Source organism: Hetaerina americana, unplaced genomic scaffold (genome assembly GCF_022747635.1).
Source record: "Hetaerina americana unplaced genomic scaffold, ioHetAmer1.1.p SCAF_2, whole genome shotgun sequence".
In the NCBI taxonomy this organism is placed as follows: Eukaryota; Metazoa; Arthropoda; class Insecta; order Odonata; family Calopterygidae; genus Hetaerina; species Hetaerina americana.
In genome coordinates this window covers 13304042-13428573 of record NW_027286763.1, presented here as the reverse complement: position 1 = coordinate 13428573, position 124532 = coordinate 13304042, and the positions used below count along the sequence as shown (strand labels likewise).

At 37.6% G+C, this 124532-nt stretch overlaps 3 protein-coding genes and 2 long non-coding RNA genes across 9 annotated transcripts; 3 read left to right on the top strand and 2 right to left on the bottom strand.

Moving 5' to 3' along the window:
• The first annotated feature begins 19205 nt into the window (after positions 1-19205).
• Positions 19206-50594, top strand: LOC139687536 (uncharacterized). Of its 4 annotated transcripts, none has more exons than XM_071584742.1 (18): positions 19206-19323; positions 21483-21757; positions 23320-23608; positions 25130-25251; positions 28166-28274; positions 30526-30636; positions 34840-34974; positions 38684-38832; positions 38972-39260; positions 41258-41475; positions 41595-41736; positions 44312-44586; positions 44741-44878; positions 45150-45395; positions 46167-46335; positions 48683-48897; positions 48973-49120; positions 50258-50594. In XM_071584742.1, exons 1-18 carry the CDS (start codon positions 19269-19271, stop codon positions 50449-50451), a joined length of 3279 nt encoding a protein of 1092 aa, XP_071440843.1. In that variant the 5' UTR covers positions 19206-19268; the 3' UTR covers positions 50452-50594. The 4 variants fall into 4 exon arrangements, with proteins under 4 accessions (XP_071440843.1, XP_071440844.1, XP_071440842.1 ...); XM_071584743.1 differs by lacking the exon at positions 19206-19323 and adding an exon at positions 20828-21389; XM_071584741.1 differs by lacking the exon at positions 19206-19323 and adding an exon at positions 20828-21389 and having other exon boundaries at positions 21456-21757.
• A 5363-nt stretch (positions 50595-55957) lies between these two features.
• On the top strand, positions 55958-66349 carry LOC139687559 (NEDD8-activating enzyme E1 catalytic subunit-like). Its single transcript, XM_071584771.1, has 6 exons — positions 55958-56536; positions 59367-59637; positions 61074-61257; positions 61733-61938; positions 62016-62229; positions 66166-66349. The coding sequence occupies exons 1-6, from the start codon at positions 56247-56249 to the stop codon at positions 66249-66251; spliced, it is 1251 nt and encodes a 416-aa protein (XP_071440872.1). The 5' UTR covers positions 55958-56246; the 3' UTR covers positions 66252-66349.
• An 11173-nt stretch (positions 66350-77522) lies between these two features.
• Positions 77523-77883, top strand: LOC139688013 (uncharacterized). The gene is made up of 3 exons (XR_011700714.1): positions 77523-77545; positions 77622-77726; positions 77804-77883. It is a non-coding gene; the product is annotated as an uncharacterized lncRNA (long non-coding RNA).
• A 57-nt stretch (positions 77884-77940) lies between these two features.
• On the bottom strand, positions 77941-79129 carry Grx5 (Glutaredoxin 5). 2 transcript variants are annotated; one of them, XR_011700713.1, is made up of 3 exons: positions 78785-79129; positions 78367-78648; positions 77941-78199 (listed from the first exon to the last, which is right to left on the bottom strand). XR_011700713.1 is itself a non-coding variant. In XM_071585412.1 (2 exons), exons 1-2 carry the CDS (start codon positions 79038-79040, stop codon positions 78461-78463), a joined length of 444 nt encoding a protein of 147 aa, XP_071441513.1. In that variant the 5' UTR covers positions 79041-79129; the 3' UTR covers positions 78294-78460. The 2 variants fall into 2 exon arrangements, 1 of the variants encoding a protein (XP_071441513.1); XM_071585412.1 differs by lacking the exon at positions 77941-78199 and having other exon boundaries at positions 78294-78648.
• A 12743-nt stretch (positions 79130-91872) lies between these two features.
• On the bottom strand, positions 91873-94994 carry LOC139688429 (uncharacterized). Its single transcript, XR_011700747.1, has 3 exons — positions 94943-94994; positions 93322-93435; positions 91873-92194 (listed from the first exon to the last, which is right to left on the bottom strand). It is a non-coding gene; the product is annotated as an uncharacterized lncRNA (long non-coding RNA).
• Positions 94995-124532: the final 29538 nt, after the last annotated feature.

Here is a 124532-nt window from a genome sequence, read left to right as displayed (position 1 = left end):
TTTGGACTCTACTATTTAGGAGCAAGAAATATGTCATTAGTTCCCAACATGTCAACATTGGTTCATTAATCTGATTTTCAGTTGCCGTTTGCACCCCGTTCCTTACTCTCCACTGCCCTTGGCATTGGTCCCCCCTGCACCTCCACCATTCATTTCAAAGCTTGAAGGTCAGCATTTCATTTCCCACCATTGTGCAATGCTTTCATGCTTTTTGAGACCACCCACCATCATAGCAGTCCACGTAGAAGTTCAAATCTTCCTACTCCAGCGGTGCTGTGATTTCTAGTTAATTGATAGTCGCAGTTATAATGGATAACTTAGATAGAATTGTTTTCACTGTGTGAATGATAGCAATCCAAATCTTTGGATAGAATGACTCCTTCACCAAGCATTATGATATTTACATCTAGATGATATTTTGCAAGCCACCACAAGGCCACAACATGTGACATTCCCTACCTGAGACTTTAAGGGTGGAGACTATGAGATGCATGCCCATGTAATGGTAGAATTTCCCCCTTTTACTTATCAATTCTTCATGACCTGTCTTGTTATGGTGGAGGCCTGATGCATAAATGGTCATGGTGAATTTGTTTCCCTTTTTTTGTGACAAAGAATGATTTATTAGGTAAATTAACCCTTGTTTTGAATTGAATCTTCCTTCAGCATGCATACAAATTTACATGTCATTTGATAGATTTTTACTAAATATTTTTCCCTTTCCCCTTCCTTTCTCATGTCCTCCCTTATCACTTACCCTTCCCACCTGGTGTTTGCACCCCCTGCCACACACCTTTGTCGTGGATCGTAGGGTATTTATGTCGATGTCAACAGGGTGTTATGGCACCATGGCACTACCCATTAGAGAAGATGAGATGAAATTGGTTAAGGGAAATGAGCCAAGCCAATGTTTCACTTGCTCTGTGGTTTTGTGAGCAGTGCAAGGGCAAGTCAAATCTTGGGTGTACTTTCCTCATTTCTTAAAGTCATCTCATTTTCTGATTTGATGTGTAGTGCTTGGAATATTGGTTTGGTGAAAATCCAAGATATTTGCCAAGTTTCATTCCAGAAATTCATAACATAACCTGCTAAGCTGGGTTACCATTAATTTTTAGTATGGCATGTATTTAGAATAGGGTAATGTACAAAACTTGCAAAATAAATTAATTCATTGAAGCTGCTACCCTATCTATACCAAAAAGTGAAATGTAGTTCACAAGTTAGAGTTTTCCTCAGGTGCTTGTCTAAAAGAATAATAATTAAATTAACTTAATTGTTGATATTTTCCTTTGCTAAAAAATTTGAGTGATGAAGGGGTTAACATGTGTACTCTTGCTTATTTTCCAGCCGTTTCTGGATTTCCAACTGCAGCAGTAATGTTTCAAACCTGGAATGACACGTCTAAAACAACAGATGTCATTGCAGTAGTAGCATTTGAATTTCACAATGCTCAACCAATGCTTGTGTGGTACAGGGTGTTGCAGAATAATGGGAAATTTTTTTTAGTAAGTGCCATAATAAACATAAATTATTTTTAAAAATTCAGGCATTTATACATATGCATCTCCCACAGAAATCATTAGTATGCATGAGCAATTATATAATTTATTATTCTTATTCTTTGGAACACCCCTACCTTTCCTAGCCACACCAGACACGATACAATCTGACATGCCACATTAGTGAACTCAAACTCCTACACCAATGAATGCTCTCCATCTGATGAAGGTGACATGAGTGCAAACTACCATTTGTATACATTGTGTTGTCTAGGTTTAAACAGTTTTCTTTTTTTATATATTGTCATTGTATGACATGCCATGAGAGCAACTTCATGCCTGAAGTTTTTCATATGGAAAAGAGTCTTGGCTCAATGCCCTTGAGCAATTAGAGAGCTTTGTTAAAATACTTAATGATGCGTTATTTACCTTCAATTTGCCCCTTCCAAACCTCCCATGCCTCAGATCCAAGAGATGACAATGCAATGTTATCTGTTAAATAACCACTAAGTGCTTGTAGGAATGCACAAGGCCACTCTCATTTGGGTAAATAATTTCAGGTTTCCATGTAATAATGCAAATGTTTTTCTTTTGAAGTTTCTTTCCAAAATTGTGTGTTTGAGAAATTTTGCTAAGTCAGGAAAGTGCCTATTTCAAATGAAGTTGGGGAAAAATGTTGATAAAATCAATGGACCCCTTTCAAAATATATTTTTCCATATTACCACTGGTGAAATAGCTCTTTATTTGCTAATTTAGAATGAATATTTACAAAATTTGATTTAGTTTCAGCTACCAACAATTTGGCCCCTCCAAAGAAGTGTGTGGCATATGCTGTCATTAAAAATAAAAAGTGAAAGAATTATAGTGGTTCTAAATCATCCAAGGGCAGATAGAACTGACACAACTGTTGATTTGCATGGATTTACTTGGGCAGAAGAAGGCAAAACAGATTTCTGGTAAAAAAAATCTTAACTCCTTTACATGATTTGTTTGATATTGTTATAACACAGTCATCTTGCACTTTTTTGCTATTTCCTTGCTGCCTAGTGGATGTTGATTTGTTTCTATTTTTAAGTAAAAGTTGGAAAGTGCATAATTAACAGTGATGCTCTAATTTTGCAATGTGTGACAAATTCTCCACTGTTGAGTTATTAGTGAAGTAGCTGTATTAACAAATGGTTCTTAAATGTCTAATATGCACGTTTTCATAATAGTGAAATTATATTTGCCATCTGTGCATCAGCACTTGAAGTAATCAAGCACATTCACATTGTTTTGATCTTTTTCAGGCTAATTCAAAAGCTGACTGTGGAGGAGGCTTCAAGCATTGCTGTAGTAAATGTTGAGGAAACTGCCTTCTTAGGGATTTCACAGCCAGAAAAGGGGGTGATAATACTGTACCAGTTTGATTTGACCCAACATAAATTTGTCAGCTTCCAAGAAATTGAGGTCGCTGGTTCGTCCAACATTGTGTCATTCCATGTGGGGTTCAGTGCATTTATGGCTGTGGCAGGTGACAAGCCGATGCTGCTGAGGTATGATAAGGAGGAGTTCATCATGGAGAAAATAGAGGGCATTGAAGAATTGGGGCAGGTTATATGTTGGCTTCCAGTTCCAATTCGTACATATCGGGATGAAGTGGTCCTTTTAGCTGAGACAGAGATTGAGGATAAGAGATTAGTGTCAATTGTCACTTGGACTGGAGGCCATCCAGGATTCTCGCTTCATTCTCCAACCATGTGTCATGTAAATGGTGAATCAGTTGAAGGTAGGAAATCATTGCATTAAATGAAGTGTAATATAATTGAATGAAGTGCAGTAAAACCTGATTTGCCCTCTGGAATACAAAAATTTAATCTATTCACATGTTTTCCATACATCTGAGCTTGTTCTACTCTTTGCCAGATCCATTGATTTATCATTTGAATGTCTCTTGCGCTAATTTCTTGCCAAATATAATGTTAACCGAATCTAAAAACGAATGGAGATTATTATTAAGAGCAGTTTAAAAGAGAGAATTAGCTACAGTGGACCAATATCAATGTTCTTTATGGATTTCTCACTATTGAGGCCCAAATTTCCACCTGTTCGTTCAAAGTACCCAGGAAAAAGGATACTTCCTTTTTTCTAGGACCACTTTTTGTATAATTTTTATTGCCATGTTTATTGCCAACCAGCAAATGGAGCTTGTCTAAATAAAATAATTTGCGTAAAAATATTTAAAATAGGTTTGATATGACCATATCGGCTTGTATTTAGACTGCATGAAAGATGTCTGTGGGTTTTTGAGCACTGGAGTTTTGCTGGGAGTTTGATTCACAGGATTTGTAAGAGAAGTGTGTGAAAATTTTGCTATCAAGAATTCAATGTCTTTTATAAGAACATTGATACATTAATTATATATGCTTTTCTGCAAAGCTATCATAATGTCAACTATGTTAAGTTTTGAGCATTCTCCCCTCCCTAGAACTTAAGAGAGTATTGAGAGGTGGTGAACCAGGGAAAGGAACTGCCACCTTCCCCCTTCTGCATGCTGAATGAGTAGATGCTAAATTTTGTGGCTTAGTTTTGGATAGGTGCTATTCTTGCCTACCAAAGCACACCTTTCAGTTGATTAACTTTGATGGATGGGTGGATCAGATGTTTGTTTCATAAACTAAACAAGTTAGAAGAGAGATTTCATTTTTCTATTTATGTTTTTATACTTCATGATACTTTATGGGCTACCTATCAATGTGAACAAAACAAGGGTTATGGGGTTTTATAGGAAGAGGAAATCTAAGTTAAACATAAAAATAGGATTAAAATGCAATAATCAACAGGGTAAAAATCATTGGCCTTTACTGGGATATGAACCCAGATCCCTCTTATGTCCAGCCGAGTGATTTAGCCAGTTAAGCTGTCAAGTTTCTATCAAGCGTCCTCTTACACTCCGAAATGTTTGGGGGCTTTTAAGGAAAAAGATGTTGTGACTAAATACCATACGTACAATGTCACAGGCATTTGTAGTTCTGCATGATGTGCCACAGTCCACAAGGTTAAAGCTAACTTTAAACGCTGTGTTTTACCGTTGATGAATTCTGGCTGTTGTGGTATATTTTGCAGTTTCTTGAAATTAATTAAAATTGGAGTAGTTAAACTGGCATGGTGGGGGAGGAGAGAGGATTATTGGGAGAATTCAAAGGAGGCAGGAAAAATGGATGCAAAGCGTTTTGATGGGCAATAGGATGCTGAATAATGTGCTTGAGGGGAAAATGTTGGGCAAGCATGGAAGGCGTTGGAGAAACTTGGACATGTTTGACAAATAAGGCAGGAAGGAAGTATTTGTAATGTAAGAACAGTTTGATGTAGTGTGCAGGGCCAGGTTGTCTTTTTGGACGGAACTGCATTTCAATGATGTCCACTCAAAACTTAAACAGTAAATTAGGCGATGATGATAATAATAATGATACACCACTCATTTGATGCCTTGTGTAATGTTTCAGGTTTATGGTGTTTACTGAATTATGATGGTGATGATGATGATTCAAGCCGCTTTGGCCTGCAGTCAGCTGCTGCTTTGGGGGTGGGGCGTTGGACACCTGGTTTAATTATTCCTCATTCATCTGGTCCTTCTGCATTGTTTAGACTTGACTCCTACATTGAACCAGTCCTAAGTCCTGTACTGAAGGAGATATATCAGTTATCCAAGAAGAAGGAGGAAATGGAAGTAAGTAATCATATGGGTTCTTCATCATTGTCAATTTGAATATATTTCCAAAGTATACATACCGTAACTTTCTGAAGGGAAGCAATCGTCTCCCAAAATCCTGGAAAAAAGAAATTTCTGAAGTTTTTGAGCTGAAGCATTCTGTGCATGGACAGGAACCTAAAATATTTTATACATTGAATTTTTATATTGAGAATTCGAGAATTAGTGGCACTTACAGGGACTTCTGGCTGATGTAGATTTAACCCTCCTTGCACTCATTTTAATAGCCCAAACCTGTGGGAGTTGACGAATGATATCTGCAATTTCATTTTCAATAGTTTTTGCATGGACATGGTGGAGAACCCCTCAAATAACGTCAGGGGCTGCTGGCTCTGTAGAGAGTTATTTTGGCCTGCTGAGTGGATGCTGTATTTTTTGGTTGGGGAACATAGCTCACTCATAATGCAATAGACTGAAGAAATCCAACATGACAAACACTTAATGGAGACTCCTCTCTCTGCATCTCATTCAGACATACGCATGTATTTTGGAAAGTCCCCCAGCCATCTCCATGGCCCTTAAAAATGCACTTACATCTGCAAATACAACAGTAGCTTAAACTCAGACCTGGACCTCGTTATTTTAATAGTTCTTTCATCCCCTCCCCTACCTCTCATTTTTTTTCTCCTTCCACTGTATTTCCCCACTGTCTATTGTAACGTCATTCCATATCCACACTTTGCCTAATGATGATGGCCTTGCAGTAAAAATGGCAGCAAATCTCCCTCTCATTTTCTTTCCCTTCCATTTTCCTTTGATCCTCACTTAAATATGTGCCTTCTTTCCATCACAACTTACCTTTCATGATGCCACATCCCTACCTATCTGTTTACTGTCCAATATCTAATTCTGTTTGGATACAGTGAAAGTATGTATGACCAATGTCCAGCTGGTTCTGCAGGCACCGATTGTGGAAGGATTCTCCAGTAAGTGGTCAAGTGAACACCATAAGTCTGTTTCCCCTCTTGTCAATCTTCACCCTTCCCCTCTTTTTAATCCTCACCCTTCCCCTCTCATCGCACTCCTTGCCTCTCCTCACTTCACTATCTTTGGCCATCGAGAATCTATTGACAAACTTTTTTTTCAATATTGCCAAACACAGAGGTCCATTTAAATTGGCCCAATTTTAATAGAGCCTGGGAATTAGATAGAAAAATGAACTGTAGTTATCAAAATTAAATTAATAGAAATTTCTTTCATTGTTTAAAAATAAAAAAAAATAAACACAGTAATCAACCCGAAAGTCTGTTTGGTAGTTAGATTGAAGAGTTCACCCAGTACTAAGGCCAACGGCGTGTGAAATTCACACATCAGGGTAGGGGGGCCAGTTCCTTTCCCTGTGCCAGTTATGGTTTCCCAGGAAGATCTGGTACCCAAAAAAGTGCATAGCTTGGGTGGAGCTGCAGGTGCTTAGATAGGCTTGCCCGGGAATCGAACCCGGGACCCTCTGGTCAGTAGTCCAACGCTCTACCCCTGGAGTACCGTGACCCACTGTTTGAAAATGTTAAGTAATAAATATTTTTGTCATAATTTTGTGTAGACAATCTGGAATATGCTAATTCAAAAAATATTTAGTTTTAAAGAACTAAGAAAGTTTATTCTAAAAGTACCAAAGGAATAGCCGTCGAGAGTTTCATATTAACTAAAATCCCCATTTGTGCAGCTTTTCCAATTACAATATGAGTGGCTTCTATTTCAGGCCATAATTGATAATCGAATGATGACTATACAGAAGGCAAAGGATGCATTATCTGATGCTCTCAGTGTGCAAGGAAGTAATGTGATCAGTGGTCACTGGGATATTTCTGAGCTGCAAGGTAATACTGTGGAGATTCCAGACATCTCACAGGTGTTGGGGGAAAAAATACTAGATGATGATTATCATGATGGATTGAGTGGGTGGCGATTTGGTGGCCTACCGTGGTCCCTAGATGATGCTAAGTTCATAGGGAGGGATACTTTGGATTCACTTGCAAAACATCTGGAGGACCTGGAATCGAACCTGGAGGGATTGAAAAATGGATTGAGTGATGCAGTATCTCTGAAAAGGAACACAGGAGAACCTGTAGTGGTCACTGGTCCCAAATCATTCAAGGGAACTGTTATTCTGGATGGTAAGATGGCAGCCAATGACTTGAGTGTGGATGAACTTAATGGTATTCCAGTTGAAGAAATCTTCACAGACTTGGTTCGGTAAGTTGCTGTTATACTCAAGTTAAAGTTAGACATTTTGAAGGTCAGGTAAAAGTGCCTGTCAAGAGGCGATACAGCTTGTGCCGGCCCTTTGAATTGAGTGTGTGGTCGCTTTAGCCCACCCATCCAGCTGGAATGGCACTTCCCACCCCCTCTTGACTCCATAATCATTCATTTATTTCACTAGAATTAATTATGCAAAATATGCCATTTTTGGAAATCTGTGGTATACCATTCTTTTTTGTGGTCTTTTTGTCTCTCATGTTAGTAGGTTGGGAAATTTTCCTTGGGAAGGTTGAGCCTCTCTGATCCTCAAAAAATGAAATTTATAGTTTCAGAGATAATATTTTCTAATGACACCTGCACACATGCAGGTGATTGAAAGATTCCATCGCTGAAACATTTTCATCATTTACAGTCAAATATTTTTACAACGGGAAAAAATACTTGGAGGAGATAATCTTTCATCAGCTCACAGTATGTCATTTAATTCAGCATTAACATGAGGATAGAGAAAACAACTTTGCACTTCCACATAAAGATTAATTACTTCACACGACCATGGTTTTGATGCTGCGTTTCATCATCAGGTGATGCTTATGCACGGCATCGAAAACAATGGCTGTGTGAAGTAATAAATCTTTATGTGTAAGTGTAAAGTTTCTTTCTCTGCCTGTTATGTTCAGCATTAACATCTTTCAAAATCATAATTTCAGTTGTGTTCATCAAATGAATAACTTCTAATTTACAAGGTGTCTTTACTTGGCCTCAGAAACTTGGCCTAGAATTTTGAAATACTACTTATACTGCTGAGAATTCATTTTTCATCATATGCAATCTCTCAGTACCTGCGGTTTTTTGCTAAAATTGGTCTTCTGAATATGATTGTATTCCTTGGGAATATTTTTATTATGGCTGCAGGGACAGTTAGAATTGTTTCGCAATTGCTTTCATAATGTGTACTTTTTAAAAATAAATTTTAATGAACTAATATCAAACTAATGCCAAAGATCATCGCACAATGTAGCAGATGACAGCAAAAAGAAAGAGAAAAGGAGGACCATGAAAATGGAGACTTGAGTTCTCAGGACACTGCTGAGGAGAGGAAAGATAAAAAATGCAAAGAAGGAGAGATGGAGGCATGAAATATGGACATGTTAGCTCTATGTGAGGCGAGATGTAAAGGTAGTGGAGAAAGTTGGGGTAAGTAAGTATAGAAGAGAGTCAATATGGGGTAGCCATAATAATAATTAGAAAAACTGAGACAAGGGTAATGAGCATAGAAGAGGTGAATGACATTATTATCAGTGAAAAAAAAGCAGACTTAGTCAACCTAATGGTAATCCAGGTGTGCATACCAACTCCTACTGAGAAACTATAAAGTTTTGAAGGAGAAATTGATTATAGCTAACACCTTGTTTAAGCACCACAGAGGACATGGCACACAAGAAAATATCAGGAGATTCAGGGAGATAAATATTTGGTGGTCTACCATTTGAAGATAGGCTTGTGTGTGAACACTGACGAAACACTGCTACATTTCTTAGTCTTGCCTAACAAGACAGGACCTGACACCCCTCCCTACAATAAACTGTTCTTCAATTTGTCATACATTCTTCCTTCATTCAATACAACATCCCTATTCATTCCAAAGAAACTGCTGGAGATGCCGCAACAGTAACTTTTAATGGAGTCATCAGCTAATATGCATTTCAATGCAACAATTTCAGAGTGTAAAAATCATTCGCTTAATCTTGGTCAAGGGGAATGATTTTTAAACTCTGAAATTGCTGCATCCCTATTCATGTCTGACCCCCTACCTTACTTGTCTGACACCATTCTCGCTTTCACAGTCTTCAGCATTCCATCACTAGACAAAATGCATTGCATCCATCTTTCCTGCCTATAACAATGCTCTCTCCTCCATATCATGCCTAGCACTATCTCTGTTGATATTCTAATTATCCATTTGTCCTTTTCTATCAGTCTCCACATCTCTGAAACTTCCATATCATCATAATAAAATCACTAAGTTTCTGAGTTGTACAAAACCACGCGTTATATCAGTTTTCAGTAGTCTTTTCTTAACCTCCCAACTCAGTCGCTCTCCTTAATTCCCTCTTAATGAAAGCTTCTTTGATTGTTGCATTTCTTTTTTATCACAACAACTTTGACCATCTTTGTTCAAGGCTCTGCCAAATTATTTTAACTGTTCCACCTGCTCTAGTTTTTGCCCTCCTTTTTTAACCGCTAACTTAGTCTTCCTTCTTGATTAAAGCTGTATAACCTTAGTTTTGATTACATTGATTCTGAAATCATACCTATCCAACTGATTTTCCTGTGTGTTCAGCAATGACTAGAACCTTGACGCTAACTGAAAAGCTAAAGGTCGTTCATTCTCACACCTAACTGATTTTAATGAATTCTGTGTCAACTTTCATTTCCTCCTCCATCTCTTTCGAAGCCTCATTTATTATTTCCTACATGTATAAGGTGAAAAGCCCAGGAGATAATGAACATCCCCCTCGTACCCTTCCTAACTCGACCCATTCTGAATTTCCATTTGCCATGCACATTTGAGTTGTTAGCTAGTGTAATGTCTTAATGTATTTCTCCTAATTCTCCAATCTACTCCAATATTCGGTAATATATTGTTAATTCCACCCAATTTATTCTATCTTAATTTTTCTTACAGGCTTGATAGGCAGAGGACGATAGATGGTCATAAAATTCTGGAATCTTTGCATGTAGAGGGACTGCAAGTGACTGATCATTTGGGTGATATCAGTGTTCCATCATTAATATTTTCTGATGATGATGTTATTACTATTAATGGAAATATTTCATATATGAATGAGCTTCAGGTATTGGGTGACTTCATTATTCCAAACGGAGGATTGATCAATGACATTGACATCTCAGAAGTAGCCATTGCAGTCAACAGATCATACGGTAAGCCTGACATTTAAAGAAGTTTTCAAAAAGAAATATTGTGGGAAATTTCTATGGTAATCAGCATCTAGGCAAAATACTTTGTATTTATGAGGTCTGTACAGAAAGTTAGTGAGCTATTTGAATAGAAATTCTTTCAGATTTCCCAGAAGCTTCTCAAATTTTGTTGCTTCTTAAGTAGCCCCATCTGGAGTGCCCTTGCATTGAATTTAGCATTGCTGATGTGAAAGGAAACATTGCTGGAATGCTTGTGTATATGAAAGTTAAGACACCAGCAGCATTGTGATATTGGCCAAAAATACATCTTCATGCAGATGTTTCAACACTTCCAGATATACCTGTATCATTTTCAATGCCTTCCCTTGTGGAAGAAATTCGTGTTGAGTGGTAATTAAAAAATTAAAGGAAAAAGTGGACAATTGTTACTCTTAATGTAATTTATGGTGCCTTTTTGGGTCACTGTAAAGATCTTTCCAGTCATTATCAGCTTCCTCAGTTCACACAGAATTTGACAAAATTCTGCTGATTCTCAAAATGCTCATCACAGGCTGGGAAAATATTGCTGGATGCAATGGCATGTTTAAATGGATAATCAAAACACAATAGCTATTAAAATGGAAAAAGTAACTTTGTAATTCCACACGCTCATTATTTAGAACACAACCTAGATTTTGATATCGGACGTCATCATCAGGTGGTCCGCATAGAAGCCAACTTTGTGTGTATACCTTTAGAGTGGGGGAGGTGGGGGGGTGGAGGGGTAAAAATATTAAATTGGAGATGGGAGGGAAACGGGAGTACATCTTTCGGTGTCAAACAATAGCAATGGCTGATTCAACTAATGTCTAATGGCTGATAGTACAGAAGAATTGCCACTAGAGACCAGTGAAAAATGTTTGCAGATTCATTCATAACTTGCCACAGTTATTTAAAATGTTCACAAATTTTCCCGACAGACATTGTAATCTCTCTTTATTTTCATTCATGGAGTTGCATGATATATTTTCCCTTTCAACCTTCTATTCATAGACCTTGAATTAAATTTTGAATCAATCCTTGCTGAAACTGTTCTGGCTGAGGAAGTCAATGGCCTGGGCATAAATGAAGAGTATCTGGACTCTCTCTTCCAAGAAAATGCACTAGGAGAGCAACTCGTGCAATCTAATTTGGCGATTCACTCTTTAGAGGTTCTTGGAAAGAACATCAAAATAAAAAAAATAAATGGCCAAGACTTTGATAGTATGTTGTCAAGTTTAGTTTACATAGATAATGCTGAATACATACCTGGAGAAACTTACGTGAAGGCAAGTATGACTCCTCAATTTCACTTGAGGATATATGTTAAGTTCATGAGTAAATTTACTCAATTGCTGTCAACATGAATGTGTGAGGGATGCTTAAAAACTATGAAAAGTTAACTGTTGATTTTACAGAGTTGCACTGCATGGAGTGATGTTGAAGCAAAGTCTCTGAATGGCCTGGCATTCCCAAATGAGTATGTGCGCACCTCTGGAGACCATATCATAACAGGTTTGAAGGGAGCTTTTTTCTTTTTGCTTTGTATTGAATAAATTGTATTTTAGGTAAATTTAAATTTATCTAAATTGCTTTTTGCTTTGTTTTATAAATGCTATTATATTGCTATTTTTTGTACTAGTCATAACAGTTTAGGGTAGAATTTGTCTCCGGCGTAACTTTATGGAATATGCATAACATGTTGAAATGAAATGTAATTGACTTTGTGATTCTGCACACTTTATTTAAAAAACACATCCCAGGTTTCGATGTTGAACATTGTCATCAGAGTAGTGTTTTCAAATAAAGTGTGTGGAATTACTGAGTCAATAATTTCATTCCATTTCAATAATTTAGGATAGGTTGCCCATGGATCCTGGAATTTTACATACTCCTAAGCTATAACTAACATGGCACAAAATATCCTTAAAGCCCATATTCTTTTAACTCATTTGTTAGCTCTGCATGCTCTCTACCTCTAATTCCATCCAAAATGCATTTTCTTTTCCTCACTTTCCAATCATTCTTTCCTCTGTCACAGACTTGGGTATCCCATTTCCTCTAGGTGTCTCCTGCATCCAATTGTCCTGCCTTCATGAAATTTCTCCAAAGAGTGGCCTGCATTTGGCTCCTGGGAGGTTGCTCGGATCCCAGTCTGAACCATGCCCACTCAGGTGTACACCCTTCTACTTCCCATCGGCCCCCAACCCTGCCAATCGCCCCCAAAAACTTCCCTCTCCTCCTACCCTCTCCTGAACCCATCCTCCCTAAGCCCTGCTGGTCATCTACATCCTTTCTTTCTTCCTTCCATTGAGAAAGATGGTTGCAACATGGTAATATTAAAAAACCAAAATTTTGATCAACCATATATTAACTTTTTTAATGTTATTCATATTTTCAAAATTATGTGCGTTGGAATTTTTTATTTGGAAGATACTCATGGTAACCATAGTGGAAGAGAGCGTTATGCAAGTTGGTGAGAAATTTGAGACTGTGGGTAGAGTGAGACTATTGAAATGTTAAGTGGGCGATGGGTGAAAGTTGGTGTATTGCAGGTATTGTTGTTCATTGGTGGATTTTGTGGATAGAAGAGGGGAATTTTTGGTGGGTGAGAGAAATACTAGCATCAAGGAAAGTGTTTTCCGAGGTAGGGTAGATTTAGGTGAAGGAGAGAGAAGAGGAAGCATTGAGGGGGGGAAATGAATGTTTAAAGGGTATCTACACAATGTGTCCATAGAAGGAATATCTCATCTATAAACCTAGCCCATAGAAGAGATTTCAGAGGGTAACTGGAAAGAAGGGCAAGGTGGAGGTTTGCATATGAAAGACTGAATATACTTCCCATTACACAGCTTTTGACCTAGAGGTATTGCTTACTATGGAAGGAGGAGGAGTTGTGAGTTAGGATGAGGTGAGAGAGAGTCAGGAGAAACTGCAGGCTGAGAATGTGATATGTGTAATTAGGAAAAATGTTGGCAGAGAGATGAGTGAGGGATTATGGTGTAAAGAGATGTGATGTCAACTATAGCATGATGATTTGTGTCCTCAAAGAGATTGATGGACAAGATTGAGGAAATGTCTTTAACATGGGATGGTAGAGTGTTGACCAGTGGTTGGAGCTGGTGGCCAATAAAGGTGGAGATTCCATCTGTTTAGAGCTATGGGAAGAAAGAATTGGTTGGCCTGGGATGTCAGGTTTATGTATTTTGGGCGGGATGTGAAAGTGAGGTATATAAGGGTGTCAGGCAGGGTGCAAGATGGAAACATCAGTGGAAATGAGGCCCTCGGAGGCATTGTTTGAGAACGGATATAATATTTGTCTAGAGAAACAGTGGCCTGGACAACCCTGCATTCGAGTTGTTAGGCATGGGCTTATAAGTAGTAGTGTTGGGTAGTAGTTAATTTGTTGTGTTGATGTAATCCACTGTTACGATTGATTACTATGGATTCCTAATCAGCATGTGCACACATGTTCATATACTTATGTTTGTACGTGTATACCTGTAATTATGGGTATACCTATGAATATATATGAATGGGTATATATTAGTGGTACATGGTTTGAAAAGGAAGGAGTACAAATAGGCGGTAGAGGAAATCATGGAGGATGGTAAAGAGCTAAGTACTATCGAAGATAAATGGGAAAGTATTAAGAAAGGGTTATCGAAAGCCGCAAAAGACACCATTGGAACCGTTAATGCTATAAGGATTAGGAAACCATGGATCACGGATGAGATGATTACAAAGATGGATGTGCGGAGGGATGGATGGATCATCGGAGAACTGTTCTCGGGGGAAGAGCAGAGAGGATATGTGTGGGGGGGGGGGGGGTGAGGGGAGGATAGGTAAGGGACGAATAGGAAATGGACAAGGGGGTGGGAGGGGATATGTAGGCAGCTATTGGATGGATTTAGTGGGCTTGATTCAGCCCGGGAGGTTTAAATAACTGGAACACCCAGAAATGCACCAACCTAATTTGGGATTTGGGGATTAAATATACTCGTATAAAATGTAATTTTTTTCAAATAATCATTTGCCAATTTATAAGTTGATGTTATTTATTGCAGGGGTTAAACAGTTCAATAATGATGCTGCTGTTTATTCAATGCAAGCAGATGTTATGCTGTTAACAGGTCTTCTGAATGGAGTTAATACATCTCATTTGATAACCTTAACAACTGACCAACTTCTGGAAGAAACATCCTTGAATTTTGACAGACTCAGTGTTACTAATCTAAAAGTAAGTAAACCTCATTCGTCATTACCAATCAGCAGTAATCTTGTGCAATTTTGAACTACACATGCAGGTCGTTGAATAACTTGTTGTTTGCACAATATGCTGGAATATTATATTGTAGGTACTTGGAGATTATTTGACAAAAATTCTTCTTTTCAGTTGTTTGAAGGATGTTCCAATTTAGATTTTTAGGGTAGACGATCTGAAACATGAGTTTGAACTGGAAACATGAAAAAGTCAGAATTTCGGAGTTAAAAATAAGTGGTTACTTAGATAACAGTTGCATTATCATGATTGCTATTATTATGGCCAAATGTTTGAAGGATGCAATGATGATCTGTGAAATTGTGTTGTAATTTCTGAGTACCAGTATTTAGTGGGAAAACTTCATTTGACACTGCAGAGAAGTGACTGTCCTAACCTAAATACAGTAAACCCTCAGTAAATTGGACTATATGGGGCCCAGAAGTTGACCGATTAAGCGAAATCCAGATTAACCAGGGATTTGACGCTAGTAACCCACCATATATTTTCATTATTGTCATTGTGTGTGCTCAACCACCAAAGGTTGAAAATGATTTCTTGTGATAAATAGAAAACCTTGGGCGTAAAAGCATCTTATGTAAATGCAATATAAATTCCTATATGAATAAAATACATCACAATTTCCTCAGAAATAAGTTAGTTCGATCAATACTGATGTACTATTTGTTCCATTATGTGTGGTTATTCTACTTATTCATTTATTTGATATATTCACATACATTAAGTAAATTGATGAGATGTTTATTGATGAATGAGATTTTAACTTTTAAAAATGGTGCTAGTGTCCATAAGTATATTTTAGTGGTATTGATGTATTTTTCTGTCAACTCTGTTCTTGGGCATGCTTAAATTATGCCTCTCACAAAAGAAACATACTTAGGAATATAACATAATGACCTTGCTGAACTATAGAAGTATGTTACAGCTGACCGTTTTCTATGAGACAATATGACATGATAAATGGCACTTGAATACTGCTACAGGGTCGCACCCAAAAGTGGTAGGACTGATTTTCTCTGGCACGAACGGAGCGGTTGGAGGGGGGGTCTACCTGGCAGGGTAAGGTGGAGGGGGCTCTTAGCAACAGACCAACATCAACTTCAGTCGCCTGTGGGCTGTCCTTGAGTGAGGACACCGTTTTTAGTGAAGCAAGTTTTTTGTCCGCGTCGAAAAACAAAATGAATCTGAATTTAGAGCAACGTTATTCCGTGAAGTTTTGTGCGAAACTCTGGAAGACGGCAACTGAGACCCTCCATATGATCAAGCAGGCTTATGGGGACACTGCCTTAAGCCGTTCCACAGTATTTGAGTGGCACAAGTTGTTTGAAGAGGGTAGGGAGCTCGTTGAAGACGACCATCGCTCCAGACGGCCGTCGACGGCAAGAACCGACACGAATGTGGATGGAGTGAGGCCACTGCTGAGCACAGACCGACGCTTAACCTGTGAAGAAATTGCAGACCAGTTGGGTCTGTCTGCATCCAACGTCCAACGCATTATTTCACAGGATTTGGCCATGCGTAAAGTGTGCGCCAAGATGGTGCCGAAAATTCTGCTATGGTGCGCTCGTCGTCAGACAGCTCCTGGCCAAATACGGCGTTGCCACGTTGCCGCACTCGCCCTATTCTCCCGATCTGGCACCACCGGACTTCTTCTTCTTCCCCCTGATGAAAAGACAGCTCAAGGGACGACGATTTGACTCGATAAAGGCCGTTCAAGAGGCTTCGAAGAGGGTCATCAACGGCATCCCCAAAGAAAATTTCCAGCGGGCGAACGGGGAATGGGAGCAACGTTATACTAAGTGTGTAGCAGCTCAAGGAGCATACTTTGAAGATTATTAAGTCGATGTCAGTATATCGTCAATAAAATTCTTGTAAAAAAATCAGTCCTACCACTTTTGGGTGTGACCCTGTATATTTCATTGAAGGTAGCAGGATTCTGCTTAAGAATGAATTTGTCCAAATTAACAGCTGTTCCTAATTGAATAATGCTGTGAGAGGGTATGTATTCAGTTTCTTGATCATTACTTCAGAAATTATTAGTTTGCAATTCCTGATGCAGTGAGTTAAAATAATACCCTTAATAATGCTGAGATCACTTTTAGATTATTTCTCGATGAATTTCAAAAACTAAGACTATTTTATCAAAACTTTAAAGCCAGGTACTGATTCCACTTTCTGTAAATGAATTCTGTCTAACCTAGAGTGTGTTAAATTTAAACAAGATGAATTTGATGATTTAAAATGAATGAAGAATTAATGTAAAGGACAATTAATAATCAAACTTTGAAAAAAATATTTTTCAATCACATTAGGAAAGGATATAATTATTTTGATGTAAATTCTAGCATATGGACTTTCTACATCCCATCATCAACATATGATGTACTAGGCTGCAGAGATGTGCCATAAGAAGGAATTAAAAAAAAATACATATTTCACTTGTTGAAATGTAATGAAATAATTGACTTTGTAAAAGTAAAAAAAAATATTTCACTTGGCTTGATTCTTTGGAGTTGCTTAAGAATTTCTATTTCCTTGAGATTTCTCAAATGCCCATAATATTATTGCATGCCTGAGTACAGCATTATCATTAATAAAATGCATGATAGTATCCAGGCTCTCTTGGACCTTTGAGATATTTCCTGATTTTTCAGCATGTTCCTCTTCAGATTCCAGAGATGAATTATTTAACAATGGTTTTCATCCATGCCCAGGGAAATTTAAAAAGAAAATGTATTATTTGGCAAATAACTACAGGATAGCCATCCTGTGGTCCCACAAGAAACCACCTGCTAGATTCCATCTAGATTATATAGGTACCTGGATTAAGCAGGCCCAGATTACAGAGGGTTTGCCGTATAAGTTTCTTGTGCCAAAATTTTTGCATGAGTTAAGCTCAACCAGCAACAATTGCATTGATTGGTGTGGTGGACTTTAAACATGGCACTTGGGACTGGTGTGGAAGGGAGCACATTTGCAGTATGCCTTTAGGCTCCTGGGGATGTACACCAATATGTCACATATTTTCCCTGGGCCCCGCCATTATTAAATTCTGGGTCTGGCTAAAACATTTTTCCTTGGTTAATCTGAAAAAAATAGACCTTTTAAAGATTGATTACTTTATTAGTTTGTAAAAAAGTTGATATTATGCTATTTGTGATTGTCGCAGGTTCTTGAAAATGTGGAGGGAAGGCCTGCCACTTTCTACACAAATCCCTCTAAGCTTGGAGAATCGTCTGAAGTGTTTTCCAACATATATGCTACAAATATCGAGGTGGATGGCGACTTTAGAATTAAAAGCATGGTTGGCGGAACCTCGTGGGAAGAAATGCTTGGAGGAGTGATTTATAATGCAAGTATATTGGAACAAATTTGCTTACCAATAGGGGTGGCTGTTTGTAGATAAAATACCTGTATATCAGCATGAATTTTTTAAACCATCCTTTACCTAATGGATATATTTTGGGGTAAAATGCATCTACCACATGGATTCTCTTGACAATATCTCCTTTATAGTGTAATATATTCAATAGGTAGTAATAATAATTGTAATTGCTTCCAGACATGTGGTTTTCATATATAGATATAACAGGCCATATAAGTGCCGTACACACAAACTACATAAGGAGTCAGATGAGCTCAAATGCAGGTATTAATCAGTGGAGAAAAATGTACTGCTCACCCAATACTGGTATAGTTAATGTTAGAATTGTGGGAAGTTAAGAGGATAGTTCCCTTGGGATGAAATGAAAAAGTTTCACGCTACCTAGATTGGGTTCTTGCTAAAAAGGCTTAAATTTTGTGCCAATCCAAGGACTTCGGAAGCTCCATTGTTGAGTTCAGGGACATCACCATTTATTTCAGTGTCAAACAAGCTTCTGTGCGGACATAAATGCATTATGCCATATTTCACCTATGTATGTGTGCATGATCAACAGAAAGTGCAGTGATGGCATCGGTGAGTATTTCAATCCTTTACAAGCATTAGCATCTAGAAGCCACTTCAGAACATTGTTTGTCAATGTGGTTGCCCTAGAACCAAGGCTTGTGAGCATTAAAGCCAAAGAATTGGGTTTCATTGGAATAATTTAGTACTGAACTATTCAGCTGTAGGTAACCAGTCCACAATTTATCCATTAAGTTAGTATTTTCTTGAACATTTTTGAAAATATATGTGGAAATTATATGCCCAGGCATAAGTATTGAGGAAAGAGCCAAATGACTCAATAAATCTTGACTAGCAATACTGCAAAAATAAATAATGTGTGATTGTGCTAAGTACGCCTGGTAAGATATAAATAATAGCAATGCAGAAAATTGCAAAGTTTTTTGCAATATTTTAACTTTTGCTATTCAGCTTAATCTCCCAGAGCAGGTTCATTGGATGACTTCAGATGCTTATTGGAGGGGACTTAGTACCCAAATGCTTCATAATACAAATAAAACTTTTTGAAGATAATTACAGCATATTGCTAATATCATTATTCAAACCAGGATGAAGATGATGTCAGTATACATTCAGCCAGATTCGTTGTTACGAATTTAGTTGCGGGTTCAATTACACTGGAAGGGTCAATGAATGGATTGGATTTATCTGACTTTCTGACTACAAACACTGTGCAGACTTTTGGTAAGTGGCTTCTTTTGCAGTCCCCAAAAATTCTTAATATGAAAGCCTATATTGTATGTAATACATAAACTTGCTTATTACATTACTAATTTTGTCTGATGTTATAACAATATTTTACTTATCATCATTCTGATATGTATACCTGATTCTACCATTTAGTATTTCAAATGGATTTTGCATTAGTAAATTGCATGAATTCACATGTTAATTTCTATTTTTATCTAATATATGAAATATATATATATATGTATATATGTATGTGCACTGCAACTTTCTTATTGAATTATGGTGTATTTTGGTTGAATATGAGTTCGTATACTTCTGAGAACTTAACTCTTTCACTACATTTGCTGTAAATTAAAGGGGTAATCAAAGGATGGAATGAGGGAGAACTACTCCCCTTGCATTCTTAAAAATTTCAGGCATAAAACCTAAGAATAACTGGGTCATATCCAACACTTGATTTAGTCCAAATCTGAAATCAGCCATGGGTTTGCCTTTTATATCTAATTGTAAGCATGGAAATAACAAAATGGCATTCGTAAAAACAAGTCCTAGGTGGATGAGAGCCCCCATAGATGGGTATTAAATCTGCAATCTCTGGGTTAGCAGGTGAGAGCAATACCCTTCCACTTAATGGAGTCAACATATTCATCTTAATCCTTGGACAAACGCCAGTTAATACTAATTCCTTGTCCATTGAATTTCAAATTGAGAATCATTCTTTTATGATTCAGGGTTTTGGTAATTTTTGACAGTTAAATAGAATCGTAAAATGACTTCCAACCAGCTTAAATGGGATTTTATTAATGGTGACATTGATGCTGTAGATATGTATGCACACTGCAAGGGATTGCCTACCCTTAACATAATCCCCAGGGGGATCGAGATGGTGCGGGGGCTAACGTACTGGCTTCCCACCCTGAGGGCGTGGGTTCAAATCCCGGCGGTGTTGAATATTTTTCAGAGGTATCTCGATCCCTACTTGAGGTGCTTTGTGGAGGGCACTTTGAGTGAGTACGCCGTCCGTCGGATGGGACGTTAAGCCGCGGACCCCTTGGCGCCTTTCGTAAAGAGTAGGCTAATGCCGACGCCGGGTTTCTCTCCACCCTTCATCCTTTCCTGTCCTTCCCCTATGGCGCAAATGACCTTATCTGTCGGTCGCCTCCCATCAAAACTACTACTACCCATAATCCCCAGTAATGTAAAAAGAAGCATGTGATGCTGAACCAAGAAATTAGAATAGCATTTGGAAGTTTAATCCTGAAGAGGATCTTGCAAGCTTGGTAATGTAATGACTTGAATATTATGGAATAAGGGCAAACCAATGAGCATATTCAATTGTTTCTGGCTCAGTGATTTCTTTGAGATACCTAGCAGGTAACTTTTGGCTGCTTCTCTTTTTAAGCCCCAAGTCTCTTAGGGGTGTGTTGACGATTCCATGAAAATTATGGGTGTTGAGATTAGTTATGTTTAAAACCAGGCATGATAACACTTATATTATTTAATTTGGAATTACATTGATGTACAGGCATATTGATGTATTTATTTCATTGTTTCATAAATATTTGAAGTTGGTATGTTCCTGGTTTATATTAATGTCATTGTCAAAGGAATGAAGTATTGGTTTGCCTTATTACTCTTATAAATTGTGAGATGTATCACAGAGAGGGATTATATTTATAGCTATGTAATAAGATGGCTTATTTAAGGCACCCTTATTGGGCACATTTGAATGTTTTGTCATATATGCCATTTTGATGTGGATCATTTTGGATAATCAATATGGCTTATTAACAATTTCCTTGTGCAATATTGTTGACATGAGTGATATGACAGTTAGTTATTATGATATATGGGATTGATATGGTTAATTTTACTTGAAATACTTCAAAATTATCATGTTGTTGTGCTGTCAAAATTTATTTATATCAGTGACTACTATTGAAAAATAAATTTCAAATTAGTGTAGTGTTTATTCTCCAAGACACCACCCAAGAAATGGGGGAATGCATTGGAATAAAAAAGTATGTTGTATTTTAGTTGGATGTTAGACAGACCAACAGGTATATGTAATATCATTGAAGTATTTAAACCATTTCTTTAAGTTACTAGTATTGTTGTTCATTTAGTGAAGTCCTTTCTGCAATTGATTTTAGATGAGAAGCAGCTCTTTGGAAATGATTTAATGGTTAAAAATATGGAGATAAAAAATGGAATGATCAACAGAGTGAACATCAAGGAATTCTTTGATCATTCTGTCAAACTTTCTGGGGGCATTTTAAGTTTAGAAGAACCTGAAGCAGACAAGATTGGCCAGAAAATATACGGCTCTATCAGATTTGAAGAAGAGGTGGATGTTGTTCCATCACTGTTGGCTGTAACTGTCAATGGACACTCTGCTGCTGATGTTGCTTTTATCAATCAGAATCAGGTATTATATACTCACTCATGTGTGGTATGATTGCATACACTTCACTTGAGTATCTCCAGTATCTATGGCTAGTTCTCCCCTAAATGCTGGTTGGTTGAGTTTTAGGCTACAAACTACAGGGTTATGGCCTCAATTTGAGGTGATTTCTCTGATCCAGTTATTTTGTGTCATTAAGGCTTATGTTAAGACTTTAATACTTAAGTTAGACTTCACAGACTCCTCTATCACGTAGACTAATTCTTTAGTTCAGCCAGCATATGTTCTTCTACCTCCCATAATTCCATCAAAAGTGCCTATTCCTTTCCTCCCTCGACCTCGATTTCCTATCATTCTACTCTCTACATGTATCCTCTTGCCTCTATAACCAAGCTTCAGAGCCATACACAGAGGTGCATTCCTTATTAAATATTTCACTAGTCTTCTCTTTATATTACTTAAGTGGCTATCACTCCAGCCTCTTTTTAAATGCTTCTGTGCCTAATGTGGTTCTTTTACTGCCCCTACTACTCTGCCCACTCTCATCCAAAAAACTTCCCAGATTGTGACCTGTTTTATCTCTTCTTGTCTATGCCCCCTAACCTTATATTAGCCTTACCACTTCTTGAGAATCTCATTACCTTGGCTTTATTACAATTAATTCTCTTCCCATACATATCACATTGATTCAGCATGCCACTGGGTAAAATTGTAACCTTTTGACTGGCTGACTAATTAACACTTGATTATCCTCATCTGATTTGAATAGTTCCCCATTTACTTTCACTCCAACCATTTCAATGTCTTGGTTACCATTTCCTAGCGCTGCCCAACCCAGATCCATTTGCTAATCGCACCTGTGTGGAATGAGACATGTACTGGTTATACTGGTACAGGAGAAGTTCTCTATCGTGCCACTTTACTCCTCTATCTTCTACAGAATACTCATTAATTGTTCCCAGTTTACTCTGTTGCAAACCTTCACACAATCCAAGAAATGAATCCTACTTACAAGCTGCATCCTGTTGTATATTCTAAGTTCCTTTCTATTACATGTAGTGACCTCATTATTGCCTAGTCATCACACATATCCATCCCATTTAGAAACCTTTGAAATTTTGAAAACACTAGAAATTTTGTGTGAGACTAACTGGAGCTCCTGACTTTAAAGGAGTAAGTTTCATTTTTCCTGAGATTTTATACGAGAAGTCTCCCCTGGGAAATTTTCCACACATATATGGTTTATTCTGAAGAAAAAATGTCAGTCTCTACTCTATACACTGTTAATATCTGTGAAATATTCATACATTGTCTGATACAGGCATTTCTTTGATGAGTTTAGGAGTTCAGTAATGAATGATGAGGTAAAATTATTGGGTAATTAGTTCATTTACTTGGATGTTGTTTTATATTTTGCATACTCAAATGTAGAAGGTATGGGAAAGAGCAAATCTTATGTGAACTAAAACTGTGCTTAAGTCACTGTTTTTGTTTTTTCCTGCTATATGCATGCCTTGGTGTATGTTTCTATAAATTATACATACCACCTTGAGCAAGTTAAATTTGTTATCATTCACTATTCTCAGGAGTTCACTGGAGACGTCACATTTGAATTCCTTCATGCTGCGACTATGGAATTAGGAGGCCCATTGCAAACAGAAGGTCTTGTATCGGGAATAAACTTGACAGTTTTTGATAGAAAAAGGTTCAGTCTGTCAAAGCCTCAAGAAATTGAAAATGGTGCTGTGCATATCCATGATTGTTTCATCGATGGAGACCTTTGGGTCAACTCCATAAATGGTATAATCTTGGAAACACTGGATAGATCATCTTTAGCACCAGAGTATGATGCCAACAAGTCATACAATATAGAGAGTAAGTATAGGAATAATTATTTGGAATGGCAGTTTTGGGATTGTTTAAGTACTAGGCATCTGCATCTGTGGTTATGAACGCTGACAAAGTGCACTTTCACAGACTCATTCAAGGTTTATGGGGATTTTTATTTTTTGAGATCACCAGTTTACCCTCCCAAAGAGTATGGCATCATGGTTATTCCTTCCTCTTACTGGTGAAAGGTTTCACTTCTATTTGAAATGAACTTTCATGTCTCTCAATAATTATATTTTTTGGGAGACATTTCTAGTGAAAAAAATGAACTTCTGGATTCGCACTATTATCCAGAACAGACCACCATTGGTCAATTTCCACTTCCTCGTCTATAGAAAATTCAAAAGTCTTCTAGAGACCAGCAGCTTCATTTAGCCAACTTCTGTAAGTCAAGGATACTCTCACACAAGCCCTTCCACTGCGTTCAAGGTTGTTGTCCATGGGAAGGGTTAATGGGCCCTCCTATGACTTTAAAATATCATTAATGTTCATATTTTTGTAAATAAGGATAACCTGTATCATTGGAAAAATCCATTGATTTTTTATGTACCTCTAGCATGATTGTTTAAAGATCCAGGCTTTTTGATTTGGTTGAACATTAAGCACTTGGGTAAATGAACTTTTATCACTTAAGCCACCTCAAATGAACACACACAAAATGAAATGGAAGAGTCCCTTGTAACCTCCTGGCCAACATGGTGAGGTTTGGAAAAATCCTCTTTATGTTGTACCATACCATAGCTCTTCCCATACTCGGCTCTCTAGACCTAATTGTTATTACTTGTTCACTTGACATGCAAGGATGCAGGAGTGTAGTTAAGTGTCATGCCCCTACCAAATACATTAGTGGAAAACTGTCAAGTTCTTTCATTTTGGTGGTTTGAGGACCCTTACTTAAGTGGAAATAATAGTTAAGTGGTACATTCTTTAAACTAAGTTAAAGGAATAAATTACTTCAGGCATTACATTAAAATTAAATTATCCAACTACAAATTTTATTATGATAAGTTTTCTGTGATTATTTTATAAACTAGGGATGACCCAAAATCACATTGTTGTCAAATATTACAGTTTTTTGATGCTGAAGTTCTGCTTTAATGCATGAATTAATCATTGTAACATTGAGCTTTCTCCTAAGCATAAATATTTAAAAGAACTGCTTGCTGCAGAGTTGGACATCTTTGTAAGATGATGAATTCCAACTACCTCTAATATTTTTGGTTAATCATTGTAATTAATAATTTGATAGTAAACTTTTGATAGTTATAGGGGAAAAATGATCAAATGTTTGTCATTCAGGGGATATTAAATTTATGCTATGGACAATGATGAGATACTGATTGTCAATGCAATATTTTTTAAACCTGCTTCTCAATTAATTAACTAATTCCTGGCGTGCTAGTGAATATTACGACCAGTCATAAATTAACCTGAAACTGTTGGCTTTCTTTTGGCTTATTCACATTAGTTATAACTTTTTCCTGATGAATAAATACTTTTTTCCAGATATGATTGTCAATGGTAACATTATAGTAGATAAAATTGGTGTATTTGACATGAAAGAAACAATGGAGAATGCCATTTGGCTCAACAGGGAAAACTATATTGAGGGTACAATCACATTTGAGGTAAGCTCTTTAAAAAATTACTTAAATTTACAACAAACTATATATTGCAGTATTTTGAATATGCACCTTGAATGATTATGGCATGGTCTATATCTTGTACCTTTTACTCCTCTATTGTCCACCACCACATCATGGATTTTAGCTATGATTTCTAGAGTAGTGACCTTAACAGGGCATCCAGAATGCTGAGCATCAGTTGTGCTCATATCTCTGGCCTTGTGGAAAGGTTTTGAGCAATCGACCATTTTAATTGAAGGGACTGATTCTGCATAATGTATATAAGTATTCTCTTACTTCCACTGAAGTGAATCTTCCTCCATAAATTATTTTATCAATGCAAAATTTTCTGTTGTCCACTTTGTGAAAATCATTTGACTTGCTTGATTCAAACTAATACTAAATACCAGGAAAAATCTGCCTGAAACTTGATGTTTGCTTCTTCAGAAATGCTGCTACCTGAAAATAACTAATTGGGGGACGGGGCATCATTGTGGCATAACTAGTTTGGTGGAAGGGGGGGGGGGTGCAATGCAGCTTTTGTGAGGCTGAAGAATAAAAAAGCGTGGGTAATTTTAATGACAAAAGAACATTTAAAAAAATACCGCATCATCAGTCAAGTGGTTGAATGAAAATGTTAATCATTTATACAAATTTGCATTAGCACAGCACAGTATAATCTCTATTGTCATTATAGCTTCTTTGATAATACCGCTTGCCCAATACCATTTAAGTAAAATTTGCATTGATTTTAACCCACAGATAAGTGTGCATTAAAAATATAAAAACACATAATAGTAAAAAGATATAAATCTAAGAAAAGTGGATTGAATCAATTTGAGAGTGGAATTTTTTTATTACAGATGATCTTAGGGTTTGAGGAGGATCATCAAACCTAAAGGAAACAGCAATAATAGCTAGATGCTGGTGAAAATTCTTTCATACTTGTTTCCTAATGTTATTGCTAAAAACATACTCATATCTAATTGCATGCTCATTCACAATAAAACATATGAATTTTTATGTTAACAATATCATTGAAAAAAATTAACTAAAATTTTACCAATATCATCTTTTGGCCACAGCATTCTCATTTAGGGGTTGAAGAAAAGATGGATTCTTGTATTAATTATTAACAAGTATTAAATTATTATAGTAAATATTATTGAAGACGTGTACATGTTAAACCATTCATATAACTAACAACTTTCATTATCCAGGAGTTGTTCAATTTTTTGTACCCAAAGTAGTCCATTTTTATTTAAAAATTCTCCAAATACTACACGTATTTTTTCTGTGTATCCTATCAGACTAAAATAATTTTGAGGTATACCAATAGTCAATGCATTGATATTTCTTCTCATTGCCCATTCCTAGTATTTGCATTTGTTTTATTATATTCTATTGTAATCTTTCGTATACCCGTGTCTTTGTTGGTAGTAGCTTATTACTTGTGCCTTCTTAAAAGTTTCAATTCATTTGCAAGCCTTGCCACATTTAAAAACATACCAACAAATGAAGAAATAACAGAACATTTTAGTAAATAGGTGAATTTATAATTATGCTGGCAAAATGCGTGTGTTGGTGTTAGTACCTAGGTACTAATAAATATTTAGAATACTGGTACCTGAGACTATTACCCTAGGAACTGGTACGAAAGAACTACATGCCAGAAAAGCTATGGTTTTCTGTCCTAGGCACTTGTCCTTAGGTTCTTCAGGGGTTGGGGTGGAGGCAGTGGCTGTTTTGTGGTGTATGTACAATACTAGCTCCAGCTAATGAATAATCTTTTAGATACTAGATTGGATGGTGTTGCTTATTTTCAGCAGCCCCAGAAATTGTTTATTATATAATGCAACAACTAATGCTGCATGTTAAAAAAATACTCTCACCGATTATTTGAAAATAGTGCTCTTTATACTAATATAATTAGGAAATGTACGGGATATCTTAATTACAAGGTCATGTGCCCCATATTGAGCATGCATTTTTTGTCAACATGCATCTCAGACAATAGAGGTTAAGTATAGTCCTCCATTGGTTAAATGTTTACATTTCTTAAAAAATACCACACTCAAATTATTTAACAACCTATTACAACCTCTGAATTTAAGCAATCCTCATAGCATTTGGATTATCTACTTACCTGACATTTTAACTTAGGTTTTTGTATTGGCATACCAAGTTTATATCAAGCCACTTAATTTGCCATATTTGATTTTAGACTATTTTACTACATTCATGCTTGTGAGCAATTTGAAGAAAACTCTTCTTCCTCAGTTCCAAATACTTTCATCTAATTGGCAAGAGAGGGCAAATGCAACTGCAGTATTATGTGGGTTAAAAGCATAATTGTCGATAAAGATAATATCCAATGTATGAATTGCACATAGTGCATACTGGGATCCTGATATAGCTGCATATTGCTTGCCATTGTTTCTCCAATACTAGAGGTGTAAGGTAGGGCTGGACGGGAGATGGGTGAGCAGGAGAGCATAAAAACCATCAGGGGAACTGTTTGGAATATATTATGCCCTTAATGATAGAGAAATAAATGAAAATAAATTCTTAAATTAAGACTGATCCAACACATTGATAAGAAATGTAAGGACTGAATGTTTTTCAATCCTTTTCTTTTTATCATTTTGTTTCTGAAAAGGAAGAATTCTAACAAATCCCACAATCGCTCTACAAAAGCAAGATATTTTGTTTTTAACATTATCATATATGTCTGATAAAGACTTCCAGATGTTGAGAATTGTTGGAGCAAGTTGAGCAAATACTATTTTCCTTTCTTGAAATAGGTGCCAGTTTCTCAAAAGTTACCATTCAATTTATTAGTCCTTGTAATTTGCTTTGCACGTTATGCTATTTGCATGCAAGAGTCTTGTAATGTAATTTTATTTCCACTGATCAGGAGGAAGTTGTCTTTGAAAACCTGCAAGTTGAGGGAAGTTTCAATGGAGACGACTTGAAGTTACTGTTGGAAGATATTGTCCAGCAAGGAGAGGATGTGGAAATTACAGGTGAAGTATTTTGATTTTTATTTGCTATAGTTTCTTTTATCTTTAAACCTTAAAGGCATATGAATGAACTGTGGATACTTATATTATACATATTAGTATCCACTAAGTACCACATATAAGTATCCAACAAGTAAACCTTGCTGTTTATGTTAGAACCTAGAACCTAGCAATTAATAAATTTCATCAATTCCAATTATGAGGGGATTGGGATGATGGGATGGCTAGCATACTGGCTTCCCACATAGAGGGGAGGCCTGGGTCTGAATTCCGGAGGCAGCAATGGTTTTCAGTAGTGTCCCAATCCCTACTTGCTTAATGGAGAGCACTTTGAGTACACTATCTATTGGATGGGATGTTAAGCTGTGGACCCCATGGCACCTTTTGTTAAGAATAGGCTAATGTCGACGCCAGGTTTCTCCCCCACATTCCCATTCATGCCTAATGTTGTAAATGATCTCAGCTGTCGGTCGTCTTTCATAATGCTGCTACTTTTCCAATTATGAACCAAAATCTTTGCCCCTAATCACAATTATTTTTTGATTCATTAATAATCAGTGTTTCAAATCCTGACTTCATAACCTCCTTAAGACCAGCACCTAGCCTTCTTATAGATTAGATTTTATCCTTCAATCACAGAAAAAGGTATTATATCATCATCAGAAAAGCAAACAAGGACTCAAATTTGTTAGTCAAAGCATATTATCGGGCATAAAACCTAAATCATATGCCAATTAAATGATACCACATACCAACTACTTCCTAGTGGCACTAATTTTGAATTCCTGAAAGAAATCCCTTATTTCCCTTAAAAAACCAGCCCTGATGAAGAAATTTTTGCAGAATATATTTCAGCACTCCCCCTCACCCATCCAAAAACTATGCACCTCCTCCTAAAGTACAAATTTGGGATCCATGGCCTCTAAATTATCTCCAATAAGAATGTCCAGACCAAGCGCATCTGTCTTCATTGATCACCATGTACAGCCTCTGGTCTCGCATCTCCCTTCTTACCTAGGTGAATCCATACCACATCCTGGTAGTCAATAACACCCCTTAAATTTACCCGGGAAAGAATATCGTGATGGAAATGGTGAACATCACTTCCTTCTGCACATTGATACCCTAGCAACCACGGTTGCATGCATCATCCCTTTTTCTTTTGATGCGTACTCCCCGATGCATAATATCCAATGGCGGAATTCTATTTAAAAAACAATGCCTTCTCCTTCAACAACAGGGATTTCTTGCCGCCCTATGTCATCCACTTGAAATCTGACTCATCTTTATTGATGACATATTTTTGTTTGGATCCATGGCAGGGAATGCCCCCATCGCTATCTCCTCATTATGCTTCATGTCTGCTACTCTCAATCTCACATTAATTTTCTTGATACAGGCATCCATTTGCAAGGCGGTAAGATTTTTGAAACCTCCATACACATAAAACCATTCAATAGGCAACTTAATTTGCACAACAGCTGTCATCTCATACCTCCACACTCCACCATTCCCTACTCACTTTCCATCTATGGCAATCAAATTTGTGGTGCAGAAGGCAAACTGAATGAATGTCTACGTAGCACCTCCCTAGTAAACAGAGAGTATGTCAGATAAAATAATTTAGACACATTTTCCAGGAGTATAGAAAATAAATGTCCTTCTGAAAGAATTGCTCCCCATTTATGAAAAATCCAACGTGATGCACCTCTGTCTGGCACCCAATAGTGCTGCCAGAACTACATCCTTCCTTCACCCCCCTCCCCTCACCACATCCAATGTTGAACATTGGCAATTCCAGAAATAACCAACCTTTCCCCTTCCTGCCCCTTGCCCCTACCTCATGAGTGCATGCATTCAGTAACTCCTCAGATATTTTGAATTAAGGTTACCAGCCTGAATTTTGGCAAGTAGGTGTGTTTAGTGTTGTTTTGCTGTGACTCCTTGCTACAAATCCTGTTCTAAAGTCATTTATATTGCCGAAAGGGCTGCTTTCATCAATTGCTCGCATATAGTTGATTCTTTTGAAACCCCGATCTCTCTTGGTTGAGCGGACTGAAATTAAAAGGCTTACTGAATGCATTTATTCACAAGCAAGCCTGCATCAGTGCTGAAATACAGATGCCTTTGAATTAATTCAACTCTCATTCCCATTTAGCGATTTCCTGAAAGATGAGAATGTTTTTCCTTTAATTTAACTTTGATATTTTACATCCTGATGCCTTTATTAAGCTAAAAGATTGGTCCATTTTAGGTCATAAAACCTTTGTGAATGGCTTTAGAGTTGGAGATGTCAAAGCAACAAACCTGAATGGATACCCCTTGGATGACATTCTTACTACTAATACTGAACAGGAAATATTGGGTAAGTGTATATTTTAACCTTGTTTTCCATTCAAAGTTCCTTAAATATTTCTTTTAAACTTGAATTAGACTCAGGATGTCATGAAGTTGCGATAGATGGTGCATACAAAAATTTGGTCAGTTAAAGATGTGTGTTTAATTTTAATGCTACAGTGATCTGTTGTAGTGGTAGATTGCTCGTGTTTTTTCCATTACCTGGTTAAGCAGTAATGATGCATAAAGTCTTCATTTTTCACATAATGTTTTTAAATGTATTAGCTTACTAACCTTTATTCATTCAGCCTGTTTCATGTAAGTCTTTGCAATATGCATTATGCTTGGGGTACATAATTTGTTACACAATTTATATCATACATAAGGAAGATGAAAAAAATGTAAGTACAACCAGAGAGTGAAGATCCATGTGTTTTATGGTTTGATTTTTTGCCCATAATTTTCTAATAGCTCTCTTCTCAGATTTCAAATTTATACATGCTATCTACAAAACATGTACTCTAAAAACAATGTCAGACTCTTTTAAATAGACTTTAATGATAGTTATGGGGTATTAGAATGTGGTCTCTGGTGGAAAATATCAAAGGGAATTGTTGTCTCTATTGGACTTCTATTGCATTAAATCCCTCATAAATACTCTGTCAGGAGCTACTGGTAGATCAAAAATACTGTCGTTTTTTACCCAGGTCTTTCTGACCATTTTGTAGTCTAGTCAAGTTACAGTGTGATTGAGACACTAAACCTCCCAATACTCCCACTTAATTTGAGAGATTATATATATAGTAATTTAAATGTCAGCCATTTACAATTTCTGTTGAATCAGGAGAACTGAAAGTCATTGAAAGAGAATTACCTCCAGAAGTGTAATTTAGACCTGTTCAATGGTTTGTTCTTGTCCTCTTTTAATCCAGCCTTCCCCTAGAATCATGCTAACACCCTAAACCCATGATAAAAACTGGATTACTCCAAAAATTTGGCCTACGTCTACAGTAATAAGATCAAATTCTGTCCCAAAAAAAGGAGAATGCATACATCCCAGGAAAAACATTATTGCAGATCACGGTACAGATTTTTAAAATTCTTCAAACAGCACCATTGTGCTGTTTGAAGAATTTTAAATGCCGATGCCAGCACCACTGCATGTAGTTGCTGATGTTGAAATTCTTCCTGGAAGGCATCAATGGGAACTTCATTCAGGCACCTCATCATGGTCTCTTAGAAGTTATCCAGCCCATTGTCATTGTGGTGCAGACCAGTTGGCAAAGCCCTCCTTCTGTGTCTCACATAAGTGTCTCCATCTCCCCCAATCAAGATGTTGCATATGAACCCATAAAGGCAGTCACATAATCTCAGTCAGGCATAGTGAGACCAGAGAGCTTGTGACTAGGCTCATCGATACAGTACTTGAACAGAGGGTTTTATTCCAGTGTTCAGAATTTGTCCCCAAATCTGGATTGGCATTATTTAACTTTGTTGTCATTAATGAGCAATGTATCTGCAATAAGATAAGTATATTGGAGCACTTTGTCAGTTCCATAAAATCTAACAGGTATGCATAAGTGAACGCTGGTTGTGCTACCCTAAATCAGGTGGATGGATCTTGCCTCTATCAATTGTTGTAACTCACATACACTTGGTGGAGTGCACATATTATTATCAAGGGACCTTCAGTTTGAATGCACCAACCCTGAAAAGTGTTGTTTTTGAACTGCATTTTGAAGCTACACCTGTTTTAATGCACAAACCTAATTTGATTGTACTCTCTATTTAGTGGTCACCTGATGGTTTTCACCCCAAAAAGTTTATTGAACAGTTTGAAAATACTCCAACTTACTTACTGCAGTAAAATGCTAATATTATAATTGGTGTTGATCTTAATATTGATATTCATTCAAGAGTAGTTGGGAGATATCTATTCTACTAAGATCCTTCAGCCTTTTTTCACAATTAGAAAATCTGTCAGACATAGTTTATGCATTGCGAATGTAATTTGAATTGTGTGAATTGTAAATGAACATAACCACAATGTCACTATCACTTGCCTACTAGTTGCTGATCATGTGACCATACTTTTTCAGTTTCAGACCAAAAACAGCAGTTGAAATGGACAACCCAACCCAAAGTACATCAGAGAAATTAACTTTCATGGCCTCGAAGTTTAAATGTTTACTTGATGGTGTGGAACTCACTAATCTGATTTCGCATTTGGACAGTCAATCTAATTTTTCATTATTTTTAATACGCATTTCCCTCTTCTAGCAGTTGTTTCTTATTAAAACAGTTTAAGGGGATCGAGATGGTGCAGGAGCTAACGTACTGGCTTCCCACCCTGAGGGTGCGGGTTAAAATCCCGGCGGTGTTGAATATTTTTCAGAGGTATCTCGATCCCTACTTGAGGTGCTTTGTGGAGGGCACAATGAGTGAGTACGCTGTCCGTCGGATGGGACGTTAAGCTGCAGACCCCTTGGCGCCTTTCGTAAAGAGCAGGCTAATGCCGACACCGGGTTTCTCTCCTCCCTTCACCCTTTCCTATCCATCCCCTATGGCGCAAATGACCTTAGCTGTCGGTTGCCTCCCCTAAAAACTACTACTACTACTTAAAACAGTTCAACTTCACTTCCGTAATAAAACTGGTTGCCACTCAATCATTTCTGTGATACAACACCTCTAGGAAATTCTATTAAAAGTTCATCATGAATACCATTAATTATTCACGGATGATATAAAAAACATGCACAAAACACAAAAGAAGAAATGAAGTTCATCAGCACTAAAAGCAAAATGCAATGCTGGCACTTACTTATTCATCATTACCTCTTATAAAAGTAGGCCTGGCTGGACTGTAATTAAGACCAAAGCAGGGACAACTAGAAATTAAACACCTTTCCCTATTGATCCAGAAACTTTTAACAGCTACTTTGCTAATTCCATGAACATCACATTGACAAGTATAGAGTCCAAGATGCAACTATGACTATGAGCTCCTATGACATTACTCAGAAAATGTCCTCTCTCTCCTCCTTGACTTCAGTGGTGCTGAGGCACTTCAAGGAACATAATAAATGCAGTAAAAAAGTTTTAAATTCTACCATTCATGACACAAATGGCCTCTCAAATGATATGATAGTCTGTTAACCACTACTCTCCATTATAATTATGCATGATTTTGTTCTGGATTTAGAATTTGACTTTGTTAATCACACAACGCTCGAGCTCAAACTACAATACAATCTTTTTTTTAATTTTGTGAATAATCTCAATTGCAGTATCAAGATTTTTGATTGAAGTATTTAGTTTGTGTAAAACATTTTACAAAAGAAATGTTCATGGCCACCTTTTTGAAAGTGCATGAATTCACTAATTCAAAATTTGGGTCAAGGATAAGGTGATTTAAAAGAAGTTTTTTATTGCAGTTGTTATTTCAAATTATTAAATATTATAGTGTAAGGAAATGATGGTGTATTTGCTAATGATGCCCATTATTTTGAAATACGTACTATACTCGTAGAACATGGACAAAAGTGTATTAATGGCAGTGTGATACAAAAGTGTTTTCTGGCTATTGGTTACACTGTCAATTAGAAATTTACTGAGACACAGATTTTGAATGATCTTTGATCAAAGATTTGGTAGGATATTTATTTCAAGTATCTAATTGATGTTTCCAAATTATAAGAAACTGCGGGAGATACTGTAACAGTAACTTTTGATGGAATCATCCGCTATGTTTACACTCTGAAATTTTTGCATTGTGATGTTTCCACTTCAAAATTTTCATCCTGCATCATCTGATGTATCAAATACTTTCATGCACTATGTGTTCTACGTAATATCCTATCTGAGAATGTTGTCAGGATCTCACTGAAATGCCAGCTTTGTAGTACTTTTCTTAGGTTTCACTAACTTAGTGGCTTTTGGGTCCTATTTGTAAGCAATGGGTCATTACGAGTCTTATGTCTAATTATTGTCTTGTATCCATTTTTATGTTTCTTATCCATTATTATTATTATTTGTGGTAGTAATGTGACTTTCCACACACACAGTCAAAATGACAAAACCTTTTAAATGTACAGGGAGTTTGATAGTCTTGATTTGTGTTGGCTTGCCTTGAGTGTTGATTATTTATCATCTTTTGTTTTATAAAATTAATTTGATAATATTTGGATTTTATAATCAATCCTCGATAAATTTAATTGCATTTTCTTTGTAGGTCCTCTAATAATAAAAGGGAATGCAGTGGTTGAAGGAAATATGAAACTCTCCTCTGAATCAAAAGTTAATGCGATGAATGCAGCCACTTTTGCAGGAAGATACGAGTGGAGGGATGACATGCATATCCTCAAGGGTGAGATAGCATGAATAAAAATGTTCTTTCATGCATTTGCATCTTTAACTAGAGCTCTGAGACATGTTCTGAATGTAAAATGTAATTATGAGCCATGTATATGGCTCCTGAAGCCTACCTCCAACTTCTCTCATTTGCTGGCCAACCGGGGTCTGATGGACTAATTCTAAGTTTATTGCTTTCAACATCAATTTCCAGCTCTACACAGTTTCCCAAATATCTTATGAAAGCTTTAGGTGACCACATATGGAATACTAATGTTTTGGCAACTGTCATAATAAAAAAATGATGGGCCAAAAATTATCAATATACTAAATTTTCAGAGCTAAACAAATATTTGAAATGAAAAACAAAATGAATAAAAGATGAAGGAAAATAGTAAGTAATTTAATTAGAGAGTTATATTATCTTAAAACAAAACATTAATATCTTCTTTCAATAAATAAAGAACGGATAGTAACAATTTTCCACTAAATAAGTTTAATTGTATGACTGGGTTTCGATGTATCACATCATCTTCAGGTAGATGATAGTCTTCAGGTGAAGATGATGTAATACATTGAAACCCAGTCATACAATTAAACATTTTTAGTGGAAAATTGTTACTATCCGTTCTTTAGTATGTTTGAATTCCACCCCATCACACCTGAAACTACTCGATTTGTCCTTTCACTTACATGCAACTTTTTGCAATCTTCAGAACATTATTACTCTTTGACGTGTCTTCTTTCTTCAAGTATCATACTGAAAATGTATGAACCCATGCAAACAAATGACCACCTAAATGCAGTAAGTTTGGGTTAAATTAGTTTTAAACTTCATAATCATATCAGAAATAGTCAACATATTAACACTTCCAATGAAAATGTTTCAGCGCATTAAACATGCATAGGTATCATAATGGGAATAAACTTAGATGAATAATGGATATGAATATTCATACCTGTTTTAAAAGTTGCACATCTAATTATCCAGTTTGTCAATCAAGGCTTTATAATAATAATAATAATAATACTTTATTCATTTTAAAAATGGTACAACCATATTAAATGTCGTCAATATAAGTATTATTTAACATATAAACATACTTTCTTAAATGTGATGAAAATTGTCACAAAAGAATTCATCCAATGAGTATAGTGGGTGAGCAAGTAACCAGGTATATACCCTATTCTTGAAACTCTGGATACCATCGTGATTTCAACTGAGTAGGCAGATAGTTATACAGTCGTATGTTCATATTGTGAAATGTGTTGTAAGTTAATGACAATCTACAATAAGTAGTATTTAGATTCGATTTACCTCTTGTGGAATAGTTATGGAGGTTGGATCTTAATTGGTAAGTTTCTAGATTAACTTTCACATGAATCAGAGCCTTAAAGATATACAAACAAAATACAGTCATGATTCTATACCTAATAAAAAAAGGTTTGCAGGAATCATGTGGTGGTATATTAGCAAGAGAGCGAATAGCTCTCTTTTGCAGTAGCAAAATTTGTTTAACATGAGGGGAATGACCCCATAACTCAACACCATAATTCAAATGACATTGAAAGAAGGCATGGTAAAGTGATAAACGATACTCATTTGAAATGATAAAGTTGAGCTTTCTTAACATATAAACAGCTTTACTAAGTTTATTACAGGTCTGACTGATGTGAGTCTCCCAATTAAGTTTTGTATCAATATAAATTCCTAGTATTTTAGCAGTTTCAATATCAGTTGTTTTTGATTTAAGACTGCACACAATATGCTGAGTTTTGTTAGTATTTAATTGTAAATGATTAACATCAAACCATTCCTTAGCCTGTTTTTGGGTAGCGCTAGATCGTAACTTTGCATCTTCTAGATGTTGACACTTTTGCACAAAAGTAGTGTCATCAGCATATAAAACAATCTAGGTTTCATATTACAGGGCAAATCATTAATCATGATAATGAAAAGTACTGGGCCAAGCACAGAGCCCTGTGGTACACCACATTTTACTTTAAGAGCTGCAGACCGACAGCCATCAAGTTCAACCAATTGGTGGCGATCATCCAAATATGACTTCATTAGTTTCAGTGCAACTCCCTTAATACCATAATATTCTAGCTTTGTTAGTAATATTGAATGATTAACACAGTCGAAGGCCTTACTAAGATCACATAGTGTCACTGAGACTGATTCCTTTTCTTCAAATGCATTAATGACATAATTAACTATGGACTCTACTGCCAAAATTGTAGATTTCCCAGATCGAAAGCCATACTGGGATTTGGAAAAGAGATTATTTAACTCAAAAAAATTACATATTTGATCTTTCATAATAGCTTCAAAAATGTTACCAAAAACGGGGACTATGGAAATGGGGCGGTAGTTAGCTAAATCATCTTTATCACCTTTCTTATAGACAGGTACTGTTTTGGAATATTTTAGAGCTGTTGGAAAATCTCCTGTCTCAAAACATAAATTGACTAACATTGCTAATGGTTCCGCAATGAGCACAATAATGTCCTTTATTAGGGAGTTAGAAAGACCATAAATATCCTTACTGTTGGATTTTTTAAATTTTTTAACAGTCGATATAATATCAAGTGGAGTAACAAAATTCCATTTAAAATTTAAATTATTCGGAGGAAGATTTTGCAGCATATTACCAATATTGGCAGCATCAACTTTTCGAGAGAACAAATTGTCTTCAACAGCTTTTAAGAAAAAATTATTTACAGCATCTGGGGTGAAAGGAAGATTTTCTTTTCCATTACCATGACCAACTTCTTGATTGATTTCACTCAATGCTGCCTTTTGTTTATTTTTTGCATTCAATATAAAATCCTTGTAAGCATTATTTTTTGCACACCTAACTAAATTATAATAATCTCTTTTGTATTTCAAGTAAGCCTCTTTGTCATGCTGGCTTCCACTGGTTTTGTAAGAGTGGTAGTAACTAAGTAAATCATTTCTAAGAGCTAATAGCTCCCCAGTATACCAGAGATTTTTTTAATTTTTAGTGGGGATAGAGTTTAGAATTTTTTTAGGAAAGCATTGCTCAAAAATGCCTAGGAAATTACCTAAAAAACTTAAATCCAAGAAGGAAGTCTGTAACAACTTTCATTTTTATGAATGAAGCAGTTTTTATAAAAATTATTAAACAACAGGAGTAATAATAACTAAATATCACTGAGTGGTCAAATATTACTCCCAATTATTTTACATTACTAACTCTCACAATTAAATCATTGTAGTAGTTGTAAAATTTGTGGGATGATAGGTCAGTTTGCCAGCAGGTGACCAAGGATTATCAAGATTTTAGAACAAATATTTTTTTTCCATCAAACTCCAAGCCATTGTTCATGAACCACCTGCTTAAAAAGTGCTCAGAGTCTTTAATATTTTCACATTATATTCCACTTCTATCATAATGCAATGATATATCATCATCGAAGGTGTTAAAAGTCCTTCAAATTTATGGTTACACCAATTGCTAATGTTTGCATAAAATAGAAATAAGATAAGCCCCAAAATTGAACTTCGGGTACTTCAACATTGATGTGTGTATTCATTCAAAAATGATGTATTTCCCTCCTCAACTTCTTTGGCCATGCCTATTCATGAAATTAGTATGTTTTCTCTTCTTTAGCATTGGCATAACTGCATATTTATTAAATCATGTGATTTTCTTCAGTGAATATGTACCATATACTTAATTCAAACATCTGTATTGCAGGTGATATAAAGCTAAGAAATTGTACTTCCATTGACAGTCTGTATGTGCTTGGGTCAGTGGGTAATGTTGACTGGGAGAGAGTCATAGATGACATTGTGTACATCATGGATGATGTTGAAATACAAGGAAATGTGAGCTTTAACAACAAGGTATTTATACAAGTGAAGTTTGTTAACTGCTCTAATTTTTAAAAGTCACAATTAAAATATTTTCTGAATTACAGTGATTTCATACTCTGTTAAATTGGACTTAAATGTTAATAATGATGAGCGGTACAAATTCTTGCAGGTTGTGTTTGAAAAAGATATATATGTGATTGACACAGTTGATGGTGTCAATTTGGAACATTTGTTTGGTCCTATTGGTTCAGCATTGCTCCGAGATAACCAAGGGAGATTCCAAGGGAGCATAGAATATGGGGAAGCTGATGACCCTATATTGCTGTTCAAAGATGATGTCGTCATAAAAGGTGGACTTTTTGTTTCTGGGGATATAATTGCTGATGAAGTGTATGGTTGCAACCTGAAAGAATGGACAGAAGAAGCAATCTACTTGGATCAGTCAGATGAAATTCAAGGTCTCTATGATTTTTTAAAATTAAATGTTATTTGAAGATAAGACATTACTTTTTATCAATGCTATCATCAAACAAAACAATAAAATGGGGTTACCACAGCTATTTAAAAATTTTTATCTACTTCTTGGAGTAAATTGGTTCTGCAGGCCCAGAAAAATTAAATGTATATTGCTATGATTATTTTTGTTTGCTTTCATTGCCACTTAATGCCTCAGGGACATGTTGTATGTATCATTCTTTCGAATATGCATATGCAATTTTTGTTGACACCGTGTTACTGTTGTTATGACGTGATTTAATGGTAGCATAAAAGTATCACTTGACATGGATAGCAGCAAATGGTATGTGATAAGACATACATTGTAAAATGAAGTAGATAAACAATGAAGATGCATAATATACATGAAGTTGATAGTCTATACAGGATATAACAAATAATTTTTGCCCAACCAATGACTGTGACCTCCCTGTCTGTGAAAATATTCATTCAAAGAATATGTTTTGCAGAAGTGCTTCTCTTGTGGATGTTTTATTATGAAATTATCCTAAGGAATTCACTTTTACTGCACTTGACTAAGATTTTTCTTCATGGGCACCACAAAATAATACACTATATCTGGGTTGGAGTCATATCTAGAGGCATAACCTGGTGCAAAATATATCTCTCCCCAACCACCTCTCCAAATAATTTGCTTGTCAATATTCATACATAATAGTTATATTTGGCCAGTTTAGTGAAAACAAAAAACTGTTTCCCTCTGCTTCAAAGTTTTTGCAAAAACATGGTATACCTCAGTCAATCTTACGATGAATCTCACCCATGGGTTGAAACAGGGCAAAGGTATGAGAAGCACTCAACTCAAGACACTTTAATTAATTTCATATTGAGCGCTGGCCTTGGGTCCAATACATAGTGATGTTGCAGGGAGTTGGCTAAAGCTAATCCTGGAGATATATAAAACACCAACTTGTGGTAGTTTTAAAATTTATATTTTACATGTACTTAAGAGTTCTTTTACAATGAATTTTCCTATCATAGTCCATAGCATTTTTGAATAAATTTTACAAATGAATTACTGGTGAATGAAGCACACAGTGCAAGGTATTCCTTGTAAAGCATTCCCCATCAGAAATATATGGCTACAGATTTCTATAAATTTTTTCATATAAACAGCCATAAACACGGTAATCAACCCGAAGATTTGTTTGGTAGGTGATGGTTGGGTCCACCCAGTACTAAGCCCGATGTCATGTGAAACATCAGGTTAGGGGGGGCAGTTCCTTTCATATGTATTATATATTTTCAAACTATGTATTGTACTTGAAAATAGAGAACTATTTTCAAGTACAATACACTATTCCACTTGCTATTTTTTAAATGCATAATGTAGTTGTGAAAAACTATTGTGAAAGGCTTTTCTTTAGTGAACTGGTGGATGAAAGGGTAAATTGATGGAGTATTGCTATGACTGAGCTTTCCTCTTTTAAACATGTGTAAGTGACATTTAAGTCCTTATTTATGTAAAAACTTCAATGTATAAATGTGCATAAATGAAATTAGTTACCAGTAATAATTATAAATCTAAATAAATAATTAATAACTCTCATGAATGAGTAAAACCCTTTAAAATGATACTGCAGTTGGATGAAACACTTGTAATCAATTTTTAAGAGTTACTGAATTTAATAAATCAAGTAAGATCTACATGAAAGGTGTTGATCAGATAAACATTTGAATGTTTGATTATGAAAGAATTAGTCTCCTCTAAGATGTTGATTAGTAGACTGTAAATGCATGGATTTGCTCATGGATTGCACTTTTGGAAGACAGTCTGCCCATGCTAATGATATAGGCACCAATTACGAATCCACCTCTGCTATGCTAATTCATCCATATCACATGCCTGCAATACTGATAGAAAAAGTTCTATTGTAGTAACAAAGTAGTTTTTATCTTAAATGTAAATTTAAGAGCTATCTAATGTTTTTACTTGCAGGTACAAAAGTCTTCCAAAGAATTAGTTCATCCTCGGATGTTCTTGTCAAATCCATAAATACAATTAATCTTGAAAGGGTTGTTCTATTAAATGAGGATCAGAACATTGATCAAGAGTTGAAGTTCAAGAGTTTGTACATTCCAGCTGGAAGTAATGTGCATGTGGAAAATGAAGTTAATGGATGTAAACTTGAAAAAGAGTTTAATAACACTGTGCTTGTGAGTACAAATGATTATGTTCAATGAGGGACAATTTTTGACTTCAACAAAGTGCTATCCAATTCAGTTGGAAACTGTCCAAGGTTGTGCTTGCATTAACTAAGATTTTTCATTTACAGGTGGAGGGTGATCAAATTATCTCAGGTAAAAAAACTTTCACAAACAAAGTCAAAGTAAGAGATGATGTGATAACAAACGGTACAATTAATGGCATCTTGACTGAAAATATTGCTACATTGGACACCGACCAAGAATTTAGAGGTGAGTTAGCTCTAATGTGCCTAAAAAATTAAGTGGGTTCAATTTGTGGTAGAAATTTAAGTGAATAATGAATTTCATATGTATTTTTTTGTGTCAATTTTAGTGTGTGTAAATACACATTTGTAAACACACTCTCATATATTTACTGAACTTTTCTGCCTATTTTATTAAGTCCATCTGGAGAAACAATTTATTTTTAACTAGCTCCTGGTTTAAAACTACTGCTGATATAGTTTCACACAGAAAATGCTAGGATATACATGGAGATGTCAGTTAGACTACTCGTGGTTTGGCAGGAATAACATGATCATCTCACAGATTCCTGGGAGTAGATTTTGATTTAGATCACATCATCATCCTCATGAAGTGTGATGTTATATTTAAAAAATTGAGAAGGAGTATAAGAAATGTATGTAGAATGCTTATCTGGGGAAAAAGTACTATTAGGAGGCCATTGATAAAAAACTGGGAGGATAGAGGGATGGGTGCAGTGGAAGGGAAATGAGAATATCTCAGACAAGGGGTAGAGAGAGTGGAAAGTGAAACATTACAAGCAAAGGGCTGGGAAGCCATGGATTTCAGGAGATATGAATGAGAGAAGACGGTAGTACATGAACACAAAATTAAGGATTAGAAAGTACAAAGAGCCAAGCAATAAACTAAGGTGAATTGGACAAAGGAAGCATGGTGAACAGGACATTGAGTTTGTTGGGTTTATAGAAATGGCAAAATAGGCATGATAGACAAGAAGGTAAATGAACTGTGTGGATGTGGAGAAAAAAATCCATATTCACTGTTAGAGACAGTAGCAGGTAAAACATTTAACAAAGCAGAAGAGTTTCTGACAATATGGGAGCTATATGTTCAAAATTATAGGCCAGAGAGTTTGCATATAGAAAGGGAATATGATGTCAATAAGAATAGTCTGACTAGAAGTACCTGATTGCATGATAGAAAAATTTTTCAAGCAAATGACATCGAAGAAGGCTCTACGATAGATATGCAGAACTACTCAAGAATTAAGGAAAATGAGGGCAAATGAGTTTGTTGGTTCTTTTCGTGGCATTTATGAGGGAGAAATTTGGTAGGAAGACTTTGTTAAATCAGTATTGATATGCATCCCAAAAAAGGGAAAAAGAGTAACATGTGAGCTCCATTGGACTATAGGTTTGATATTGTACGTGGCTAAGGCATTTCTTATGATCATCAGCAAAAGTATGGAGAAGAGAGCAAATGAATATTTAGGTGCAAATGAGTTTAGATAGGAGAGGGGTAAGGGTGATGCCATATCAATAATGACCCTGTATGCAGAGAAAATGGTAAAGAGAGGCATGGGAAGGGCTGGAGGTTGCGATGAAAGTGGGTGGGAATTTAAATAAGCTCAATTTGTGGACGATCAAGTGTCAGCTAGGCAGTCAGCCAAAGTGTTATAATCATTACCTAGTGCCATGCTGAATCATTTTGAACAGTATTGGATGAGAATTAATCATAGAAAATGGAGATACTTAGATGCCTGATTCATTAGAAACCTACTTTGAGTGGTAGAGTTCTGTTGATCTTCTTGCACCCTTTCCATTTAGTCTTTTTGAGGCATGAAATATCAATGTTGCGCCCTTCCAAGTTGTAGGGCTAACTCAGCTCTATTCCCTGAATGACTTCCCATGCTTGCTGAAGCAACATCTATTTTTTTGTTAGGCTTGCCTCATATGTCACACCCATATGGCAAAGTGCGGCAACCCTTCCCCATTTCTCACTGGAGCCGGGTGCTGCCCCAATGCACCGATTCAGTGTGTACACCCTTGCCACATGACTCTGCACATTGTTTGGATTATCCATAGATTTGGAAAAAGGGGTTTAATCTTCAGTTGCCTTCAGGCACCAACCCAAATCTTGGTGGGGCGGTAGTCAAATCCAACTGTTACCATGGACACCACCGTTTACTCGCACAGGGGTTTTTCCACTCGCAAACTTTAATCTGCTCCAAGAGAGCCTTGCATAAAAAATTTCACTCATCCTTAGCTGCTGACTGACCTCTCTCTCAATTATTTAGAACTAAGAACATAACAGTATGACATGAATTTTTTTAGGACTTGTAACTTATGGGTAAAGTGAATCAAATATTCATGTAGGCAACATTTTTCTTTAAAGATAAAAAGTCATAATTTTATTCAAACTTAGGAGAGCAGCTTCTAAGGTAACTTGTTTCTTTTCCCTCAATTCATGTGCTGCATAAAATTTTCAACCTTGATTAAATACGATGATATTAGATTCAAATGCAAGCAGCATGTTCGCATTTTGTTGAAGCATATAATATGGCAGCAGGATATGTTAAAAACATTAAAAAATACTTTGTATTTGGGATAATCAGTGAGTGCAGGAAATGATTATCAAATATGAACTCTCCCTGCCAGCCTAATTTCATTTGACTTCATGGATCTATAATGAGGGAAAGCCACTGATAAACATGAGGTAGTGGCAGTATAGTAGTTGTAAAGAAATTCTAATTTTGTCTTGTGCCCATTATTAATGTTGTTGCCGACTGATATCAGTATTGCATTAAATTTCACTTTCCCAGGCTTGTATAAATGGAATCACATGGTAGCCTTGGGCAGTGTAAATGTGCTGGGATATGTCAATGGAGAGGACCTGAGTCGGTGGGTGGATCTTGCAGTTTGCTCAGACCGAGGGAGGAGCACTATCACAGGAAGGTGGAACGTCTCGGGGAGGGTGACTTTTCTTGGTGAAGACATTCCAGGAGATGGCACTCTGGGTGGAGTGGATGTCTCGCAGTTGCAGGAGATAACATCACCCCAGAGTGTTACCATTGCAGGATTGGTGAATAGAATGACGGTAAGTTGCATTCCAGTGATTTTATCGAATTCTCATTATAAGTTGTTGATGTTTTAAGAACATTAGAGTTTATGGATGTTAACAACTTGCATTGATATTTCATTTTGTAACTTTCAATATACCTCCTCAAATAGTAATTTATTCTGCATTTCAGGAAAATCTAAGTGGTGTGTGCAACGACATCAAAAACTTGAGAAAAAGAATTATCAGCCAGTCTTTCTTATTCCGCGAGCTGGAAGCAGTACAAATCTTGAAAACAAATGATGATATACAGAGCATGTACCACTTCAGCGTGAGTAAATTAAGTATAAGTTTCTGGAGGAAATAAATGTGATGAGGTGCAAGAAAAATGGTGAATGAGCAAAGAAGAATAATGCTACTCCATATTGTATTTAACTTTAATTCAATTATTTTATTTTCATTAACGGGAATATTGTAATTTGTTATAGACATTAACTATTTACATGAGAGAATGAGTTTTTCTGAAAGACCTGCAATGCATTCTCTCCTTTACCATTTCATCTTTTATTGATTTTAATAGGTTTTTCTATTTCTGGGCTTAGGTGCTTGAAGAAGAATACTTGACAGTTAGTTATGTTGATAAGTGTGGCAGTGACCTCTATGTGTGGGATCACTTAACTACTAACTTCATCCTCATGAGGAAGTTGGCATTGGGTCCAATCTTGGAATGGCACACCTTAGGTTTTGTGCAGGATGATGTGGTGATAGTTGCAAAAACAGGAGGGATTGGAGGAGAGTGCATCAAACCGGGATACAACTTGTGGTATTTTGATCCTCAAGAACAACAGGTCAGTTCCAAGAATAGATAACCTAAGAGCATGCTGCTCAAATCTATTGAGGTACACACAATGAAAACCTTGGCAAGAGCTATCAAATGATAGTTGTCATAAAAGGCCATGAATAATCATGAAACAGTTATGACATCAGCAAGCTTCATAAATGATTGCATGTGAAGTTATGATGCCCTTGTTGTTACATTGTCGTAACACCCATACAAAATAATAAATTTCCAGATTCATTAATAAGGCTTTCATTTCATAAAAAATTAATTAAAAATATCTCTTCTCTAAATATTCGTGTAACCACTGATTTGTAACACCTTTTGTAACCACCCATGCAATGCAAAATTTAAAATATATTGACTCACTTCTACCAACACAGTTTTCCAGATCATATGTTTTACATGCTCTAGGCATTTTTCCAGCCTCTTTTTTTTTAAATTTTAATAAAGCCACTCAGTATTGCTGTCATTAAGAATAGTTTTTCCAAATATTTAACCGCATTTAAAGCTCTCAAATGTAGTTTAAGTATTAAGCATGTTTCCTCAATTTTCCCGAGTATATTATTATAAAAATGGGTACTGTTATGTATATGGAAAAAACATATGTTCCGTGGATACATATTTTTTGTCTAAAAAGTTCACTCTGAAGTAATTATTTAAGGTTAGATTGTTCAATCTTCATAGCAAGAAAATTAACATTTTTAGAAATGGTGTTATCTTAAATGTTGATAGTTTCTGTTATTCCTTTGTATCCTGTGGGTATTAATTTTATTTACAGGCCAAACATTTTCAAGCATTAGGTGACTTTAAATCAGTCAAAGTGCTTCCCAGAGAAAAGGTTCAGAATAATTTACTATACACGCTTGGGCATGAGAGTGTTGTGACCGAATGGAGCCTGGATAATGATGGTTTACTAAAGAAAAGCAAAGCTTGGAATGTCACTGGTGGTATGTAATTGTTTTGCTTTAATGGGCGTTGAAATTCTTCTATCTCTGATCACATCTAATGACTTTCATCACTAATACTCCTAGCCATAATAACTTAATAAAGAATAGCAATCAACATCTACATTAAAATACATTGCATTATATCCTGTGTGTCACAGTGATGGTGTGTTAGCACACCAGCTATTGCAAGTTAAGGTGATGTATTTGTAAAAGAAAGGCCAGATAACAGCAGTAAGATTTGATTTTTTGAATTGTTGATGTGGTACTTAAGGTTGGTATTGCTGTAATTGAGGGTTGTGTGAGGAAAGAAAAAGTGCTAATATTGGAGGATTTTTAATTTATTTCATCTAGATCTGTGATTGTATGGTAGGGTTGAGGTAATTTCCTCTTCAACATCACAAGTAAGTCAGTGCATGCTAAACCAAGTGCGAGTAAGAATGTAAAGTGTTCTTGCTTATTTTCTTTATTTGTGAAGGGACATCATACTCTTATTCTGGGGGACCGTCACACTTGATAACCTGTTTGCACATCCAGCAGTTCACCAATGAACTTCCATATAAATAATTTCTCATGAAGTGCTTTCAGTTGATCCCTAATGTGCTTTCAAAATCTGTCCCAACTATGGTAAAACTGTTTCCTGCCTCATCATCCCTATGCCATCCTCCCTTACACATTTCACTACCATCTGGACTCAAATGAGGAAGTTGACTGTTAACTCTGCTAAGTTGAACATTAAAACCTGATGATATTAATTTCAGTTAGTCAGAATTAAGTTTTAAGCCAATCCTCTAGTTAATTTAAGTAAAAGCTCTCGCCTTGTTTACATTGCAGTCCTCGCATCCTCTTCCTTTGCTTCATTTTGGTACAGCATAAAACTATTCTTATCCGCATCACTTTTTACTGCATGAGAATAATCTTTTCAATGAAAAATGTTGGTTACTATTTGTAATCTAACAGTTAAATTTGATTTTGGATAGACACGTGCAACCAAATGATATAGCAACCATTTGTTGTCTCTCCTAAACACAACCCAACATCTTATTTTACAATAAGCTCCTCTTCAACTCTGCATACTTCCTTCCTCCCTTCATTTCATCCAATATTCCTATCCAATTCCTGCCCCTTCCTCACTTGCCTAAAAAATCCTAATTCTATCACAGTATTGTAATTGTAAAATTGTATGTGCATACAAATTCTAATTTATAATTGTCACCATTAACTCTGCTCATTACTATATCTCCTGACAAATTTAAATGCTATTTAAGCTAGTGTTTTGGTGCTGCAACATAGTGGTTCTCATTTCCTTTGCTTTAATTTTTTTTATTTTGCATAGATTTAACTTTGTCTTCAGCGACACTTGCAATACATTTTCCTAGTAATGTTTGGTAAACAAATATTCTAAATGTTGCCGCTTGCCTGGGATTTTATGTTTCTCTCATATTGATTGATTTTGGGTCCTTTGGCTATTTCTTTAGGTACACTAGCTGTAAAATCTGTTCCTTTTAGCCCATTCAATTAATTGTCTTGTTTGGCTCATGGACAAGAATTTTGTAATCCAGTCACTTTTCCCTTGCACAGGAAAGTTTGTTCATGCATCCCTTTGTTGTGAGTGGCTGAAGAATTTTTGGAACTCTAAAAACACAGCATCTGCTTACGTATTCCACTCCCCTGCTTTTGGAATTTCAAAATTAAACGGGCTCAATTTTACGTGCTTTACTTTTTTATTTTTAATCCATGTTGGCTTTGGCTTAGTATGTTCCTACTTGTGGGAAGAAAGACAAAAATTACTGGACAAATAATGTTCCTCAGTTTTGTAGGGCATGAATAAAGTTTAAGGGTATTGCTTTGTTGTTCCTCAGATCCTTTTTACTGCCACTTTTGTAGATTGAGGAAATGCGAGCCATCTTCCATTTCTGTTGTAATGAATGATGCAGGCTTGAGAAAAATGCTTTCTGTGTAAGGTTCAGTGTCTTCAGCAATCTCCTTCAGTATTTCTTCTAGACCCGAGTTGTTATTTTTGTCGTTAGGAGCTCCTAGCTATATTTTAGCACTTTTGTTGTAAAACACAACATTCTCATGTCACACATAATATTCTTAATATGTATTTGCAATGTGAGATCAATACTACTCAAAAAAATTATTAATATTACCATATTAGACCATGAGATTTGTTTTTTTCTGGATGTATTTCCCCCTCCATATATTTTATCTATTGAGCCAAATCAGAATGAAAGTGAGTACAAGCCAAGCCACCAACAACTGAGTGAAGTTTAAACACACATTTTGCTCTTACATTTTATTTGGTGTACGGAAGCTTAACTATTGGTGTTTTTATATTAATATTTAGAATATCTCACACTGGTGCAAGAAAAAGATTGGGAAGTAAGAGTTGTCAGTGATGATAAAAAAGTTGTTGAATTGACCGGAGACATCTCCTCTGAACTACCGGACATTTACACCATCGGAGATTATGAAATACTTAGTATTTCTGAAGAGCTTGTTTTGGGGGCATATGCAGTCAATGAGGAAGCAGTCGTTGAGGGCACTGGAGATAGCATTAAGGTTGGTTCTCATGGCCTGAAACTTAGCTATTTTTATCATTGACTCATATTACTAAAAGTCATGTCTAATTCTCAGGTATTCAACCTAAGGGATAACAGTCTCTTCACGGTAATCCCAGCCATCAAGCCATCATCTGTTGTTGCAGTCAATTTTGGTTATAAAAGGCAGAAAATGTTTGCCTTCTTGGAAGATTTGGTTATTCTGAAAATGTATGAGTATAAAGGTAATCCATTTAAGATTATAATACCCTAGAAAGTAGTATGTGGATGGATGAGTTTCTATAATGTAATTGTTCCATAATGCTTTTATAAGCATAATATTGGCAAGTGAACATGAATTTATTATCATTAAAATAAAATTCTTGTTGTACCTAGATAAGTTTTCCAGTGCCAGAAATATTTCACACATGTTTTCCCCGTTGTATGTTCCTGGAGCATTGGTCCCACAGTAATGCTTTCACCAATATCTTCAGTGCGCCTCGAACATCCTCTCTCTTCTCCAACACGTTGCATTCTGGGAACTCAAATCCTATTTCAGTTATAAAAGGACTGTGGCCTTGTGAAGCATATTAAGTTATGGCAACATGATTAATTAACATATATCATAATCATAAACTATGAATTTGGGGTAGATGTTCTCAACATTACTGGGTGTTAACGTCATTTAGTAAAGAAATTATGTTATAGCCTATTGATATATCTTTGGCAAGATCTATAACGAGAAAATCTGTTTGCTAGTCAAATTAAAAAAATATTGCGTGATGTTTTAAATTGTAAATGTTAAATTGACCTGGCGAAAGTACCCAGTGTCTGTCAATTGTTTACATGGGCTGTGCAAGCAGATACACACAATTGTTTGCTTTAAGAGCTGTTTCGGCACTTTCCTCTTCGGCTGATATTAACAAATTTTTGTCCTAAATTTAGAAACTCCGAGCATAATATTCCAAATTTTGGTAACTCACCAACTCATTTGGGTTTCTAGTATGAGCAGTAATGCTGACATATAGTATTACTCATAATTAATGGTTTGTTGCGTAAATATTGTGCCTTTTTTCAGCATGGTGTATTCAAATAAATCATCTTCTTAACTCACACATTGAAGAATAAAGATAAAACTTTAGTTCTTTGGCAGTTACTTCTAGTTTATTGTTAGTCAAAATTTTTTTTCTTTAAATATTTACATTATGCTGTAAACGGCATTATTGGTGAGATGCCTAGGTGTTAATGTCAAATCATGACTACAATCAGTTAGCCCATGCATGGTTGACAGCTGTTGATACAACTCCATGCCTTAAAAAATTCAATAAATTGTACTGTATATACATGTACAAAAAGTTAATTACATATCTTCCATTCCTTAGGAGCCCTCGGTTTTGTTCAATGCTTATCCATTCCTGTGAGAAGTTTCCAGCTATTAGCATTGCCTCTAAAAACAAGGAACCTTTTCAGTCCACACAACTTTATTTTGGCGCAGTCTTCGAGGGCCATAACAGTATTTGAAGCAAAGATGTATGGTGATCCAGTTTATGGTGTGAAAGATTTTACATGCCCATAGAAGTTACCGGAAAATTTTAAACTATGTATATAATTGTTAAAAAGGAGAAGAATAATTGTTCTGAAGTTGTTTTTATTGTTACTTATACAGTTGTTAACTTCTTAATAATTTATTTGGGATTTATACAATATTTATTCTTGTTGTCTCTGCTTCAATTGTTTAAAATATTAAAATGCTTTATGAAATATTTTGTAAAATAAACGTTATTGTTGAATGTCAAATTTGGATTGTTTTTTGGTGTAATAAGTACTAGAGGAATGACTAAAGGCAGTGGGGACTGATAATTGTGGAGTACTATATAACAGAGGGGGGGGGGGTAAGAGAGCCAGTGAGGGGTGGCATTAGTGGTGAACAATCCTAGGAACGAGGTAGGAAGAAGCATAGGTAACATAGAACAAGTGGGTAAGGGGTATGGGAACTATGCAGTTGCTAACATACTGGCTTCCCACTGAGGAGGCCTGGGTTCGAATCCTGGAGATGGCAGATATTTTTCAGTGGTATCTCAATCCCCAATTGAGGTATTTTGTGGACAGTACTTTGAATGAGTGTGCCGTCCGTTGGCTGGGACATAAAACTAAGGACACCCTGGCACCTTTAGTTAAGAGTAGGCTAAATGCCACTTCTGGGTTTCCCCCTACCTTTCCACTTTTCCCATCCATCCCTAATGGTGCAAATTACCTCGGCTGTTGATCGCCTCCCCTAAAATTACTACTATGAGTGAATAATAGAATATTTTTTGGAAATAAAAGCTGAACCATCAAACTTTGGTCATCATTCAGATCTACATGCCAATAGGTAACCATTGGGGAAGAAGAATGGGACTAGGTATACAATTAATTAGTGGAAATTATTTAGTGCTTCCCTGGGGGGAAACATTATGTAGTGTTGTGGATTTGGAGAGTGGTTGGTGGTAGAATGGAGAGATTAAAGTGAGGTAGACACTACAGTTTTGAACAAGGAGTAAATCAATTATAATTTGGTTCTAATGAGGTTTAACGTCCAGATTAAATAGGATAAAACAGGAGATGGGTGAGGAAAGTGAATGTAGAAGTATTGACCAGAATGAAAAAAAGGGGAGCCTCTAAGCAACAAGAAAAATTATGGCAAGATCAGGGAGACTGATGGTTGAAGAAAAATTGGAACATATCCAGAAACTGATATTGAAAGCTAAAACTGAAGCTATAGGAACAGTAAATAATGAAAAGGCTAGGAAACCAATGTTTGCTATGAAGATGGGTGAGAGAGGGTAATGGAAAAATCCAAACATTGAATTTGGTAGAAGGAAGTTCAAAGATGTAAATGATAAAATAAGGTGGGATACCTATAGGGAGAAAGAAGCATGGTGGAAGTGTGCGAGAATATAGAAAGTTAACTAAGCAAGGGTTTACTGGGTCTGCTGTCAAGTAAGTTTAAGTATATACAGGGAAGAAGGGAATAATCATGTACACTATTGAAAATGCAATGGGAGTATTATTAACTGAACCAGGAATGATTTCAGGAGAGATGGGAAGAATACATAAAGTATCTAAATGGTAAAGATATGGGCTATCAAGTTTGGACATAAAGATATCATGACATAGCTTAGGACAATTCATCCCCAATCGTGTGATAAAGAGGAAATAAGGGGATTGAAATAAGGCTGTGGGGATACATAACATACCGCTGGAACTGCTTAAGAGTTAGGGAAAACTTGAATAGAAGAATTTTTATGGGCTCATTTGTGGTATTTATAAGGGAGAGGTTTGGCTGGAAGATTCCCTCAGATGTGTGTTAGTTCTCATTCCAAAAAGGAGTATGGCAGGACTTCAGAACAATAAGTCTGATTTCATATACAGCAAAATCTTAGGGTCATTAATAAGAAGATGGAGAGGTTTGGGTGTCCATCCAAAGGCCTAACTTAAAATGTTAGTGCATCAAATGACGATATATATTTTTTAAATTTCCTAATCTAATCATATTCAGAGCGCTAGGTGGCACATTTGTGCTTCTACATTATTTCACTAATTGTTGCAACAACTATTAAATACCTTAAACATTTGAAATACTAGCTCACAAAAATTTCATCATCTGATATTTCACAGAGTTATTTTTTAATTATAAAACAAGAATTGAATAAAACATGCAACACTAAGAATGACCACTATGCTTGTGCTAATATATTTGCTCCTGCCAGCAATGCTCTAGGGGTCATCAGAATGCCCAAACCCTTCCGCCACATCAAAGTTGTGTTCCATGGGGAGGGATTTTAGTAGTACCCATAAAAAATGATCTAATTATGAATCTGAACTAATTGATAGGTGTTATTTTTCTTCCCATTTTCGACATGATTTTTCAATGATTGTTTTCCTACTTCTATTCTTAAGCAGCATAAATCTTTCAACACTTCATCATGATGGTTACTCCTAGGTGGTAAATCGTGCATCCCCAAAATTGACCCATCTAAAATTTGAAGCTATTACCTCGTCATTTTCTTAGAAAGGGATTAATTCATATGTCTACTGGCATATATCCTAAGGAATAATCTTCCAGCCAGTTTCACATCCATACTTCGAAGTTTTTCAGCCTTTGGATGTTTTTCCTTTTCAAACATTATCAACAACTTTAACTTTCAAAAAGGTCATATTATCAAACAGTCCCGGACTGAGTTTTGATTTGATGGAATTAAGATGCAATGCTTTGAATGTGAAATGCTTCCTTTAGGCTCCTGGGGTATCCCAACTAAGCAGCATGTCTCCAGCCATTGATGAATATATATGCTCTTCAAGAGGGTAGCATAAAAAATTAGAGGTCTTAAGTTAAATACAACACTCTTCTGGTAAATGTTTCTTTATGTAAGTCGAAATCATAAATGACGGTCTAAAGTATCTGCCAATGTCATTTTCATAACTGCCATCCAATGAAATGCCAGCTTTGATGTCTGGTTCCATATCTTGAATTGTTGAAGAACTGGGTCTCAGCCCATTACCCTCATCGGTAGGAAGGATTGTCTCTTTTATATTGTAAGTTGACCAATTTGCATTGTGTTCGTCTTTATCACAACCACTCAACCTATCTTGATTTTTCCAGTTCATATAAACTGCAAACAACATATTGAAAAAATAAAAACAAACATTGCATCGATCAGTACAGTCCAATCACCGTAAACAAAATTTATATTTTCCTAATAAGCAGTTGTCCAAGATTTTCCCACTGGTTAAGCAAAATTGACACAAGTACGAGGGCGGTTCAATAAGTACCCAAGTTTGACGACAAAGGGCGTTCCTGAGGAAAGTTTATGTTATCATCGTGTGCTACCATCTTTCAAACGACGGTGAAACAAATTTCAGACTGATTCAAAGGTTAGTTTGGATATAGCAGCCATTCGAGTAAGACGTGTTTCGTTATTTTCGCTAACATGGAAAAAGAGCAGTATCGTTCGGTAATTCGCTTTTTGTTTTTGGATGGGAAGAATTGCGAGGAGATAAAAGCAAAGTTGGATGCTGTTCATGGGGTCACTTCGCCATCTATGACCACAGTTAGATATTGGTTCAACGAATTTAAACGTGGGCAAACATCTGTTTTTGATGAGCGACCAGGACGCCCGGCAGACGTGGTTACCGAGGAATCATTCAAAAAGTCCACGCCATGATTCTCGCTGATCGATGAACGAAAGTGCGCGAAGTAGCAGAGGCTATGGGTGTGTCGACCGGAACGGCAATTAATATTTTACATGATTAGTTGGCGATTAAAAACTTGTCCGCCCATTGGGTGCCGCGAATTGCTCACGGTGGACAACAAGCTGATCCGGCTGTCAACCGGAGTTGTCGCCGCCAAACTGCATGAACTACTTATGAATTGCTGCCGCACCCCCCGTATTCATCCAAACTGGCTCCCTGCGACTTTTTATTATTCCCTAAAATGAAGAAATGGTTCGCGGGAAAAAAATTTAGCTCAAACGAGGAAGTTATCGCCGAGACAGAGACGCATTTTGGAGGGTTCGAGAAATCCTACTTTATGGAGGGGTTAAAAAAATGGCCGGAACGTTGGGAGAAGTGTATCTTTCTAAAAGGGGACTATGTTGAAAAATTAAAAAAAAATGTTTTTGAAAAAATGGTTTCTTCATTTCTAACACGGGTAGTTATTGACCCGCCCTCGTATGGCCAAAAAATGACGAGTGTTGTCACCGTGCTATTGGTTCCAATTAATGTGCCTGTCTCTGTTTTGGGTTAATTATGGAATGAAGCCTCATTTTTGGAGACCTTCAAACAACCAAGAGAGTTTAAGAGAACGGAAGGACAAGAGGTGTCAACGCATTGAACCGCCCTCGTAGGTATTGGTTTCCCTACCGTAAGTGATTCCTATCGCGCATTGCTCAACTCAGGCTGGGTTTACGTTTCTTCCTCCTGAACCGGCGCGACGGGAAACCAGCCGTGGCGGAATTACCGCTCTGAATATTAGGTTGCTTCGGAAAAACCAATAGTCTGAATCAGTCCACAGCGTCCTTTCTTCGTCATTTTAAAATAAAATTAATATTGCTATTATAATATGCACATCTGATAGTGTGAATTCTAAACATCACTTGTAATTTATTAAAAAAATTAATAAGTAATTTGATCCCAAAAATTAAGTGGCACACAGCCCAAACCTCTTGATGGAAAATTATTTCTTGGAAATGCCTACAGCTAAATGAATAATTATTGCGCAAATATTTTATAATTAATGTTCAAAATTGTATGTAGTTTGCATTTAAGGGTTGATGTATTACCTCATATTTTATGATAGCAGTTTTATGTCATAGCTCGAGTTAAGTAAAACAGTCTGATAAGAAATTATGAAAAAATGTCTTCAGTACAACTCGTATTTTGTTAAGTATTGTCATTGTCCGTTTATACCAATTTGCCTCTGCAAACACCACTTATATTACAAGGCATTACAGAAACTAGACTTTGATACAGAATTGAATCAAATAGTAAAAGCAACTTATGATAAAGTTAAAGTAAATTAATTTTCATTACACTTTTAAAAACTGATGCCAAACTTATTGGTACGTACATTGATTTATCACCAAGGCGAGCGTTTAAACTTGATGTCAACAGCCGAATCATAGCATTCCGATTGTTTTCAAGCAAAATAAAAACGCATTTTTGCCCTCAGTGTTAGTGCATGCCGTAAATGGCGGAGTATTTCGATGAATTCGAGCAATTCAGGTGTGAACAGAGAAAGTAATATTTCAAAGGGCCTAAACGAATTAAATGTCCGAAAAAGAAAATTGGAAAGACTGGATGAATTTGAAGAGGAAACAACTTCAGACAAGCCCCGAAAGCTAAATAAACAATCCATCCAGTGCACGTCTCCAACCACAGATATAAGTAATTATGCAACATCTGGCAGCTATTGTGCTAAGCAAAATGTGAAGGGTCATTATAGTCATAATATCAGTCATCAGGATGGTGGAAAGGTCCATGATGTGCCAAATGATGGCGTAAAAATCATAGGCAAGGCATTCAATAAATTTTCATTCTTAAAGCGTAGTTAAATCGACACGGATCAATGCTGCTTTTAGCGGATATTATTTAGGTCGGAAAATTCGCATTGCCCACCGATTTGGTAATCTAAAGTATATATATGATGAATAATATAATAATTCGGCTTTATTCGGGCGAGATTGAGACTGCGGCAGTCCCTTCTTCGAACTAACCTTTGTATTCATCAACCAGGGGAACTGCATAAGCCTAGTACAGATTTAAGTTTTATTAATATTATTCTCTTCATTGGTAGATGGAACCCGTAAATGGTTGAATTTAAAGAAGATATGCATGAGGAGTGGACCTTTTAAGAACCCAAATTTTAAACCTTCATTCCAAATATTTGAAAAAGTTAAGCATACTAGAATTTTAATTGTTGGAGCTGGTGGGTTAGGCTGTGAAATTATAAAGAATTTGGCTATGATGGGCTTCGAAAATTTAAGTATCATTGATATGGACAGAGTGGACTTATCTAATTTAAATAGGCAAATTTTGTTTAGGAGAAAAGACATTGGACGACCAAAAGTTGAGGTGGCGGCAGAATATGTCAGAAAAAGAATTTCTGGGTGTGATATAAAATCGTATCCTTTGATTTAGTCATATAACATAGATTTGTAAAAAATATAATCTGATATTATTTCTACTAGCTAATTTAAAATGGTATCTCTGATTGTCATGGTGCTAAGGCACCATGCCATGTAGGAGATTGCAGGTAATCTCTATGCCTTTGACCCATATTATTCCCTGCGACTCATCCCCCTTCCCCCTGTTAGGCAGACATTTTGATTAGGGACACTAATTATTAGGGGCATATACTTCTAATTTACCATACGATTATGTTAAGCAGAACAAACTCAAATATTATGATATTAAAAAGCTGTTGGATTTATTTGGTTCATTTGGATAGACAATTTGTTCTCCAAATAAGGATTTCCAATATTTTTCAAAATTGCTGTAACTTTCTGGTAAGACTGAATTTTTAATGGAGTAATTCGGGGAATTTACTTTTTAACCATTCCTATAATTGTTCTTTACATCCATTTTATCTTCAGCATTGAAAGGTGAGAGATCAATTAAGTATTTCAATTGTCTCAATGCATAATGGCATTTATTGTCTATGGTATTTCCATTAACTCTAATGAATAACAGAGCCGCTGAATTAAGTTAAGTAAGATGTTGTTGAGTTCAAAGTCAGTTGTCCGTGGCTAGCAGATGGCTGTTAGTACATGTCTTCTCAGTTTGAATGGATATTTGGACCCAGTCATATAAAAAATGCCTGTTAAAATATTAAGTCATAGGAAATGCATTTTCTGCCAGTCATGTAAAATTTACCCCTCTTCAGTATAATTTGGATTGCATATTGTGTTTTATTCTAAGATGTATTGTGGCAGCTGGATTTTTATGAATCACTATGTTTATTAAGGTATCTCACATTAGAGTCAGTCACTTATTTAAATTAAGCGAGCATAACCAAATTGGTCAGGAAGTGAAATAAGTCAGTCAATCTCAGATCGGTTTGTGTTCCACCAAGAAGTATTCTACCAGTTAACATTGGTTTTGAATGTACACAGCCTAAAAAATTTTACGACAGTACACTTCCTTGCCTCTTCTAAAATCACAACCAAACACCCAGTACTGAATAAAACCCTTCTTAAATCCTGCATACTTCCTACCTTCCTTCATTCTGTCCAAAATCCCAATCCTATATGTACCCCTTCCTCATTTGCTTAATGTTCTCCTGTCTATCAAAATCTTCAACATAATATTGCCATCAAAATGCTGTGCATCCATCTTTATTGCCTCCTTTATATTTCTCTAAAAAATGGCCTCCTCCCCACCATGCTAAGCACTTCTTCATTTGTTTAGATGTCTGTTAATTTCAAATTTTCCATCCCTTTGCACAGTCATGCTTCAAAAGTCTCCTAACTACACCTATCATCTTGCTTCAATGACATTGTTCTCATACTGTATAAAACTAAGCTCCATTTCAAAGTTTTAAAAAGCCTTTTCTTAACATCCTTACACAACGTACCTTTCATAATTCCTTCCCCCTTATGAAAGCTCCTTTGCCAAATGTAATTCTTCTTCTTATGACCCAACTACTTTTGGTCATTTTAGTCCAGAACACTTTTTGAGATGGGTAAACTGTTCCACCTGCTCGAGTTTACGGACCCCCTTTATGCCCTTTTAATCTTACCATAAAGTATGCCTGGACCAAAGCTACCCCGCTTAATGTTTTTACCATAAATGTAGTTCCCCTTTAAATTCCTTCAATCTCTCCTGGATGTTCTTTGGTTCAATTAATAATTTTCCTGACTTATTTTTGATGGTTTGCACAGATTTTCCATTATTTCCTGAATATTCTTTCACCTTTCTGTACAGTGCACCTGTTTCACCCTTCCTTTTAAACATTATATATCATTTCACTGCATCTCCCACTATTGTTTGACTGTATTACTTTCCCTCTGGAATATTATTCAATTATTTGTGTTTCCTTCTTCCTAATGCAGTGTTTATGTACTTTTATTACCTTCTCTTGTTTATCTTTCTAATAATCTCATCTGTAATTCATGGTTTTTTGTCCTTTTCCTTTAGTTACAAAGGTAGCTCATGCTATCCCTTTTTTATATGCTTGAATATTTAATAATGAAGTAATATCCAATGAATGGTGAAAGCTATGACTAATGGTGTGTGACTAAAGCAGGAAAAATAACACAGTATAATAGTGTGCCACCACATAATTCTATGAATCCCTCCTACTTTTACAGCAGAAACTGCTGTAAATAAAGAGAAGTAGGGCTGATATGAGTGGGCAATCAAGAAATGTCCTTCAATGTGCACTTATTCCATTTGATACTCTAGTAATAGAAACATAGGGAAGAATTGTACTATGGGGGTTTGCTTGTGCTGACAGAACAGGTAATGGTTGAATCACCAAACTGAAATATATGAGAGAAAAAGTGTATGGCTTGAGAGAGGAAGAGAAAGACCGAGAAAGTGATGAGAAAGCAAGTGTGATTGTGGCCAAAGAGACATAAGAAGGAATATTTTCGAGGGAATATGTGTCACACAATGTGACAGAGGCATAAGAAGGGTCAGGGCAAGGCAGTAAGGAAGATGTTGGTGAAAGGGAGTTAGTTAGCCTAGCATTAATCTTTTTCACTTTGCTTACCCTAAAAGGGAATGGCATGAAGAGTATTAATGTATGCATCCAGGTCCTAAGCAAAAATCTGGTGCTCTACCAATATATCATCTGAGTAAATTCCTTTTATATTTTCTACCAGATAAAATTCTTCATCTTTCACTTTGGTATCAAAGAGTGTAAACTCTGAATTAGGATATTTGTTGCATGCACATATCCTGAAAGAAAACAACATGATGGATATGCATTTTCCCTTGACATTCCCATAGGTATTTCAATAAAATTGAAGATTTTGATCAACATTTTTATCAACAATTCCACATTGTAATTTGTGGTCTTGATACAATCAGTGCACGGAAATGGATCAATGGAATGCTTCTTTCCTTACTTACTTTTGATGGAGTAAATGATGAGTTAAACTGTGCAACAGTGATCCCTTTCATAGATGGTGGCACAGAGGGCTTCAAGGGTAATTCAAGGATTATTCTTCCTGGAATTTCTCCTTGCATAGATTGCTTAATTGATTTATATCCACCTCAGGTAAATATATCTCTAAGTTATTTTAAGCAGCTCTGCTGAAAACATTAATGAACATACCTCATCTTGATATTTATAGTTACTATTTAGAACTGCCATTGCACATCAGAATTTACCAGTGCCATCAACACTGCTAAGAAACACTTGTATTACAATTTTGAAACACTAGTAACATGGCCACCAAGCAGTACTACTAGAAATTCTTGTTTGGAGGGAAAAAGGCTATTTATCAAAACCCTGCATACATTCATGAGGCAGGGAAATAAAATAGAAAGTATTAACAAAATTGCTACAATTGAATAATTGCTTCACTATTTTGTTAACAACCTTTGTAGTGAAACATCCAGTCATTAAAAATGGCAACTTCAAATAAAGCTGTTCTAAATTGCTCAAAATAATGCCGCAAAGAGTGAAACAAAAATAATTGAAATGTTATTTCACTGACTCCCTATTTTCGAGGCCTGTGCTGGGTTTTAGCATGGTCTATTCGTCACAGGCATTGCATTAAAGCTCTGCTTACACACTAGAAGTATTTCAAGGCTTTTGTGACCATGAAAGGAGATCCACTTGGCAATGTTGCTCATACTGAGAAAAATTGGGAAATTAAATAGGAATGCTAATTCTGTGTCAGTCTGCTGGTTTTATAGACTTGGGGCTATTACACACTCTATTTGATTATTTTCAATAGGATTGTGAAAATGAATTCTGCTTTCCATGAGGCTAAAAATTATTACCTTCCACCCAAGATTCAGCAATATATGCAATAAATAATAAACTTCCTCAACAAATTTTTATGCAACCACAAAATAAAAGGTGTTCTGTACTTCCTATGCAAGGTAACAGAATCGTTTCAAAATTTTTAATGCAAGTAATAATTTGCATCTTATAAAAGCTCTTGAGGAGTACTTGCATATGCATCACAATGGCTGGTGGCACTTGTCTTTAATTAGCGTGACATCAAGGAGAGCAGAGAAAGGCAGTGAAGCAGAGATAGTGGATGGCAGAACATGTAGTAGTTAAAGCTGTCAAAATACTAATATTTTATTTTCTTAGGCCTTCAGCTGAGGGTCATGAGATAAAGTATGTATCTAAAAAGGCTTAAGTCTTGAGCATTACAGATAAATGATCCTCTATTGTATTTTTAATTTAGGTAATTAATTCCTAATCTGATTGAATTTTTCTCAATATTTCCTGAGATTATTCAGGCCCATGTGTGAGATTTTTTGGGTAGCATTTATATTTTTAACTGCAGTGAAACAAAAAAGGTGGCCGAGGGATCTTCCTTCCTTTAAGTAACACAAATGTGGGCCACACTTAACTTTGCTGCCCTTCAAAGGGTATATCATTGATGAACTATACATATATTACTCCCTTAAAAACCTTACCTTACTAACTTATAAAACTTGCCATTCTCACTAAAACAAATCCTGCTGTTTTAGACTAAGTTTCATCTTTGCACATTGGCTAACACACCAAGGTTACCAGAACATTGTGTCGAATATGTGAAACTTATCTTATGGCCAAGAGGAAATCCCTGGGGTAAAGATGCCGAGCTGAATGAAGATGACCATCTACATGTACAGTGGATCTATGAAAAGTCACATGAACGTGCAATTAATTATGGTAAAATCAATTTTTCCATATCTATTAGATTTTAATTTCTTCAGCTTTATGCAGACTATTTCCACCATAGCCGGATAGAATGAAATAAATTAAGGGCGAAATATCTCTTCCTTAAATGGGCTTGGCTTCTTTGAGATATGATAAAAATTGCCTTGGACACTGCTGATTCTTTAAAATATCTGGGAAATATTATTCTGGTCTTTTGACTAGTAGTACAGGCACAAAATATGTTGACTGTCTTCTAGGCTGGAGCTGTTAGGGGGAGGGAGGGAGCAGGGGAAGGTCAGGGAGAGGAAGACTCTGGCATCAATTATTTTACTCTGCCCTTGGTGGGGGTAACTAGTATATTTACTCACAGCCAATTGGAGTACAAGTTTAAATGTATAGAGCAACTTTTGTAATAGATTAATGGACTGGATAAAAGTATGCATACTCATAAAGAGGAAATCACTATTTACCACTTTATTTCTGGCAGGGATATCAGGAGTCAACTATGGATTAATATTGGATGTGCTAAAAAATATTGTACCTGCTGTAGCTTCTACTAATGCTGTTATTGGTGCAGTCTGTGCAACTGAAGCCTTTAAAATAGCCACAAATTGCTTTTCATCAATGAAAAACCATCTTTATTTTAATGATCAGGATGGGGTTTATACACATTCTTATGAAATAGAGAGAAAGGTATGTTAATTGACTTAATGATTAGAAAATTATTAATTTAATCTATATAATTCATTCCAATAACTACAATTATGTAGGTACAATGTCCTGCATGCAGCAATATTCCATCTACCATTGAAGAAAATTTGAATGGTACATTAGAAAGTTTAATAGATTCATTGAAGCACAATTTCAACGTAAAAAACCCAAGCATAAGGGCCAATATAAAGGGAAAACTTAAAATGCTGTACATGCCAACAATTCCAGCCATGGAGGAAATGACAAGAGCAAATTTAAAAAAATCACTTAGAGGTTGGATACTATCTTTTTTAAATTCATAGATTTTTGTCCATTTGAAAACAAACAAGAAACAGGTGATACAGCACTTTGCATGACAAAGGTGAATCCACCATTTTCACAGAAACAAAGATAATGAGAGTAGAGTGTTAAGTTTAGAATTGACCTACCATGTGCCCACTATTGAACAACATTAATTAATTTGATAATTGATGAGTTAAAGATAGAGAGAGAGATGAGCATTTTAGAAAGTTGTTTGACGAATTGGATAGCACCAGGAATATATACAAATGCACCTGTAGGTGCCCTAGATTTAATACTATAAAATTTCCAGATTCATTTTTAGGCCATAAAATTACATAGGCGACAACTTAAAATACATGTAATTCATATGAAAAAAGCTACTTCATACGTGGGCTCAAAATAATCAAGGATAGAATGTGGTAAGGAGAAGTATCAACAATACGAGGGCCCTTGATGTAGGGGACCTAGGTTCAACTGTACAACTCCAGGAGTTTCCCAATTGGACTGAATATAAAAATGTTTCCATACTGGAGTGAATACATCAATCAGAATGTGCAGCTATTGAATTCACACTTGTGTTTATAAATACATTTAATTAAGTTCTCTTGATTCTCTGAGATTAAATATGGACATTTGGTAAATTTTCATAAGCTGCTTTCCTAACACTTTGATTGGATTCTTATTGTAATAGTCTAGTGCATCATCACTACAATGTTTTTCTTCAGATAGTGTTGTTGGGTTATTGCTCTGTAGGAAAAGAACATTTTCCATAAACGTTTGTGCTATGGATTACCTAGTGTCACTGTAGTTGCTTAATTTTTTGGTATCTTAACAATAGAGAGATAAAAAACTGACTGGTCCTTTGCCTTGGACTTAACTGCCTAAGGTGAAAAGTGATCATAGGTTGGCTTGCTTAATGGCATATCCTTGCTTGGAGATCAGAAGTGCCTTGGCATCCTTAAAACTGGGTTCACACTTCTTCTCTTTTTAAAGAACTCTTGAAAAACATCAGAGTAAAAGAACAAGAATTTGCCCATTTTACAAAGCATGCATTGCCTCATAGTCTTGACAACCTCAAATTAATATGAAATAATGGCCTTGGGAGTACATATCCATATATTTTTTCCTTCTACCATGTGATAATTCCTATCAAAATGTGGAAAAGAATGACCAGGCAGCTTTAAGTACTGTTTAGTGTAATCAAACCTCTCCTGTGTTTTTTTAAATGCATGCAACAACCTTAATATTTTTATTTTGTCCCCCCACCCCAGTTATCTTCAAACATTAATAGTTTCTTCACATCGGGCATGATATCAATGTTGATGTAGTGCACCACACAACTCACAACCTCCAAAGACCCATCATTTTTTGCAACATTCTAATTTCAACAATACATTCATGCTGTATTTGATTTCACTTTGTGCACACAAACTGAAATTCCAGAATTTCCACTTATGCTCTGTGCCTGTTGTGAGCTTTGGTGTAGCATTACATTTGGAGATCAAAGCAAAAAAAGCAACTAAACATTTATATTTTTCTTTTAGTTGTTTCATTAGAGTATACCCAAGTTTAACATATTTCAAGGGAAAATCTTTCCCTAATTTCAACAAATTTAACAAAAATATGGTTGATTAACTTCTTTGTGTATTATCACATTATGCTTTGGCATCACTCACTCAAGGCTCACTGCCCAGATTGAAGCCCTTATTATACATTAGAGTAATATCTACTTAACTCTATTTATCTATGGTGATCATTCATCCATTCACAGTACCTACTATAAAGGATTTTGATATTTAATCCAGCAGACAGGTATTTCCTGCAAGAACATTTTACTCTGTTATGGAGACAAAATCCACCAGGCAAGCTTTTTATGTAAGCTAAAACATCTGTCTTCCTTTAATCATTCAAATGTCCGTAAAAATGGCTTCCATGAGCTTCCCCACTCCTGCCTAGTGCATTGAATCCACTTTTAGTTTGTTTATTGAACACAATTTGGACTCACTTATCTGTAAAGTCATGACTTTGATAAAATGGCTTAGGACACACGAGCCCATGCCATGGTTGAGTACAATGTTACATGTTTAATCAAGCTGAGTCTCATAGGAAACATCTTGGACCCAACATCATTCTATGTTTTCACTTGTAACTAACCTGGAAAAATACTGCTGCTGATGTTACAAATAATTACATAGTGCCCCAAAATTTCTTCAAATGTATCAAAGTGAACAAGACAATCCCATCATGTGAGCAGAAGTTTTGAAAATAGTATAAGCCTAACTAGAGTTCCTTTTCTTCTCAGCTTGAACATTTTTCAATGCCTCCATGTTTTTCTGATGATCCTTGAATATCAAGGTTATTGAAGCTTACGTTCACTGTCATGCATTATTAAGTTAATTGCACACACTTAAATGAATAGCATATTCTCACTGAATGCCAAGTGATACAGTTCATATTCATCAAGCAACTAAAACAATGTGAAGTGCAAGTCTCATGCCCCCCAAAGAAGTGGCTAGTCACATAGAAGTTGCATTTTGGTTATTGTTATGCACAAACATTATCAGCCAGCTACCGCACACTGTGAATGCCTTGTGGGTCAAATGATTAGGGAGGAGTCAGTCTCACAGCAATAAGCTATTCTAACAGTGGAGACAGAGCTCTAAAGAAAATAATTAACAACTTTTTGGACTGATGGGGGGCTTGCACTTGTATTTAATGGCTCATATATTATGCACAAGTGATCAGAGATTTGTGTTATAACAGTATTTCATTCTTTTAAATTTTAATATGAAATTTCTAGACAACAGTCATTTATACTACTCTTATGGAGCCATTTCTCAAAACGTCAATCAAAGTAAGTTATCTAAACAGGGACTTAAAAATCTCTAATAACACACCATAAAAAATTAGGACATGTGAAGAATGTATTTCCATTCTTTGACCCTTTTTGAGCAGATTTGGATTTTGCCTCATGGATTAGAGCAAGATGTTCCAGGTACATCGGCCAAAATTCACATTAGCTCATGAAACAACAAACCCACTTCAGATACTAGGAGCTGAAGTGTGTTTTCCATAAAGCTGGCAATGGATGAATGCTGGAAAAGCGTAAACAGTTGAAGTTTTTTTTCTTAATTCATTATTTTTAAAAATGCCCTGCAATACTACTGCCATCTAGTGAATCCAAAGTTTTGTTCTTTCATATGGATCAGTAAAAGTCCAAGCCCAACCTGGGTCATCGTGCTGAGCATGAAGAACATGCATCAGAAGTTGAACAGATGTCTCTGGGTTATTTGCCCTATACACAAATACAAGGCAAAACAGTTCTACCACAGGGTTTCAGGGATCCGGTTGAGATTCTTTTCAAAATACAGCTCCACTATATATGATTCAACTATTTTTTTGATTGTCCCAGATTTCTAGAAGTCCAAGGACCATTTTCACGCTTTACTACAGTACACGAAATACTTCAAACATATTCAGGATTGACATAACTGGGGAAAAATCATACTGATAAGAGTATAACTAACAGAAAAATATATCTCCCCATTGATATTGTAATGATGGCTCATCTCTGGTCAATACTTAATTTTAGTACCATAAATGGATGGAAAATTCATACTAGCTTATTAATAATGTGATGAAAACTACGTCGTTTTTCTTACCCCTGAATCGATAGCACTGAATCTTACTAGTTTGCATTTTTCAATTATTAAAAGTAATTACAATTAATATAAGAAAGAAAATGTCTATAAAAAACTATAGTGTCAGTTGCTAAATAAAATTAGATCTAATGGATATAATGGAATAAGGTTTTTTTAATGAAAACTCTTCCGGAAATTTATTTTACTTTTGATTTCACCTTGTTTTAAATATTATTTATACCAATAATTTCTTCACTAATGGTAAAGAATTTACTTTTTATTTCAGAATTAGGCTTTGAAGACAAGACAGAGTTTATCATAGCTGATAAAACTTTCCCAAAAGCAAAATGTTTTCAACTGAAAGCAGCATGAATTTATTTTTTATTGAATGCTACATACTGGCTTATTCTAAACAGAAAAACATTTTGATTCATTCTCAAATCCAGCATGGTACAATAAAACAGAACTTATATCAGAATGAGCTATAATGTTGATTTTTTCCAAATTTTTATTCCGCAATTCACCTAAGGTCCTAGCTTTAAAATTTTTCTCCATTGTAATAAAATACTTAAGTACATAATGAAATTTTGTCATATTTAATGAAATATCACAACAGTAGGTGCTTCCTTCTCTGCTCAGTGCGAGACTGGACCACTGGCCAGATATGATGGCTAGTAAATCTCAAAATAATATCAGGTATCATTCAAGTGATTTGTATTGAAAAAAACACCCTGATTGCTATGCTATCTTTTTTATCATTAAAGAAAGTAATATCAATGAGTGATATATGTAATATATTCTAACATGCTTCTATCTATAAAATTGTACTGTAGTACGTACTTAGCCAATGATTAATAAAAATTAAGTGTTCAGTGTCATATTTCACTTAAATCAATACCTCTGTTCCTAGCTTGAAATAAATTTATCAGGAAATTGATTTCTAAGCGCTATTTTTGCTTTCCGAACAGTTATGTATAAGGCTATTATTTTCTAATTGTATATTTCCCTGCCTCTTAATTTCATGAAAAATCCATTACTCATATAGAGTACCATTTGAAAATTACAGAAATATGATTACTTTGATGCAGCCCATGGAGCAACTAAAACTTTAAAATATCTGCTTATTTAAGGGAGACATGATAAAAGAAATGTGGGTGAGAAGAAGAATGGAAAAGGTGAAATTTAAAGAAAGGAAAACAAATGAGGAACTGTTAGCTATGGTGGAGGAGAGGGTATTGTTTAGAGAAATACAACTGAGGCAGGAAAGATGCATTCGGAGCATTTTGATTGGCAATAGGATGTTGACGACTGTGATAGAGGGGAGAATGCTAAGTGTGCAAAGAAGGGGAAGGAATGGGATAGGGATGTTGGATGGAATGAAGAGAGGAAGGAAGTATATGGAGATGAAGAGGGGCTTGTTACAGAGTTGGATGTCAGGTTATGTTTTGCAGTCAAGGCAAGTCAGGCAAGAGATTGTCCCTGTACCATTGCTTGTGTCCATCCATTACCTACCTTAACTGGTAGATTACTGAAAAAAATAATCACTAATATGAATAAATTTAACTAGCTGAGAATAGTCTAATTAACCACACCTACATTAAAAAAATTATGGATTATATTTTATGGTTGACAATTTTTTGTCTAGCTGTTTGCCTAATTAAGGCCTTTTTGTTACGAGAACTGGAATTAATCTTTGCGGCAAGTTTACTATCTCTATGTCAACATTTTTCATAGATATGATTTAGGAAGCTAATAAATCACATTTACTGTCAAACTCTTGAGGTTTATCTTAAACTCCCACATGAACTGTTATGTGTCAAAAGGATTCTGCCATAAGTAAATGTACATGGAGCCAAGGGAAACTCTAGCAACAAGCACTTCGTTTTTCTTTGAAAGATATATATATACACACACACAAATATATATATGTGTGTGTATAAATATATATATGTAAGCATATCAAGCATATATATAAGCAAAGTCCAGGGATATAGCAATGGAATACTGACCATAGGGCCCGGGTTTGATTCCCGGGCTAGCCTCTCTAGGCACCCTCAGCTTTACCTGAGCTGCATTATATTCCAGGAACTAGTTCTGGAAAACTATAGCTGGCACATGAAAAGGAACTGCCCCCCTGATGAGTGAATTACACATACCATCAGGCTTCTTATTGAATGAACATTACTAACACCTACCAAACTGACCTTTGGGTTGATTACTGTATTTATGGTTTATATATATATATATGTATATATATGTATATACATGTACCTATATATATATATATATATATATATATATATATATATATATATATATATATATATATATATATATATGTATATACATGTATATACATATATATATATATATATATATACATATGTATGTGTGTACATACATATGTATGCATATGTGTGTGTATATATATATATCCCTCCCCGGACTACAACCTTGACGTGGTGGAAGGGCTTGTGCGTTCCGATGACCCCTAGAGCTGTGCTGGCGGGAGTAATAATAATTGCTCCTGGTAGGGTCACCCATGCCAGATAGGTCGAAGGTTAGGAGCCAGACGAAAGGTAGTCCACGCAGCGTCTGTTCCTGAGTGAGGCGGCTGCAATGGCGTCTGACCCCAGTGGGGAGGCCAGTAAGTGATGGTGTCACGTTAAAAACACTATTGAGGAAGGCAACGGGAAACCACCTCAATTATCATTCCCAAGAAAAATATGATGGACAATAGAGATATTTTGAGTCCTGGCAACCACGGGGCTCGGCCCAATCGGCCGTGTGTCGTGCCCGGCAGCGGGGGAGGCAAGGCTTCCGCGGTCGTCATCCCACGAAACCCTTGCAGGGGAAAACCAGCAGCAGCAGGACAGAAGACGCAGGAGAAGAAGACAAAATTAGTTAGAATAGGAACGTGGAATGTTAGGACAATGATGAGGACAGGGAAATTGGAGAATGTTAAGCGAGAGATGGAAAGGGGAAATATAGATATTTTAGGTCTATGCGAGGTGAGATGGAAAGATAGCGGGGATTACTGGAGTGATAAGTATAGAATAATATACAGCGGCGGGGACGAGAGCCAACGAGGGGTTGCCATAGTATTAAATGAAGAGGTAGGAAGAAGCGTAGTCAACATAGAGCAGGTAACGGATAGAATACTACTAGTGGAGATAAAAGCAGAACCGACGAACTTAGTTATTATTCAGGTATACATGCCACCGAGCAACCATCAGGAAGAAGAGGTCGATAGGATATACGATCAGTTAGAGAACATGATCGCGTGTGTTCCTGCAGGGAAATATTTGATAGTGATGGGGGATTGGAATGCGACGGTAGGTGAAGGAAGAGATGGTGATGAGGTGGGGGACTACGGTTTAGGCACGAGGAATGACCGCGGGGAGAAAGCAGTTGAGTTCTGCAGGAGACAGGGGTTAGTCATCACCAACACTTGGTTTAGACACCACAAAAGACGCAGGTATACATGGAAAATGCCAGGTGACTCAGGAAGATATCAGCTAGATTATATCCTGGTTAGACACAGGTTTAGGAATAGTGTGATAAATTCCCACAGCTTCCCGGGAGCGGATGCGGACTCAGACCACAATTTAGTTGTTATGAAATGTAGCGTACGTTTCAAAAAGATAAGGCAGGGGCGGCGAGTTAGAAAATGGAATGTAGAAGCATTAAATGGGTTGAAAAGAAAGGAATACAAACAGGCGGTGGAGAAAATCATGGAGGATGGTAAAGAGCTAAGTACTATCGAAGAAAAATGGGAAATGATCAAGAAGGGGTTGTCTAAAGCCGCAAAAGACACTATTGGAACCGTTAACGCTAAAAGGACTAGGAAACCATGGATCACGGATGAGATGATTACAAAGATGGATGAGCGGCGAAAATGGAAGAATGTAAATACAGAGTTAGGCAAAATGAAGTACAAAGAATTAAACAATAAATTGAGGCGGGCAACAAATAAAGCAAAAGAAGCCTGCTGGAAGACGCAGTGCGAGGATATGGAGAGTCTCCAGAGGAAGGGTGAAATCGGTGCACTGTATAGCAAAGTTAAATCGTTATCGGGAAGTAAGAAAGGAAGAGCTATGCTAACAGTTAGAGATAGGGCGGGTAAGGTAATAGTTGACGCAGGAAAGATCCAAGAGAGATGGAAGGAGTATATAGAAGAACTGTATGGTAAAGAACTCAGACCAACAAAGTTAGACATTGAAAAAGAAAATGACGTAGAGGAGGACAGCTTAGGTCCAGGCATACTAGACAATGAAATAGAAAGGGCATTAAGGGAGATGAAACTAAATAAGGCCGTGGGGGTAGATAACATTCCCGTGGAACTTTTGAAATGCTTAGGAAAATGTGGGAGGAAGAGGCTATATGGGCTGATCCGTAGTATTTATGAGGAGGGAATCTGGCCGGAAGACTTTGTGAGATCAGTTTTAGTTGCTATTCCGAAAAAGGTAAAGGCCACGTCATGTGAGGACTATAGGACAATTAGTTTGATATCCCACGCAGCTAAAGTTGTTCTCAGGATCACTAACAAAAGGATAGAGAGTAGGGCAAATGGTTACTTAGAGGATGATCAGTTTGGGTTTAGGAAGGGGAGAGGTACGCATGATGCCATTGCAGTAATGAGATTATTAATCGAGAGGAATTTAGAACACAACCAGGAGGTATTTGCCTGTTTCGTAGATTTCGAAAAAGCGTTTGATAGAGTGAATTGGGAAAAACTAATGAGTATATTGCAGAAAATAGGAATAGATTGGAGGGAAAGGAGGCTAATCCGCAACCTGTACATGTCTCAGACTGCTCAGGTGCGGGTGGGAAATGGGGAGTCAGAATGGGCAGTGTTAGGAAGGGGTGTAAGGCAGGGTTGCCCATTATCACCATTGCTGTTCAACCTGTATGCAGAGGAAATGATCAAAGAGCCATGGGAAGGACTCGAGGTAGGAATGAAAGTGGGCGGGGAATTCGTAAAATCAGTTAGGTTTGCTGATGACCAAGCTTTAGTTTGTCAGTCAGCCAAGGGGCTGCAAGCATTGCTGAGTAAATTGGAAATTCAGTGCGACAGGTATGGGATGAGAATCAACATTAGTAAAACAAAGGTTATGCGATTTTCTAGAAAGAAAAAGGCCAAGCTTAATATTAAAATATGAGGGCAAAAACTAGAGCAGGTAGAACAGTTTACGTATCTCGGTAGTGTTTTGGACCAACACGGTCAAAGTAGTAGGGACGTAAGGAGAAGAATTGCGCTAGGCAAAGAGGCTTTCACAAGGAGGAGGGAGTTGATGACGGGGACTTTGAGTAAGGATGTTAAGGAAAGACTCGTAAAAACTTTGATATGGAGCGTAGCTATGTACGGTGCGGAAACGTGGTCATTGAAGCAGGAGGATAGACGTAGATTGGAGGCTTTTGAAATGTGGGTGTGGAGAAGAATGGAGAAGGTGAAATGGACAGAGAAGAAAACAAATGAGGAAGTACTTGGTATGGTGGGCAAAGAGAGGGGTTTGTTGGGAGCAATCCTATGGAGGCAGGAAAAGTGGATGAAGGGGGTGTTGACCGGCAGTGGGATGTTGAAGACTGTAATTGAGGGGAGAATGTTGGGCAAAAGAGGAAAGGGAAGGAACAGGATAGGGATGTTGGACGGGATGAAGGGAGGAAGAAATTACTCAGAGATGAAGAGGGACCTGATATAGAGTAGGATGATGGATTTTTTTGTTTTGTTAGGAATAATAAAATGCCTGTTTGGTAGTTGTGTCCATCCAAAAACCTACCTTAACCGGTAGATTACCTTAAAAAAAAAAAAAAAAAAAATATATATATATATATATATATAAATTAAAAGGAGAAACAAGGTAGTGAGCAAAAACAGAGAATTGCATACAAATGAAACTCACGTTTCCAAATTTTGGGTGGCCGAATTAACTTCTTCAAGGGAATTTATAATTTCTTATTTCCCAAGACAAAGGTGGTTCGGCCGCCGAAAATTCAGAATACCTGAGAGTTTTATTTGTGTTTTTGTCGCTAGTGCTATCTCACTTCTATTAACTTATTATTCACAGCCATGACAACCCACGACCCTACACCTGGTGGATCTGAGGGTGTCCAGAGAGGCTTGCCTGGGTATCGAACCCAGGCTCTCCTGTCAGTAGTCCAATGCTCTACCCCTGGACTACTGCCACCCATTAAAATTTATACACACACACACAAATACATATGCATTACATACATATGTATATATATAAAAACCATACATACAAAAATACTTGTATACAAATATAAAGTCCCCAATTTCAAAACTTTAATACATTTATTGTTTGAAATAAAAATCTTAGAGTGCACTGATAAATAAGCTCCACAAGCATTCAATCAACAATCTTCTTTGGAGGAATGGTCTTGTTGAGTGAACATGTGAGCCACTTAAATTGTAGGCAGGCATTTAATGATGTCGGTACCAGCATATGGATATCATATATCAATTTATATCAAGAGGTTGAGAAACAAACAAAATGATGGGGGATGAATACAGTGGCAAGAGTACTGGCTCCCTACAAAGAGGACATGGGTTCAAACCCCAATGGAGGCAGATTTTGTGAGGTATTCAACCCCAACAATTGAGTGACAAGGTTTTATATGCAGCATGAATACTATATCACACATGACTTTGGGCTTATATTAACTGCTTTTTTGGCTATCTCTCAGAATAAGCACGCAAGCAGTTTTGCAGGGTAGATAATATTTTTTTATCATCACGATTAATCCCTACTTTGGTTAGCCTAATCCTGGTTAATCAAGGATGGTTCAGTACATATTTAATACATCACATTTCATAAAAGTGAATGGTATTCAATTGGTGCCATGAGAATACTATTTTTTTTCATTTGGGGCATTTCAAAGAATAAAAACTTTATTAATTAATAGGTAATCTACCGGTTAAGGTAGGTTTTTGGATGGACACAACTACCAAAAAAATATTTTATTACTCCTAACAAAATACAAAATCCATCATCCTACTCTATTCAGGTCCCTCTTCATCTCTGAGTAATTTCTTCCTCCCTTCATCCCGTCCAACATCCCTATCCTGTTCCTTCCCTTTCCTCGTTTGCCCAACATTCTCCCCTCAATTACAGTCTTCAACATCCCACTGCCGGTCAACACCCCCTTCATCCACTTTTCCTGCCTCCATAGGATTGCTCCCAACAAACCCCTCTCTTTGCCCACCATACCAAGTACTTCCTCATTTGTTTTCTTCTCTGTCCATTTCACCTTCTCCATTCTTCTCCACACCCACATTTCAAAAGCCTCCAATCTACGTCTATCCTCCTGCTTCAATGACCACGTTTCCGCACCGTACATAGCTACGCTCCATATCAAAGTTTTTACGAGTCTTTCCTTAACATCCTTACTCAAAGTCCCCGTCATCAACTCCCTCCTCCTTGTGAAAGCCTCTTTGCCTAGCGCAATTTTTCTCCTTACATCCCTACTACTTTGACCGTGTTGGTCCAAAACACTACCGAGATACGTAAACTGTTCTACCTGCTCTAGTTTTTGCCCTCATATTTTAATATTAAGCTTGGCCTTTTTCTTTCTAGAAAATCGCATAACCTTTGTTTTATTAATATTGATTCTCATCCCATACCTGTCGCACTGAATTTCCAATTCACTCAGCAATGCTTGCAGCCCCTTGGCTGACTGACAAACTAAAGCTTGGTCATCAACAAACCTAACTGATTTTACGAATTCCCCGCCCACTTTCATTCCTACCTCCAGTTCTTCCCATGCCTCTTTGATCATTTCCTCTGCATACAGGTTGAACAGCAACAGTGATAATGGGCAACCCTGCCTTACACCCCTTCCTAACACTGCCCATCCTGACTCACCGTTTCCCACCCACACCTGAGCAGTCTGAGACATGTACAGGTTGTGGATTAGCCTCCTTTCCCTCCAATCTATTCCTATTTTATGCAATATACTCATTAGTTTTTTCCAATTCACTCTATCAAACGCTTTTTCAAAATCTACGAAACAGGCAAATACCTCCTGGTTGTGTTCTATATTCCTCTCGATTAATAATCTCAGTACCTCAATGGCATCATGCGTACCTCTCCCCTTCCTAAACCCAAACTGATCATCCCCTAAGTAATCATTTGCCCTACTCTCTATCCTTTTGTTTATGATCCTGAGAACGACTTTAGCTGCGTGGGATATCAAACTAATTGTCCTATAGTCCTCACATGACGTGGCCTTTACCTTTTTGGAATATGAACTAAAACTGATCTCACAAAGCCTTCCGGCCAGATTCCCTCCTCATAAATACTACGGATCAGCCCATACAGCCTCTTCCTCCCACATTTTCCTAAGCATTTTAAAAGTTCCACGGGAATGTTATCTACCCCCACGGCCTTATTTAGTTTCATCTCCCTTAATGCCCTTTCTATCTCATTGTCAAGTATGCCTGGACCTAAGCTGTCTTCCTCTAAGTCATTTTCTTTTTCAATGTCTAACTTTGTTGGTCTGAGTTCTTTACTATACAGTTCTTCTATATACTCCTTCCATCTCTCTTGGATCTTTCCTGCATCAACTATTACCTTACCCACCTTATCTCTAACTGTTAGCATAGCTCTTCCTTTCTTACTTCCCGATAACGATTTAACTTTGCTATACAGCGCACCGATTTCACCCTTCCTCTGCAGACTTTCCATATCCTCTCACTGCGTCTTCCACCATGCTTCTTTTGCTTTATTTGTTGCCCGCCTCAATTTATTGTTCAATTCTTTGTACTTCATTTTGCCTAACTCTGTATTTACATTCTTCCATTTTCGCTGCTCATCCATCTTTGTAATCATCTCATCCGTGATCCATGGTTTCCTAGTCCTTTTAGCGTTAACGGTTCCAATAGTGTCTTTTGCGGCTTTAGACAACCCCTTCTTGATCATTTCCCATTTTTCTTCGATAGTACTTAGCTCTTTACCATCCTCCATGATTTTCTCCACCGCCTGTTTGTATTCCTTCCTTTTCAACCCATTTAATGCTTCTACATTCCATTTTCTAACTCGCTGCCCCTGCCTTATCTTTTTGAAATGTACACTACATTTCATAACAACTAAATTGTGGTCTGAGTCCGCATCCGCTCCCGGGAAGCTGTGGGAATTTATCACACTGTTCCTAAACCTGTGTCTAACCAGGATATAATCTAGCTGATATCTTCCTGAGTCACCTGGCATTTTCCATGTATACCTGCGTCTTTTGTGGTGTCTAAACCAAGTGTTGGTGATGACTAACCCCTGTCTCCTGCAGAACTCAACTGCTTTCTCCCCGCGGTCATTCCTCGTGCCTAAACCATAGTCCCCCACCTCATCACCATCTCTTCCTTCGCCTACCGTCACATTCCAATCCCCCATCACTATCAAATATTTCCCTGCAGGAACACACGTGATCATGTCCTCTAACTGATCATATATCCTATTGACCTCTTCTTCCTTATGGTTACTCGGTGGCATGTATACCTGAATAATAACTAAGTTCGTCGGTTCTGCTTTTATCCATACTAGTAGTATTCTATCCGTTACCTGCTCTATGTTGACTACGCTTCTTCCTACCTGTTCATTTAACACTATGGCAACCCCTCGTTGGCTCTCGTCCCCACCGCTGTATATTATTCTATACTTATCACTCCAGTAATCCCCGCTATCTTTCCATCTCACCTCGCATAGACCTAAAATATCTATATTCCCCCTTTCCATCTCTCGCTTAACATTCTCCAATTTCCCTGTCCTCATCATTGTCCTAACATTCCACGTTCCTATTCTAACTACTTTGGTCTTCTTCTCCTGCGTCCTCTGTCCTGCTGCTGCTGGTTTTCCCTTGCAAGGGTCGACGACCACGGAAGCCTTGCCTCCCCCGCTGCCAGGCACGACACACGGCCGATCCCCGTAGTTGCCAGGACTCAAAAGCTCTGTATAGGACTCTATATATGTTAATCTTGGGAATGATAATTGAGGTGGTTTCCCGTTGCCTTCCTCTATAGTGTTTTTAACGTGACACCATCACTTACTGGCCGCCCCACCGGGGTCAGACCCCATTGCAGCCGCCTCACTGAGGAACAGACGCTGCGTGGACTACCTTTCGTCTGGCTCCTAACCTTCGACCTATCTGGCATGGGTGACCCTACCAGGAGCAATTTAATTACTCCCGCCAGCACAGCTCTAGGTGTCATCGGAACGCACAAGCCCTTCCACCACATCAAGGTTGTAGTCCGGGGAGGGAATAAAAACTTATTCAATGAAATATATCAGCTTTTTCAGGTGTGATCACTCATTATCTGCAGAGTGATTGGAAGCATACTGCTAAGCATTGGCTTGGGTGATATATACTTTGGGTAAAAATTCAAATTGAAATTTTAGTGCAAAATTAAGAACGCATTTGTTACATCTGTTACCACCTGGCCAATTTAAAATTAGGCATAATAAATATAGCATTAAAATTTGCACACACTATGGCCCATATTCTCTTTGAGATAAAAATTCATAATTTTTGTGATTTCTAATTTTTAGAGTCACTATCAGCTGCCTGTAAGTACTATTTATACTTAATTCAAATGGTATGATTTGGAGCACTTGGACTGTTCTTTATCAAAAGATGACTCGAACTGAAAGAGTAACTGAGATTAACTTCTCAGATCAAAAACTGTACAAGAGTTTTTTCGAAAAAGAAATGGTCCTCATTGTAAAGGCTTAATGCAGTATGAGCACTATTTATACATACTTGTACACATCACTTACCACATCCATAGTGATATTTCAAAGTTGGAACTTTTGCCAAACACAGCTTTTGTGATGAATGGGAAATCGAAGGGTTTCAGATACACACAACATACTAAACAAGGCATTTTCTTCCATGCCAAGCTACAGTGGGATACCATGAGGTATCAAAGGTTTAATTTTAAGTCAGTAGCTTCATGAATTTGTTCCGATATTGAGAGATGAAATCGAATAAAACTGCGGTATCTCTATTATTCATATTTTGAGTGATGTTCAAGTGCAGTTATTCCATTAAAGGAAGGCAGGCCCTCAGCATACAACACAGGCATGAAGGGGCCAGAAAATCCATGAAGGCAAACACATTTTGGAGTATTACTTTGGGTTACGAAAGAAGACTTGGTATTTTCCCGCAAACTATTGTCTCTCATACTTCAAAGGCCAAATTTTCAGAAAATACTATCATTAGTATGATAAAATTCCCTTACAAGTTTTAAATGCCACTTTCAACAAACCTTGAATAATTATATCCAAACAGACGGCAGTTATTACAGAAAGTATCGGCGCTAGGTCAGCATTACGTAAAAACGCCAGTACCATTGTGGGCATTTATCTAAGATTTCTACCCTGAACAAACCTAAAAACACCCTTAAAAACTGTTAGCATGAATTGACTTCGTTGTTACCTAGAAGCACGTTTACAATTCGCATTAGATGGTTTGCCTTGCAAATATTATCCAAAACTGAAATAAGTTTTTCAGCAAGGAACCCATCGTTTACGTGTCGATTCTCACGAGCACGATCGATTGTAAATGTTAAACTCAAGCCAAAATTATGTGTTTCGGTTGCTACGGGAAACAATTGTTATCGGCTGTTTTAAACTACCACCGCCATGAACTGCACCGTAACTAAAACTATATAAAAATATTTCTCTATCGCCTATTTACATAACCTTTTAACTGTTCAATGATTTGCTTTAGGCGAAGGATCTTGAATGCTGCAGAGTCATTTCAACCGCAGTTACCGAAATTATTCGTCGAAGCTTAAATGAAGAATTTCGCGAAAAATGCTTCAAAATATTAGAGGTATTTCCGTAATTACGAATAAGATTGAGTCAGAAGGCACATTTATGTTACTTAACTTCATTACATATTCTTTTAAGACGTCTAATACCAAAGGTGTGGAAAAAGGAGTCAACTTTCTGCTACTCGAAATGACCACAAAATTTAAGAAGGGGAAGAGAGGCACATTGAAGGTATAACAGGATTACAATTTGATTTTATTGATACACCATGTAAAATTATTGTAAAGCCAATTTATTAATGAACACCGACCGCCCTTTTATATTGTGATCTGATCAACAGCGAGAAACACCTCAAGCAGATACCTCTACGGAAAGAACTCGTTCAATCAACATGACAGATCCTACTGTTTTGGCAATCGAACGTACTGAAACTGATAATTGTTTCGTAAGTTTCGCTTATGAAGTATCTCCTGTTCCTGCTTCAGGGGCCATTAACCTTTTCTAATTGTATTTCAGGTTCCTGATGATATTAACCTAGAAGAGATTGATAATTGGGATTAAGAATCTTCCTGAAGTCGATTCTAGGCTTATTAATATGCCATTGAAGCGGCCGAGAGCAGTAAATAAGTTTGTCACAAATGCTATTTTTATTTAAGCCGCATACAATGGTTGCATAACAATGATGACTGGGTTCCACATACCAAAGTAAAACCAAGATTTTCACTTTAATCAGGTTTCTCTGGATTTACTATGACCTTAGGGAAGATTAACATCCCTTAATTTAAATACCGGGATTCACTTAGTTTTGTCACTTGTATTTTCTTGCGATTTCACTAATAAAGCAGATTTTATTCCAACTTTTTTGAGCTCCTCAATTAGATCGCCACTCTGATGCATTTGGAGCATGATGTCGGAGCCACCAACAAATTCTCCACCGATAAAAACTTGGGGAATCGTGGGCCAGTTGGAAAATCCCTTAATTCCTATGGATAAAAAAACGAATCTTACATCTACATTAACTTGCGAATACTAACCTGGAAAAATCTCTTAACTATACGTACTGCCGACATAAATACGCCAAATTTATTTGAAGGCTACGAGGGTCTTTAACGCACTAACCTTGCCTTAAGCTTTCATCCTTCAGAACATCGTGTGCATCATAATCAACTCCATGCATTCTGAATATCTGAACCACAACATTACTGAAACCACATTGTGGTTGCTCGGGAACTCCTTTCATGAAAACAACAACCTTACTTTTTTTTACCAAATCGTCTATATTTTCCTTCTTGCTGTAATCAGTAGAATAAAACGCTTGATATATAAGACTTCGGCTAACGGCTGTCAGTTTCTGAGAGCGAATTAGAGCATTCATGGCAGAAAAAATTGATTATTCACTACAATTGCAAATTTCCAAACAACGCAAGATTACAGACGTCGAAGGCGCCCATTAGTGATCATGAAAATAAATTTTATCGAAACGAAATCTTTTAGTCGATTTCGACTATCACCAGAGGACCTCATATATTCTCGGCGGTCTTGGCCTATCCATTCAAAACATAGAGTCGTTTCTCACGTTTTTAGAGAAAAAATGTAGAAGTGCTACACGAAACCAACGTATCAGCAGAGTTGAGACTTATTTCCGAGGTAATTCCTCGGCTAATTGGGCTAATAGTTTATTTGATTTTTTGAGTTAACTGTTTATTATATTAGAAAATCTTATCCTTTGTGGTATATAAGTTTCAAAACTTTGAGATTCCTTAGATGTGTCTTTAACTTATTACGACTTAACGGCTATGTAATTTTATAGGGATAAAGCATTAATTTTTAAAAAACGTTTTGGGACATGGTTCCCTTGCCCAGAGATCGGCTTTGAAATGATCACGGTATGTGAAATAATTTGATATTGAAAATTCATAGTATAATATTACATTTTCCATTGTTCACATTGATCGATGGACTCGGCCCAAAATATGTTAAGGCACTTAAATTAATTAATTTTTAATTGCAACTTAATTTATTCATGTTAATTTTCAAATAATAAAAAGGCCTTAATTATACTAATGTTGCGATATTATAATGCATCATCGAAAACTTGAAGAAATCATCATCACTATTACAGTTTTATATTACTGTGTGCGTGAATACACACACACACACACATACATATATATATATATATATATATATATATATATATATATATATATATATATATATATATATATATATATATATATATATATGCTTTCGTAGACGTAACACGGAAGTGCCGAATAGTACATTACACAGTAGCAAACAAAATAGAAAAACAAAAAAAGGAACACTCACACGTTATTTCTTGATAATTTCGATGGAATTCTACTCCGTCTTCATCGGAAGATAGAGAATTTATATATACATATAACTAATATAATATATATATATATATATATATATATATATATATATATATATATATATATATATATATATATATATATATAATATATATATATATATATATATGGATGTTTGGATGTTAGATCTTAATTGGTAAGTTTCTAGATTAAATTTCACATGAATCAGAGCCTTAAAGATGTATAAACTAAATGCAGTCATGAGTCCATACACAATAAAAAAAGGTTTGCAGGAATCATGTGGTGGTATATTAGCAAGAGACTGAATAGCTCTCTTTTGTAGTAGCGAAATTTGTTTAACATGTGGGGAATGACCCCATAACTCAACACCATAATTCAAATTACATTGAAATAAGGCATGGTAAAATGTTGAACGATACTCATTGGAAAGGAGAAAGTTGAGCTTTCTTAACATATAAACAGCTTTACTCAGTTTATTATAGGTCTGACTGACGTGAGCCTCCCAGTTAAGTTTTGTATCAATATAAATTCCTAATATTTTAACAGTTTCAACATCAGTTATTTTTGATTTAAGACTGCACACAATATGCTGAGTTTTGTTAGTATTTAAATGTAAATGATTAGCATCAAACTATTCCTTAGCCTGTCTTTGCGTAGCGCTAGATCGTACCTTTGCATCTTCTAGATGTTGACACTTTTGAACAAAAGTAGTGTCATCAGCATATAAAACAGATGTAGGTTTCATATAACAGGGCAAATCATTAATCATGATGATGAAAAGTATTGGGCCAACCACAGAGCCCACCATTTTTCACCACACCACACCACATTTTACTTTAAGAGCTGCAGATCGACAGCCATCAAGTTCAACCAATTGGTGGTGATCATCCAAATATGACAATTAGCTTCAGTGCAACCCTTAATACCATAAAATTCTAGCTTTGTTAGTACTATTGAATGATGAACACAGTCGAAAGCCTTACTAAGATCACATAATGTCACAGAGACTGACTCCTTCTATATATGTATATATGAATATGGGGATCGATATGGTGTGGGGGCTAACGTACTGGCTTCCCACCCTGAGGGCGTGGGTTCAAATCCCGGCAGTGTTGAATATTTTTCAGAGGTATCTCGATCCCTACTTGAGGTGCTTTGTGGAGGGCACTTTGAGTGAGTACGCCGTCCGTCGGATGGGACGTTAAGCTGCGGACCCCTTGGCGCCTTTTCGTGAAGAGTAGGCTAATGCCGATGCCGGGTTTCTCTCCACCCTCCATCCTTTCCTGTCCATCCCCTATGGCGCAAATGACCTTAGCTGTCGGTCGCCTCCCCTAAAAACTACTACTACTATGAATATGTAAAAGATCACATGTTGTTCTACGATCACATCATTTGCTATTGCATAAAAATTAATTTAAATATTAAATGTGTATATCTTAAGAGAAGGATACATTTTCGTACTCTTCCCTTCAATATTGTTGGTTTCAATTAGAAGTTTTTATAAATTCATTTTTTACAGTAACGGAAGGAGTAAAAGAAAATCACCAGGAAAAAATAATCATTCTGTTTTTGTGCCTATATAACACATCAGGTCTGGGAACTCATAATAGGGAAATTTATTAATTAAAAATGGGTAGGGATTGGATGGGTGCTGTAGCTAGTGTACTGGCTTCCCACAACAAGCATGTTTCAATGGTATACTGATCTCTGCTTCAGGGCTGAGTGGAGAGCACTTCAAATGGCATTAACTGTGTATCTAATGAGATGCTTAAATGTGGATCCCTTGGTTCCTCAAAAGTAGGCTCATGACGAACCAAATTAAGTGATAAGTATTACGAGTACACATTGTCAGACTTAAAATATTCCATTTTACACAAATTTCCAATAGTACAAACATTTTACTTCTTATTTTTATGCAGTATTTTCTCGATGGAAAGGTATTTAGCTGGTTCGCTAAATATGTTAAGCCATGTTTAAGAGAGAAAGCAATTGGAAAATTTCATGCTCTGTTTTCATTCTAACCAACGATTGCTGGTTAAGTTGAAAATCAGGTGTAAAAATTGAGTTGCGTGTTCTATGAATGAATGTTAGAAATTTTCAGCAATCGATGACAGATGTAGTGGATATCTCTTTTTTTTCACAGTGTATTGATACTCACACACTATTAGTTGAATAATGCCTTATGTAGTAATTTCATCATCTTACACAACACATATTGTGAGAGGCCTGGAATGGAAAAAACTTCAATATCAAAGAAGAATCTTGTACTCTTAACTCTGGTTCATCATCATCATTGGTCGTTCAATCCTGAGATTGGTTGACGACAGCCCTCCATCCTGCCCTATCTGATGCTAATTGGCTTACCTCCTGGTATTTTTTGCAAGGTACTTTCTTCTTTATTTGTCCCATGTATTCCTATCCCTTGGCCTTCCTCTTGGGACTCTTCCCTCTATTTTTCCTTCTATTATATTCTTCACGAATCCATTGTGCTTCAGGGTGTCACCAATCCATCTGGTTCTTCTTATCTTTAAGGTGGTCCATAAGGTCCAATCTTCTTCAATTCTTCTGTATACTTCTTCATTTCTTATTTCATTCATCCATTTGATCTTCCTTCCAGTATCCTCCTCCAGCATCAGGTTTCGAAGGAATCTAGTCTTTTCTGGTCTATGTTTCCGATGGTCCATGCTTCTGATCCATTGAGTGTCATGCTCCATAATGATGACTGGACTCTGATTCCTAATAACATATTTCAAGGCAACAACTTTGCTTGAATGACTAGACAACATTTTTTCTTAAAGGAATGAACCTACCATATCTTTTTCCATGCATCTAAAATGAAATTGCAGAAAAAATAAGTAAAATCTAGTGTTTTGACTGTGAGCGATACTAAAAAGAATTCCTCTGGCTTACTCACTTCCTCAACCTAAGACAATCCCTTGCATAGGTTTAGAAATTCTTTGTTAAGCCATTTCAACTTTGATCTTCATGAAAAATGTGCAGTCAAAATTAGGAAAATTCATAGCAAAACCTGCAAAATTATTGGTGATTTCTAACTTCAGAAGTGACAATCCTGTAAATGAAAGGAAGATTTGATATTTTCATTGACAAGTTTTGAATAATTTAGCTGTAAATTGGGTGTATAAAATTAATTTTTGACCATTTATTCTCAAGTACAGAATCCTATGGAATCAAAGATTAATTTTGTGACACCCACAGTATGTTTGTAATGCTAATACTCACTCTAGATAATAATTAAAGCCCTAGGAACTACTGCACACTCCCTATAATGTTAGTTTTTATTTGTACATTGTAATACACTTATCTAAATGTGTAAAGAATAGTTTAGGTTTATGTTTCCATTTTTATGTATAACCTTTACTTCATTGTTGAGCATATTATATAGATAATCTTCCATGCTGGTGAAATGCTACCATTGTAAGACCTAAGGCATAAAAAATAATTTTACAATATTGAATCAAATGCTTACACTTTCCTCGTTAGATTAACACTGGAAGCCTTGGGATGGGTTAATCAACTTCTAAAATGGTATCAATATTGAAATTTTACCAATGGCTCAGTGGAAACAATTCAGTGCCTGTGCTAAATCAGCTGGTTGAACAATGTAGTGACTAAAGAAAAGAGGTAGGCTCAACCAAATAGATACCAGGATTTCTTTATCTTCTTGAAAGAAATTTATGATCAGGGCATAAAGAGATGGAATATTATTGCTTTTATGCATGAATCCCCCGTGGCAGACTCCATCCTGCCTTGTTCTTTCTGACTGATGCCTTATTACTCCCAGCCGTATGCTTTTGGGGATGGTTGGAATGCCATGTAGATGTATGACTGTGTGTATTTCTCCTCATGGGTACCCATTGTGATTTACTCCTGCTACAAACAAAACTATCTATCCTTTCCTTTCCTCAGAAATTTTTTCTTCTACAAATGGAGATCTCATGTTTCGAAAAATACTTCAAGATATTCTTTACTAGGCTTCAGGCAGGAAAAATGACCTCTACACAGACATGTAAGAGGTCACTTCAATGTACTTTAATGATATTCACTCTTGAGAAGGCACAATGAAAAAGTATGCTTTTAGGTAATTGCAAGGAAACTTATTCCTTGTGAATTATTTTTTTGTAGCACTATCATGCATAGTCCTTGGGCACATCCTTTATCTAAGTCACATCCATGCATTGCCTCTTAATTCCTCTTATGGTACACACTTTTTCGTATTTCTTATCTTGATACGTAGTCTCTTCAACCACGTCCATCAATGTGTCTCAGTCTCTTACCCTTCCTCCCTCTTTCTCCTAAACCATTCTCACTCTTCTTCAGTCGTATGCTAGGTCTATTAGGAAACTATTCAGCCATGCTCTATTTTGAGAATAATAGCCTACCTAGAATAATGATGCCTTAGTCCCCTTTGAAGAACTCCCCTTGGGACCTCACACACTTTTCCCCGACTTTTCTTCCACTATCCAAAACAATCGGCAAAGTCCTTTTCTGGAATGGTCATCAGCTGCCTTGTCGCACTCTCCTTTATCTCATCAACCAATTGTTGGGAAGACAGCTTTTTTCTCAGGGTCATAGCCATAGACCCATGACTCTTCTCCAGTAATGAGCTTTTTTTGGAAGCATGGGTCATTGTTTTCAGCTTGGAACAAGTCCCCTGCAACTGCAGTATGAAATTCCTGGCGTTGAAGAGATAAAAGAGAATGTGATGTGGCAGCTGATGACCATTCCGAAAAAGGACTTCGTTGATTGTTTTGAAAAGGGGAAGAGATGCTAAAGTAAATACGTAAGGTCCCAAGGGAAGAACTTCAAGACTAAGGTCTCATTGCTCCAGGTAGGCTATTTTTCTCAAAATATTGCATGGCTGGATCCTTTCCCGACAGACCTTGTATGTAACAGCTTGAATTGGTGATTTGCCTCATCTATTCTCTCTGTCAACTTCATCAAAGTAGTGGAGCACGTGTTCCACACTTGTTTGCTTCTGGTACGTCCAATCAATATTCTCTCAATCAATAACCCATACATTCTTCTCTCCATCTCTTTTCTTTCAATCCCGAAATATTCGTCAAGTGCTGAATTAATGCCTGCAGCATTTATTGCTTTCCTTCAATGCCCAAGTTTCACTTCATGCTTTGATGCTGGGAGCAATATAGTTATTTTTACTGGCCATGACAAATATTTATTCTATGAAATATCCATGCATTATATTACAACTCTTCTGCTGGTATTTGCACACCTCAATCTCTTCATCTAAATTACTGTATTTAAAAAAACCTGCCTAGCAATAGATAGAAGAATCATTGTCTTTCTTAATTCCTTCATCATTTATGTTTTCCATGCATTTATTCTTCTAACTCTATGTATCAAAGTTTATTACCCTATTTTCCAGGACCTATGGCGCGGTGCATTCCCCAAAGAAGTTAATTAAAAATCACAGTCTCATATCATCATTGTCACTTTTAGGCAATAGGCCACACTTATCTGGTGCTCATAAATAATGGTAATAAGGATGTTATACTCATTAAATATGATATAATAAAGAAATAATGTTTATCTGCCATTGATAAATTGTTAGCATTTTCTTAGCAAAATTTTTGCGGCACTACACTACCAAAGTCATAAGACTATCGAGTTTTGATGTATTACATCATCATCAGGCACCTGATCAAATGCATCAAAACCCAGTCATAAAATAAATTTTAACAAGTAGAAAAGTGCTACGATCAGTTATTCATCAGGGCTGAATCCGTTTAATCATGGACTTGGAATGTTAGGGTGATGTTAAGGTCAAGGAAGTAGGAAAATATAGAGTGAGGGTTGCGGAAAAGAAATTAGGCATTTTAGGGATGTGTGGGCTGAGATGGAAAGATAGTGAGGATTACAGGAGTGATAGTTACTAAGTATTATATAGATTAAGGGAAGAGAGTCAGCAAGAAATGACAATTGTATTGAATAAAAAAGACAAAAAAATGTGGAGCAAACATAAAATATTGAGTGGTAGATAATTGTAAGTAGAAGTAAAAGCACTATACTAATAAACTTGGTCATTGTCCAGGTCCGCATGCAATAGATAGCTAATTGCCAGCAAGCAATAGATAGAGGTCTTTATTTGGGCAAAATTGAGACCAAATGGTCCCTTCTTCCAATTGAACAGTTGTCATGTACATATTATATTAGCCATTAAATTTATAAATACATGCATGCACTAAAATACTTATAGACAGACAGACATACATTGCATTTGTATACATGCATATACTCATACATTAGGTATACACAAGGGGGCAATAAATTGGGTTGAAGATTTTCTGTCAGAGTAGAAACAGAGGGTAGTTCTTGATGGCTCTAGTACAGTCAGCGTAACCTCGGAGGTACCTCAGGGATGTATAATCAGGCTGTTGCTTTTTTTGATTTTTATGAGCGATTTGAACTGCGAAGTGAAAAGTGAGATTAGGATGTTCTCGGATGACACGTGATTTATCGGGAGATATCTGGGGATGTGGGGAAGGCAACGGGAAACCACCTCAAAAAAATACCCAAGATTAAAATGATGGACACGACAGAGAATATGAGTCCTGGCAACTATGGGGCTCGGCCCAATCGGCCGTGTGTTGTGTCCAGCAGCGGAGGAGGCAAGGTTTCAGTGGTCATCATCCCACGAAACCCTTGCAAGGGAAAACCAACAGCAGCAGGACAGAAGATGCAGGAGAAGAAGACCAAATTAGTTAGAATAGGAACTTGGAATGTTAGGACAATGTTGAGGACAGGAAAATTAGAGAATATTAAGCAAGAGATGAAAAGGGGAAATATAAATATTTTAGGTCTATGCGAGGTGAGATGGAAGGATAGCTGGGATTACTGGAGTGATAATTATAGAATAATATACAGCGGTGGGGACGAGAGCCAACGAGGGGTTGCCATAGAATTAAATAAAGAGGTAGGAAGAAGCGAAGTCGACATAAAACTGGCAACGGATATAATATTACCGGTAGAGAGCCAGCCCAAGCCAGGGTTCAAGAATGGATCCTTGTGGAACATCTCTGTTTATTCAAAGCCAGCTAGAGGATGAATCAGGTGTGATGAATCTTTGAAATTAGTTAACTAAGAATGAGTGAATCCATTGTGAAGATGAAGGAGGAAAACTCAGGTTTTGAAGTTTTGCTCACAGAATATCTTTGTCAATATAGTCGAAGGCTTTTGTAAAGTCTAGGATAGTCATTATTGTCACTTCTTTGCAATCCTTGCATAGTCTGATGTCATATGTTATTTTAAGGAGAGTGGTAACTGTGCTGTCAGAGGATCGAAAGCCTGATTGTAGAGGATCAAGTATGTTGATTTAATTGATATTTGTTCATGTTTGAGTCTCTTAAATGCTTTTGATAAAGGAGCAAAAATGCAGATTGACTTGTATTCGGTGATGCTAGTAAGTGTAGAATTTTTTGGGATGGGATGGACAAGGGTGTGTTTCCAGAGTGAGGTATATGTTCCAGATAGGATAGATCAATTAAAGATATGAGTTATAACAGGAAATGTATTGGGAAGTAATTTGTGTATCAGAATAGCTGGAATTCCGTCAGCTCCATCCGAGGAGGACTTGACTTTTTTATTAGCCTGCAGGACTTGCATTTGTGCAATGGGAGAAATTTGAATGAGCTTGCAGCAGCAACTGGAGTTGGTGTGGAATCATGCGAGGGTGGTCTGAAAAGTTTACGACCTAAAAAAATGTACAAGATATTTTTCCGGAAATTTTCTGCTGCTGGAAACTTTTCAGACCACTCTCGTACATATTGTATAAGAATTCATGTTTTTCATCAAGATCAATTTCTGTCGACAGGGTTGTGAGTAAACAGTTAAGATCATCTGGAGAAACATCAGTAGGTGGGGAGTGTGAATTTTTAGTTTTGCCGACACCAAAGTGCTTCAAGCTTTTCCAAATTTGTGACGTGGGCTCTTCAGATATTTGGAAGGCATATCTGATTTTGGAATTTCTGATGACTTGCTTAATTTTGTTAAGCAGTTTTTTATAGATATTAAATGAAGTTTTGTTTAAATACTTATTAAAAAGGCTATAAGCTACATCATGACTGCCTATCAAGGCTTTTATTTCATCTGTTATCCATAGGGAGCATGGTTTTGAGAGTCATACTTTTCTTTTCGGTGCATGTTTGTCTCCTATGTTATTTAAGAACGTATTAAATAGGTCTAATTTTTTATAAATGTTGTTGATGAATGCTATGGACTGCCACGGAATGGTAGCAGCATCGGATAGTAGGTCTTTGTCGCCTATGGACTTGAAGTTGTGAGTAAGAATGAATTTCTGCTTAAATTTAAGACATCTGAGTATGTTAAAAATAATTCATTATGCATGGATATTCCTGAGGCAGAAAGTTGCCCGTATGTTGTGATTTTTTCAGGGTTGGCTGTAATCATTGCATCAAGCCATGTGGCTGATGAAGATCTATGATGGGTAGGTACTAGGGTAGCTATACTAAGGCCATGGTATGACATAGATTTAGTAATTGCTATAGAGTAATAAGTTGAGGAAAGAAAGTTGGCATTGAAGTCATTAATAATAATAACATGTTCGTAATTCGGAATGTAGGAAGATAAGGAAAAATAACCTATCTTGGAAGGGAGGTAAATGACATCTTAAAGAAATTTTTGTCGTTTGAAGGTTATCTCTAAGAATGCAAACTCGGGTCTTTTGCATTAATGGGAACAAATTTGAGATATTTTGAATGAGAGATATTTTCTCATGTAGACACCTACACCTCCTCTGCCCTTAGCGATACAATCATGTTGGTAGAAGTTGTATCCAGGGGTATCAACAGATGTGGTAGACATATGAGGCTTAATTCAAATCCCAGCGATGGAAATTGCATGAATGTCATTGTAAGGTAGAACTTGGCCTAATTTATCAAGGTGTGCAGAGAAACTATGGGCGTTGAGGTAAATTATTTGAAAAGAACAAGGGTGAGATCTAAAAATGTTGCATAAGGCTAATTGATTGTCACGGAATTTGCTTGAAGGTACGCATCATTCACATAGATCAATGGTTGAAGAAGAAAGGTTTTGAGAAGTACTTTCTAGTTGGAAAGAGATAAATAGCAGGATGAGAGGAATAACGATCTGTGGTTGCCTTAAAAAAAGAATTCTGGTGCAAAAACTTTTTGTGACGAAATGTTTGCTGAAATCGGCACAGATTTTTTATGGAAAGTTGGATAAAATGTGGTGACTGAAGGTCATTTTTGAGGAATTCAGTCATGCATGAGGGGCAAAGATTCCTGCCCCTTCCTCGCTTGCCTAACATTCTCCTCTCTATCACAGTCTTCAACATCCCATTGCCAATAAAAATGCTGTACATCCATCTTTCCTACTTATCATTTCTCTCAACAAACCCCATCTTCCCCCACCACATCTAGCACTTCCCCATTTGTATTCCTTCCTGTACACCTCACCTTTTCCTTCTCCACACTCCCATTCCAAAACCTGCCAATCTATCCGTGTCACCCTGCTTCAATGATTCTCGTATGTTTCCATGCCGTACAAAAGTATGCTCCAGATGAAAGTTGTAAAGAGCCTTTTCTTAACATCCTTATTCAAAGACCGTGTCATCAATTATCTCATCCTTCTGAAAGCTTTTTTGCACAATGTAAATCTTCTCCTTATGTCTTTATTACTTTCCTCTTTTTGGTCCAAAACACCTCCTGGAGAAATTTTTTGTCCCAGGTGTAACTTCATGGAATTTACACAACATATTTAAAATGAAAGAACTGCAATTCCATGCCGCAAGCCGGTGAAATGCATTTTACCTATTAATAAATCTGTGGAAAAGTACAAAGTCTTTTAGAGTGGATGGTAAACATACATCTTGTCCTTTATTTGGAGGAATGCCATTGAATTTCTACCGTTGAATAGGCCAACAAATTTGACGGACTAATATTCTTTTAATTCGCTGCTGATAATTAATGTCTTTCCCTTTCAATAGGAGAAGGAAAGTCCTACTGGCATGTCGGATTACATGGGAAGGCTTAGAAGTTCACGGCCTGACCTACAGATGATGGTAGTTGTTTAAAAACTATCACTGTACTGCAAAGTATGCAATCTATAAAGCATATGTTTAAAGTCTGAAGATGCCACTTTGCTTAGTATTTGTTTGACAGCCATCAATAATGAACGTTTCCAGTGAATTTGTGAAAATGGAGAAAATTATTCATCGTTATTTGATATCATACTTTTATTTGAAAGGCCTCTGCCCAACCAATATGGAAGCTGAACTGGATGCTACTCTAAATGAGCCTGCTCCTTCGTTTACAACAGTAAAATATTGGGTAGCAGAGTTTAAACGAGGCCGTACAAGCTGTCGAGACAAGCATCGCATTGGCCGACCAAATGAAGTGACGACTCCAGAAATGGTGAAGAAAATCCACAAAGTGATTCTGAATGATCGTCGACTGAAAAAGCGCGAGCTAGCAGGGCATTTCATAAAGCGAGGTACATGGTATATTAACTGAAAATTTGGACATGAGAAAGCTGTGTGCAAGATGGGTGCCACCTCTGCTCACACTCGAGCAAAACAAGTGTCTTGAAAATGTTTCAATTGAGTGTTTAGCAAAGTTTCACAGCAACAAAACAGAATTTATGCGCCGTTTCATGCCATGGATGAGAAACATGGGTCCATTACTTCACACCCAATACAGAAGAACAATCAAAACAATGGGTTCAAAACGGAGAACCGGCTCAAAAGAAGGGGAAGACCGTTTCATCTGCAGGCAAGGTCATGGCGTCGGTTTTTTGGGATGCGCGTGGCATAATTTTCATTGGCTATCTTGAAAAAGGAAAACTTATCAACGGCGAGTATTATTCAAACTTATGGCAACGTTTGAGCGAAGAAATTAAGCAAAAGCGGCCGCATTTGGCTGAGAAGAATGTGTTCTTTAATCAAGACTAACCACACGAGCTAACAAATCCGATATTGCAATTGCCAAAATTCATAAGTTTGAATTGCTATCTCATGCCTCACCCTATTCGCCAGATCTAGCCCTCTCGGATTATTTTCTGTTCACAAACTTGAAAAAATGGCTTGGTTGTCAAAGTGATGTCGGCAGTTAATGGCTATTTTGAGGAGCAAGACAGTTCTTATTATAAGAAGGGTATCGATCTCATATAGCATCACTGGGAAAAGTGTATTGAGCTGAATTGAAATAATTTTGAAAAATAACTACTTTTTTTCCAAAGTTTTTGTACATTCTTCGTTGGGCCGGGTACTTCTGTGATTATTCTCGTATAATTATTTTGCTATGTTTTAGACTCCCAGTTTATTAAGTAGATATTTGTTCCCTTGTCGTGGAAGGAAGCAATTTTTACGGAGAAATTTTATCTTAATTTACACGAAAATAAAGTTTGCCATATTCTCTCTTAAAATTATTTTTAAATACAAACTTGGTCATACGCAAACATAGCTGCTGCCCTGAATATTGGAAACAAACGTGGGTTGCAATGAGAGCCATCAGCTCCCATGATCCCGAAGCGCATACGTACGCACTTAATATACATGGAAAATTCACTATTGTTCGCGAATCAGAAAAGTGGTGCTGGCATTACGGTCCAGATATTTTATTTCAAGCAGTGGATGGGTGCAATTGAGGTTAGTGGAGTGAAATAATTTGAGATTCATTTTTTGTAAAATCGATTGATTACATTTCCATGGAGGAATAATAGGTACGTCATGCTTATGGAATATTACCCGCCCACTAGCACTCCAGATTAAAGTCACTCCTGCTAAAGCAAGTATTTTTATTGAATCATTGTTTTAAACATTTTCGTCAAGCGATCTGATATTTGGATCAGCGGGAGGCATTTCTAGTTCTGTTTCGGCTGGAGCATCATGTCTGCCATTGTGCCGCTAATTTCCTTTGGCATTATTTTTGTCATTATTTATGCCATCGAACAATTACAATTTTTGCCGAACCCACGTCATGAGCACTTTAAGGCCTTAGCAAAAGAAATCAGTCTTTCTGCATTCTTCTTTTAGTGCTCATGTGGTCTTTCTTCTTTAGTAGATTTCAATAGGATTCCACCATCTTCGAAAAAACACTTCCACTTTCCCAGAAGCACTTGCTTACATGCTCTGCCTACATCCCGAGGATACAGCCTGTAAAACAAGGTGAAAAAGGATAATTTGAGATAATATCGTTGATATTACTAAGTGAGAGTGGTAATATGATGTAAATTTGTTTGCCCGATACATCACGTCAATAAAATATTTACAGTATTATGTATAAGTATTGTTAGCATTGTCAGAAGATAAGAAATCTATTATGATAAATTGGAAGAGTTAATGATCGCTATAGGTATGTTCCCGAGTAAACCATAGGTTTTAAGCGTGACAGAAGGTAGTGCACGCACCTCAGAGAGTGCGAGGTTATCTGACTCCGGTGGCGCGTGTAGTAGTGTGAAAGTGGAGGAACGCGATGGAAAACCATATCATATCATCATCGGTATTTCAATCCAAAGACTGGTTCACCAAAACTCCCACTACACACCTATTCCTCCGATCGGCAAAAGTCCACCTAAGAGTTCGCCGTAAAGAAGAATACAAAAATTACCGTTCGTGAAGTCTTTGGCCGGGTATGGCCCTCTGGTGTCATCCTCAAAATACTCTTCCCCACTTTCACAAGCATTTATCAATGTTCCATTCCTTTCTCTCTGATCGCTGCTTCTTCTGTCTCACCTCTTCATCCATTGTCCACCCACTGACCTCTGGTGTCCCTCAAACAGCTGTCCTCTCACCAATCATCTACATAAGACTTTCCATACACTGAAGACACAGCCCTTCGATCCTATGTCTCCGAACAACCTAGATTGAACCCTAATGCCGCAGTTCACGGACTTCCGCTGATCCACCCTTCATCCTTTCCTGTCCATCCCCTATGGCGCAAATGACCTCAGCTGTCGGTCGCCTCCCCTAAATACTACTACTACTAACGGGAAAGAAACCTTCCACAGGAGAATTTTTTTACATCCTCAGAAGCCTGAAAAAGGGCATACCGTGGTTTGAGGAAACAGAAAAAGACCAAGAGGCCAGACTACTGCACGAGATATTCAATAGGCTACTTCGCTTGAAGAGAAGATGAAAAAATCGGCATGATTCCAGGAAAACCAAAGAGATAATGCTTTTTTTGAGCGTTGAATTGAGGTGGACTGACCCATATGCGTTTGCGTTTAATTTCGTGATTAATCAGTCTCTTAGCTTTGCAGTAGTTTGACAAGGATACTCACTTAATGATCTTTGTTCCGGCCAGTAAGTAGCCGGGAACGGTGAGTTCTCTCCTCTTCGCCACCACACCATCGACGATATCTTTCACCACATCGGAAATCCGCATAATATGTGGCCTTTTTCATGAAAAATTAGAAAAAATGAGTTAGCAAAAATTTATCGGCTTATTTATGAATGTGATGGTGGAAAGGGTTATGTGATCGACATAAATATGCATTTTATATACGCTGCCAAAATGTTCCCTAGTGAATATTTTTTATAGTTAGGGGGTGTCCATATAAATAAATAAATAAATAAATAAATAAATAAATAAATAAATAAATATATATATATATATATATATATATATATATATATATATATATATATATATATATATATATATATATATATATATAAAGCATATATATATATATATATGCTTTCGTAGACGTAACACGGAAGTGCCGAATAGTACAAAACACAGTAACACACAATATAGAAACACAAAAAAAGAAGAACACTCACACGTTATTTCTTGATATTTCGACGGAAACAATCCGTCTTCCTCTGAAGATATAGAAGTAATGTTACTTCTATATCTAACATTACTTCTATATCTTCAGAGGAAGACGGATTGTTTCCGTCGAAATATCAAGAAATAACGTGTGAGTGTTCTTCTTTTTTTGTGTTTCTATATTGTGTGTTACTGTGTATTGTACTATATATATATATATATATATATATATATATATATATATATATATATATATGTATGTATTATAAGGTAATCTACCGGTTAAGGTAGGTTTTTGGATGGACACAGCTACTAAATAAATATTTTGTGACCCCTAATAAAACATCAAATCCAGCATCCTACTCTATATCAGGTCCCTGTTCATCTCTGAGTACTTTCTTCCTCCCTTCATCCCGTCCAACATCCCTATCCTGCTCCTTCCCTTTCCTCGTTTCCCTAATATTCTCCCCTCAATTACAGTCTTCAACATCCCACTGCCGGTCAATACCCCCTTCATCCACTTTTCCTGCCTCCATAGGATTTCTCCCAACGAACCCCTCTCTTCACCCACCATACCAAGTACTTCCTCATATGTTTTCTTCTCTGTCCATTTCACCTTCTCCATTCTTCTTCACATCCACATTTCAAAATCCTCCAGTCTACGTCTATCCTCCTGCTTCAATGACCAAGTTTCCGCGCCGTACAGCTATATAGTAGTATAGCTACGCTCCATATCAACGTTTTTATGAGTCTTTTCTTAATATCCTTCCTCAACGTTCCTCTTATCAACTCCCTCCTCCTTGTGAAAGCCTCTTTGCCTAGCGCAATTCTTCTCCTCACGTCCCTACTACTTTGACCGTGTTGGTCCAAAACACTACTGAAATACGTAAACTGTTCTACCTGCTCTAGTTTTTTCCCTCCTATTTTAATGTTTAGCTTAGCCTTTTTCTTTCTAGAAAATCGCATAACCTTTGCTTTATTAATATTGATTCTCATCCCATACCTGTCGCACTGAATTTCTAATTCACTCAGCAATGCTTGCAACCCATTGGCTGACTGACAAACTAAAGCTTGGTCATCAGCTAACCTAACTGATTTTACGAATCCCCGCCCACTTTCATTCCTACCTCCAGTTCTTCCCATGCCTCGTTGATCATTTCCTCTGCATACAAGTTGAACAGCAACGGTGATAATGGGCAACCCTGCCTTACACCTCTTCCTAACACTGCCCATCCGGACTCCCTGTTCCCCACTCGCACCTGAGCAGTCTGAGACATATATAGATTGCGGATTCCATCTCTCGCTTAACATTCTCCAATCTCACCCCTCCTCCGCCTCCCGTTCTCCCCTTCCCCTGGCCCCCTTCCCTTTCTCTCGCACCCCTCACCTCTACTATTCCAGCAGTCATTACTTCTCTATCTTCCGATGAAGACGGAGTAGAATTCCGGCGAAATTATCAAGAAATAACGTGTGGGTGTTCCTTTTTTGTGTTTCTATATTGATTGTTACTGTGTAATGTACCATTCGGCACTTCCGTGTTACGTCTACGAAAGCATATATATATATATATTATATATATATATATATATATATATATATATATATATATATATATATATATATATACCTATATATCTGTCTTCGAAATGGAACGCTCTTCGGCGACGCACAAATATATAAAAGCACAGATGTAGATTTTTAAAACATAGAGACACAAAGGAAGGACACTCCCAGTATGTTGTTTTGACGTTTCGACGGCTCGGCTGTCGTCTTCAGAATCAGACTTCTTTCTGAAGGCCGAGCCGTCGAAACGTCAAAACAACATATTTTGAGTGTCCTTTCTTTGTGTCTCTATTGTTTAAAAATCTACATCTGTGTTTATATATGTATATATATATATATATATATATATATATATATATATATATATATATATATATATATATATATATATATATATATGTACATACAAAATGGAATTAGATTATCAATTTCTCCGCCTGGCATTCTTAGATAAAAAAATGTCTGTCATTGATAAGATGGAATGGTTATTAGGAATTAACGAATATATCCAAAAATAATCATTCCTTTCGCTTTCCACGCACTTCAAACCATCCCAAGTTTCCATCAAACGCCGTGCATATTGTGTTATCTTTTGATAAATCCGTTTTTTAATTATATTTTAAGATTCCCTGAAGTTGAATTAACTAGTTCAGCATGAGTGATGCGATGGAATATTCCCATTTAAAAAGAACGATAAGTCGAATGTTTTCGACACTCATTCTTGTAGATTTACAAACTTATGGTCTAATAGGACCTAAGCCATGTCCATAGGCTTGATCCCTTAAAAATGTATCATAAATGCACCATTAAAAAATAAATACCTCTGATAAAAATGCCCCATTTATTTTATGTAGTGTAATTGAACATGAGGTCCATGCTTTGCGGATTAATTTGTAATTGTGACAAAACTCCGATTACGTCTAAACTTTATTCCATCCCAAGAGAGATATTCTTCTTCCAATTATTAGGAAGTGCTCTATTTCGAATGCTTCAGCAAAGGGTGCTTATGGTGAATCAAAGTGGAGAGGTGATGAAATCTTTAAGCAATCTATTGGGAATCTTTGTTGACATGGTAAATTGTATAACGATGGTAAATTTGATGCTTCCTTTGGAAAATTGCGTACTTAACCCGAATGAATGATACACGCTTACTCAAGGATATTGCTTGAAATCAATCACAGAGCATCACAAAGGTACAGTGTGCGGCAGCATAATTGGCTCATTTGAATTCTTCTTCCCCTTCAAATCAGCCAGTTATGCTGCACTCTCAGTGATGGCTTACTTTCAGAACGTAGCGTCTGGGACAGTGAAAGACACGGATCATCAAATTCCAGCTTCCCTCAGTTTGGCTTATAAGTGTTATGAGTGGTTTCTTTCTTTTTTTCTGTTTCCTATATTGCAAGGATATCTGTCTAATATGGAAAATCATATCAGAAAGATTTAAAAAATTGTGTTCATATTACCAATGAAAACGAGTCATTATTTTCTTCTTCGTTTGAACCTACCCTGTTCCATCATCTTTTAGGTTATTACTCTTTATGTTATCCATTAGTCCATTTGTTGCCGTGAAAAATGGGTAGACGGTAGTAATCGTTATTTTGTCGTATCCCAAGCTGGCTAATTCCTCGTCCAATGCGTCCATTAGTCCTGTAGAAGCGTAAGGGAGAGAATGAATGGCATATAATTATTCACGCGTATAATATGCGAATGTCTCATAGTCATTTCATTGAATGAGTGGTATTATTTTCACGTTTTTCATTGCTGTTACTCGGCAGCTTACACCAGGAGGTGAGTTTTCTCGATGTAGGTATAATGGTTATGAATGATGGAGGAAGGAAAAGCATACATAGAATAAGACTCTGTGCTGATACACCATTCGATGAGGAGGGGGGACTGTGTCTTAGAACTGCGGGAAACATAATAGCTTAGTCGGGGCCGAAATACCAATCTATAGTTCGACACCGTTATGAAAATCGATAATTTATAGCAAAAATATTGTTTAACCTCATAAGATGATACAAACTAAATCTTTGAGCGAAAGGACTTTATGTATTTTAATTCTTGTACAATTTCAAACTTCGTAGCTGTATTACTTAAATATATCAGGTAAATTCCGTATAGTAACCAAATGGGTAAGGCTCTTCATTGTTATTAGCATATGGAAACTGTGACAATTTCAATTATGCCAAGATATGACAGTATTTTCAAGAAGCAAAACAATTTCACTTTCAACACACGTAATTGCACTTTTTGAATATTTGACTGGAACACGGTCATACCACAGCGGCTTTTAGCTAATATGATTAGATATGCGATAAAAAAAATTAAACTGTCTACCAAATTTTTTGATTATCCTAGTAATCAGGAGTCAGGGTCATTAGTTCCATATTTAAGTTGGATTCGGCGTTTGGAATCATATAGAAATATCAATGTCAACCTTCGGCACCATATTTTTCTCAGTAAATGGCGTAATCTTTCGTGCGATTTATTAGATTACTGACCTGTCACTGCGCACTTGGTGGCTGAATATGGCACCAAGTACTCCGTTGGCGTCAGCGATGACATAGACGATATGCACACGATCTGTCCCTTGTTGACTTCTTTCATGTGTGGCAAGAAGGCCTCAATCGTCTGTAATAAAGAAAAAAGTGTACGTTCCAGTCGTCGCACGTAAAATAAGCTGTAATTAGCTCATGCGGTTGTTTACTCCATCTCTTGTTGACGGGAACGATGAAAAGGCTATCACCAAATGGCCCTTTAGCAAGCTGCCTTTTCCATTGTCTCTGTGTTTGACTTAAAATCATGAATTTAAGACGTGTTGAACAAGAAATGCTTAAATTAATAGTGTACGTGAGACACTATTACGAATAGCAACCCTCTGAATATGGCCAATCACAATCCAATTGGATTTATCTTGAACCTTGATTGCCCAGGCCACAAAAATACGGGCAACTGCTAGCGGGGAGGGTTGCGTTGATTTTGTCAAGTCATATTTTTTCAAGTGCGTTGCTCTGAAATGTTTCGTTAATGGTGAATTATTATCGTCTTTATACATTGAATGAGTGACAGGAAATCTTTTTTTCCGGCCTACGTCTACGTAGAAGGAAATTCGCTAGTCCTCGATGAGAGTTCTTGAATTCTTATTTGTATTCGAGTTTCAATTCATATTTAAAAAATAACTTTTAAATCCTCCCCTTTGACTGCAACCTTGACGTGGTGGAAGTCACTGCAGTAATAATGGACCCTAGAGCGGCCATGATAATTGATCCTGGTAGGTCTACCCATACGGAATAGGCCGAAGGGTCGGAACCAGATTAAAAGCCGTGTCTGTTCCTTAGTGGGACTCTCCAAAGACGTCTGTTCCGCGGCGGTCACAATATTTAAAATTTTCTCACGTTAAAATACTTCTAAGGAAGGGAAGTCACTACAAGTGCTTATCGTAATGCATTGGCATGAACATGAGAATAAAGACTCCTGGAAACTATGGGACCAAACCCTATGGAGCGAAGTCGTACCTGGCAGTGGTGGAGGCTTCCGCGGGCGTGATCACTCTAAATCCTTGCAAAGCAGAGTGAAAAGCTACAAAGAAGCAGGCAATGAAGAGAACCAACACTGGTTGAATTGGGAATTGGAGTATTTGGTCAATGCAGAGCGTAGGGAAGCTAGAAAGTATTAAGCAGGAGATAGAAAGATTAAATGTAGATTTTCTTACGAAAAGTGAAGAGTCAGGCGTGATATTGTGGAATCGAGACATAATGAAAACTTCGTTGCAATTTTCCACAGTTAAAACTTTATTGCCGACCATAGTTTCGATACACTGTATCATCTTCAGGTAACTGAAGATGATACAGTGTATCGAAACTATGGTCGGCAATAAAGTTTTAACTGTGGAAAATTGCAACGAAGTTTTCATTATGTAGATTTTCTTATTTCTGGGAAATGGAAGAACGTACACGGAATAAGGAAAAAAGAAAGCACAAAGAGATAAATAGTAAACGAAGTGGAAATCTAATGGAAAAATGATAGATAGTGAGAAACATGACGAATCAATGCTATTACATGTATCCGGGGTAATGACAGGACTCTCAGAAAGTGAGAAAGGTAGTGTACCAACCCTACAAAGATACAACCGGAAAAGCATGAATTGAAGAGGAATAAAATAAGGGCAAAAAAATAAGAATAATACAAGTGAAATCTATGTATCGATTACATGAAGACGTTGAATATATACGAAGATATTATTATTCCATTTGGATAACGTAGATATTGAACAACATAGTATAAAAATAGAGAAAAAGTTTAGGAAATTCGAAGAAAGCCTCAAATCTCTAGGGATAGAGTTAATAGGGAAAGTGCCTTACCCAGAAATGCGAGGTGAAGTTTGTGCTGACCAATCGAGAGATCTGCTCGGCGTTGTATTTTTCCAATTGGCCCGCAGTGATGATGCCCGCGTTGTTGACCAAAATGGTCACTTGGCCCACTTCCTCCTGCACCCTCCGTGCGGTCGCGGCCACCTCATCTCTGTTGGTGATGTCACACTTGTAAGCATGGACGGTCGATGTACCTCCTTCGGCCGCCAGCGCTGCCGTCTCTCGGCACCCCTGCTCGTTGATGTCCCAGCACACGACCCTCGCCCCGAGTCGGGCGAACTCTAGGATCATGCCTCGCCCCAGCCCTTGGGCCGCCCCAGTCACCTGTGGAAGGTACACGCGCGCATGGTCATGGGAATAGCTTCACATAATCCAATTGACATATTTCCTGTGGCCATCTACAACGTTCCTTATTCCAATCCTACATTTTAAAACCACTGTCATGGTCCCCTCATATCGATGATATCTTCCTTCTCTCTCCGAAAGGCAAAGGAAAAGCCGTGTTCTCCCACATGCCACCCTTTTTAGTGTAATGTGATTCTTTCCTATTTGACTCTAACATACCTTTCTAGCCATTGATATCCACCTTGAAAGCATATTCAACAACTCCATCAGCAATAGGCCAACTGACAATACCTACGCTTCAGAAATTTCCATTCATCATGTACTAAATCTTCTAATCCTTTTTTCTCTCTCCATTCGCACTCACTGCACCTGTACTATATCCCCCTCTCCCAGAATATTTAAGTAATACCAAGTGATCTCCACGTGGCACCCCTGGTAGAGATACGGATATTGCTGAAAATTTCCAGCCACCTCAGGGTTTCGATGCAGAACCCTTAGGGGGTATCTAGGACATCTTACACGTCACCATTCCAATTTCTATCTCCTTTCTTTAAGCTCTTTCTATAAAGAAATACACCCATCCCTCAGTCTCACTCCGAGAACCTCATTATTCTGTGCTCGACGATGGCGGCATGACTGCCGAGTCTCAAAATACCTCTGAGAGTGTAATGTTTTGTGTCTATGTTTAAATAGTGTATTTTGCATATACAGTATGTACAGTATGTACGTATGTATGTACGTCGTATATGCATGTGCATGTGACCTCGCTCTTTCCGCAAAGTAACTGGTTTTGCTGCTTATTTAATCAGCGTGATGACGGGTCTTCAGAGGACGGACGGGAGGTGAATGATTTTAGGTGCTCCTTTTATAGTGAAGAGAAATTTACAGAACGTGCATAATGGCTTCTCCATTTATTCAATTCGCTGTTTGAACTCACCAGCACTATTTCATGCTCCATCGATCTGCTAGGTCCAAGGACAAATATAATGTTGTATATGCCCCGGATCATCTCTCGAAAAGGCGCCACTATCAGCAGGAAGAGAGCCCAACCGGCATCCGCGACTTGCGAGCTATTCATCTGAGAAAAGTGAACACATCCAAGGCGTTTGATAATCATGCTTGTAGAATTACATGCTGCGAATGTAAAAGTAATTAGATTATCAGACCGAAGTCAGTATTATTTCAGATATTCGACTGATTTTTCAAAGAATCTTTGAAAATATGCAATATTGAATTGCACAGAGTGATATGATTTCCACATGCTTTCTCTCTCATGAATTCAGTTTATGCCCAAAGATTAAAGGAGAAGGCAAGTTTTTAATTACACCATGGATTAAAATTATGACTTTTAATGCATGGTATTGTTTTTTCAAAACTTTGCTGACATAAAATACTTACTTTTTATATAACTGAGCACTCCAGAATTTAAGGTAAGGAGAAATTATTATTAACTATAACGCATTCCATGTTTTAGTCGGGGAGGAAATGGCGAAGTAAGGTGTGGGTGTGGTCAAGCCTCATCGGGATTTTCCACGGCTGGTCAGGGTTTCGGCTGCGGACGTTACGATCGCCAGCTCGACCATCGTCCTCATGGTGTCAATAAAGGGCCATCAATATCAATTCAATTGTAAAGATATTTATTTATGAGGTACTGCTCAGTACATAATTATAACAAGAAGGTAAACCAAGAGGGTAGGCGGAAAACTAATGCATACGTGCTTGTAGAGCGCGAACTAAATGAAGCCTTCAGAAGCACTGCTGGTCGCATGTGGAAGTAACTTTCCCCCTCAACCCGCATGCGTTGGTTTGAGGTCGTTACATTCTTCCAGATTATTTTTGAGAATCGTAAACATGGAGACGTGTACTAGTGCAATGTCAACGCGAGTTAAACAGCGTTCTGTTATCGATTTTTTAACTGCTAAAACAGTGAATCCTACTGAGATTCATCGTCGTTTAAAGGCTGTTCATGGGGACGATGGTTTTGATAGGTATTCCGTAAATAATCGGGTAGTAGAATGTCGCAGTTGCGAGCTTGAAAAGCCATATTTGTTGCTGAAACGCGCAGCGGATGTGCGATCCATACCACAGACCATAAAGTTCGCACACTCGTCGAAGATTTGATTCAAAATGACCGGTGAATCACTCAAAAGCGTATCGCAAACTATATTGGAATATTCAAGGAAATTGTCGGCTTCATTATTCAATAATTGGGATATTGTAACATCTATATGCACGTTGGGCATCACGCCGTCTCGTAGACGGGACAAGCAAAACACTCCTTATTCCCCCGATCTTGCGCCTTTCCTGTTTTTATTTTTTTCTTCAACTCAAGAGACACCTTAAGGTGAATCATTATACCTCTGTCGATGAGATAAAGGCAAAAATTCGATAACAGCACGCTGTTTAACTCGCGCTGACACAGCAGTAATACTTCTCAAAATACACTGGATGAATGTAACGACCTCAAATTTGCACATTAGTGTTCAGGGGGAATGTAACTTCGAATTTCAACCTTTTACCTGCTGACCTTGTTGTTCAAGTGTCTTATTTATTAGATGCTTTAGTACGGTGTAGACCACCGCTAGGCTGTGTGGCAGGGGGTGAATTGGAACCAGACAAATTTTTATCCGAATATGACCCTATCGCGGTCGGACAGTGACATTCTGATCCCTTACCGTTCGTGGAAAAAATGGCATCTTAAACCATACATCAATCAATCTAAAATAATATATTATTCTCCAAATGTAGTGCGAATGGGTGTAATAATATGTTTTCAACATCTCTGCTAAAGGGGCTTATTTCCAATGTATGCAAAAGATTCAATTTGCAATTTAACCTTCGCTCCCTGAGTGATTCTCAGCCTAGATCCTCTAATATTTTGGATACGCAACTAAGATTATTATAACAGCGTTTTACATGTCTAGCCCTCTACGCTGAACGTGACCCAATTCGACAACCAATTTAACTTCTATACCATAGACAAGTAGCCTCAATTACAACATTGCAACGACTCGTTTCCTTTTGTGTGTGCTAGTTCCGCTTCTCGTTTGCAGTGGCTTCTTCTGAAGGTTCCTTGTTTCTTTCTGTCGATTATTACCCATTCTCACATTGTCAATACTTGTACTTTCTCACGTCTTATATTCGGGTCAGTACCCCGTTTAAGACTTATGTTTTCCTTTCTACAAGTTTCCGTCGCCCTAGTGTTATTCTTATGAACACCAAATTTCCAATCTTCGTTTCCTTCAACCTCTCTCACATCAATCCAGTTTTGTTCCATTTTCCCCGATCCAATTACAATGAAATCCAATCGTAGATCACTTTCCTTCAATCTGCACTGGTCACATTAATTAAGTCTTAGTTTATGCTTGAGTTCGCATGATTGTTGGGATACGAAGGCGTGCAAGAGCGGATGAAGGCTTGGTGGGATACCAGAAAACAACCATTATTTAAAATTTAACTGAAAACTACTTACGTTTGTCAAAAGACCAGTGTCCTCCGTAGAAATATATATTTTACAACAGGATTTGAAAATTTTCACTCCTTAATATCTAAATACACCATCACAACAATACTCTCAATAAAGAAGAACTAATTCACAGTTCAACTTCTCCTTAAAATTTAACCTGCGGTGAAAATGATACGCTACATTCGCAGGACATCCAGTCCGTTCAAGGGAAATGCACGTCCTGACAAGTCGGCTTGAATGCGTTTAAATAATTATAGCGGTTAATCAAACCGTTCTTATCTGTAGCTGTCACAAAAAACAGGTTGTCGCTGCGTTCACTCTCTATCGACCACGACAAGTAAACAATTCTATGGGCTTCGGAAATAAGGAGTTAAGAAAATAAGCGGAACAGCATATGCTTATTTTTGAGTCTCGTCCGGTAGGAGCCGCCATTGCGGATCTTATCCGAAGCGCCATAAGAGACGCAGAATCTGGGCTACTGAAGCTAGACTTAATAGTCCATCCATTTCTTTCCCATAGTCTCGTGGAGGCAACGGTGGGCCGTCAATGGAGTCCTGGAAAGAACGCTTTGCCTCAACCAACAGTATCCCAGAATAGGATGGTTTCGGAAATTTTGTGGATGGTCGAGTCACCCTGTTCGCCACGAACGACTCAATGGGGACAGGGATCCGATGTCCCATCACATCCTCCTCTGTCGGCCCATGAGTCAAGAGGCAGACATTGGAATGACTACTTTTTCCTATCATTTTTCAAATATTATTGCCACCATTCGTTGGCTGTCTTCATCTCCGATGTATATTACTTCATGTATTTCATTTCAGTATTCCCCTATTTTCTCATCACACGCAGTACTTAAACATCTATATTTCCTCCATTCATTTCTCTCGTAGTATTGCTATATTTTCCCGCCTTCAACTATCCCTATCCTAACTAATTCCGTCTTCTGTGCTGCAGCTGTCGGTATTGCTTTGCAAGGATTTCGTGAAATGACGATCGTGGAAACCTTGCCTCTCCCGTATCCGGGCGCGACACACAGTCCATTTGGTCGAGTTCCGTAGTATCCAGGACTCATTTCCTCTATGCTGTCCATCGTATAAATCTTGAGAGTAATAATTGAGGTGGTTCCACGTTGCCTTCGTCATTAGTGTTTTTACCGTGACAACATTACTCAATGGCCACCCCACTGGGGTCAGCCGCATTTGCAGCCACCTCACTGAGGAACAGGCGCAATGTGGGCTACCTTTTGTCTGCCACATACCCTTTGACGTATTTTGCATCGGTGACCCTACAAGGAGCAACTGTCACTACTCCCGCCAGCGCAGTTCTAAGGGTCATCAGAACGCGTAAGCTCTTCCTCCAATCAAGATTGTTTGCCATTATAGGGTCTAATGAAATACAGAAATCATTTAAACTTTTCAGTGATAATATTATGTTATGAGAGCTCGTTTCTTATTGTTAATCCCTCTAGTGGTGGTTCTTTGAATCAAATAATTTGAACGTGAGAAGTCACTTCCGAGAAAATCGCAATCCTTATTGGCAATGTGTATAATATCCCATAATTGCGCACACATACACTCTGGTTGGAACCATTTGAACTTCAAAGGGATACAATCAAGGGGCGTGGAAGGATTCATGAGGCAATACGCGCTTTCCAAATCGAAATCTTTGAAAGCATATTCACCTCCCAAAACGAGAAAAAAATTTCGATCCCTTCATAATCTCCCAGATTACCAGATTTGCATATGGTGGACCTGTTATGAAAATATGCGTTCGTGGAGATAAGAAAATATTTTCAATTAAAGTTTGGCAGCTTTCACATGTGACTTTCCACGGAATAAGTGGGAAGCAGCAGATGAAGTCTGGTCTACCTGCGCTTGATAATTATATATATATATATATATATATATATATATATACACACACACACACACACACACACACACACACACATATATATATATATATATATATATATATATATATATATATATATATATATATATATATCCCTCCCCGGACTACAACCTTGACGTGGTGGAAGGGCTTGTGCGATCCGATGACCCCTAGAGCTGTGCTGGCCGGAGTAATAATAATTGCTCCTGGAAGGTCACCCATGACAGATAGGTCGAAGGTTAGGAGCCAGACGAAAGGTAGTCCACGCAGCGTCTGTTCCTCAGTGAGGCGGCTGCAATGGCGTCTGACCCCAGTGGGGCGGCCAGTAAGTGATGGTGTCACGTTAAAAACACTATAGAGGAAGGCAACGGGAAACCACCTCAATTATCATTCCCAAGATTAACATGATGGACTATACAGAGCTTTTGAGTCCTGGCAACTACGGGGATCGGCCGTGTGTCGTGCCTGGCAGCGGGGGAGGCAAGGCTTCCGCGGTCGTCGACCCTTGCAAGGGAAAACCAGCAGCAGCAGGACAGAGGACGCAGGAGAAGAAGACCAAAGTAGTTAGAATAGGAACGTGGAATGTTAGGACAATGATGAGGACAGGGAAATTGGAGAATGTTAAGCGAGAGATGGAAAGGGGGAATATAGATATTTTAGGTCTATGCGAGGTGAGATGGAAGGATAGCGGGGATTATGGAGTGATAGTTATAGAATAATATACAGCGGCGGGGACGATAGCCAAAGAGGGGCTGCCATAGTACTAAATGACGGGGTAGGAAGAAGCGTAGTCAACATGGAGCAGGCAACGAATAGATTATGACTAGTAGAGATAAAAGCAGAACAAACAACCTTGGTTATTATTCAGGTATACATGCCACCAAGCAACCATAAGGAAGAAGAGGTCGATAGGATATACGGTCAGTTAGAGGACATAATCGCGTGTGTTCCCGCAGAGAAATAATTGATAGTGATGGGGGAATGGAATGCGACGGTAGGAGAAGGAAGAGATGGTGATGAGGTGGGGGACTACGGTTTAGGCAGGAGGAATGACCGCGGGGAGAAAGCAGTTGAGTTCTGCAGCAGACAGGGGTTAGTCATCGACAGCACTTGGTTTAGACACCACAAAAGACGCAGGTATACATGGAAAATGCCAGGTGACTCAGAAAGGTATCGGCTAGATTATATCCTGGTTAGACACAGGTTTAGGAACAGTGTGATAAATTCGCACAGCTTCCCCGGAGCGGATGCGGAATCAGACCACAATTTACTTGTTATGAAATGTAGCGTTCGTTTCAAAAAGATAAGGCAGGGGCGGCGAGTCAGAAAATGGAATGTAGAAGCATTAAATGGTTTGAAAAGGAAGGAATACAAACAGGCGGTAGAGGAAATCATGGAGGATGGTAAAGAGCTAAATACTATCGAAGAAAAATTGGGAAGTTTCAAGGAAGGATTGTCTAAAGCCACAAAAGACACCATTGGAAACGTTAACGCTAAAAAGACTAGGAAACCATGGATCACGGATGAGATGATTACAAAGATGGATGAGCGGCGAAAATGGAAGAGTGTAAATACAGAATTAGGCAAAATGAAGTACAATGAATTGAACAATAAATTGAGGCGGGCAACAAATAAAGCAAAAGAAGCTTGGTGGAAGACGCAGTGCGAGGATATAGAAAGTCTGCAGAGGACGGGTGAAATCGGTGCGCTGTGCAGCAAAGTTCAATCGTTACCGGGAAGTAAGAAAGGAAGATCTATGCTAACAGTTAGAGATAAGGCGGGTAGGGTAATAGTTGACGCAGGAAAGATCCAAGAGAGATGGAAGGAGTATATAGAAGAACTGTATAGTAAAGAACTTAGGCCAACAAAGTTAGACGCTGAAAAAGAATATGACGTAGAGAAAGACAGCTTAGGTCCAGGCATACTCGACGATGAGATAGAAAGGGCATTAAGGGAGATGAAACTAAATAAGGCGGTGGGGGTGGATAACATTCCCGCGGAACAATTGAAATGCTCAGGAAAATGTGGGAGGAAGAGGCTACATGGGCTGATTCGTAGTATCTATGAGGAAGGAATCTGGCCGAAGACTTTGTGAGATCAGTTTTTGTTCCTATTCCGGGCTACATCATGTGAGGACTACAGGACAATAAGTTTGATATCCCACGCAGCTAAAGTTGTTCTCAGGATCATAAACAAAAGGATAGAGAGTAGGGCAAATAATTACTTAGGGGATGATCAGTTTGGGTTTAGGAAGGGGAGAGGTACGCCTGATGCCATTGTAGTAATGAGATTATTAATCGAGAGGAATATAAAACACAACCAGGAGGTATTTGCCTGTTTCGTAGATTTCGAAAAAGCGTTTGATGGAGTGAATTGGGGAAAACTAATGAGTATATTGCAGGAAATAGGAATAAATGGGAGAGAAAGGAGGCTATTCCGCAACCTGTACATGTCTCAGACTGCTCAGGTGCGTGTGGGGAACGGGAAGTCCGCATGGGCAGTGTTAGGAAGAGGTGTAAGGCAGGGTTGCCCATTATCGCCGTTGCTGTTCAACCTGCATACAGAGGAAATGATTGAAGAGGCATGGGAAGAACTGGAGGTAGGAATGAAAGTGGGCGGGGAATTAGTAAAATCAGTTAGGTTTGCTGATGACCAAGCTTTAGTTTGTCAGTCAGCCAAGGGGTTGCAATCATTGCTGATTGAATTGGAAATTCAGTGCGACAGGTATGGGATGAAAATCAATATTAATAAAACAAAGGTTATGTGATTTTCGAGAAAGAAAAAGGCTAAGCTAAACATTAAAATAGGAGGGAATAAAACTATAGCAGGTAGAACAGTTTACGTATCTCGGTAGTGTTTTGGACCAACACGGTCAAAGTAGTAGGGACGTAAGGAGAAGAATTGCGCTAGGCAAGGAGGCTTTCACACGGAGAAGGGAGTTGATGACAGGGACTTTGAGTAAGGATGTTAAGAAAAGACTCGTAAAAACTTTGATATGGAGCGTAGCTATGTACGGTGCGGAAACGTGGTCATTGAAGCAGGAGGATAGACGTAGATTGGAGGCTTTTGAAAAGTGGGTGTGGAGATGAATGGAGAAGGTGAAATGAACAGAGAAGAAAACAAATGAGGAAGTACTTGGTACAGTGGGCGAAGAGAGGGGTATGTTGGGAGAAATCCTATGGAGGCAGGAAAAGTGGATGAAGGGGGTATTGGCCGGCAGTGGGATGTTGAATACTGTGAATGAGGGGAGAATGTTAGGCAAACGAGGAAAGGGAAAGAACAGGATAGGGATGTTGGACGGGTTGAAGGGAGGAAGAAAGTACTCAGAGATGAAGAGGGACCTGATTTAGAGTAGGACGTTGTGTTTTGCTATGGGTCACAAATTGTGGAATTAGTAATTTTGTCCATCCAAAAACCTACCTTAACCGGTAGATTACCTAATAATAATATATATTTATATTTATATGTATATATTTATGCATATCAGAGAAATAGCGGAGGACTTGAACATTGCCTATGGATCCGCCCAAGACATTGTGGTTAATGATTTGGGTTTCCGTCGTGTAGCAGCAAAGTTGGTGCCAAAAGACCTCAATTTCATGCAAAAAAGAGACCGTGTTGACGTCGCAAAAGACATGATTTGCGAGGCTGAATCCGATCCCACATTCATCAAAAGGATCATTACTGGAGACGAGACGTGGGTTTATGAGTACGACACGCAATCCAGACATCAGGCAAGTGAATGGCGTTCACCAAATGAGCCGAGACCAAAAAAACCACGTCGTTTTCAGTCAAAAAAGAAGGCAATGCTGACGGTTTTCATGGATTACAACGGTGTAGTGCATCATGAATTTTTGCCAGAAGGCCAGACAGTAAACAAAGAGTATTATTTGGGCGTTATGAGACGTTTGCGTGAAGCAATTCGCCGAAAGAGACCAGAAATGTGGGCAGAAAACTCGTGGATTTTGCACCATGATAACGCACCGTCGCACAGTGCTATCATTATTCGTAATTTTTTGACGAAAAATGCAACAAATACCATCCAACAGCCACCGAATTCACCTGATTTGGCTCCCTGTGACTTCTTTCTGTTCAATCGAGTTAAAAAACCATTACGGGGAACGCGTTTTAGCAGCCGAGAGGAAGTAATGGAAAAATCGCAGGAAGCACTGATGGAAATACCGAAAACCGAATATAAAAAATGTTTCGAGGATTGGATCAAGCGCTGGCATAAGTGTGTTGCAGTCGATGGGGATTACTTTGAAGGGGACAATATAGATTTAGATGAATAAACTTGTATTTTGAATTTTCTGAATAAATTCCGGGAAATTTTTGATCAAGGTAGTATATATATATATATACTACCTTGATCAAAAAGTTCTCGGAATAACCACCGTGTGGCGCTCCCATCGTTCCGATTTGAGTTCTGTTTTTTTTTGTTAACTTGGTACATCTGTTGTTGATATTCCCTTTAAATCTTAGTGTCATAACTTGACATTTGCAAAAGTTACGTAGCCAAGAGTACATCTATCTCTGTGTGTGTTGGCGATTTTTTACAATTGCAGAAATGGATTTAAATTTGCAACAACGAACTTGTATTAAATTTTGCGTAAAAAACGGATTTAGTGGCGCACGGACGTTGGAAATGTTGGAAAAGTGTTTCGGCAACGATTCTCTAAAAAAAACGGTCGTTTACCAGTGGCACGAGCGGTTCAGAAGTGGTCGTGAGTCAATCGAAGATGATGAACGCAGTGGCAGACCATCGACATCGAAAGTCGGTGAAAAAATTGATAAAGTAAAATAAATGTTGGTCAATAACCGCAAATTAACCATCAGAGAAATAGCGGAGGACTTGAACATTGCCTATGGATCCGCCCAAGACATTGTGGTTAATGATTTGGGTTTCCGTCGTGTAGCAGCAAAGTTGGTGCCAAAAGACCTCAATTTCATGCAAAAAAGAGACCGTGTTGACGTCGCAAAAGACATGATTTGCGAGGCTGAATCCGATCCCACATTCATCAAAAGGATCATTACTGGAGACGAGACGTGGGTTTATGAGTACGACACGCAATCCAGACATCAGGCAAGTGAATGGCGTTCACCAAATGAGCCGAGACCAAAAAAACCACGTCGTTTTCAGTCAAAAAAGAAGGCAATGCTGACGGTTTTCATGGATTACAACGGTGTAGTGCATCATGAATTTTTGCCAGAAGGCCAGACAGTAAACAAAGAGTATTATTTGGGCGTTATGAGACGTTTGCGTGAAGCAATTCGCCGAAAGAGACCAGAAATGTGGGCAGAAAACTCGTGGATTTTGCACCATGATAACGCACCGTCGCACAGTGCTATCATTATTCGTAATTTTTTGACGAAAAATGCAACAAATACCATCCAACAGCCACCGAATTCACCTGATTTGGCTCCCTGTGACTTCTTTCTGTTCAATCGAGTTAAAAAACCATTACGGGGAACGCGTTTTAGCAGCCGAGAGGAAGTAATGGAAAAATCGCAGGAAGCACTGATGGAAATACCGAAAACCGAATATAAAAAATGTTTCGAGGATTGGATCAAGCGCTGGCATAAGTGTGTTGCAGTCGATGGGGATTACTTTGAAGGGGACAATATAGATTTAGATGAATAAACTTGAATTTTTAATTTTCTGAATAAATTCCGGGAAATTTTTGATCAAGGAGTATATATATATACCGTAATAAAACTGTCCAAAATATATTTTTTTCCTGCTTTTTTCCACTCTCTGAGGTGTATCTGTTACTGAGGATTTCTTTGTCGTTTGAGGTTAAATTTCCAAGGTTACCGCAAAGGGCACAATTGCGATATTTCGTAAAAATCATTGATAAACAGGAAAAATTCATAGCTAAAGTTTTTAAGTGCCCACACGGGACTCGCCGAGTAACTTCTCTGGAAATTTACCTTGCCCATGAAAGCCCTCGATAACTGCTGTGATAAACCAGCCATAAAGCGCCATAAAGTAATGGAAGGAAAGAGCTTATCCTCCGTGTTGTTCCGCGACCGACGTGTTTTAGTATCAACCAGCTGCCGTCTGTAATTTGAGGTCGTCCTTGTTGAGTGTATAGATGGACGGTGCGCAGTCGTTTGGAAAATTTCAAATCGTGACTGAGTGTGAAAAGTAAGTGTATTGCTTTTTCGAATTTGGAAATCACGTGCTATTGGTTAACTAATTTTTCTAAATATAGAGTGAATAACTCTTGTAATATATACGAGGGTCATCCGGAAAGTAGTACCCGTTCTTGCCGCATGAAGTGCTGACGACGCGAGTAGCCGCTGGACGAGGTCAGATAGCTTCAGTGGCTTGTCTGCCTTCTCTGAGCCAAGTTGCGTGACGCTAGCATTGCCTGTGTTGTTTCTGTGATTGTTTACAATGTTTAAAAAAATTGAGAACGCCGCCAGTTGTGAAGTGAGGGCAGTGATTAAATTCCTCAATGCAAGAAACGTTCGCCCATGTGATATTCATCGCCAATTAAAGGAGGTGTATGGAGACAATGTAATGGACGAGTCGTCTGTTCGGCGGTGGTGTCGCAACTTCAACATGGGGAGGGGGAACACACACGACGATGAGCGTTCGGAGAGACCGTCTGTCATTACAGACCAACTGGTGAGCTCAGTTGACGAATTCGTGAGGAACGATCGGCGCGTCACAATTGATGACATCTGTGAGCATTTTCCCAATGTTTCTCGAACAATTGTTCATGAAATTGTTAAACACCATCTGCATTATGCAAAAATTTGTGCAAGATGGGTCCCTCGCGTATCTCAATGAGCTGGCGGCGAAGGACTATGCAGCAGGAATACAGAAACTTGTCACACGTTATGACAAATGCCTTAATTTGCTTGGAGATTATGTTGAGAAGTAGTTTAAAGTATCCTCTTTCAAATAAAATTTTTTATGTTTGTTAATATTTACTTTTGTGTCGTTATTTCACGAACGGGTACTACTTTCCGGATGACCCTCGTAGTTTTAAGGTGCAAAGTAGTGCACTATGCTTTCCGCCCGCAAGTATATATACCTTTTGTTTCTTTTTCAACTCGTAATTTGAGAGTAGTTTCCGCCGTGGATAGTTAAATTGGCTGCGCTTCAACTTGAAAATTTACCGGGTGCAGTGTGTACATGTACAATAGATTCCCGATGCCTACAGAGATTGAGTACTAATTAATGAAGATGTCGAAATGTTTCTCTTTGCCTCCGGGTACGATGAAAGCGAAGACGAATTGCGAGTTACTTGTTTAAATCTTGGTGCATCAGGCAGGCCGCTACCAGTCACCTTTCAGCTCTTCATAGGATAGTTTCAACGAGGTAGAGAAAGCCTGCCGTAATCACGTCTCACTTAAGATAAAACTAATCTGAGATGTTTTTGTCCACTCAGCGGATCTAAGAGGAAGGGAAAATTGTGATCATTTCCTTGCAGATTTTGTCGCTTCATCAAAACCCATGGAGCGCCATTAGAAGAGAATATGCTATCACATGTAAGAGTTATGCAACAATTCTAGTCAAAGAGGAATTCCTTCGGATGAAAGACTCAAAAAATGAACACTCTCATTGAGAATGGACAATACACCAATGTCTCTAGAAATCCACTCAACAAAATGATCCAAGATACAAAATCCGCAATCGCCAATTGCAAGGTCCTTATTGATATAGCACTAGAGTTTAAACTGGCCACATCCAATCTAATCCTCCCACACCTTTATGGCCTTCCCAAGGTACGCAAAAAAGGTTGTCCCATCACTTACGCGATCACCATTAATGACTAGGTTTAAATTTTAACCCGCACAGCGGCTTCTCGCCCCCGCCCCCTCCTTTCCCTTACCTCCCAAAATAACATGAATCCCCAACATGACCATTCTCCACAACTCCCGTTCCACCCGACTTTCTCAACAACTTCTCCGTTAGTATATATAAGTCACCTCAAACAAGACGGCATCATTCCTTCTCTGAAGAGGACTGCTTCGCAGTCATAGAGGGAAACCTCTCGATAGTCCTGGTTGTGTGAGTACCTGCGACAAGCAAGGATCGAGGCTATTTAGTTCATCCAAGCTAGAGAGTGTGTGATTAATTTTCATTTATTTTATTACGTGCGATTGGTCACTGGCGCAGAGAGAAGTCTCTTGCAAGCCTTGATTGGGTGCAAGGGCTTGGGACTAGCAAGGATCAATGCTACGATATTTAGTACATCCAAGCCAGAAAGTGGGTGATTAATTTGCGTTTATTATGTTTATTTTATTACAGGGGATTGGTAGGCCCCAGGCGCAGAGAGAAGTCTCTCGCAAGCCCTGATTAGACTAGCAAGAGTCTCTCGCAAGCCCTTGAGACTAGCAAGAATCAATGCTGTATAGTATATCCAAGCTAGAGAGTACTTGATTAATTTGCATTCATTTTATTTTGTTACGTGCGATCAGTGGGCCGCTGGCGCGGAGATAACTCCCTCGCAAGCCCATGACTGGTGAGTGCTTGATAAGGGCGAGGGTCGTTGCTATCTAGTGCACCTTAGCCAGAGCGTTTTTTGTTATCATACTTTGGTTTAGCCGTTTTCTGTTTTGGAACCCCCTATATCATTTCATTTTATTTAATTTGAGTTATTTATTTATTATTCACTTACTCTTTCCTCTCTAATTTCCCTCACCCTTCCTTTGCCCATTTATAAGAGTACGGCTGAGGTTTACCCTTCCCATTGTATTAAAATAGTCATATTCGTTTAATATAATTGCTATGACCGGATTTTCAATTTTTATTGCTATTACTATAGTTATTTTTATCCCCGTTAGTGAGAGATAGGCTGGTCTCATGATTACGTTTTTCGTGTCTTCATTCAGTTGTTTCTAATTCGATTTTTCTTACCGGAAGGTAAACGATCACCGCCGTTCCGGGTTTCGTCATGATGCTTTTTACCCCTCGGAGGATACTTCTCCTTGCTCCTTCATTTAGCTGATTGGCGAGGATCTTAGTGAAAGGTGTTGGAGTCGTTTGCAGTGTTTGACACTTTCTTTAATTTCCTGCCCTCTTTATATTTCTTTGTGTCTAGTAGGCTGGCCACCATTTTCCATTTTCGTTGTTAGCCTTAGATAAACCTTAGCTATTTGATAAACGTTATTCCCGAGTTTATCGACTTCCGCCATCAGCTCAGTATTCCTATCATTGCTCTGCGGAGATATTCGTAAGTATACCTGCAGTTTGTTCTACGGAGAGCCTCCACAGAGTTCCCGCCTGCATCTTGGTGGGTTCAAAGTATTGGAATTTCCCCATTAGGAACAAGAATAACACAATTGAATTTATATCCTTCATTTAGCTAGACTTAATAGTTCATCCGTTTCTTGGCCGTAGCCCCGGGGAGGCAGCGGCCGTCAATGGGGTCCTGGAAAGAACGCTTTTACCTCAACAAACAGGACTCCAGAACAGGGGGCTTTCGGAAGTTTGGTGGATGGTCGAGTCGCCCTGTTCACCATGGACGACTCAATGGGGACAGGGATGCGATGCTCCATCACATCCTCCTCTGTCGGTCCATGAGTCTTGAGGCAGGTATAGGAATCATAAACAAACGCGTGCGTGCACCCGAATGCCGGTTTCGTGATTTAAGTGCATAAAACATCATAAAAGAGCGAAAGGTCAGAACCAGTCACGGCGACGGCCCGTTCCTTAGCCACGGTCTTCGAATCATATGGAAATTATTGATGCATGCTTAAGTGATATCCGCGATGAATTCCAATGGTAATCGAATCTGAATGAGGTTTATATCATTGCTCTCGGCAAAGTAGTATATAATCAGAGCTCCATGACTTTTTGTCCAATTGGAAATAGAACCTCCGTTTGAATTTGACCATGACAGAAACTCAATAGTCACCTAACTCCATGCGATATCCGTCGTTTGGCTTGCTACAACGGATTAATTTTTGGGAAAACGTCGTAATGCAATTCAGTAGTAATGAAACAAAGTACACAGCGGACAACATCAGGAAATTAGCACATCTAATGTACTTTAATTTTAGAAGTCAATACTTTTCAGATGTACTTATACAATCCCGATCGCCGACCTCGGTGGCGGCGGGGTAACGTCCTGCCATTCCAAGGGTCGCGGGTTCGATTCCCGCCTGGGTGAGTTTCCCTCCATCTAGGGCTTGGGTGTTTGTAAATGTGACCATTGTTATCGTTGTTAATAGTTCGATGTAAATGCCAAAATGTGCTGTTTTCGGACTAATACTGAATAAATAAATAAATAAATATATTCTGCTGTTACAGGTTTCACTTCGTGGGAGTATTTATTATCCATACTAAAGGACTGCGTTCTTTTCCACAGACTTTTATTATAGTGTACAACACGTTTCACCAACTTGGGGCATCATCATCATCAGCAGCTCTACAGCCTGGTGTTGGCCTTGGCTTCCTCTACCATATGCCTCCAATCTCTTCTTGCTCTTGCTTTTTCCTTCCATCTTGTAACTCCCATTGCCTTCAAATCATCCTCCACATCCTGTAGCCATCTCTTCCTTGGTCTACCTCTTCTTCTGACCCCTTCCATCTTGCTATTCTGTCATTTTCTATCCTTTCTACATGGCCCAACCATCCCAGCCGCAGTGACTTGACAAATCTAACCATGTCCTTCCCTTCTAGTAGTTCATTTATCTCCATGTTCATTCTAATTCTCCATCTTTCTCCTTCTCTAATTCCTTATGATTTTTTCTTCAAATTTTCTAAGGGTTTCTTCATCCTGACTTATTAATGTCCATGTCTCAGCTCCATAAGTTACAACGGGTCTAATAAGCATTTTATCGATCTTCCGTTTTGTATTCCTTGATGGTAACATTGATTTGAAGAATGTTATATTTGCAAAATATTCCTAGTTACCTTCCATTACCCTGTGGTTGATCTCGATGGATATTTTATTTCCATTGCTAAGTCTGACTCCTAGATAGGTAAACTCCTTGACACCCTCATACTCATAATTCCCTATTATTACGTTTTGCAGTTCCTGCTTGTTCTGAGAAGCTGATATTTTCAAGCATTTGATCCTCTCTTCACTAACCTTCAGCCCCAATACCAGTGTTTTCTAAAATGTTAAACATTTCTTTTAGGTCATTCACATTTCGTGCAATTAGTTGTATATCGTCTGCATATGCCAATTCTTGCTGGGGTTTATGCACAATGGTCACTCTTAAATTCAACTCTTCCATTGCATTATGTAAGGCCAGGTTGAATTACGTGGCTGAGAGAGCATCTCCTTGTCTTACCCCTGAGGTCATATTAAATGGTCTACTTGCTCTACTCGAAATAAAGGCTTTACATTGTAATTCATGCAATGTCAATTGAGCCAGTCTAATCAGTTTCTCTGGAATATCATAACCTCTCAACACACGTAGCATCTCTCTCCTGTTCACGCTGTCAAAAGCTTGTTTGAAGTCAATGAAGAGTGTATGTAAGTCAACGTTATATTCGTAGCATTTCTCCATTGTTTGTCTTACCGAGAATATCTGGTCAATGGTACTCCTACCAGCTCTAAAGCCACACTGATATTCTTCCAGTATGTATTCAGCATAGGTACGTTTTATAAGAAGACTGGTGAAAATTTTATATGCTACATTCAGTAATGTAATGCCTCTATAGTTTTTGCAAACATATTTGCCACCTTTTTTATATATTGGAGAAATCAATCCTCTCTTCCAGTTTTCTGGGAACTCTTCCAACTTCCAAATACTACAAATTAGCTGGTGTAATGCTCTATTTAAATCTTGACCTCCATTTTTAATCAATTCCGCTGATATTCCATCTTCTCCTGGTGCTGCGCCATTCCTTTTTTCCCAGTACTTTCAATTACCTCTTCTATTATTGGAATGAGCACTTCCTGGTCTTCTGTGTGACTATGTTCATGCTCTTCTACCTCTGGAGTTAATTCCTTATTATACTGATCATTAAAATATTCAGCTCGTCTTCCTAGTATCTGAATTTCCTCCCCAATGACTTGACCATTTTTATTTCTACAGGAGTGCACTTTAGCCATATATTTTACTGCTTGGTAGAACATTTTGCTTTCTTTAGCATTATTGAGTTCTTCTGCAGTCTTCATATGATGCTGCCTGCTCTGCCTATACTTCTCTCTTGTTAATCTAGTCTCCCTTTGTAACATAATGTATCTATTCTTATTCTTTTCCTCTATTGCAAGTTGACACTCATCATCAAACCATTGTGCATTTCCTTTATACTTTTGCTTTACCTATAATGTCCTTTGCAACTGATCGAACAGTTTGTTTAATTCTTGTCCATGGATATTCCACAGAATATTGCTCTGTCTGTTCTTCCCCATTCCTTGCTATCTTTCTTCTTATTTCATCTTCGTTCCTCAAACTTGCACATGATCTCTTAAAATTTTACTATTCCATTTAACTCCTCTTGACCTATTGAGCTCATCCAGTCCTTCTCTAAAATTTACTTTCACTAGGTGGTGATTAGAGTCATAATTTGGTCCTCGTGCAGACCTTATGTCTAATATAGAAGATGAATATCTCCTGGATACCAGCATATGATCTATTTGAGTAACAATTCTTGTCCCAGGCATTTTACAGGTACCCTTGAGAATATTTTAATGTTCAAAGCAAATGCTCTTTATGATCATGTTGAGCGACAGAGCAAGCTAGTAGAGAAGCCTTCCATTTTCACTTGTCACATCATGCAGTGAGTACTTTCCTGCTATAGAATGCAAGAAGTCTTCCTTAGCGATTTTTGCATTAAAATCTCCAAGAATGATAATTTTATGATATTTTTGGCATTCTCTTTCTAGTTTATCATAAAATTCTTGCTTTTCTTCTTCTTTTTTATCTTCGGTAGGGGAAAGGGCTGATAGAAGTCTGATGTTACGAAATTTTGATTTTAAGATTATTTTACATAGTCTGTCCCTTGATGGCTCAAAATGCATCAAACTGTTTCTCATCCTTGCATTAATCATGTAAGCAGTTCCATATAATCCAGTTCTATGGCTGGGTCCACTGTATAGTACTGTAAAATTCTTCTTATCAATTCTACCATTTCCAACCCATCTCACTCCCTGTAGCGCTATTATATCCAAACCATATTTCAGCATTTCATTGGCAACTTTGTTCATTCTACCCGATTTCAACAATGTTCTAACATTCCATGTTGCTAATTTCCATGTATTCGTTGTCCTTGTCTGTTTTCCAGGTCTATATCTTTAAAATCCATCCTTATCTATCCGTGGCACGTTTAGAGGTTTCTTAACCAGCGAATTTTCTAACGGGTAGGGTAGTAGCCCAACCCCCGACTTTGAGGGCCAGGATTTATATTCAGGGTTTACTCCCTTAGAAAGGCTTCTTTATCTACACATAAAGAGCCCTCTTTACCCTATCATGAGAGGCCCAATAAGTCTGGGAGTTTGGCCAAGACCTGTTCGCCAAGGGAGGCCCTAACAGTAGCTATACTCCCGCCGGCATAGCTCTTGACATCCTTACCGCACACAATCCTCCCCGCCCGGTATTGAAGGTGCCTTCAAAAAGGCGGTGCCTCAGGGGGAGGGGCGTTGCCAAAGGGAGAGGTATCACAAATTGCAAAAATATCATCGACGTATCGTAGCCAAGTGGTAGGGAAATAGTCGGAAGTGGCTTTACAGTTATCTTCAACTTTGCACATGAACAGGTTCGCTAGGAAAGGGGATATTGAATTGCTCATTGTGGTGCCAAAATTTTTCCTGTATACTTTCGATTGAAAGTGATTCCATTGGTTTCATTCAAAATCAGATATGTCAATAGCACATAATCTCCGATAATTTGTTTGGGGTTATGTTTAGAATGGATCCAATCTTCCAAGAAGCTTGTTGTGTCTGGAATAGGAACACTAGGGAATAAGGACTCGACATTAAAAGAATTAGATTAAGTACAGAGAAAATCTGCCAGATTCGTTAAAAATGTTTATGATAAGGACACAAGTGTCACAGGTTTCTTAGAATATTTGTATAAATTGAATATAAATTCAAGGTAAAAATTGAAAGGAATTAATGTTCCAAAAAAAGCGAGACTAGTCTCATTTGACATTAATAATTTATTTACTTCTGTGCCCAAATCTGATTTCTTACTTATGGGAAAAAAATTCCTCAACGATTCCACCATTGCTTAAAGTATTTCAGACGTATTGATATCGCTCATCAAAACAACAGTAGGCCAAAACTATTTTAGTTTCAATCACATTCTTTCTAGCCAAACGGTTGGGCTAGCTATGGGTTCCCCACTTTCCCCATTCCTAGCCCAACTCTTCCTCGATTCAGCAGAAGAAATTCTTTTCAATGCTGACAATCAGCATGTGAAAAACGTGCGGTGTTGGTTCCGTTACGTTGATGACATTCTATGGCTGTGGACAGGAACAAACCGCGAGTTATATTCATTCCTTAATTACCTAAACACTCTCCATCCGAATATTTCCATCCCAATAAAAAAAAGACGTCAACGGCAAAATCTACGTCCTCGACTTGTCAATTTCCATAAGAGAAAATAGACACGAGTTTGGTGTATACAGGAACATATACAGACAGCATGATTCATAATGATTCCGCCGAGCTTTTTTCTCGCAAACATGCGGCCCTCCACTCGATGATCCACCGCCTCCTACTCATCACCCTTTCCCCACAAAACATCGAATTCAGGGCAATCACTAATATAGCTACCAACAATGGGTACAACCCAAAACTAGTTGATAAATTACTTCGGAAAAAACAAAAATCAATAGCCATAAATAGTATTTCCTCCGCACCTTCCGAAGTATCTAAAGATTTAAGGTGGTGTTCCATCCCATTTCCGGGCGATATCTCAGGTAGGATTTCCAACTGCCTACCCAACTCACTCAAAGCAGCCTCTTACCCAGGCCTAACCCCCCCCCCCCCCACTCCCTTTCCCCCTACGCTCCCCACTCCGTCCTGGGCGTTTATATTGGTGAACTGTTTATTAAGATAATTTCTACCTGATAATGGCGCAAGTCGGTGGAACACGTTGTGCCTTATAATAAATGTCTGGGGAAAAGTCTTTAAGTATGGATAGCACACATACATCTTGTCCTTGATTTGTAGGGAATGCCATTAAAAAAAATTATTTCTTTAAAGAGGTCAACCACTTTAACAGACTAATTTTCTTTTAATTCGCTACTGATAAATAACCTCTTTCAATATCACTAGGAGAGGGAAAGTCCTACTGGCATATCGGATTACAATTGTTTGGCTATGATATGGACTCCGAGTTCATTAGGCAGATATTTGTTCCCTCGTCGTGGACGGAAGAAATTTTTACGGAGAAATGTTATCTTAATTTACACCAAAATAAAGTGTGCTATATTCACTCTTTGAATTATTTTCAATATATACTTGTCCATGCAAAAAAGTAGCCACTGCTCTAAATATTGGAAACAAGTGTGAGCTACAATGAGAGTGCTTAGCCCCAAAAATCCTCAAGCGCATGCGTGCTTACTTAAAATATATGGAAAATTCCACTATTATACGCGATACAGAAAAGTTGAGCTGGTATGACGGTCCAGATATTTCATTTCAGGCTGTGGATGGGTGACATTGAGGGTAGTGTAGTGAAATAATTTGAGATTCATTTTTTGTAAAATTGATATTTTACATTTCCATGGAGGAGTAGTAGGGACGTTATATTTATTGGATACCACACGCCCATTAGCACTCCTGTTAAAGCAAGTATTTTTATTGAATCATTATTTATAAAATTTTCGTTGATCGATCTTATCTTTGGATAGAAATATCTTCCGTCTCAGTTTATGCTGAAGCATTATGTCTGTCGCTGTACCGCTGGATTGCATTGGACATTGTTTTAGTCATTATTTATGCCATCGAACAATTACAATTTTTTGCCGAACCCACGTCATGTGCACTTTAAGGCCTTAGCTAAAGAAATCAGTCTTTCTGTATTCTTCTTTTAGTCTTCATGTGATCGTTCTTCTTTGATGAATTTGAATATAGTTCTTCCATCGGCGAAAAACAACTTCCACTTTCCCAGGAGCACTTGCTTACATGCTCTGCGTACATCCCGAGGATACAGCCTGTAAAACAAGGTGATAAAAGATCATTTGAGTTAATATCATTTCTATTATTAAATGAGAGCGGTAATATGATATTAATTTGAGTAATAATGATCGATATAGGTATGTTCCCAAGGAAACCATAGGTTTTCGGCGTGACAGAAGGTAGTCCACGGACCTCATAGAGTGCGAGGTTGTCTGACTCGGTGGCGAGTGTAGTAGTGTGAAAGTCGAGGAACGCGATGGAAAACCAGATCATATCATCATCGGTATTTCAAACCAACGACTGGTTCACCAGAACTCCCACTACACACCTATTCCTCCGATCGGCAAAAGTCCACCTTAGAGTTCGCCGTAAAGAAGAATACAAAACTTACCGATAATGAACTTCGAAGTCTTTGGCCTGGTATGGTCCTCTGGGGTCTTTCTCAAAATTCTCTTCCCCAATTCGACAAGCATTTCTCGAAATTTTTCCTTCCTTTCTCTCTGATCGCTCCTTGTTTTGTCTCACCTCCTTATCATCATTTACAACCCAGTGACCTCCGGGGTCCCTCAAAGAGCTGTTCTCTCTATAAATAAATGAAATGACAAACTTTGTAGTTCCACACGAAAACGATTTATTCACACGACCCGGGTTTCGAAGTAAAACCATCATCAGAAGGGCTAAGAAGGGCTGCAAATGTAGAGAGCTCACCTGATGATGAAGTTTTACTTCGAAACCCGGGTCGTGTGAATAAATCGTTTTCGTGTGGAACTACAAAGTTAGTCATTTCATTTATTTATAATGAATCGGTTCCATAAAGTTACGCCAGAAACCATTAATTATAGCTGTTCTCTCACCAATCCTTTACATAACAGTTCCCATACGCTGAAGACACAGCCCTTCCACCCTATTTATTTATTTACTTATTTAGCCTTAGTCCGAAAACAGCACTCTGGCCTTTACATCGGACTATTAACAAAGAATAACAATTGAGACGATTACAAACACCCAAGCCCTAGGTGGAAGAAAACCTACCCAGGCGGGAATCGAACCCGCGACCCATGGATTGGCAGACGAGGACGTTACCCCGCCGCCACCGAAGCCGGCACCGAACCTTGACCATTCTCCGAACAACCTTGACTGAACCCTCATACCGCATTTTACGAACATCCGCTATGGCATTCAAAAATCATAGCATTAACATATTTATATATTTCGATATGCCTCATACTTCCTTCCACCCTTCATTCCCTCCGGTATACCTATCCTATTCCTAACCTTCACTTGCCTAACATTCTCCCCTCTATCACAATCTTCAAAATCACGTTGCCAATCAAAACACCCTTAATATCGTATCAGTTTTCGCTAATCTTTTTGTGACCCCCGCACTCCACATCTTTCTCATAAACTCTTACACTAATGTAAAACATTCTTTGCTTTGCTCAATCCTTTGTATTTTGCACCCACAGCATTGACTCTCTTCGTCCAAACCACTCCTGATGTGTGAAAACGTTTCCACGTGTTCTAAATTATACCTAATAATTTTTTAATTCGGCTTAGCCTTCCTCTTTCTCCAAAACTTCATGACCTTTTTGTTTACAGTCATTCTCATCCCATACCTATCACACTGAGTTTCCATTAACCAGTTCTAAACTCGAAGGTCGGTTTAATAAGTGAAGGAAAGACTGATCTTATACGAAGACTGACGCAGTGTGAAATTGACACATCAGGGGAAGATGTGGGGGGCAAATTCCTTTCCCTTTGCCATTTATTGTTTTACAGGAAAATCTGGTGCCCAAAGAATCACAGTTCAGGTGAAGCTGAAGGTACCCAAAGGGATCACCCCGAATCGAACCCGGAACCCGAGTAGCCCTGCACTCTTCCCTCTGAACTAAAACCCTTCATGGGTTGACCGCATCATAGTGAAGAAAATCAAAAATAATTATAGTCAAATTTTCAATAGTGACAATTTCAAATAACTTGGAAAAATAATTGAATAGATCGTGACAAATAATAACCCCTTAATTTAAGGATTAACCATGGAAAACTACCTTATCATTCAGCAATGCATGTGTACAATAAGAAACCAATATATATGCCAATAAAATTCACTCTAGTAAAATACTCTAGACAAACTGGAAAGAAGTATTGACGAGGAACAATACATTCGACTCCATAACAATGAACTTTATGAAATATGTAGAAATTACTATTGGTTCATTAGGAAAGGAAGAGTTTAATATTTGGAAAACCGGCAAGAAAACTTCCAAGAGGAATTTTTAACTTCCTCAGAAGCCTGAAAAAGGGCAATCCATGGTGTCGCGCCTGATTACTGTACGAGACATCTAATAGCCTTCTTCACTTGGAGAGAAGATGAAAAAATCGGCATGATTCCAGGAAAACCAAAGAGATAATGCTTTTTTTGAGCGTTGAATTGAGGTGGACTGACCCATATGCGTTTGCGTTTAATTTCGTGATTAATCAGTCTCTTAGCTTTGCAGTAGTTTGACAAGGATACTCACTTAATGATCTTTGTTCCGGCCAGTAAGTAGCCGGGAACGGTGAGTTCTCTCCTCTTCGCCACCACACCATCGACGATATCTTTCACCACATCGGAAGTCTGCATAATATGTGGCCTGTTTCATGAAAAAGTAGAAATAAGTGAGTTAGCAAATTTATTGGTGTATTTATAAACCTATCTATGAATATATATATATATATATATATATATATATATATATATATAATGTATAACATTTAGCATTACTGGACATAGACAAAAACATAGAAACACACAAAAAAGGACTAACTAAATTTCGAAAATTCAGTGGTCGCAGCCACCTTCATCAAGGAAGAGAGGGACAGAACTGCAGGGAATACGAGGGCTGGAACGATGGATGGAAAGGGAAGGTGGGGAGAGAATTCGGGAGGGAAGGGTTTGGAGGGGAAGCGTTAGAAAGGTGGAGAAAAATATAGAAGGTGATGGGGGTGGAAGGGGGATGAAAATATGTTTGGAGCTGGGTATTTAAAGCCTAATATT

Bases quoted from the DNA above. Each gene is read 5' to 3' on its own strand.
- LOC139687536 (XM_071584741.1), top strand. From the start codon at position 21,353: ATGTTGTATTTTAGTTGGATGTTAGACAGACCAACAG. The intron at 21,390-21,455 runs GTATATGTAATA...TTGTTCATTTAG, and splicing joins GATGTTAGACAGACCAACAG to TGAAGTCCTTTCTGCAATTG. The intron at 25,252-28,165 runs GTAAGCTCTTTA...TCCACTGATCAG, and splicing joins AGGGTACAATCACATTTGAG to GAGGAAGTTGTCTTTGAAAA.
- LOC139687559 (XM_071584771.1), top strand. From the start codon at position 56,247: ATGAGGAGTGGACCTTTTAAGAACCCAAATTTTAAACCTTCATTCCAA. The intron at 61,939-62,015 runs GTATGTTAATTG...ACAATTATGTAG, and splicing joins CTTATGAAATAGAGAGAAAG to GTACAATGTCCTGCATGCAG. The intron at 62,230-66,165 runs GTTGGATACTAT...TTTTTATTTCAG, and splicing joins TTTAAAAAAATCACTTAGAG to AATTAGGCTTTGAAGACAAG.
- Grx5 (XM_071585412.1), bottom strand. From the start codon at position 79,040: ATGAATGCTCTAATTCGCTCTCAGAAACTGACAGCCGTTAGCCGAAGT. The intron at 78,649-78,784 runs GTTAGTGCGTTA...TTTTATCCATAG, and splicing joins GGATGAAAGCTTAAGGCAAG to GAATTAAGGGATTTTCCAAC.